The 117,758-nt window shown below is 42.3% G+C and overlaps 2 protein-coding genes and 1 long non-coding RNA gene across 11 annotated transcripts; 1 reads left to right on the forward strand and 2 right to left on the reverse strand.

The window, feature by feature from the left end:
• Positions 1-10,297: 10,297 nt before the first annotated feature.
• LRRC28 (leucine rich repeat containing 28) lies at positions 10,298-60,731 on the reverse strand. Of its 8 annotated transcripts, none has more exons than XM_083586890.1 (10): positions 60,589-60,731; positions 57,881-58,104; positions 55,126-55,166; positions 49,941-49,978; positions 48,012-48,149; positions 30,408-30,614; positions 23,763-23,865; positions 20,373-20,548; positions 18,321-18,480; positions 10,298-13,219 (listed from the first exon to the last, which is right to left on the reverse strand). In XM_083586890.1, exons 2-10 carry the CDS (start codon positions 58,070-58,072, stop codon positions 13,147-13,149), a joined length of 1,128 nt encoding a protein of 375 aa, XP_083443016.1. In that variant the 5' UTR covers positions 58,073-58,104; positions 60,589-60,731; the 3' UTR covers positions 10,298-13,146. The 8 variants fall into 8 exon arrangements, with proteins under 8 accessions (XP_083443016.1, XP_083443017.1, XP_083443018.1 ...); XM_083586891.1 differs by having other exon boundaries at positions 60,382-60,597; XM_083586892.1 differs by lacking the exon at positions 48,012-48,149 and having other exon boundaries at positions 60,589-60,730.
• Positions 60,732-60,805: 74 nt separating this feature from the next.
• On the forward strand, positions 60,806-72,392 carry LOC310749756. The gene is made up of 2 exons (XR_014541741.1): positions 60,806-61,081; positions 67,716-72,392. It is a non-coding gene; the product is annotated as an uncharacterized lncRNA (long non-coding RNA).
• A 4,420-nt stretch (positions 72,393-76,812) lies between these two features.
• SYNM (synemin) lies at positions 76,813-99,827 on the reverse strand. 2 transcript variants are annotated; one of them, XM_083586161.1, is made up of 4 exons: positions 98,742-99,827; positions 90,790-90,914; positions 86,879-86,952; positions 76,813-84,517 (listed from the first exon to the last, which is right to left on the reverse strand). In XM_083586161.1, the coding sequence occupies exons 1-4, from the start codon at positions 99,522-99,524 to the stop codon at positions 80,595-80,597; spliced, it is 4,905 nt and encodes a 1,634-aa protein (XP_083442287.1). In that variant the 5' UTR covers positions 99,525-99,827; the 3' UTR covers positions 76,813-80,594. The 2 variants fall into 2 exon arrangements, with proteins under 2 accessions (XP_083442287.1, XP_083442288.1); XM_083586162.1 differs by lacking the exons at positions 90,790-90,914; positions 98,742-99,827 and adding an exon at positions 89,409-90,200 and having other exon boundaries at positions 86,879-89,326.
• Positions 99,828-117,758: the final 17,931 nt, after the last annotated feature.

The following is a 117,758-nucleotide window of genomic DNA, read 5'->3' on the forward strand; positions in this document are numbered from 1 at the left end:
CCATGAGGGAATACTCGCCCTCCAACATTTCTCCAATGAAAAGAGGGATGTCCCATTTCATAATGATGATTTTACTATTTATACCTCACACATTTTATTGGGTGGCCCCAGCCACTCTGGGCAGCTTCCAACATACATACATATATATATATATATATATATATATATATATATATATATATAGGTACCCCTGACCGTTAGGTCCAGTCACGGACAACTCTGGGGTTGCAGCCCTCATCTTGCTTTACTGGCCGAGGAAATCGGCGTTTGTCTGCAGACAGGTTTTCTGGGTCATGTGGCCAGCATGACTAAGCCACTTCTGGCAAACCAGAGCAGCACCCAGAAACGCTGTTTACCTTCCCGCCGGAGCGGTACCTATTTATCTACTTGCACTTTGACATGCTTTCGAACTGCTAGGTGGGCAGGAGCTGGGACTGAACAACGGGAGCTCACCCCATCGCGGGGATTCGAACCGTCAACCTTCAGATTGGCAAGCCCTAGGCTCTAGGGCTACACACACACACACACACACACACACACACACAATAAAACATTAAACATTAAGAAAACCTTCCCTATACAGATTCCCTTCAGATCGGGGGTCGGATGGGTTGGGGGTCGGATAACTCCATACCCTCCAATGAAAATAGGGACACCCTAAGGAAAAATGGGACATTCCAGGATCAAATCAGAAACCTGGACAGCTTCTCTAAATCAGGGATGTCCCTGGAAAATAGCGAGGGTCTGGGAATATGGCCATTGGGCTAAAAAAGGCTCTGCACCCTTGAGCTAGCAGGACTGATTCTTTGACTTGGTGTAAGGTAGCTTCCTATCTCCTCACCTTACCTCCTGAACTTGCCACCTCAGGAGAAGTTACTTGAACCACAGAATGGATTGAAGAAGCGTTGGCCATCTTGGAACTCTGGTAAAACCAGAGCAAGCAGGGGCTGTAGGCTGAAGCGGACTCAGAAAGCATCGGCTACATGGCGGATACAACAAAGGCCTCTTGATCAATGTAAACAACCTTTCTAGTCCAGAAAACAGTGAGAGGTGAGAGAGAAATGAGGGAGAATTGGCTGTTCCAGACCCCTTGACTGTTCCTGACTGAAAAAGATATTTTAGGTTTGCTGTTCTCCAGTGTTAACAGAGCTTAAATCAAACAGAAGCACCTCCAACTCACAGGGTGTCCTTCTGCGGTCATCATTGGCAGGATGAGTTGAGTTTCCTGTAAAAAGCTTTGCTGAAGTCTCTCTGAGAGGCTGTAAATCTGACACAGGGCCACAAGCCAGCTTATGCCAACACCGTAAAATGTGGGTCTGGGCACAAGAATATATGGAGCAGGAGGAGAAGACAGGTGAGGTGAGGAGAGGTGAGGGCCTGTAAAAGGGTAGGTTTTGTGCACGATGATGGCCATGTAGAATTCATATAATGGGATTGCTGCCAGACCTTTTTGTTCTTTCCTTTCTAACCCTTCTGACAGCTTCAGGTTTGAGCTCAGCCAAGTTGTTTCAGAATTTTTCAGTGTCAGCTGTGCAACTATGAAATGCTCCCTTTGTCTACCACGATTTGGGGAAAACTTTATAATAATATTCCATACCAATGTTTCCTCCCCACCCAAACTTTCTGCATACGCAGAAAAAGCCCTGTGCAGTTCTGAGGTGGAACCCTTGTGTATTGCCAAGGATTCTGGGGCCTGTCCAAGGGTGCAAGGGTCCTCTGATAAGGGAGGACATTGGCCAAGCCTATTGAGTCTCCCCTCTGCTCTGCATGAATTGAGAGTGTTTCTAGAGGCAGCAGTGAAGCAAGGGGTGTGTGGTGGGTGTGGGCCACCCTGGGTGTCACCACTGAGGGAGGTGACAAAATGCCAGGCGGTACTCACAGCAGGGCCTGCAGTGCGCCCGAGCCACATGTCTCTCCTGGGAGAGACATGGTGGCTTTGGTGAGCGCAGGCTCCGCGCTGCCCAAATAGTCCGCCCGTCGCCTCCCCCTCAGCTATAGGGCGGCTGGGTGGGAAGAGGCAGGCAGACTCCTTGGAGGCCCCACAGAGCGTCCTGACCTGACTGGCCCCACCCCTGGCGCCACCCCAGGCACCCAATCAGGTTGCTCCGCTGCTGTCTAGAGCAACACTCAATAAGTCTCTGTAGCTGCTTATCTCCATTTTTTTTCCATTACAGTGGTGCCTTGGGTTACAAACACCTCGGGTTACAAACACTTCGGGTTACAGACTCCGCTAACCCGGAAGTAGTACCTTGGGTTAAGAACTTTACCTCAGGATGAGAACAGAAACTGCGCGTGGCAGCAGCGGGAGGCCCCATTAGCTAAAGTGGTACCTCAGGTTAAGAACGGTTTCAGGTTAAGAAAGGACCTCTGGAACGAATTAAGTTATTAATCAGACGTACCACTGTACTGAGGTTTCCTAAATTGCATTAATTTGCTAGCAGAAGCAAAGTGAACTTTGCAAGATCTCAGCTGCAAAGAATATTTTGCATGAGTCTTACTCCTTTTGCAGGGAAATTAAGACTGCAATCCCAAACACGGTGAATGAATCCCACTGAACACATTGGGACTTTCTTCTGACAACAGGTACTTAGGATCACAGTGTAAGAGTGTAAGAAAGTTAGCATTCACAAATAAGAGCCATTAAGGATGCAATCCTAAACACACTTAATTGGCAGTTTTATCCCCCTTGAACTCAGTGGGGGTTGCGTCCAAGTAGGCAGGTACTGAACTGCACTGGGAATCCACATTGTCATTCTTAATATAGGTGGCAGTAGAAGGAGGGTTTTTGTAAAAGGTTGGTTCATGAACGGGATACAATTTACCCAATTTCACAAAATTTATACACTGCTTTATTATAATAAAACCTCAAACTGGTTTACAGAAAGAATAAAATAATAAAATTATAAGGTTTGTGTGTGTGTGTGTGTTTTTAAAAAACAAAACAACAGTTACAAACATCCCAAGAATAATTAAAATTGAGAAGCTAACAACCAGATTAAAACTGTCAACATTCTGCACGTCTGGATAGCCTTGCCTAAACAAAAATGTCATGAGTCAGGGAGTTCCAAAGTGTGGGTGCAGCCACCCTAGAAATACTAGTAAGGTTTTCAAGATAGAACAGAGGGTAAAGGATCTTAGCAGCTAGCTCCTGAACCTTTCTCAGCTCAAGAGCCACATTCCCTCTGGGACAACCTTTCAGGGGCCACATGCAAGTGGTGGGCGGAGTCATGGATCTGACTCCTGTCTCTGGACAGCAGGCTACACTGCAGCCATGCAAGAGTCAGATGTTTCCATACACCCACCCACAACTCTCCACCTTCTTTGTTAGCAAGAAGCATTATCGCAGTTCAAAAGAACATTCCGACCAGGTGAATGCACTCAAGAGCATGGAGCAGGACTTGTGAAGGGGGTGACCTGAGGAGGGGCCAGGGAGAGTTTCAAGGTCCAGACAGAGTTGCTTGGAGGGCCACATTTGGCCCCTGGGCCTGATGTTCCCCACACCCCAGCTTTAGGAGCTGTGCACAAGGGGAAATACTTGCGGCCTTCCAGCACTGAAATGGGGAAAAGCTGTACTTGGCCCACTTCTACATTCTGTGCAACTCTGAAAAGGACAATTTTTGAAAAGATGAGGACCCAACAACACTGCAGAGAAGTAGGCAGGAGATCACAATTTATTTATTTTTAAAAGAGACTGGAAACAAAAAACAAGTGTGCAAGGGCCAACCCACCTGCTGACAGGTGCGGTGGCGGAATGGAGAAGACAAAAGCGAGAGTTCTCATAGAGGGAATATTTGTGACAATACTCAAGGTGTGGAACTCCATACCCCATGAAATTCATCTCCCCCCCCCCCCCGTATTACATTTCCAGTACCTTCAGATGGATTTTTATTTTATGTTTTCAAAATTCTTTTTATTACTGCTAGCTTGTTTCCTCTGCTTCCTGTATCACCTATTAAATTTCACTGATTATTTTTATGGTGCGATATTGCTTTATTTGATGCATGGTTTTAATCTGTCTTTATCTTTTCTGTGAGCTTCCCTGAGTCCTGTTATGTAGTGGAAAGGCAGGATATAAATCTCCTTATAAATAAATAAAGACACGGAGGAGGAAAACAAGGCAATTGTTGTTTCCTTGGCTCCTTTCTAAAGGGCCCTACCCTCTCTTCCAGCCGAAATCTTTTAACAGAGATGTGTCAGAATGTTTAAGGAGAAGGTTTATCCAAAGCATGACAGTAAGTTTCTTCTTTAAATCCAGTCTGCAAAATCAGGGTAGCTGGCAAGCCTACCTCTCGCATATTCCAACTCTGATGCTGTTTCCTCTGAAAATAGTTCCCTGTCTGGTCTTCACATAGGCTCAAGGGAGAGGAAAAAACCAGAAGCTTAGCTCTTTAAAAAGAGTGAGCGAACTTCTTTTTAAATCCTTTCATCTAACTTCTGGTTACTGAGAATGAGTTCTTTGCATATAAGGATAACTTTGAAAAGCTGTAAGCAGCAGAATGGTTAACGAGGAACCCAACCCAACCCAACAGTATCATTCCCTTGTTTTGGCATGGCATCCATGCACCCAAAGCCATTTTTCTGGGTGTGAATCCACTTTCACCTCTTCTGGAGAACTGCCTTCTCCACTGCACCAAGCTCTCCAACTGGAAAGCTGGCAAGGAGGACCATGTCATGTGGTATCTCACCGTCTCTGCGATTCTCATTAAGTTTTCCATCCACCCATCTACGGGAAGAAACAGACTCGGCTTGTTGCTGCCTCGCCTTTTGGAGTCTGTCCTCCTGTGCTGAGTGCCAAGGTGCAAACACCCGGCTCCAGGTTCAGCAAGCTCTTAGCTCAGTCGCTTACACAACACAGAAAAGAGCTGGTGGAAACCAGCACAGTCCATGCTCACACTGACAGATCATGCTAGATCAAAAATGACTGGAAATGTCCATTTCTCTCTCCTCTCCTCTTTGTAGAAGCTGGGAACCAGCAAGTTATGAAACAGATTTTGCAGCTACCAAGAATTTAATTCACTTATTTTGAACATAAGACGAGTGACTCCTGCTGGATCAGACCAAAGACCCATTGGGTTTATTATCATCTTATTTATATACCACCTTTCCACAAAAGAATTGTGCTCAACACAACTTACAACAAAGAGAACAGCGATACATCTCAAAATCAAGGACCGCAAACCAATTTCATAACAGGAACAATGAAATAGCAACACAAGAGCTGATGTAAAGGTAAAGGTAAAGGGACCCCTGACCGTTAGGTTGTCGTGACCGACTATGGGGTTGCGGCGCTCATCTCACTTTATTGGCCGAGGGAGCCGGTGTACAGCTTCTGGGTCATGTGGCCAGCATGACTAAGCTGCTGCTGGCAAACCAGAGCAGCGCACGGAAACGCTGTTTACCTTCCCGCCAGAGCGGTACCTATTAATCTACTTGCACTTTGACGTGCTTTCGAACTGCTAGGTTGGCAGAAGCAGGGACTGAGCAACGGGAGCTCACCCCATTGTGAGGATTTGAACCGCTGACCTTCTGATTGGCAAGTCCTAGGCGCTGTGGTTTAACCCACAGTGCCACCTGTGTCCCTGAAGAGCTGATGTAGGAATATACAAAAAAATTATAATCCTGTAAGTGTAACAACAGTCAGTACAGTTGCAAGTTTATACCTTGTAGAAATAGCAAAAACACAGGCGTCTGAGAGTTTTACCCTGGTTCTAAAAACACCCACCAATGATGTAGCTCACAGTTCCTCTCCTGCAGCAACACCTTGCCAAGTTTCCAAAGGCTGGAAGTCTCATATACCTTAGACCAGGGGTCAGCAACCTTTTTCAGCCGTGGGCCAGTCCACCATCCCTCAGATCATGTGGTGGGCCAGACTATATTTTTTTGGGGGGGGAGAACGAATTCCTATGCCCCACAAATAAATAACCCAGAGGTGCATTTTAAATAAAAGCACACATTCTACTCATGTAAAAACACGCTGATTCCCTGACCATCCACGGGCCGGATTGAGAAGGCGATTGGGCTGCATCTGGCCCATGGGCCTTAGGTTGCCTACCCCTGCCTTAGACCACAACCTGTGTTTTGACCTGTCCTTACCAGATACCCAAGGCAGCAAGGCAGGCCGGTAGTTGCAGCACCACAGATAGCTCCAAGTGAGAAACATGCTCTGATAAAAGAAAGGAGACAGAGGCCATACAAATCTGTTCCTCCAGTAGGCCTTTCCAGGCTACAGCTCCTTGGCCTAGAGACTGGGACTCTTATAAGGTGGAATCTGTGACTTGCAGACAAGCACTCTCTTCCCCTGCCCCTGCAGTCTCTTGTACTGCAGGCATGGTAGTAAATAAAGTACAATTCCTCTTATGAGTCAGACCCAGGGGATTGCAGTCATGGGATTTCTGCCTCAGCTTCTGCAGACTTCAGACTACCAAGCCTGATGTTCAGTGGGCTCAGAACCACCAGTTTTGGCTTTGTCTGTTCTGAAACACCAGCACCAGGACCTTGGTCTGATTCCCCAGTTAGCAGTACAGCAGCTGCGGAGTTGACTGGCTCCTCCTCTGGCTCTTTTGCTTAAGGTCAAAATACTTTGGGATCATAATCTGGAATCTGAAAGTGAAAAGTCACAATCATATACAGTGGTACCTCGGGTTAAGTACTTAATTCGTTCCGCAGGTCTGCTCTTAACCTGAAACTGTTCTTAACCTGAAGAACCACTTTAGCTAATGGGGCCTCCTGCTACCGCTGCGCTGCCGCTGCATGATTTCTGTTCTCATCCTGAAGCAAGTTCTTAGCCCAAGGTAATATTTCTGGGTTAGTGGAGTCTGTAACCTGAAGCATCTGTAACCTGAAGCGTATGTAACCCGAGGTACCACTGTATTCCTTTTGTGCTCATTTCTGAATGACACATAGAGTGATATCTCTATTGGAACTTGCAGAACAAAATGGCATTGTGTCACTTCATAGTAAAGTCTGCTTCTCTTTGCTTTGAAAACTAAAAGGCATCATCATTTCAGTGAGATGGCTTGTCTTGCAACCTGCCTCTTGAGGTTGGGCAGGGCCACACTTCTGTGGCTTAAATTGCCGACTGGAGCCAGGAAGCTATTCCGAGAATAGCTGTCCTGGCTGGCATCACCAACTGCTGTTGTTGCAGTGGGTGTGTGAGAGAAGCCCATAGCACAGGCCTGATAAATGCTGCAGCAAACTAAAAACAAACATGCAAGGGAGCCAAAACAGTTCCATCAGCAGCTGAAGGAAACAAGCAAGTTGGAAAACAGCAGTTCAGCACCTTGAATTTCTCTCTGCTTATCACTCCATATGAATGATGGCGAGGGCATGTAACTCACTGGTTGGGACCCACTAGTGACCATAGCCTGACCTAAAGCGGGTCACAACAAGATTACTACCACCATGCAAATAGAAGATTAAGAAATGGGTCCCCAAATGCATGTTAGGATTAAGTGTGGGTCCTAGGTCTGAAAAAGTTTGCATGACCTACTTCTCCTTTCTGCTCTATATATTTTTCAGAGCTGAGATTAATTCTGCTGGAACTTTGACCCAGATCCCTTGGAAAAGGGAAGTATGAATGCATGCTTTCTAATTTTTTTGCGGGGGGGGCATGATCAAGGGGAGAGAAGTGAGTAGAAGGGGTTGCACCCATGGCACTCACACAAAAATCCTGTGTATCCACCTCCCACCCCAAATGGGTAACTTTTGCCTTAGTAGACGAGCCCAGAAGTTCCTGTGCTGCAGGTCATTGCCTTGCCCTTTCAGACCAAAGGAAAGGTGGATTCACACCCTGATCATTAACACCAGATGGAACTCTCAATATATGATGTCCTATCAAATACAGTGCACCTCCTGAAGAGGTGAGCTATCCAGTGTTGCAGTGTGAACCAGGCCAAGGGTGTTTGTTGGCCAGTCTTGAACTGTTTTAACTTTACCTGTCACCAGCTTCTTATTCATGGCAAAATTCCTAGCCTACCTCCCCTTCCTTATTTTCTCCAATATAAGCTGCAGAGCTTTCTGGGCAGCAAGTAAGCAGGTTCTTGTGCCATACCTAAGCACACACTGTATTCACTGTAGAGAGGTCAAGAGAAGTAACAGCAGAAACATTTATGTAAGATGTAGGGATATATTGCAGGATCATGCAATTTCTGAAAAAAGGTTGGGGTATGTTATTACCACCAAGCAACAGACATAGTTGCAATCCCCCACCTCCCCTTGTATTTTTAAAGCTTTGGAAGATTATTTTGGTGCTATTTGTTTCATTTGACCAGAGGTGAAAATATTAGTTTGGAACACCCCCCACATACCCAAAGGTCAGATAGTTAACCTAAGAGCTGTATTCCAAATGTCCCACAGGTTTAGCCTGCCAAAGGACAAATCCAGCTCTGCACATTTCTACCTTCCGTAAGCTGCTTACATCTTCTTTTAACAGATTCAAATTTCCAGGAAGATATTAACCTAAGTTTAATTAAACATCTGAGCAGCCCTGACTGCAGACCCTTACTCCTGTCCACCCTTTCACCACCAAGATTTAAGGCATGGATGGGAATTTGTGGTCTTCCCAGATGCTGTTAGGACTTCCAGATTCAATCAGCCTCAGCCAAGACAGTCAGTGGCCAGGGATGATGGGAGCCGGGAGTCCCAACAACTGGAGGGCCAAGGGCTTAACTGACTTTAAAAGTTGTCATTACCTAGGTTCAAAGGGGGGTTGCTATGTCTTTAAGAGCCATGAAACAGGGAGAAGCCCAACAGGAGGCCTTTTTTTTTTGCCTGCTAGAAGTATTATACCTGCTGAGCTTCTTTTCCATCCTCTTATAAAACATCAGTGTCTTTGCTCAGGGACTGATAAAAACCCCTGCACTAATCTATTGCATTTTTAGGTCTGGGCTTTTGATCTGCGTTGATCCAGAGGATAAATTCAAGATTTCTAGTTTATTGGAACCTAATAGAAAGATCTTTACGTGGGCTGGAGCTAGCAAAATGGCCATTTCCTTTTGCATTTATTTACCATTTGCCGCATTCTTGTGATTCACTCCCCAAAGGGCCTTAACTGTGCAACTTGTTCCACCCTATAGAATACATAATTATTATCAATGGGAAACAGTATCATCGCTGATGGCAGCAGCATCCAAAACCTCAAAGTTGATTAGGCCACAGCTGTGAGCAATGAGAGCCAGCGAGGATGGCGCTGTGGGTAAAACCTCAGTGCCTAGGACTTGATGAGCAATGAAGAATCCAGTACCGTACCTGGGAGAATTGAGGCTAAAGCAAGAGACCATACACTTACCTGGAACAGGGCCACAAGCGGCTAGAAGGGTATTATTACAAGTGGTGTGTGGGAAGACAACCTTCCTGCAACTTTGTGCCCCTACAGATTTTTGAAGTACAACTCCCATGAGCTCCAACCAGCATGGAATGCATTTCTAATGGAACTGTCTAATAGAACAGCATGTTACTTGCACTCAATACCCATAGGTTCCACCATCTGAACATAATTGGTTCCTGAGAAATGGTCTGTAAGGCAAGTGCTCACATTGTGAGCTGACAGTCTCCATGATTGTCTATGGAGAAAAATCCCAATGCATTCCTGTCCCTGACTTTCAGTAGTTGTGTTTGGTCGGAGAGTGGAATAACCACTCACTGATTTGTATATTGTTCGGATATCTGAATTGGAGGTCTGTGTAGTGACATTAGGGTAGAAATCTTTCACATGATAACCGAAGAGCCCTATTCCAAGAGTTCACATAGTGGGATTCGCTTGTACGTCTCTTGATGAAAAGGTGTGGTAGTTTCCTCACTTTCTTTAGGTCAGGGGTGAAAACTGGATGTGTGAAGGGGGCAGATCCAGCCAACCCTCCACAGGCCATTTTTGACAGCGGCTGGGGCCATCCCCGCCAAATCACCTGATGTCGTATAGTGCAAAATCCCAACACTGCTGAATTGAAACCACATCTGCAAATCTAATGTTCATTTGCAGCTGCAACTTGAATTTGGCACTGTTTGAAGACAAGGCTTTACCTGTCCCCACACCTACCCATACATCAGGTGACTAACAGGTGGGTGCAGCTTGAGCCAAATGGGCCAGGTGGGGAGGTTGCCAGGCCACAAGCTCCCCATCCCTGCTTTATGCTGAATTGGAATCTGACCAATACAAGTGGGTTGAATTGCTTTCAGTGCTGCCGGAAGACTGGCTCATTATTAGCTTTGTTACCCACCATTTGGCTTCTTTGAACACACACACACACACACACACAATGGCCTACCAAACAGTTTAAAAAGCACAGAGAAAAACAACAGACAAGATGCCTCATTTTTATTTTGGGGTGGATGCGTACAGAAATAATTGAAGTTAAAGGCAAGCTTCACATTTGAGGGTTGCTTCATCTTTAAAACCAGCAAAGCAGGCATATTTCTGCCCATGTAGTCAGACACAGGCTACAAGTTACAGCTGTGCATTTAGAAATGAGACGACCTCCATCCCATTACGTATCCCAACAGGCAGGAATGGCTGAAGTCCTGCCTTAGAACCTGCCTACCCAAGGAAAGCAAGCCCTGGGCAAAGCCCAAGGAGCAAGGAGTAGCTTTGGGTTTTGGGGGAGGCTTGCAATTTGAGAATTAACTGTTGTTCTTCCCCCATTAAACCAGCCTTTCCCAACCTGATGCCCTCCAGATGTTTTGGACTACAGCTCCCACCCAAACATCTGGAGACTGCAATGAGCTCTACCAGACTGGTAGAGTTCCAAATGTTGGATTTTTTTTTTAAAAAAGCAGCAACAAAGGGAACTCCTTCCCTTGTACAAGGAGTGATTCATTACTCCTTTTATCTGCCCAGACCTGGCATCAATGGGCAAACGACAGCTCCCACCATAGCCAGCACCATCATCTCTTATTTTTAACTCATAAAAAAACAATGGCCCAGTACCGAGGCAGCTGCAGCAGACTTCCATCATTTTCCACATCCCCAACGCCTCTGTAGCCCAACCCCTACGAGTGAGGGTTGGGGCCCAGAGGCATTTGATACAAGTGGTGACAAAGGCTTTAGCTGCTTTGTCCAGTCCTGGGCTGAAGGAGTACTGGGTGGCTACAGCTTTGCTGCTTTCAGCATCCTAACCTGTTCCTTCCGCTCACACCTGGGGAGGCTGACCAGGGAAAGCCTGGGTCCCACTGGAGGGCACTTTGCGCAGGGCCTTGCCTTTGATTTGAGCAGAGCCCTCCCCTCAACATGGGAGGTCAGGGAGAGTTAGAGATTCATGCCACTATAGCATTCACTGCCTATTGGGATACTTGCTTATGGGCTCTTCAGAATTCTCAGCCGACAGCTTCCTGAGGAAGTGAACGAGGCAAAAGTATTCTAGATGGTGGTCACTTCAGACTGCAGTTTGAAACTTAGCATTTTTGAACGCTCCCCAGTAAAAGAAACTCTCACGTGTGCATTGGGTGGGGGAAAGATCCAAGTTCTTATCTGATTGTCAACTGCAGAGAACTTCTCTTGGTTGAACTTCCTGGGGATTGCTGTGTGTAAGGAAAGCAGCCATGAAGAGCCAGCAAGAGGGAAAAGATGCTCTCTCTTTTTGTACCTGCAGTACATTGCAAAACACCCTCTGATTTCCAGACTACACCAAGGTATCTGCTCTTGCTCTGACCAATATTGCATTTGCCACCCAAATGCATGTGAAATAGTTTGCCACCTCCTTTCTTATGCTGCTTTAAAGATTGCTTTGGTATTTCAGAAAGTTAGGTACTATGAAACAAACAAAGCAAAACAGTCTCATTGGGTCAATGCCTGTAGCCGATTTGTGTCTGGAAAAGAATACCAATACCAATGTGTTAATGAAAATAAATATTTGTAAACCACTGACCCAGGACTGTGTTTTGCTGATGCTTCTTTTTTTATTTGTTAAAAAAGAAGAATAAGTAAGTTACACCCACATGCTGGGCTTCCTGCTGGCTTGTGCTGGTAAGAGCAATCAAAGGTTCCAAGAAACAATCCTCAGAGCAGTAATGCTATTTGTGAGGCACTTCTTGAGCACAAGCAAGTTAAAATGCTATCATAGCCCTTTAAAAGTTATGTTAGGAAAAAGTGAGTTTGTTTCACTCTCCCTGCTGTGGCCTCCCCAGATGTCAGAATGTTTGACTGAAGCTACTCTGGAAAAATCAACCAGGGTATTGAAACTACAGTTATGAAGACCACACCATTTTACACCTTAAAACAAGCACCATTCACATTACTTTTGAGGTTTTTTCCCCCTCAAGTGCACAGTAAGTAGGGTTAAGTATGCAACCCCTTGACTCATCCAAACCTACTGCTGCCTTTAACCCTTCTTGGCTCTGCAACAACTCAAGATTACAAGTTGACAAGTCCGATATTTGATTTCTCGTGGCTTCCAGTGGTGGTCCCTTGAAGGCTTCCAATCTCACATGCAAGTGTCAGTTCCAAATTCTCCTTACCCACTTGCAAGCAGACTCCAGCAACTGGTATGCAGACAAGAGTTATTTTCCATGAACAGATTTGTAATTCTCATTTATTGTCAAATAGGCAGTTAAGAGAAAAGGAGAACACATTTGATCCTGAATGGAAAAATAGAGAGGGGTGGTGGTGGTGGAGAGAAACAACATGGCCAGAACAAATAAACTGCTACCTTAAATGGCTACTCTTAAGAGGGCAGTAGCACACAGCCAAGTAAGGAGGAAGTTAAAGAAAAGTTTAAAAGTATTGCAAATGGTTGGTTAAAAAAACAGTTTATATCATCCGAGTGGCTGAAAGCCGCTTTGAATGCAACTAGAATCATACGTGCAAAAACACGAGTGTGTCCTGGAGGTCGTTGGCCTGCTTGATGTTTGTTGCGTTTTACATTCTGCCTGGGGAGGAGCAGGAAGGTGTTAACCTTTATGGAAGCTAGAGCATCAAAGGGCTTCCAAGAGAGTTCTGCCTTTCATCCAAATTTGATAGGGGTGCAGGATTGAAGTGGCTCTCCGTGTTCCCTGCCAGGCACTCCTCCGGCTGCTTTGGCACACACGCACGCAGACGCGTGCAAACAGACACACACACACACACACACACACACACAAGCTGTATCCCAGCACCGTCAGGAGACAGCCTAATGCAGCTTTAAACTGGCGCTGCTCCTGAACAGCTTTAAGTATTTATCAACTCAATAGGTCAAAAGTCTGCAGACACTGGGTGGAGCAGCAGTATGCCACAAAACTAACAGTTGTCCTCCTGGAATAGAAAAATGGGGGGAAAAGAGAGAGGGAGGGAGGGAGGGAGAGAGGGAGGGAGAGAGAGAGAGAGCGAGAGCAGTTGTCAGCTCAAGATTAAAACATTGGCCCTTGTCCACAACACACAACTTTTCTGGATAGTTAAAAAAAACAAACAAACCAGGAGGGAGGATTAAGCCGTGGTAAACTAAGTACACAAAATATTTGAGTTTGTAAAAATAGCAAGAGGTTTTTCCTCTGTCAACATAAAAAGAAATTCAGCTAAAAACTTTTGCAGGTTTTGTAGCTCTGAAGGGCATGGGGGACATGGAGAATGCCTTCATTTCTTAAAAGGGTGGGGCAACGTATTTTTTTTTATTCATGCCCCCTCTTTTAAACTCATGCTCCCCCTTTAAAACATCACATTGCTTTTTAAAAAAAATGTCCCCCCTAAACCCCAGTCTGGATGGCCATTTGTCATGGGACGCTTTAGCTGAGTTCCCTGCATTACAGGGCGTTGGACCAGATGCCCCTTGGTGTCCCTTCCAACTCTACAATTCTGATTCTGGTAACAAAAACAAAGGGGTGCAGCTAGCGTGCTTCAGGCCTGTGCCCTGTGGTTATAATATGCAGTCCTAGGACTCCTGAAGAAGGTAACACTTGCCACCCTTTAGACACAGGCGCAGATCTTTGCACAACTGGTGTGAACAGTTGCTCTTCCCAGCTGTGGTGCCACATACGCCTCCTTTAGTATCAGGCAACTTCCCCCTTCTTCTGAATGATGAGTAGACATCAGCAAGTGCACCACTGTGTGCCTGCACACTCTTGTACTAAGACACCTTTGTAATTCCTTATCCTAAGCTCTTTTAAAGCAGAAGCAATGGTGGGCATTTCACTGCCCTAAAACCCAGGGCTGCCACATGTCCGAGATTTCCCAGACATTACCAGGATTTCAAAAGCAGAAATGACATCCGGGGGCAGGGAATATGGCAACCCTGTATTTGAAATATGGCAACTCTATATTTGACAATCCTTTCTCAATGCACTACCCCATACTTTTTCTAGCCAGTGACAACTCGTTTAATTTTCACACATTTAAAACACACCCACCCACCATGGCCACCTGCTCCAGGTCGATTTCTTCAACACAAAGCTGAATGCCAGAGCTACCAAGTCCACAGGGGTCAACACGAACTTTGCTGTATTTGCGTCAATGGGTTCTCTAGCATGCAGCAAAGTAAGGAAGCATCCCTGAAAAATGGCAGGGACTTGGGTGCAAATACTGTGTTTGTTGTTGTTGTTTAATATATGTTTGGCATTCCTTCATTTCAGTGCTGAAGTCGTTGCCAAGTATTTCAGACACACATTGATCTGATTAATGGGAATTTAGTACCCTTTGGCTGTGGTGGTAGAGGGGAAGGGAGTGTTGCCATAGGGCATATGCCAGCGCTGTATACAATGCACATAATCTACCTTAGCCACCTGACCAGAAGTTGAATAAGCTGCCAGATGTGGTGTGGGGGAAGCCACACCCTTTATGAAGACCTTAAATATACGTGAGCAAGGTGGAAAGTTGGTTGTTGCAATCAGAGAAACTTTCTGAGGGGGGAGAGGGGGCTCTTCCAAAGCAGTGTGTTCAAAGCCATCTGGCTGCTGTCCAAATTTAAGAGGCTCATTTTGTTCTCACTTCATAAAGCTCTGTTACTTACTGAAGGGGGAGGAAAAACCCATTATGGCTACAGACGCAGTAGCTGTAAACAAGAAAACAAGAAAACTACACCATCTACTTGGTATCAGCAGACTTTTCTTCTAGGAAGGCTTTAGGCAGCTACGGTTGGGCAGGTATGGAATTGATATTTCCTTACAGCGGATTGCCGTTTTCAGTCTCCTAGAGGGCCCAATTCAAATCAGGAACTAGTCAATATAATAATGTTCAGTAAGACCTGCAAGGTAAACCCCCTTTGCAATCCCACCGAGTGTGGTGCTTCAGGGGGTGGCACATGGAAGTCCTTTGCTGCTGTGGCACCCTGTCTGTGGAACCTTCTCCCCCTAGGCAAAGTTGAACCCCTCATTGAACTTTAGGTGGGGTGTGAAGATGAAACCTTTTGATCAGGCCTACAGCATAAAATTATGGCTTTTGCTCTTGTTTTAATGTACCTACTGTTTTGTTGTATTTTGATATCATTGATTTTGCTTGTGAGCTGACCTGAAAGGATTTTAGTCCTGAAAAGTGTCACAAAATAAGTAAATCTAACAGCACTTTACTGTCAGTTTGAAGGACCAGCACCATCTGGATCAAAATCATCTGTCAGAGCTGATCTTTTGAGTGGTGGATAGTTCTGGAATCCCTTTCTCTGCCAGAGGTAGGGCCCTTTTCTGTCTTTGGTTTCCATGAGAACTTCATCTAGGGCAAGAATGGAGAACCTTTGGCTGTCCTGATGTTGTTGAACTTCAACTCTAACCATCTCTGGCCTTTGGCCAGTCTTGCTGAGGCTGATGGAAGGTGCAGTTCTGCAACGTCTGGAGGACTAAAAGTTCCTGGGGAGGCTTCCCAGTCTCTGAATCAGACAGAGAGAAGAATCGTTGGCCCTTCTGTTGGAACTTTCCCCCAGTTGTACTTCTTTTCATTGCCTTTTGTCCTCTGTGTCTTTATGGGCCTGTTGTCATAGCTTTTGACTCGGATGTCTTGGTACTGGGAGGTACCTCGAGGATGATGGCAGAGAAGCCTGGGAGGCAGAGGAGGAGTCCCTGCAGCAGGATCTATCACCTTTCCCTGCTTGTTTTGGGCCTTCCTTGCAGCTGTGTTTGCTTCTCTTCCTCTTCTGTTTCTTTGGGGAAAGACCACCTTCTGTTGTAGGGAGTGCTGTCTCTTTCCCCCTACCTGGGCTCCTTCAGTTCCCTGGGCAATCTGCCCCTGCACCCGATCTATTGTTAAGTAGGGAGAAAATGGGAATTGGGAGTAGGAAGGATTTAATTTAATCATCTCTGGGCATCTCTTAGGAGTTTGGCACTAATCTCATGCCTGGCATGGAGGACGCTGGCTGGCCTTCCTCCTCCATGTTATTGGATGCAACCTGTTCCATGCTATGGGCCATGGTATGAAAAATCCTGTCTTCCTCCTACTCTACCTGAATAAGTGAGAGAGTTGGGACAATTTGTGACATTTAGGTACATAGCCTGTGGGTTTTTGCTTGCCTCCTCTGTGCTCTTGCTCCTGCCACTGTGTCTCGAGCCTGCTACCCACGCCAGAGGCTAGCCATCATTGTGCTCCTTCATTGCCAACGGTGCCAGGAAACAGCCAACTGGGATCCACCTTGTTCCCAGCCACTATGGAGAAGGCTGGAGCAGAAGGGAGAGGGATGACTGGGGCTACACAGCCCTGTGGTTGCTGGTTTCCCCCCTCACCTCTAACTCAAACTGGCAGATTGCAAGGAAGGGGGAAAAGACAAGGAAAATGAAAAAGAAATCCCAAAACCTAGATGTTTGGCTTTAGGGGCACCAACTGGTCCAAAGCGCTCTAGGTAGAGGCAGTTTAGGAACCAAGATGCATCTTCTTCCTGGAGAGGACCGTCAAGATTTGGACCTTGGCAGTTGCCCAGGAAGAGGCACCACCTTGAAGTTGCCGATTGCCACAACTAATGTCAAGTAATAGCTACTCAGCAAGGAGACTTCCAGCAGCATATTAAGGGCCCAAGCTAGCAAAGCAGTTTTCCTGCCACAGGTCCAACTGGAGGGAAAGGGAGTTCTGCAAGAGCCATTCTTTGCTCTCACATTGCTCTCACTAAATTAAATGAAGTTTATTGAGAGGAAAGCCTCCTGGCTTCATTGTGCACATCCACATAGCAATTGTCAGATCTTCCATTGCTAGTCCTTCATCATAAGTTGAGCAGGACACCAAAAAGAAGAAGAGGTTTGCCCTTTTCTCTTAGCCAAATTAGATTCCACAAGATTACAAGGCAAGTTGTAGAAGGCCTGGCTTCTTGATTTTCTTCTCTTTTTGAGTTTTACACAAGAGGCTCATGAATACTATAAGTGGACATGCTTTCTTTTCATGCATGGATGAAAAGTCTCTTGCAGAAAGGGCAACTGGTTCATCTTATTTCCTGCCAGAAGGCAGCCACCAACGGCTGCAATGCTTTGCTAATTACCATTGGGCTCTGCTGAGCATCACAATGTCACGAGTTACAAATTCATCATTCTATTTTATCCTTCATCATTCAGTTCTGATTTGAAGTGATGAAAGAAACATATAGTTGATAATTTATCTGTTAGTTGAATGTCACCAATATATACAGGCTACTTCTTTAGTCATGGGGAATCAAAGTATGATTATCATGGGGGAAAGCTGCATAACAGAGCTTTTTAGACATGGATGGCTTCTTTTCCGAGTTCTGAAAATACCAGCATTTTCTTAAAAAGACAGACAAGCTTCTAGCTCTCACGGATTCAAAGGTGGAAAATGAAGGTAGACTGGCAGTGTGTTAAATGTGTGGGCTACTTGGGTGCCAAGAATATTTGCAAACTTTCTCTCCCTCCCCTTTAAATATCAATATCCTACCTATACTCCCTATTGCTCTCAAAGGGACATTAATTAATTCCAAATTACTCTGCTTCCTAGTCAATGACCAAGCAAGCTCACAACACTGGGAAAAAATGAACCTTCCAAGAAACTTGCCAATTAAGCAATTCACCACTGTGAAAACGTTTTGAGGAAATATTACATAATCAGTTGTACAGTTATATGGCAAGATTTCTGAGTGACGCTATGAAAGTACATCACCATAGGTTCTAAAAGCCATCTTCACACCTCATGATATCTGGACAGTTTTATCCTATGTTTTACCCTACTATGTTCCGTTGACTGTGTTGTGTTCTGATCCATGTATACAACACACTCTTTTATGACAATAAAGGAGATTGATTGATTGATACAGTTGTACAGTTGCTGCTTGCTATCAAGGTAGGCACTGGAGCCTTAAGAATAAAGTGAATATGGTATATGAAGTCAACAGACTGAAACCGCATAAGAGCAGCACAACCATGGCCCTGTGTAGATGCCTTTCCCTGTAACTGAAGCCCTTGCATAAGGTCTAAACCCCCAATGTAATTTTCCCTGTAATTACCCCTGATGCAATCCAGCCATTGGCGTCTCTCTCAGGGGAAAGAGCTTTGGGTAGACAATAGTAAACATGGGCTGGCTGCAACGGTGGCAGTGTCCCAGAGGGCAGTACAGCAATTCCAAGAGACTCCTGGGTAATGAGATTGGATTCAGGAACTTCAAATCTAGAGGTGGGGGGGAAACACAGAGACGGTGACTTCAACAAAACAAATTCATAGCTATTTTAACATTACAACCAAGATGGACACACTTGAACAAAGAACGGAAAAACAACAGCTTTGATGGTAAACTGGGGGGGGGGGAGGGGGAGCACAATAACAGGGAATAGCTCTGCTCACAAAAAAATAGATTGCTGCTTGCACAAGCTCTCTTGTTTTCCTCTTCACTGAAATCCTCTCCAGTTTTCAGATGCAGTATCATGAAATGTCTCCTGCTTTCTGTCTTGCTTATGTTTGGAATGAGAGTTGGAATGGTGGTTATATTATGCAACAAGATCATCCCTGAGGGTGTTGAATGGCCATCTGTCATGGACGCTGTCGTTGAGATTCCTGCATTTGCAGGGGGTTGGACTAGATGACCCCCGAGTACCTTCCAACTCAACAATTCTATGATTAATCTAAATAGCTTTACAGGGCCTAGTAATCTGCCCCTTCAACATTAGACTTCTAGACTTGCAACTCAAAAGCTTGAAATGCTACCGAAATGATAATAAAACCTATTATCAAGCAGTAACAGTGATTTTAGTTATATAAAGGGAAAGATCTCAAGTGCATTATTGCTAGTCACTATACCTCCTCCCATTGATTAGTGCCAAATTCCCTGCAATATGGTGCATAGTTCTGGGCCAACATTCCATTGCTGGCCTAAATAAACATAACTGCGTCAAAGAGATATGGTTGGAGTAGCAAAATGCTGGCTTTTAACTTTGCACCATTTTCTTGGCAATTGGGCTCATCTGCTCATTCATATTCATCCTAATTATGTTTTTCCAGCCTCCCTACTTCCCAGAGTAAGAGATCATTAGCTCCCAAGGACTTTTGAGATATAGCTTGACATTCAAGTTCCTGTTAGGAGCTGAAGCCCCATGTGGCAGCATGATGCAAAAAGCAGACAAGCCATGGGCCAGTTTTCAACAAAGAGCCTGAACTGGGGCAGAACTAAAGCAGCTCAGCTGTCACGTTGCACTGCAATGGCCAACGGGCTGCAAGCGCTTCTTTCTGCCTCATGCTTAACGAGCCTGCCAGCTCTGGAGCTGGCTGCCTGAGAAGGAGCTGCATTGTTGGATGATGCATTGCCTCTTGCCGCAGGAATATTATTATTTCTGCTTCTCTACTCTCCCATTAAAAGACAGTTGCTTCTCTGCTGCGGACTGCGAAAAGACTCTGGCCTTTTCTACGCTCTGTGCAAGAAAAGACTCCTAAATGCCTTTTAGCTAACACTTGGCTGTCTTTTTGGGCCTCTCGTTCTTATTGCAAATGTAGCTTGGGAAGCCATTTGATTTGGAGTTTTGAGAACCTGAGTCAAATTTCACAGCACACTGAAAGTCTACTTGCTTCAAGTACTGTGCTTACCATAAGCTTCTCCTTCTCACTGTAAGCTTCTCTGTTTAATTTACAAGTGTCCTAGACCCCAACTCTTTATACTCCTCCTTTTGCTTCCAGCAGTTTCAATATGCTCATGAAACACCATCTTTTAGTCCTTTTTCCATCTCTGTTCCTTGGAAATGAATTTTCTCCCTTAATATTCACACTTCTCCCATCTACAAGCTTTCAAAAGTTCTCAAAACACAACTACTCTCTTATGCTTTCCCCAATTCATTTCACACCTCTCCCATCTACATACATTTAACTACTCATCTTTATGGGGCTGACATCTCATTTCTTGGTTTTAATTTCCCCTTCCCTTCTGTCCTTACTTTTTTATGCACCCCAACTGCTTAGACAGTGAGGACACAAAGAAATATGATGTCCATTTATAGTTGTTTCACTACACAGTCTAGATATTTAGGTGCTTGATAAACATTAATGTTGCAAGAATGCAATCACCGTTCAGCTACCTTTTAAAAACCTGCAGTATGTGTTATACAGCATCCTCATGGCCATCTCTTGCAAGGGCAGAACGCGGTCCGACTCTGACCCAATTGACTTCACCTCTGCTGGGAGGAAAACTGTCAACTGTCCTGATGAAAAGGTAAGAAGCTTCACCTCTGACTTCTGAACAGGAGAACCACAGCTGGAAAAATATTTGAGGAAAGGGGAAAGCTGTTTAAAAGGAGTAAAATATCATGAAAAATCCTACCCAAGCCTTCTAAAGATACCCGATACTTGAAAGTGCGCCACCTCGTTTCAGCCTGTCTGTGCATTAAGTCAGAGGAGAATGATCCAACAAAAATAAATATTTTGAGTATATTGGACTCCACGTATGTATAGGAAGTAATTGTTCAAAAGAGATAGATGTTGGCAAGTGTATTGCTGCGAATTCCTTATTGAATCGCATGGTGTGAGTTTCGTCAGTGCTAATATTCTTTTTTGGTCTGAAGTTGTTATACACATCAATTTTGTACTGGTGAAATCCCTGATATTTGCAGATGTTCATGTACTTTCAAATTATATTCCTGTAGCACAGGGATTAGTGGAAGGACAAAAATGGACTTTCTGAGCCCTTATGGTTGCCAAGAGACTTATACCTCAAGCCTGGAAGGATAAATATCCACTATCTATTATGAATGGTTTGAGGACCTCACTGCCATGGTTATGTATGAACATATTACATATAGATGTCTAGTTCCTGTTCATACATCTATTAGGACACCTGGAAGGCATGTATTAATGCATATGTTTAACTTAAGATGCATTCACTGGTTACTGTATCTGTAATGTGAAGTGATGGTGTTTTTAATTACTATTAGTACTATTCATATATCATTATTATTTTAATATCTCCCCTTGTGCAGAAATGAATTGTTTTAATGAGTTTTTAAACAAGATATGATCCCAATGGGATGCATATCCTCTGTATCAATAACTGAACAAGATCCCACATTAAGTTCTTGAAGTGAGGTAGGGAGAACATTGCTTCATGTTGGTATAAGCAAAAACCAAATCCCAAGAACACAAACAATGCACATCTGTCATGATGATCTTGTTGGAGGGACATTTCAAAAATTTATTGTGTGTACCTTCATACAAGAAACCAGGTACTTCCGACACCCCAAGAACATATCTCATTAATACATTGTTTTCAAAGCTGTGCTTTCGTAGTTACCACTGGCATTCTTAGCTAGCGCCTGTGTACATCTTCAGGACATAAATGTGCAAAGTGGTCTTTCCTTGCCAAATTCTGAATACCAGTGTAACTCAAGCTTTCCTAGTACAATACAATTCCAAAGATAAACATGTGTTTGTTTTACCTGACCATCAGAGGTCTCTGTCTTTAGAATCAATCACTTTAGAGTGATCGTTGATTTCCCACCTGTCAGGCTGAATAAAACTAACTACCTTAGAGCTATTAAAGCATTACTGCAATGCCACGTAGTTGTGCAGGATTTTCTTTTTCCTACAGAGCTTTCCTTAAGAAAACGTTTCCTGGGCTCCACAAAAAATGAGACCATGAGACAAGAAATGTCTGCACCTACATCGCAGGAAAGGAGGAGAACTTACTGGGAAGGACACCCAGCTTATAGTTTTCTCACATGCATGAAGACTACAAAGCATCATGCTTCAAGAATGGGACTACAGAGTCTCCACAGACAAGACACGTTTCTGTGTTTACAACAAAGCATGCTAAGACTTTCCAGTGTGACAGTCCCAACTTGAGTTCATCATATTTCATTAGCCTCAACAGATGCCAAGACAGTTGCACACAAAGCTTTCTTCAAACTGTACTAGTGTGATGGCTTACCCAGAAGGCTATGATGAACACTATGCAACTCTAGGGTCACAAATGATTTAAAGCAGAAGTGGCAATGTACTCAAGGAAATTAGTTCAAAGAGATCATAGTGAAGAGTGAAGGTCAGTATGTGAACAGGAAAGAGAGAACAATATGCCCAAATGTGGATTTTCTGGAGTTTGGTGCATTCTGCCAAGTGACTCAAAAAGAATGAAGTGGAGAATATGAGGAGTGGAGAAGTCAAGCACTGCTTCCATGTTCTTGAAAGGAAGGCTTTTAAGTTAGACTGTTAGGATCCCTGCTTAGCCATGAAGCTCACTAGGAACCTTCAGTAAGCCATTCCCTGTATCAGGCAAGGATAAATCATATATTATAATGTGGCCTCAGGATGGAACATGAAAGAAATATGAACCCTCTAGGTTGACACCAGCTGCACATTAGCAATTTCCAGCAAGTTGGCTGCAAGATTTACATGCCAACGATATTACTTAATACAACACAGTTAATTCTGTCTTCAAAGGTGCTGCTTGGCATTAGCAAGGAACGGTATGCATTTATCTTCACGATTCAGAGACAAAAAGTGAAAGAAGCAACGCCTTGTTTCAAATTTTGCTATCTCTACTACATAGACGGTAAATATATTTGGCAGTCATTAATGAAGAAAATGTACAGCTCACCCTTTCACGTATCACTACAACATTGTTCCAAGAAGGCTACGTGTTCACCTCTGTGGCTGCTATTTCTCAGCATCTACCTCTTTTGCCAGATATATGCTTTTTTTATCCAGCATAAGAAAAGTGTACAGTATCCATATAGATCAATTTACATAACCACCTGACAGAAGGCAACTGAGACCTACAGCGGGTTATACCTGCAACTACCATTTTCTTTAATGTACATCTTTTCAAGTTTTGCCAAGGGTGCCTAAAGCACACAGAGAGATGCTTTTTAAAGCACAAATGAATCCAAATTAAACAGAGGCATGCTATCCTGTTTGCTAAGGGAATACGTTTCACCACAAAATTACCGCCTTAATATGAAAAACAAGTATAAAAAGATTCAGCACACTACCCCACAGTACATGAATAGGGTTGTGGTTTTTCTAAAAAGCAAAATACAGGTAGAAAGAAAGTCTGGCCCACATTATACTTTTGAGGTATTTGGTACTGAAAAACCCACAGAACACTATGCATCAAAATACACTGACAGAGCAGAGTCATAGAAATATTTAGAAAATTTTTGAGTCAATACTTTTATTCTGTTGGTGCCATGTTTCATGTTGAATGCTATCACCCCAAATGTCCTAAAACATCAAGAAACACGACAGACAACCAGTCAGGGGCTTAGCGCTGTAAGTATTGGATATTCAGCAAATTAATGTAGGAGATTTAGCACAATTGGAGGGTACTGGCAGTCAAAGTAATCTCTTCAAAGTAATGTGATGTGATGAATAAAAATCACCCAGAGTAAAGTTTAACTTGAAAGAGACAGCCTGTACTTGTTATGGGAAGCTTCAGAAGATAAGAGGCTACACAGCAACTTAATTCATATACTTACCCACTGCAGCCAATGACTTTATTATAGAGGTACGAGGGAAGTCCCTTCAGGTGAACATTGTTATCCACATAAACATACTGAAGTTCTCGAGAACGACCCAAATCTGGATTTAAAAGGAAAAGAAAATGAAGGAATCACAACCCTGGCAGAGATATCCAAAATAGTTAAAGACACATTATTTGGTTCTGCGTCAATGAACACTCATATCCATGGCGGTTGACAAAAAAAATCTCTTATTAGGAAAATAGATGAAATTTGCTGCAAAGCAAGGAGAGAATTCTCCAGTGTAAATTCACCCTCAAGTCAATCCCCTGTTCCTATTTCTTCTCTGGGAAGCAAATGAAGCATAGACTCACTCTCAATACATTATAGTATAGGAGTCTTATGAATTGGTGGAGGTAAAAGGATGCAAAGGAGCTCCAATTTTCTTAAGTGATCCTTTTAAAGGGGTTGCCAAGTCTCTCTCTCAAAGATTATTTGACTCCAAGACAAACAATGATGTTACTAGTAAAGAAAAAAAGTACTCTGTGCAAGTTTGCAGATATATACTACACATGCTCACACACGCACACACAGTATCCTTTTGCAATCTGAGCTGCTACATTCTTTACAAGGAAATACAAGCTTCCCCGCTCCCACCCCAGTAATGGACACACACAAAAAAGCCTTTTCTAGGGTGCATGGTTTTGATGTAAAAACCAAACCTTTAAGGAACCATTCCTCTTCAGCCCACCAACTTCCTTTCACCTATTCTGACCTAGCCCATAATCCACTGGGGAATAAGGAACTATGGACGTTCATTACGAGTTAGGTGAGGTGTACCATTTAGAGAGTTGTGGACCACAAAATCCTCCTCCAGCCCTGCAGCACATTGCAGTAGTCAAGTTTGGACAGTGCCAGGAGATGTATACCTAGGGCAAGACTCTTGTGCCAAATTATGCAAGGAAAGAGTTTTATGTTATGTCTTCCCCCTCCAAAAGCTGGTTTTGAAAAGTGTATTATGCTGGGTCTGTTCACATTATCATTCATTTTTTTTCCAGCACAAACTAGCCTTATTTTAACCATTTATTGCATTATTACACCATTTTTATTTTGGCTTTTCACCAAGGAGGTCTGGCAGCATTCTATTCCCTTCCCATTTTATCCTCCCAACAAACCTGGGTCTCCCCATTTTATAACAAGCTGATGAAATTTGCACCTATTCTGCTAATACACTGAACGGAGCATGATTATTCTTTGGATTTCATACTTCTCTAAATTCTGTGATACAAATTTGGTAATTTATTGTTTACCAAAATGCAAAACAAAAGTAGTATTTAAATACTCTTTTGGGATAAAATATGTACTTTAAGTATGCATTTCAATCTGTATTTAGAAATACAAATGATTCATTCGCCTTTTGAAATCTCAGATCAATGCAGAAATGAGAGAGAATAGACCAGAAATAGGATTATCTGTGCATTTCTTGTTGTGTGTAAGGTTGCGCTTAAACTACCCAGAAATTTAAAGTTGTTCATTCAAAATATGGTAATGAGATTACTGAATGTCACCATCTGCTTAGAGAATTCTCATTGTTATTTTAAAAAACAGGTGCTGGTGCTGATCCACAAAGCCCTATACTGCTTAATACAGGCTTCCTCAACCTCGGCCCTCCAGATGTTTTGAGACTACAATTCCCAACATCCCTGACCACTGGTCCTGCTAGCTAGGGATCATGGGAGTTGTAGGCCAAAAACATCTGGAGGGCCGAGGTTCAGGAAGCCTGGCTTAATACCACCTGCTCCCAAAGTACCTGCCTATTTATTAAGCTACACTGTACCTCAGATGCCCTGCTCCAGGTGCTATTGCGTCCTGACTGCAGTGGGTGATAACCACAGACAGGGTCCTTTGAGTGGTAGTTTTGAAGAGCTCTCCCTAAGTTTGTCTTTGTGACACATGGTGAAAACTTTTTATTCTTCTGCGGTTTTAAGTACATGGGGTTTTTTTCATTTTTGGTTTTGGTTTCTTGTTGCTTGTATGTCTGGTTTCAGCTGTTGTTTTCAATGGTGCTGTGATTTTAATTTTGGTATTAATCATTGCATTTTAAATTGTTTTGTTTTGTTTCGGATGCTGCCTTGGAAACTTTGGCTGAAAGGCGGACTAGAAATCTTTCAAATGAATTGATAAGAACAAGAGTCATTTCTGAGAAGTGTAGAATAACCCTAATTTCTTTTCCACTGAGAATCACAGAATTCCAAGAGTTGGAAGGGACTCCAAGGGTCATCTAGTCTAACCCCTTGCAATGCTGAAGACTTTTCAGGAACCAGTCCTCATGCAGCTTAGAAGCTTGCGTAGACATACACACAAAAATCAATGCACTTGTTGCATTAGTACTTGCTACTTTTCATCCTGAACTTCTCAAAAAGACTAAAAGCAATACCAAGCCAAACCACAAAAGATTTTCTAAATGCTTAGTAGTTGCTCCTGTAAGTGGGTCTGCCCACCCTCTGTTGCCATTAAGTTTTAAGCATCAGATAACATAATAAATATTGCAAAATGTTCTTTGCCAAAAACACATTCCTTCTGAGCTTCACAGATTAAGGAAGCTGCCCGTCTGAAGCTACAAAGAAAGTTTCCATGTGGCTTTAAGCACTGTAGCTTGTCTAAAACATTTCCACTTTCTTCCTACCAGAGTACAAGATCAAAGCCTTTCTATTAGAACTGACCAAATGGTAAGAGTCCTGAACAAACCCCAATTCAAGAAATCACCTCCCCCCTTTTAACCTCAAGGCACTGGCATATGCATTCCACATGTCTGAAGATGGAACAAAAGGTCTTATGTGCCTGCACTGATGTTCATTAACCCTACAGTGAAAGGAAGCAGGGAAAAGAGGGGACAATAAACCCCTCTGTCTACCACACTTAGAAGAACGGGACCCAGTTGTTTAACACTATGGGCACGCAAATCCTCAATAAATGTCTGTGTGCACACAAACATATATGTAAGGTTTCAGTTATAATAGGTAACTAAAAAGGTAAAGGACCCCTGACAGTCAAGTCCAGTTGCAGACGACTCTGGGGTTGTGGCGCTCATCTCGCTTTACAGGCCAAGGGAGCTGACGTTTGTCCGCAGACAACTGGGTCATGTGGCCAGCATGACTAAGCTGCTTCTGGCAAAACTAGAGCAGTGCACGGAAACGTCGTTTACCTTCCCACCGGAGCGGTACCTATTTATCTACTTGCACTTTCTGGCGTGCTTTCGAATTGCTAGGTTGGAAGGAACTGGGACCGAGCAACGGGAGCTCACCCCGTCGCGGGGATTTGAACCACCAACCTTCCGATCAGCAATCCCAAGAGGCTCAGTGGTTTAGACCACAGTGCCACCTGCGTACCCCAATAGGTAACTACTACTGTACTTATAGGGACGCGGGTGGCGCTGTGGGTTAAACCACAGAAGCTAGGGCTTGCCAATCAGCAGGTCGGTGGTTCGAATCCCCGCGACGGGGTGAGCTCCCGTTGCTCAGTCCCAGCTCCTGCCAAACTAGCAGTTTGAAAGCATGTCAAAGTGCAAGTAGATAAATAGATACCGCTCCGGCAGGAAGGTAAACGGCGTTTCCATGCGCTGCTCTGGTTCGCCAGAAGCCGCTTAGTCATGCTGGCCACATGACCCGGAAGCTGTATGCCGGCTCCCTCGGCCAATAAAGCGAGATGAGCGCCGCAACCCCAGAGTCGGTCATGACTGGACCTAATGGTCAGGGGTCCCTTTACCTTTACCTTACTGTACTTATACATTGGCTTGCAATATAAAATACTAAAGTACAATAAAAACAAAATATCGAGCAAATATAACCATATAATAAAACAGCTGAGCTAACACTTTACATAGGTGTCTACAGCTTCTGGAAGGCCTTGCTGACTAAAGCCCAAAATCATATTTGCCAGCTCGCCTCTTCTCTTAGATCCCACCTCCCTTGGATGGGATCTAAAATGGTTAAGTGATTAAAGTTTTCTCAGACAATAGCCTTGTCCACACAACGTTTTAAACCATGGTTTAAGCTAAACTATGGTTTAAAACAAATGAGCAATGTGTTAGTGCATGATAAATCCCTGAAGTGCTACTCCCCACTTCTTTCTTCTGTAGGCTGGTGAGGATAGAAACCAGAGCTGGCTTACCATTACATGTGAACTGGCACTTACGGTTTGTTCCCTAACAAACAATAATGGTAAGCTATTCCTCCCACCCCCTTGGCTTACAATCAGAGTTTATTGGAGGAAAACGGGAATGCAGTCTCTGCTTTGTTTCCTCCCCAGTGGGCTGAAGAAAGTTTTGGGGGAGAGCAAGTGGGCCTTTTGAGTAGCATGTGTAGTTTGATCCAGTTTGCATATTACGTTAAATAACAGTTTCTGGTATCTGCAAAATACTGTGGGGCACCAACTATGGCTGAAGACCAAAAACTGTTTTTAAAGGTGTTGAAAGTGGCTTCACATCCCACAGTGTATATGCATAGACCCACATTCTGTCTCTCTCGTCCCACTGCCATTTCTGTTCAAACAAAGAGAAGTTGTTTACCAGATGAAGAAAGTATGACAACTACACATACCGTGGGCATATATCTTACTCTCAAACTGCCTTCATTTACCACCTGCCTCCAGTTTATTACCAGCTGATGTATTTTCAACATGGGTACATTAACATGCAAAGGTCTATTCAGAATTAAAACAGGCTTGTCAAATACAGACTCATTATAAAGTTATTTCTAAAGACATTTTTATATATCAAGAGATGCTATCAACAGTTAAACTAATAAATGGACTGGTTGTAACGTATAATTTTGCCAGTCTAAATAGGTGAATTCATTTATTCAACTCAATCAGAACATTATTACAAATCCAGAAACCACCAAACCTAATTTTATAGCATCTTTTTTTCTTGTTAGTATGTGGGTTTGTTTTTTTAATGTATTCAGTAGACATAATTGCAACCAGCCTGTGGAACATGAAATCTAGGACGGCAAACATGCACTAAGACAACTTGTGTGTGTATCTGTGACCATTTAAACCAAACTAAGGGTAAAGCCCTCTGTAAAGAAATCTCTCCTACAAAGCAGCAAAAAAGGAAGGCTTTCATAAACTTCATTCACCAGACTAGACAGCATTTTACATATGCATATCCCTTAAACCTAAGGCCACAGTCTGTAATTATTTTCTGACATAAGTAGTCTCTTCAGAGAAAGCTCAAGGCTTCAGTAGTCATTCAAAAATTCAAAAATGGGGCTTTCCAGGACAGGATTTTTAAAGGACATCTTAATGATGCCTCTGTCACTGCAATACATGTGTGGTTTTTTAACAGGTACAAAATCATACTCCTGTTTTCCATGGAAAGAAAACAATTTCAATCACAACATTAAGTTTCAGTCACCTCAACTACGCAAGAGGACTCGAGTTGGAACACTATAGATTAATGTTGTTGCAAACAGGGATTTAGAAGTAAATATTGGAACAATGATGTTATCCTAGAGTGAAAAAGTGGCATTCTTGGCCAGTTGATTAAATAATAAGGTATATCTCCTCATTTTATATATTTAATAGTAACAACAACAACAAAAATAGTTGTATTTCTTAACCTCACTTCACAAATCACCCCTAAGAAAGTAAAATAACCCGGCGAAGACTGGATGGGAACTATTAACTTTGGCTAAGCCAACAGTTCATCAATGCTCAGCTTGAAGGCCTATGGTCAATTATGCATCAGATGCCCTTGGAGTTTCGAATACAAAAGAATGGGAATTTTAACCTGGCATGATAAAGTGTACAACTTAGGGGATGTGTTTATCTTTCCCTGTCTTTTCTGATTTTCCTTTATCACAATATTAATCTATTACTGTATGTACTGTTATGTAATGTTCTTGACATAATTTAGTTTTAAGACAGAAAGATACCATAACAGGAGCCCGCTGCAACAGATCAGCGGCCCATTTAGCACAGCATCCAGTTCTCACAGTGGCTCACCCGATGCCTACGGGAAGCCTGAAAACAGAACCTGAGTACAGCAGTACTCTCCCTTCCTTTGATTTCCAGCAACTGGAACTCAGAAGGACACCGCTTCAGACAGTGGTGGTAAAAAGGTAAAAGTAAAGGACCCCTGATAGTTAAGTCCAGTCGCAAACGACTCTGGGGTTGCGGCGCTCATCTCGCTTTACTGGCTGAGGGAGCTGGCGTTTGTCCGCAGAGTTTTTCCGGGTCATATGGCCAGCATGACTAAGCCACTTCTGGTGAAACTAGCGCAGCGCACGGAAATGCCGTTTACCTTCCCGCCGGAGCGGTACCTATTTATCTACTTGCACTTTGACGTGCTTTTGAACAGCTAAGTGGGCAGGAGTTGGAACTGAGCAATGGGAGCTCACCCCGTTGCAGGGATTTGAACCATCAACCTTCCGATCGGCAAGCCCTAGGCTCAGTGGTTTAGACCACAGCGCCACCCGTGTCCCCCCGACAGTGGTGGTAGAACATAGCAATTGTGGCTAGTAGCCATTGACAGCCTTATCCTTCGTGAATTTGTTTAACCCTTTTTGAAAGCCATCTAGGTTGGTGGCCATCACTAGATCTTGTGGAAGCAAATTCCATAGCTTAATGAGGGGTGCGGGAGAAAAAGACAGAATCACTCACCAAGTGGTAAGAACGCAAGGCGGTTTCCAGCCATTGACAATTCATTAAGATTAGGAAGTTGGCAGAGATGGCGAGGGACATACCACAGATGGTTCCGGTCAGCAGTTAGGTACTGAAGAGAGAGGCACATATGCAGCTTTTCAGGCAAAGTTATCAAATGATTGGTTGAGATGTCCAGCGTCTGTAGCTCCCTAAGGTCTCCAACCTCTACACACACACAAAAAAAAACCACATCAAATTTTATTGCATTGTAGGCCACAATATTTAAAGAGCAGCTTAACAGGAGTGCTATTCAAAAGGAGAAAAGAACCTATGTATTTTACACATTGCGGCATCCACTGTCACACAGCACCATTCCCAAGGCTTGTTATGGCTACCCAAGATACAAGTGAACACCATACAGGTTGTCTCCAACTAGCTGGGTTGCAACTTGTGCAGGACTAACCTATACTATGAAGACTATGGCAGGCTCTGAACAATTTCACAGCATCTGCTAAGCTCTCTTATTTATGACATACCATCAATCAGGTTACTGGAAGAAGAAGAGTTTAGATTTGATATCCTGCTTTATCACTACGGCGTTCCGTGTGCTGCACTGGCTCGCCAGATGCAGCTTGTCACGCTGGCCACGTGACCCGGAAGTGTCTGCGGACAGCGCTGGCTCCCGGCCTCTAGAGTGAGATGAGCGCACAACCCTAGAGTCTGGCAAGACTGGCCCGTATGGGCAGGGGTACCTTTACCTTTACCTTTTATCACTACCCGAAGGAGTCTCAAAGCAGCTAACATTATCCTTTCCCTTCCTCCCCCACAACAAACACTCTGTGAGGTGAGTGGGGCTGAGAGACTTCAAAGAAGTGTGACTAGCCCAAGGTCACCCAGCAGCTGCATGTGGAGGAGCGGGGAAGCAAACCCGGTTCACCAGATTACGAGTCTACTGCTCTTAACCACTACACCACACTGGCTCTCGAGATGGTTTAGGATTACACACATGGTAGTACTGCACTTAAGAGATTACTTTGCAACTTAGATACTTCCTTTGCCATAGCCTCTAGAAGACTCTGTTCCCAAAGCTGTGCTAACTCCTTTTTATGATGGCTGCCTCCAACAAGTACACATGCAACTATGTTAATTTAAAGCTCCATTAGACACAATGGAGAAACTGATAGGTGCAAGGAGAAACTACTTTCCCTAAATGGGGGAAAGGCTCACAAATCGATATGAAAATGTTCTTGTAAATTCTCATGGGTTTTCTGCAAACCTTGCAATGAAAACTGCAATCATCAGATCTTGATTAAAGTAAGATTGCTTCCAATGACCATGGTAGGGCAGGAAGAAAGATTCCAATGCACATAAAAAACCTAACCACAGAATCGCTATACGAAATGGGGGGACATTCCCATAGGAATCTGCTTGGCTGCTGTGAAAATAGGATGCTGGGTTAAGATGGGCCCCTGGCCTGATCCAGCAGGGCTCTTCTGACCTTTTTCTTTTAACGGCATACAAATTTTGCACCTCTCTCAAGATACTGACACAAAAGTAAAGACAAATTGTGATGTGACAATCCAAAGGTAGAGACAGCACCACTTGAGAGAGGAAGAAGCAGGGTGATGAAGTGGTGAGTTAACAGCCAGCAGACATGGGCTGGATTCTTATCTGCAACCAGTGGTGTACTGGGGTGCAGCTCAAGGGGCTTTTTCAGAGTGATGATGGCATTTGATGGAGGACCAGGGTAACTGATGGAGTCTTTTTGCTCTGACAAGTGAGGGAGGGCTCATCCATGCTGTCATTTAATGTGGATAATAAGCTTCCTGTACCTCCATTAATTCTCCGTTGTCCATAGGATATTCTCCTCCAAATTCTCCTGCCTTCCCACACTTTCCTCTCCCTCAGTCCAGATCTTCTCATACCAGGGATACTCCAAAAATGAGAAAATCCAGACTGAAAGTGTGGGAAGGCAGTGAATGTCATGTGGACAACTGAGAATTAAAGGAGGTACAGGAAGCTTACTGTCCACATTAAACGACAGTATGGATGAGTCCTGAGCTGATAATGAGGTTTCACATTTTTACATTGCTCATGACAGATTAGCATACAGGAAGTCAGATAAATGAAGCAGAGTTTGGAGACGTCTCCCCTTTGATGGGTTCCTACTTCCTACTGGCAGTTTAGATAGTGAAACTTTTTTGTTGTCAGATTGTATTTCTAATTTAAAAACTTCAATTGGCTAAAGATATTTCCTTAAAGCTCCATGTATTTTACAAGTTAAACCCAAGAAATCAAAAGTGAGCACTGCTTAGTTCAATGGAACATACTTCCAGGAAATGATATACAGGATTGCATTCATACTTATCTTGATGAATTGGGTATTATGCTATGCACTGATGCCCTTTGGTGAAGTTCATGCATGTGTAAGTAAATAAATAACATAATGGATCAGCACAGCTGCCTGCATTTTTGGACTCTCCTCAGGGTGTGGCCATGGGGCCTGTCACAATGAATCTCAAAATGAACAACTAGAACACTGCCAGAAACACAGGAGAACTAAACTAGAACCAGGTGAGAAGACTGGGCAGATATATTATGAGGTATGGGAGAACTGGGGGGAAAGGCAGAGAGGCCAAGAAGTGGAACTCCCACTGGGTTTACTGAGTAGGAAGGCGGATCTCTGAGTCCACTCCTCCATCAGCCTTAAGTCTGTAGACAATGTTACTCTTAACACTTGGAGCTGGGTATGAAAGAGGAAGTAGGAGCAGAAGGACCCTGAAAGGTGACACAATTTCTCAACTTTATAATAAAAACTATGAACAAATATGGCTGAAATAGTGATCCGGGGCATTTAAATACTTTAATTACTTTTCCTTGGCATAATAGGGTTCATGTTTTGTAATCTTGTCATGTTTAACCATTATGTCTATGTTATAAATAGTTCTGGTCAGTACCTTCCATGCATTCGCATGCCTGTGGTTTATTTATTTTGGTTTTATTTTATGTCTGTCTTTAGTCAACTGTGGTCTATAACTGTAAATGAACTGTGTATGTTTGTCACCACAACCTGCTTGATAACACTGTATTTTGCAGAATCTCTTGTAAACTATTTTTTTGAAAATTACTTCCACCGACCCCCAAAAACCTGTAAAATAGCAAAAACAGGTTTTTGAGCCTTAGAAGGTTAATTGAAAGTTCGAATTCCTTCTCCATAAAGTCCAAATAGAAGCCAACGAACAATAGTGACAACAGAGCTTGACTGCTTCAGAAATTCCTTTACGAAATGGATGCCGTAGGGAAAGGCGATGTTGCAGGCTATCAGGACTTGGCAGCTAGGCTATGAGAAAGTTGGTTGAGCTTTGAAAGAATAACCAAGGTAGAGTCAAGATGGTATGACTGAGGGCAGGTAAAACACAGTAGCAAGGAAATGAAAAGAGAAGAAAGGAGGAACAGGGCCTACAGCTAGCTAGGCATGGAAATATTTTGAAGGAGGGTGGGGGAGCCATGAAGAAACGGGGACAAAGGGGAGACATACACAGTCACACAGACAAGAAAAGGGTGGGCAAGCACAGTGCCCCCAAGCTATGCAAATGTGTGGGAGAAAGCCCATACGTTTTTATTCTGCATTCAAGGCTCCTAAGATTTCAGCTATGTGCTAGCTATGTTATGCCCCCCAAAACTGATTTGCTGAAGCTCAGCCACTCTCGTTTGGCTGTGGCAACAAAAAGCACAGCAGAATGGGCTTGTTTTTACATAGAGCATAGCCAGTGGAAGGAAGAAAGCTTCCTACACAATGCCAAAAACCACTGACTGGCAAGTAAAAGGCCCAGCTATTTTGAGATACAGCCTCTCCTCTGCCACTAAAAATAGTCTTGTGAAGACCGCCAGGTCCAAATCCTTCAAAGCTACAGTTGGCAAACTGGCAGGAACCCAGGAGCAGCAGAGGCCAAGGTATTTTTCATATCTTAGGGCGAGACAGATCTATTTCTCATCACCACTGCCTCTCCAGCAAGCATTCGTATCTGAAAATCCCATCATCTTCTTATCCTTTGTGTTAAAAACACATATATCTAAACAAACAGTGTGATCCCTACTTCAGATTACATTAGGTGGGTGAGGACTGGATTTCTACTAAAATCCCCTTGTGCTGGTGGAACAAAATGTTACTGTGGCATAGTGGATTTACAATGTATTATGCTAGTGAAACTCTGCTAGGCAAGGGGCAAAAAATGGGCAGAACTGGAAGCAGCAGAGCCTAGACAGAATCTTATGCTCAGAGGTTGGCCTTCCACCCAATGCAATAACATTATAACTGGAAAATAGGTGGTGCAAATAATTTAAAACACCCTCTCCTCCTGGAGTTGATGAGAGGTCCCAGAAGCCGTTAACTATGCAGTAAAGATTCTGGCCACCTTCAAAGTAAAAAAAGCAGCACGGTACAGTGGTACCTTGGAAGTCAAACGGAATCCATTCTAGAAGTCCGTTTGACTTCCAAAACGTTCGGGAACCAAGGCGTGGCTTCTGATTAGCTGCAGGAAGCTCCTGCAGCCAATCGGAAGCTGTGGAAGTCACTTCCGGTTTTCGATTGTCTGGGAGCCAAAACGTTTGACTCCCAAGGTGTTTGAAAACCAAGGTACGGCTGTATGATGCTGATGATGTATTTATTTATACCTCGTCTGCTTCCCTGACAGGGACTCAAGGTAGCTTACAGATAAAAATAAGAACAGCCAAAACATAGGGGGGACCATCATTAAAAAACAATTAAACATTGATAAAATTAAAACTATATCTAGATGTACATAAACATCATACAAATAATTACAATAAAAATAGCATGGCACTGGCCCTTTAATTAAAAAGCTCAGAATATTATTGTATGTTATTCTGTTATTATAAAGTGAAATGAGTGCTGCAACCCCCGAGTCATCCGCGACTGGACCTAATGGTCAGGGGTCCCTTTAACTTTACCTTTTATTCTGTTATTATATGTTCTTCCTAGCACTGAGGCAAGGCACAGGATGAGAGTTAACCGTATAAAAAAGTTCCAATGCAACTTTTTAATTTCAACATCATCTCCTAAAGAGATACATCCCCAAACACTGCCATCAGCTCCACTGGATGTAGCACACAGAATGAAGAGATCTGGTAGAAACGCCTTCTCTCAGTAACTCTTTCTCAATGGGGACCCAGTCACATGCAATGTCTGTTGCAATTGCTGACCATCATGCCTCACAATCCTTATGTCCCTCTTCTCCACAGAAGCCACCAACGTACCCATAAGAAAAGATGTTCTCCACACTTGCCTCCACGGTAGACAGGTGACAAGCACATTCTACTGCACCTACAGTGGCCAGGGACAAATCTTCTGTCCACTGGCCATCCCTGCTACTGTTTTTCTCCTAGAGCTCTTGTACTTTTGGAAGATACCTGACAGACAGAAACATAAACAGGTGAAGCTATACATAGCTCAAGGAAGTGATGGGGAATGCTGCACCTGTTACTCCCGTCTGGCATGTAGATTTCAGGAGTGCAGTGGCCCTGGAAAAACAAAGATGGCAATCCCATTCCCCTGTGAAGTTGTCAGAATTCAGTCTACTACTGCATCCTTATGATGGCTAAAAGACAGCGAGTCTTCTTCCACCCAACCCTTGTTACTAATTTCTGATATCTGCATGATGGTGGGCATGGGGTTCCTTACAACGCCCCATAAGTGTTGGGGGCTTGCCAACAGCTTTATTCCTAGAGCACTAGAGGAGGAGGAGCAGCAGCCTGACAACTCAAATGTCCTCCTGACTTCCCCTCCCCTGATTGCCACTAGAGTAATGGATCAAGCATTGTTGCTGTCATTATGCTCATAAATGCTGGCACCTGGATCTGCTGGGAAAATAACCAGCAAAACCTGACAATCAACCAGGCAAGTCCTAGGAAAACAAAGAAGGAAGGCTTTTTTTGGGGGAGCGGGTCACATTTATGGCTGCCCAAGCAAGACCCCATGGCCATATGCTTTTAACATTTTATTGCTTCTCTGCAGGGTCCAACCAAGCTCATTGGGTTGCTCCTCTCATAGTAGTGTGTGCAGTGTTCCTAATTCATGGGGTTTCCATTTTCCTCCATTACAGAAAGCTTGTTGCTCTACCATGAACAATAATACAACTCTTAGCAACTCTTAGCAACTCTTTATATTGGGATACGGAACCTTATTTTTCATAATCAACTGAATTCCTGAGAAGTGAATATTCTCCAACTTGTACAGACAGAAAAGTCCTTACCTGAAGATACTTAAATAAAGGATTGGATGATTTTCTCCAAAAATGTATTTTCTAATATGCACTGATGCTGCAGATGTAAAAGATTATCAACAAAAATGGGGAAGGATTTACAAAAGGAAATTCCTTGAGAAATCTGGTCTTTTCTTTTGCAGCTTGAACTTTGTTTACTGTGAGCTCAATGTTAAGAGACAATTGTATAAAAATGGCAATGTAATGGCATTTAACACCTATTAAATTAGATCAGAGATCTTTAAAGTTGGCAATAGTTAACTATTGGTGCTGTGCCAACAACTGAGATATGTTACAATGCTCAAGTATTCTGGAAAACAACTGTCCAAGCAATATCAACTCTTACTAACTTTTTGTACTTATAGATCCTCATGTCTACTCAACTTTACACCCAAATTTGTTTAAACACAAGGCTGTATTTAATGTGCTTGTGATTACTATACTGGCCTATGTTACTAATTGAATCACATAGTAAATACATTTTATGTTACAGAAATGTACTTCTTGCATGGAGTGTGTGTTTTAACTTCTGCATGTTTTGATGTATTAAATAAAATTAAAAGAAGAAACAAATATTCTGAGCATTGATAAGAGAAGACTCAAGTTCCTGTGCTGTGGGGCCCCTGTCACCTATTGGCTACTGGTAAATTACATTTACCTATTCCAAACATAAAAGTCAACAGCCCAATGATAGAACTAGTGAGATCATATGCATGAAAGGAAAAATAGAAGACACTGGCTGGCTTCTTGCATCAGCTGCAGAAATACTGCTTAAAAACTCAATGGCTTTGTATTTCCTAAGCATTGTTGGAATGTGCTACGCTAGAGACAAAACCAGGTTTCCTGAAAGCTTCAGAAAGTTAGGCAAGGGCCTCTTCATAGAGCAGGTCTGATCTTGCTCCAATCCTGCATTTCTGTTTCCCCTCCTCTTCCGCCCTCTGCATTTGCTTTGCTTCTTCAAGTCACTGATATTACAGCAGGGACTCAGCTATAAAGCTGCAAATAAAAAGTTGTAAGTGCGTTTTAAACGCAATATACAATGTGACACTAGATGGCGATGGTGAGCCTTACGGAAAACTCCATGTGTTTTTAAAAACGCTTAAAAATGCACTTTCAGAACAGTTTTTATATGTGTGTAGATTCCACCCAGGTTTGTTTTCCATGTCCACAAAGCCATCTACCTAGCTCTATTCTCTGTGAAAACTACCATCTGAGACATCTAATTGCCGATCTGGACTCCTTAGCTGACATGGCTCTTTTGGCTGAAAACATCCACATTCATATGTCATGCTGAGCGAAACAGCAAATAACAGCTCTACCTCCTCCAACTAAGGTTACACTGGAAAGTCTGCTGAATTCGTATGGGTTTGCAGAGTTATGCACACAGCTGCACGATCTCTGTTCCAGAGACAGGGGCGTTCCTTACTTAGCCCGTTGGATTCAGGCAGCTGTTCCCATTTACTTCTTTCTTTTAGTTTTCTCACAGGGCAACTGCTATTCCATGGCCCTGATGATGGGAAAAGACAGGTGGACAAGCACAAGATGTAATGGTGATGCCCTCACTTGCTTCCCTTCTGAGTCTCTCTCGCTGAAGAGCGCTAAACTTATCGGTGCAAATGCAAACTCAGAATTCCAAGTGTACAAGTTATCTTTACTACAAGTTGAAGCACAGAACAAAACCATGCTGAATCTAACTATTTTAAGTGTCTGTCTGCAATTATACATACACAATTCAAAACAATTATAATCATAAAAGCAATATAAAATACTATTTACAAAGGATATCATCACCATACAGAACCACCCAATTTGATCATTTTTAGGTACGTATGCCATTCCTAATCAATTCTCACTGGCAGATTCTTCTTCTTCTTCTTCGGACTATGTTAAAGTGCATACACCTACATTAAAAACACCACCACCAGTGTATTGTTTTGATGCTACAGCCTGCGGCTCTTTATCTGAATTTTATCACAGTGTTCTCAGAAAATGATCAAAGCAGCCCTGACAACTTAATGTTCTTTTAACTTAAGTATAGCTGCATAACTTCCCCTCTGGTCTTTTGGCCTTTGGCTCAATATGCCACTGGAAACATCAAAGGTCAGGAGACTCAAATCCTCCAACCCAGAATAAAGACACAATAAGGGGTAAAGTTAATGTCTGAGGAGGGGATTAAACTATTTACAATGTGCTACAGGAAAGCTCAGTGTTCTTTTATGAAAAAGCAGTTTGTTACTACTTGAAAAACATATTAGCTTATAGAACAACTACTTATCAAGGTAGGAATAAGCCCTACTTTCAAGGTAAACAAATAAAATAAGAGATATTCACTTTATTCTGGAACTAGCAATAATATCTTCTTCAAGTTTAGATTTGGCATGCATTAACACAGATTTATGTATCTACATTGTATTTTTATTTATTAAAATAGGGAATACACTAGAGGAGACAATGGGAATAAGACTTATCAGAACAACTTCCCTCAAGGCACTCTTCCTTTTGCACATAAACTCTGTAAGTGAAGAACTTGAATCCTATTCCTAAACTCATTAATAAATCACACTAGTTGATTATATAACCAATGTTGAATTAAGTCCCCACATTGAAACAGAAACAAATTAAATTGCTTTTCTTTTGTATATAATTTCTACCATACATACTGAAGCTAGGCGATTCTACATGTGAAACAAAAAGCAAAGAAAAATGGTAAAGCATAATTTAAACAGTGTATCTGAATGTGCTTTCATATCCATCACAACACCACACATACACAAACCCCTTTCTATGAACAAAAGAATGGAACACTAAGCTATTTCAGACTTTATAGCGACAAAAAAGTCTGCAGCTAGTGTATAGTGGCATTACAGGTTTTACTACGCACTACAAAATACAACATGACATTAACAAAAGGGGTTTTCAAAAGCAAGATTTAACATGGTGCCACGAGTTGTATCAGGCAAAGAGTTTACAGCACAGTTTCATAAACAGATGACTTCTGAAACACCGGGTAAGCTCAGGGTTTTGACAGAAAATGGTCTTCTGTTTCTATTGTAAAAAACCTAGAAGATTTAATAGCATTTTCTATAGGCTATGCAAATCATTTTAATTCTGCAGTCTAGTCACATTTGTTAGTGTTTGCCCTAAGTGTATGTGAGCTCAAAATCTAAAACGAAAAGGAATTACACAACAGGTTTACACACTTTCCATTCAAAGACTCATTGACCACACCAGAAATTATTGAACAGGGTAAAGGGAGGGGTAGCAGATAGATAATTCCCCTACATCATATCCCCTACATCATATCCAAATGGCATTTCAGACCTTTTATTAACCCTTCTTTCCTCCAAGGAGATCGAGGAAGCATACATGGTTATTCCCCTTTCTCAATTTTATCCTAACAACCCAGTCATGGCTAAGTGGGGATTTGCTCTCACTGGCAAATCTGCTAAAAAGAAGATTGGTAGTACAATCATAACACATGTTGTTATCATTAAACAAATGTCATTATTAAACTGATTCTGTGTAACATCTTTATGAACAAAATATACTGGACAACAACATAAACCAGGATCAGTGCACTGGATGCATCGATTTCAGAAATCCCTTAAATCAGTGAAAAAACAGAACAAAATGTAGGGGAAAATATGTGCTAGAAACTATGCCAATCTGTGTTTTGCATACTGTCAAAACTGTCAACTAGCTCAACATGGTAATCAAAGTGCATAATGTTCTCTATCAGCAAGCTAAGAAAGCGTTCCCATTCCATCCCGATTTCTGTGGTAGTTCAAGACAAATAGCATAGAAGCATCCTTTTTCCTTTCGAGTGTTTTCCTGGCTGCAATAATCTATATAAAAAAAAAATGTACTAATTAGATACAGCCCTTTGAAAGCAAGTACTCATGTTTAAAGCAACCTACTTTGCTTAGACTACAGCACTGCTTTAAACGTTGCCAAGGGGCTGGCATGAGTTAAATGCTCATGTAACAATGTTCTCCTCAAACCCCCACAGGTCCATTCACTTAACACCATACTCCTGGAAGTGTGCCTGACATACCAAACCCCGTCCTGTTGCACATATTTTTATGCCTGTTACTAAATTAGGAAAGTGGGGGGTACTGTGCCTGTGCCAATTGCGAAACAGAAAGGGTCAGCATCATTGGTCTGCAGCAGGATCAGACAATTTGGTGCTCTGCAGATGTTGCCAGACTACAGCTCCTGTCTTCCCTGACCATTGGGCCATGCTGGCTGGAGTTGAAGAGGGCTGAAGTCCAACAACATCTGGAGGGTACCATGCTGGCTACCCCTGGGTTTACAGCTTCTCTGTTAAGCCAAAATCCTTCCAAGGCTGGCATATATAATCTTTATTGGTGCATGCAGCTGCACTGAAATACAATGGCACACACAGAAGAAGAAAATTAAAGGCTATAATCAAGATTTCTCACTCCCAGGAATATTCTGCAGCGCACTACTGAAACCACATATTAGAATTACAGATTACTGTATCATTTAACTACCCAACGATAGAACTGGAATATAAAATTGTTATGTTGGACATTTTGAAAAGCAAATGTAAAATGTATTAGTTTAGCCAAGAAAAGGGGCAAGGATTTTAAGTACTACTTCTTCATGACAACATTGCTGCCATAGTTAATACTTAGCTCTCTTGAGAAATACTAAGTAGGGCATTGAGGAATTTTTGAACAGGAAAAAAAGCAGCAACTGGGAAGCATTTTAGAGGGATCTTCATCTGCATGAATACTAAACACATATGTTGTATTTCTTGGCAACCAAGCAGGAAAGTTCTGATGGGGATGGGGGAAAGAACTTTTCAGCCCCAGCACATTGGTAGATCCAAACTACCAATGCAAATTGCTAAGCAAAACAGATTTTGACATAATGAATGATCATTCCCAGGTTATATTATAAATGCTCACAGTGATGAACATGTAGTTTCAACATGCTTTGCAAGATTAATGGTACAAGGAAGGATGAAATTAGATGCAATACAAAACTACAGGATTCTATATTTAGAAGTGGTATCCTCTGATTCTTAGGTATATAAAATACACTGTTCTGAAAAAAAGATTCACATACTCCTTTAGATAACCAGATAGGTATTTTAAAATGGAAAAAAAGTCTCACCTTTATGACTACACTCAACATAGAAACTGACTACAGGAAGCCTGTAAGACAATTTAGTTTGGGTTGAAAGCAAAGTATAAGGATATGCAAAGCGTAGGATATGCAGAGTAAAGTTTTGAATAATGTCATGCATTTTGTTTAAGGAGAGCAAAAGCTTCTACCTTCTCCTTCCAGTCATTTCGGAGAGGAGAGAGGAGTTCATGAGCTTGGGAGGTGGCTATGCTTGTTCACATCACACTAAACCATGGTATTTAGTACTAGGTTCAGTCTGTCCACACCCTGTTTGAAAGCCTGCATGTGTAGGAAAGGACACCCAAGAAAGGTTTGTGACCCCTTTTTCCCCATGACATGTAAAATGTGCTTTTCAAAGTTACGCACAAACCAGCTCTTCGCAGGCATAAAGACCTTGGGGGTACAATCATGGGCAGCTCATCTCAAGTTCCCTGTACTTAATTATAACCAACTGGGCTAAAGGCATTTACTCTGAAGTAGCCTAGCTAAATTCTGGAGTATGTTGCTTCAGGACTGCTTTCAAAGTCCTATTTTCTTAAGGCAGTAATACAAATAGTATTTGAAAGGCAACTTTACCACAGAATGGCTTGGGAGCTTAAGTCATTGCCAACTCTGCTTAATTAATTCACTTACCATAAAAGTTGGCAAAACATGAAGCTTTTCACTTAGTAAATCTATAATTAACTGTTAATGTTTGCTGAGTAAACATAAGCCTATATTTAATTAAATCTTACAGTAAGATGCTATAACCTGAAAGTTTTATAAGCAACATGCTTCTGAAACAAAAACTTAAGAACTTCCAAATCTTGTTAGACATTAAAAAATTAACTTAACTTTATTGTGCTTATAAATAAAACCAGTATATGTTAATAAGACCTAGTTGTCAGAACATTCTTTCAAAGATATGAGATAAAGAAAGCATAAAGCTTTTTTCACTTGTAACAAAATCTAATTTTGACAGGAGCATTGTCTGCAGCAATGGAGTATTAAGACATGAATGTAGAGTTATGTCTGAAGTTGCCATGTCTTTCCTATATTTCAACATCTGTACTAATTAACGTGAGAGTCAGAATGGAATAATCCCTATACAAAAAGGCCCCACTGTTGGAATGCTCATTATCCAAAATCTCAGTTATCCAAACACAAAGAATTATACCAAAACCTTGCCACAGACAACTGGTTCAGATATCCAAACAGCTGGAGTTTGCATACTTCTTTACTTGTTTGTGTTTTGTTGGTTGGCAGCAGCCATTTTGGGCAGAAACCATGGAGGGAGGGAGGGAGGGAGGGAGGGAGGGAGGGAGGGAGATTGGACAAATCAGTTTTTCCTTTGTTTGGCTTTTTCACAGGAAGCATGCACAGGTCACTAACAAAGTTGTATAAGAATCTTAAGCAGCAACCTAACCAAAGATTAAATAGATCAGCTGATGACAATTACTCATGTCTTAGGCTCCAAGGTCAGCAGGTGAAAGTTAGCAGGACTATACAGCTGAAGGCCTGTTTTATGTTGCCAAAGGATGTCCAAATTCTCTATGAGGTTGCTGCATCACTCATCAGTTTCATGATGTAGAGGAGTAACATGCAGTTATTCTACTGAGGGCAATGAACATAATGTACGTCAAAACCTAAGTAAGATACAGTACACTCAAGTTGGGATAGAATAAAAACTTAATTTCTCGTTCTAACCAGAGATGAATGGCTGATGAAGATGATGGACTACGCCGAAATGACGAAAATTGACTGGGAAAATCAGAAACCAGGAAGAGAAGAATTTTAAGAAGGAATGGGAAAAATTTATAATGTATTTAAGAGAACACTGTAAACAACTAAAAACTTTGGCAGGATTTGAGTAATGCTTGTAATGTACAAAAAACTATGTAAAAAAGGGTTATTTTTCTTTAAAAATTAGAGAAAAGAAGGGAAGCAGTTGGGGAAAAGATTGATAATAGTAACCATGGAAGGGTGGAGGGAAGTCAATGGATTCAGGGAATCCTAAATGATGTGGATGATTTGTTTGAATTAAAATTTGTTACGTAAAACTTATTAAAACTTATTTAAAAAACAACTCCATTTCTCCCGGTGAACTGCCCACTACTCTTTCTGAAATTTGTATACTATTTAAGCTAGTAGCCAGCACCATATCCCAGGAGATCAAATCTCAAAAATTAATTTCATGCTGAGTGAAAATATCTTAATAAAACCACAAAACATAGGAGCAGTGCACATAGAGACATTATTAGCATAGTTTATATGTACCAACTTTCTAAACTGTTAACAATACTTTTTGACATGCCTTGCACATAACATTTCTTTTGGTAGATAAATAGGTTCATCGCTGATATGTCATAAAGTGGTGAAAGAGACAAGGTTTCACGCACCTGTTAGTTTATTAACAAAATCCAAAAGGAAGATTAATGTCTATTACTGTATTAGGACCAACTAAAATGTCACAAAGAGTTGGCCTGCTATATCTAGATAGCAAGGAATGGATTGTGCAGCCTAGACTTACTTTTGCAGTACTCAGAAAATTTGGGAGAGGAAACAACATAGATAACAGAAATTAATTAGCATCCAGAATATTGGAGAAAATACAGAATAAGCCAGGAAAAGAATCATTCCTGAAGGTACCAAAATTCCAGGTTCTTACCCAGAATCATTTGATTGAATTACTGCCAGAGATAACCACAAATTGCCCTGCAACATCCATTTTAAAATTTGCTTCACATAACCCCTGATGGCTTGAAACAGTTCACTCAATGAAAAAAGAAAGAAAGAAAGAATAAAATAATGGTTTCCAATGGTTTGTATAGTGAAGAGCGAATCCAAAAATTTTCTGGTTGATTTGAATGAGCCAGTGTAATTACTGTCTCCATTCAGAAACCAAGAAGGAAAAAATGTTGTGTAATAACCTCAAATGTTTTTCTTTTCCCCTGAAATACACAAAGATTATTTAATCCAAGTGTTTCAGTTTTGGCTAACCGTATTTCCCTTTCCACTATTGAACTTGTAATGGTTTGGAATTTTTCAAGATTTAGTTTGCGGAATGTATAAAGTTCATGTAACACTTCAAAGATGGGTAAAAAGAGGCCACACAGATTCAACAGCAGGACCTGGAATTAACTCTGCTTGCCTGATGCCAAATCCTATGATCTAATCACTGGCTGACAAGAATGTCTTTATATTTATCAAAGGGAAGAGTTATACTGCAAGCATGCCAAAATGTGGTAGGTGTTTTCTAAACAAAGACACAGTCCATCTCCTAAATAGAGCTGTTCATCTCTTTAATAGCATTTTAATTAAAACTTATGTAAGTTATGGGCATTTAATTAGAGTATAACTACAAAGTAATAATTAAAAAAAACTTAACCAATAGCTGATTTTTATCTACTGCTCAGTACAGTGGTACCTCGGGTTAAGTACTTAATTTGTTCCGGAGGTCCGTACTTAACCTGAAACTGTTCTTAACCTGAAGCACCACTTTAGCTAATGGGGCCTCCTGCTGCCGCTGCGCTGCCGGAGCCCGATTTCTGTTCTTATCCTGAAGCAAAGTTCTTAACCTGAAGCACTATTTCTGGGTTAGTGGAGTGTGTAACCTGAAGCGTATGTAACCTGAAGCGTATGTAACCTGAGGTACCACTGTATCTGTTAGACTTCCAAATCTGATACTGCTAAGAATTGGGAGGTTATGGGGCAAAAAATAGAGTATTTCTAAAATCATGAAGGATATTTCAATAGCCCTACAGACAACAACACTCACACATTACAATTCTATTAACGTATTTTATAGAACAGTATAGTGGCTCTGAGCAGGGAAGAGGGTAGTTCTCTTCAGTGTTGGAGACTGAAGATGCTAACAGAGGGACTAATATTAAGAGATGATGAAGAAAGTGCACCGTGGAATATGACACCATCTAGACAGAGAGGGAGAAGGAGCATAAAATAAGACCTTTTGCTTTTGAGGTGTTGGGAGCAGAAGCCCAGGAGACAAAAATGGGGAAAGTTGGGGGATATTTCTGGTAGACTATATAAGAGAGGCCTATAGGTTTTTGGAGGGAGGATCCTGACACCTGAAGGCAGCCCTGTATAGGGAAGCTATTTAAGGCTCAATGTTTTATTTTGTTTTTATATATGTTGGAAGCCGCCCAACATATTATTATTATTATTACTACTACTAGCAGTAGTATTTGAGAGTAGGCTATGAATCAGGAATACCTTAGTTCACATCCCCACTCTGGCACCTGCTAACTGAGTGATTTTATACAAGTTACTATTCCCTTAACCACAAACCCTATATCTGCAATATGAGGATAACAACCTTTGCTATGGGGCTATTGTGAGAATTATAGAAGAACATTGAGTTAGAGCCAAAGTTGGTCTTCCTGCTCATAAACAGTTTTGCACAAATGTGCTAAGTTAAACACACTTAGTGGTATCCTTGTTCCATTGGCAAAATGTTTTGTGCCAGTGGAAGATTGCAGAGCAAGAGAATGCATAAGCAGGCTGCTGGTAATTTTGTTGCACAAAAGACTGTGTAATCTGTTGCACACTGAGCTTCCACTAACACAACTGCTACATTATTTCTTCTGTTCTGCAACTCACCTGTCTGCTAGCACAAGACAGACAGAGAGCACTGGATACAACCCACAGAGAGCATCCCTGGCAACACCAACTTAAGAGCGCTCTGTGCTTAACATGGCATCTCACCTAGCAGGAGGCTATTTTAAAAGCAGCTACAACCATTTCACAAAATCAGCATTCTTGCTGATGGAAATGTAGCTAACACTGGAGTAAGCTTCATCTTACTAATGCTGTAGGAATACTGTACTTTGTAAGCCCACTGCAAACCCCTTGCTAGAATAGAGCGAATAGAACTTATCAAGCTATTTAGAAAAGCTGTCACAATACCAACCATCCCACTCATGATCTTGATAAAGAGAAGCTACTTAAGAGGGATTATGAGCCAAAATACTCACAGGCTCTGCAACCATGAAAGGAAACCTGTTTGAAAAGTGCTTGCAAAGTAATGACAGAAAGAAAGCACTCAATGAAAACAGATCAGCAGAGTCAATTTCCTAGCAGAAATGGAAGATTATCACAGGCTGGGCAAGATTAATACACACTGTGCAAATGAAAAACTGACAGCATTTGGGGAAAATAAAGAGCTGGTTAGAGGCCCTTAGACAAGCTGACGCTGCACCAGCACTTCAATATACACTGGACCTTTTGCTAGACTCTGATGGTTACTAACTAGTGATATATTTAGCTATTTAAGAAGTGTTCACATACCTAAAGATTTGAACACACAGGAGGAAGACGTTTAATGTCCCATTTTCATATAAATGGAGGAAATAAATACCGCTTTCTTGTACGGTAAAGACTATTTCCTAAGCAACATGCAGTAAATCATCCCATAATGTAAATTATTCTTTCTGAAGTTCTCCTTTTTTGAATCTGTTAAGGTCATGTGTTAAGTTTTGTAAAAATACTCCAGCTCTTCTTTGAACAAACCTTGCTTTTATAGTGTGCGCGCACAGCATAAATTTTAGAAGTTCAAGAATATTCAGACATTCTCTTTTGAAATTGGTATTTCTGAAACATTAATGATAATTTTTAGCAGTTTTCAGTAAAAAATGTTCTGGATTTATGGAATGTTCACAATATGATACATTTTGAATTACTGCCACCACACATTTGGCTCCCTGTTTCAGTGAGGAATTAACATAGTCAACTCTCTTTCTGCACTTAATACAGGGCTGCAGCACCTTTGGTAAACTCTGTCCTTGGTAAATTCCAGTTGAGGCAGCCTTCGTTCATTGTGACCAAATCTCCTCTGAAGTTCCCATTTTAAAATACAGTTAATTTGCCAGATAATAAGAAGTTTGCTGCAGTACAGAGCTTGGCACGCTCAAAGATGATTGTGATGGATATTCCGCCTTCAGCAAACTCACTGTGTTTTCACTAAAACAATCATTTAATTTTAACCCCATATTCATCTCATAGGTAGAAAGCAATGAATTAAGTTATTGCTTATAATTTAAGCAACCAGTATGTCAAGGACAATACCTAACAGGCTTAACCAACATGCCCTAACCATTTATCTACAAGCAGAATTGAAAATGTGCATAGCAAATCATCAACAGGAATAATCATATCAGTTTTTTGAGCCAGAAAGCTGCTGATCCCTTACCTGCTGGCAAGTACTTCAGCTGGTTATTAGCCAATCTAAGGTGGCGTAAAGATCTTAGGCGGCCAATCTCTGGGCATACAATTTCAAGAGCATTGTCACTCAAGTCTAAAAACTGCAGTTTAACGAGGGAGCCAATTGCTTCAAAGAAGAAGAAAAATGACAAGGAATAAATCCGACCCAGTAAAAGCACCAAAACTTTAATAAAAGAATGAGATAGACTTCTATGATGGCTGCATTCACACATAAAGCTGAACCATGGTTCTGCATAATGTACAAGAGTTGGAAGAGGCCCAAGCAAATCTCATGTTCATGCACTCCACCCCCTTCCAAGGTGCCAGGAGGACTTTGGCAGCGTTTACTTTCATTTTCAAGTAATCTCAGCTTGTCACTGCATGTGAACCAGGGATCATGGTTGTAACAAACACTTGTCAGTTTTAAAACAAGCCAGCTTCAAGCAATGAGTAAGTGTTGCCAAATTTCTGCTGCCGGATGTGCGGGAGGAGAGCAGTGCACAAGCCTAATGCCCACTCTTGTTCATTTCAGCTCATGACGTTGTTAAATATGGCATAGAAACACAGCCAGTATCTCATCCCTACATGCTGAATAAATAGGTGGCAAAACCATGTCAGAACTGAGTATTACTGGCAATTTAGTTTTGAGGAGTGGGCTAAAATATGTTGCACAATTGTGAGTCTAATCCAGCCTCCCAGGCTTCTCCATTTCATCCATGAGGTTGTTTCAGGAAAGCCACATCTACTTACCCTACACCTGACACTATATATGTAAGGGTGAGGATTGGCTGAATGGGTATTTGTGCAGTGCTTCCCAGTGTGCAAGAACCATCTTGCAAAGCACTTTATGCAGCACTGGCTGTCAGCACAACGTACTTTGCGGGCCCTGTGCTTGGTGTTTCCGAAGCCACAGTCTACTGGGATGGCAAAGACATTGAACAGGCATTTCTGAAGTGCCCAACAATCAGCGGGCTGTTGGGCATTTGGGAAGCGCTGTGCAAGGGACTAGGATCTGTCACCTGATGTCATTAGGATGTCAGATGGAAGAGGGACAAGCTTGTTTTCTGCTGCCCAGAGGGGAGGATTCAAATTACAAGGAAGGAGATTCTGACAGAGAGAGCTGTTTGATAGTGACATGGACTACGTCAGAAGGTGGTGGACTGGAGGTATTTGAACAGAGGTTGAAAGGCCACCTGTCAGGGATTCTTCAGCCATGATTGCTGCATTGGGGGAGTTGGACTAGATGACCCCTGTAGTCCTCTCAACTCTACAATTCTAGGATTGACAGATGGGTTGTCCTTACCCCTACGCCCGCGGGAGTAGATAAGGATTTGACTTGTTGAGATGGAACTGTCCCCGCACCCCTGCTACACTCAATCCATACACCACATGTTATTCTACTTTGAAGGTAGCTTAAGTTACAATAATAAAGACCTATCAACAGATACTAAAGCAGATTCAAGGGCAGGTACCCTAGATTAAGTTGCAGCTAAGAATCACTTGTAAGGGTTGAGCAAGTGTTAACTCCCATTTCTGTAGGGAGAGAAGTGAAAACCTATAGGTTTACATTCTTTGTTTGTATACTGTATTACATTATGCTTGAGGCAAGGAAAGGGCAATTTACACAGCCAAGAGTTGTTGGGAAAACAACAGAAATAGAGACACAGGTGCTTTATAAATGATTAATAAGGTTTAAAATAATTCATCTAGTCTTAACTCAATACAGCAGATGTGATCAGCGCCTCACTTAGGAGTACTGTTTTACTAATAAATTACACTTTGGTTTTTTTAACCCTCAAGTTAGAAGCAACACACATATTTAGGTATTTGAAAGTTTAAACATTTTCATTCATGCAGTGTCTTCCTCTACAATTAATGTCAGAAACTAAAGATATTTTGAACCCAGAAGGGCACTTACCTTCAGGTACAACAACAATGTTGTTTGAATGGAGGTATCTGGAAGAGAACAGAACATTTTCAAGGGCCGGCTGATAAGAGCAGGTGGCAAATATTCATATGTGAAACTTGATCAAAGACAGCATGCTGTATTTTTTTCTTCATTTCTGCTAAGGTAACACTCATATGGCAAACTATGACTGACAGACATTACCCTGAGTTTTGATCACTCTGCGTAAAACAGGACTCGCACTTTCAAGTTTTCCTGAATCAGATTTCCTCTTCTTTCATATTGAGATTAGATCAAAAAAATCACATTTGTTACCAGGCTGCTCTGTACATAATGCAACTACCATCATATATGGTTTCCAAGACAATGCCTTGTGGGAAGGAACCCAGGAAAGATAATAGAGAGGCAGACAAGCAGAGACCTACGTCTTCACCTACTCCAAACTGGGCTAGTTTTTGTTTTGTTTCCAATGTCTGGCTTTTAATAAATCCATGCATTTTAAAAAAGCTGTGAGCCTTAAAAAGCTGGGTGTTAAATCTGCTAAATAAATATACATTTTGGATCATAGAAGAATCACAATATGCACAGCAGTTGTTTCCCTAACACTCACTTTGTTGGCAAAGGTGTAAGATAAATATATAAATAAGTCATGTTAAACAGCTGTGTCATATGACTGAAACAAAGTAGCCTGAGGTGAGTGTGTTGATACTGTACATTCTCCCTGCTCTAAACCAGCCCAGGATCAGTGGGCACCTAGAACCTTTTAGCTGTTTCCTCTCAGCAAGGATCCCTGTGGAATTCATTCTGTGACTGAGTAAAGCATGCCTCCTATTTAGTTCTCAGAAGTAGGTTTGAGAATGTGATGGAGAAGCTCATAGGGATACCATTCACAAGAAGAGCCTTCACATGGCCCTCTGGCACTTGGGAGACTGTGAAAAATCAGTCATGGAATCAGCCTTATCAGAGTCCTGAAAATTCATTTTAGACAATTTTTTCATACACCACAAGAGTCAGAAGTGCAGGAATCATCAGATCGTTTTATATTTTTACAGCATCTTCTCAGATTTATTTCAATATTTAAAAAATTCTAATGTCAACATTCATTGGCAAACTGTACAAATGGTGTTCTTGTTTATTATTTAAGTTTACATGTTTTACTTTATTCTATAAAAAGGATAATCATCAAGTGAAAGCATACTGACAAGCCCAGGCAAGTTGAGGCCAGGATATAGAAAGCTATTTTAGTTTTGTCCACGCGTTTGCATGTGCCCCGTTCCATCTTACAATCTGTTTTTGAAGGTCCATTTACTTTCAAAAGCATTCTGCCTTCTGGCATGGGAGGCTGGTATTCAAGAAATACAAGCCCAAATAACTTGTGTGGTTCTTTGGATCCTGGTCTATATTTACCATCATAGGCTGGTAAAATTTTATATAGTGCTCTCTGGTGGTGAATATTTGCAGTTACTGCTATTCAGAAATAAATATGTGCTATTCTCTTCAGATTGAGATTTGCTAGATGTCTCAAGGTAGTTAGATGTTATTTACTGCTTGAAAATTGATCTTTTGCTCATTCAACATAGAAAAGGGGTGTGCAGGATAAGTAACCTGATGGAAGTATTGGATTGATTCTTGCTTCAGGAGAATTCAAACTTGAAGGTATTATGGTGGCAGAAGATGAGAAATTATGGCTTATAGTCAGAGTTCCAAGCTTAAGTTTTATTTTTGTTTTTTAAAGGAATCTATATTGAAGATTCTAGACAGTGCTATGGAGTTTGAAAACAAGGGAGATTTTCCCCCATGTTAAAAATAGCCATCCTGGAAGTAGAAGGTACATTCACAAATTAAGGACCATGTGGTAACTCTGGATCAATTAGGCCAAACAAAATTCTCATATGTTCTTAATCAGGATCCCAAGAATTACATCAAGCATGCCAAAAGTTTTGAATGTGCTCAGTGGTGTGGTGCTTTTTTTTTTCTTCTTCCAAAAAAGGCTGTTAGCTGAAACTCATTGGAGTTTCAGAAACAAATTGATACTGCAGAGGGATCTCTTTTTCAAAAGATTACCAAATATAAGAGTGCAGCTGTTTAGGAAACACCAGTTCAAAGACCCAGTGAGCATGTGGAAATAGCCATGTCACTATTTAGATTTAGCCTTTGCATGTCCACTTTAAAACTTGGATATTTCTAAATACCGTAATAGAAAGAGAAATAGTCACCAACAGAAAGATTATGTAAATCAGAATCTACGGCTCCATGATGTTAAATGTTTCTATTCATTTTGAGAGCTGTTTCCAAAACAACAAGAACTTTACATAATTTTAATTCCTAGAAGTCAGCACGAGTTTTTATTAACCCAGATGGGTCACAATACCAGGGATGCTAGGGAAACTTATTTGATGATCCAAAATCTGTGAGCCTACCATAAAGCAATGCAAATTATAGCTATAGCAAGGAGTTTCATCCTGCTGGCAACTAGTGTGCCCTTTTTTTCATTGCTGCTCCTCAGTTAGGTTTTACTATCTGATACACATTGGCAAGATTACTATTATTATGATTCATCCTGCATGCAGATCCCAACCTTTTACTATCCAGCAAAAGACACAGGAAAAAGGGTTAGGGGGCATGACATAATTAAGACAAGAATATTTAATGTGTATTAAACAAGCTCTCTCTGGTTTTCAGAGCTTCTAAAATTACCCTCCCTCCAAACCTTAATTTCAGGCAGGATTTTCTTATGGCCTCATCAGATAATCTTTTTTAAGTGCCTGGTGGCAAAACACAAAGCATATCACAAAAGCTGTACTTCAGCTTCATTATGAAATAGAATTCACCTCAGACAAGATGAGGCAAGATTAGTTCTTGAGTAAGCTACAGGCCACAGTGACCTGTAAGGCCTATTAGTTGCAGTGCAAATGCACAAACCAGGAAGGTGCAGCTTTCCAGGGGCAAGAAGAAAAAGCTCAAGTTTAGACTACACTCCTTGGTTATCTATGCCATGTGACCCAAAACATCTTTAGTTCTACACATGCCCGTGACAGCACAGAGGACATAAAGTGTGACCCGATACAGTCCTGGATACAATCACAATTCCAAACTGGCTATTTAAATTTGCAAAGGTACATTTTCATGTTGCCATGCTTACTGGAATTGCTGCCAGGAAGCTGCAGCTGAAGGAATTCTTCATCAGCTAATGGTCACATCACTGTAGGATGCTTCTTGTGTTGTATTTGTTCATAAATAGATTTTGGAGACATTGCTGAAAGGAGGTATATAAATTCCCCACTTTAAGGCTTTAGGCAATTTAAGGCTTTTCAGTCACAAAATAGCTGTGGTGCATCAATAAAACTGCTATCATATTTGCAAAGCTAAGTAGGATCCAGTATAGTTTCTAATTGGACGGAGGACCATGTGTTGAGATTTCTGTATTGTAAGGGGCTGGACTCATTGAACCCCAGGGTCCCTTCCACCCTACAATTCTATGATTCTATAACAGTTTACATATGAAATGTGCAATGGGGTTGACTATATTAGGAATACACATGGTGTTTACTAGTCTCTTCTGCCCCCTGGCAGTTGATGTTATAATCAAAGTTTTAGGCTCCTTCCTTGAGAGGTAAGAGGCAGAAGGAGCTGTAGCTGGACTGTGGGATTGGCTGATGGGTAAAGATGACAATCCAAAGAAGCAAACAGTCCAAGGAGATATAGAGCCTTGCAGTAAGAAACATTCACTATTTTCAAAATGTAAACTCATCAATGGCTGATAATTTAATGGAACCACCAAGTACAAAGGTGGCATGCCTATGAGTATTAGGCGCTAGCAACCGATAACAGATGTTTCTCCTAGATCACAGGTCAGCAAACTTTTTCAGCAGGGGGCCGGTCCACCGTCCCTCAGACCTTGTGGGGGACAGGACTATATTTTGGGGGGGGGGGATGGAGAAATTCCTATGCCCCACAAATAACCCAGAGATGCATTTTAAATAAAAGGACACATTCTACTCATGTAAAAACATGCTGATTCCCGGACTGTCCGTGGGCCAAATTTAGAACGCGATTGGGCCAGATCCGGCCCCCAAGCCTTAGTTTGCCTACCCATGTCCTAGATGCATTAGCCAAGCCAGAGTTGGAAGCAGAATACTGGATGAGATTAACTTTAGTCCAATATAGAAAGATAATCTACGTTCTTAGCCAATGCAAACAGCACTCCTATTTGTGAACATACCCCTCTCTCCTACTCCAAAACATATTACAAATTTGCACTTGGAACTCCCTGGCTATTGAGATTAGGCAGGTGCCTTTGCTGGAGTCTTTTTGGCACCCGCTTAAGACGTTTTTGTTTAGGCAAGCCTATCCAGACATGCAGAAGAAGAAGAGTTTGGATTTGATATCCCGCCTTTCACTCCCTTTAAGGAGTCTCAAAGTGGCTAACATTCTCCTTTCCCTTCCTCCCCCACAACAAACACTCTGTGAGGTGAGTGGGGCTGAGAGACTTCAAAGAAGTGTGACTGGCCCAAGGTCACCCAGCAGCTGCATGTGGAGGAGCGGAGACGCGAACGCGGTTCCCCAGATTATGAGACTACCGCTCTTAACCACTACACCACACTGTAGTTTTACATGTAGCTTACAGTTCATTTTAATTCTCCTCTGAATGTTTTTAATACCCGTTTTTAATTGTCTTTTATTGGTAATATTAATGTTTTATCATTTTTTGTAAGTGACCTAGGGTTTCATTACAATCAATTAATTTTGTCAAATAGAACAAAACAAAAAATAAAAAATATTGCATTCCAGTAGATTTTACAAAAGCAATATTCAAAAATTAGTGTTCATTCTGGATACTTTTAACAAAAGAATGGGATTTAAATTCTACATTTATTATATTTCTATGAAAAGATACGACTTTTTCAGTTCTCTGAGCAAACAAACTAGGAGCTACAGCCTGAATGCAGAAATCTTTGGCATGGTGGTCCCTCCAAGCTGTCCCTTGAACCACTATCTTGAAGCATATGAAGAGACAGCACATGAGTGAAATTAGGTCATGGAAAGGCACTAGGACAAAACAGACTAGCTCTTTAACAAACCAGATTGTTCCAAAACGAATTGTAAGATATTTACCTATATAACTTCAGCACCCTACATTCAAGAAGCTCATTAAACTAAAGGGCAGAATATAAGGAACAAGACACCACACACTCACAGTTCCACAAGGTTTGGAAGCTTCTGGGCAAGGTTTTCCGGCTAAAAAAGAAAATTGTGAAGTTTTTGTTTAGTTTTTAAAGAAAGACTCGACCTCTAACTGGCAAACCAGTTTGCCAAATTCAAGATGGAACTAACATGAGGCTCTGAGTGTCAGAAATCCAAAACAGGGAACAACTGTTTTATGTGGCTCACCACCCCATCTGGCACTGATAATGAAACCTGGCTTAGAGCCTAGACTTGGATGACAGCGACTGTTGTCACTGGAAAGATGAAAGAATTTCAATATGCCAAGAAGGCCTGAAGATATCAAAACACAGAGGGTGGAGCTAGCTTCCAAATTGGGCTCTAGAAGAACAGCAGACACCTTCTACACTAATCAATCATTGTGCCAAAATATTAACAAGTGTGATTAGCATCTTCCAAGTTCAACATGTACTGATAATGCAGATAAACTCACATAGCATATACATTCTTTAGCATGTAATAACTTAGAAATGCCCACTGAATATTCAGGTGACTTTACAATAGCCTAAGGCAGAGTCCTATTAGCTACTCTAATGTTAAGTCAGTATGCCAATATTTTTCAATTACTATAATGCATTCTCCAGACAGCCAGAAGTCTTCTAAATATGGAGATCTTCTAAAGCAACATTTTATAAGAGATCATGTTACATCAGCCATGTCATGCAATTTCCACATGAAGTGCATGATGTTAGTTTTGTCTTACACAACTCTGCAGGGGTCCTATTTCACAAACAGATTGCCAGTGTATTACTGGCAGTCAGATATTTTCTTTACTGTGGTGCTGAAGCTTGATTCCAGGATAATATTTTGAAGGTCTTGAAAGCTCACTTTCACTGAGAAAGGCAGCACGTCCAATATGTGTGCCTCTCATGCCCCAATTTATATATGACAGTTTGCGGCTTTTTCCTACGTAGTGGTTTTCAAGCAAGAAAAAGGTCAGACTTGAAGTGGCTCTACATTATACCAAATTTAGCTTTTATGTTCAACTAGGGTAGGACTGCCCATTTCAACACTCAGATTGCCATCCTTCCTTTGGCCAGCATTTCCCTGCTGTTTTCAAACACAGCATATGCAGTATAGTTCTTAGCCAGAAGCAGTCTCATAATTCTTCTGCTTGTTTTCCATGCCATGCTGCAAAAATCTTGAGTTGTGGTTTCCACCTACTGGGGAATTAACGCTAAAACACACTGATTTCCCTCCTAAGCAATTTTGGTAGCCTTAGCAGCACCTGGTGTCCTTGTTATTAGGTTCCATTTTTTAAACATACATTCATAAATAGATAAATACAATCATGTAAGTGTAGAAGATAACACAAAAACTAGCTCAGTTACTTTACCAGCACTTGTATAAATTGTATAAGCAACCAAGTCTGAATAAATTCTAATGAACTCTTTAAAGTGTTCACCAGCCTAATAAACAATATTCACTAGCTATTCTAAGAAACCTAAGAATCTTGCCTATTTATTCCTACAATGCTTCAGGATGTCCCTGGTTAATATTTCACCTCTTCCATGAACATAGTAAAAACAAAAAAAATTTTTTCCTGCCAGTAGTATCTGAAGAAGTGTGCATGCACACGAAAGCTCATACCAAGAACTAACTTAGTTGGTCTTTAAGGTGCTACTGGCAGGAAAAAAAATTTTTTTTGTTTTGACTATGGCAGACCAACACGGCTACCTATCTGTAACATGAACATAGTAGTTATCCTTATGTAGATAACCATCTGCCATACAAGCATAACAGTGTTGAAACCAACAAAAACATTACATTCGTAATACAATTTCTGCTCCTGCAACAGAACTTCCCCTTCCTTTCCTAATCTTGCAACTTCACCCAATCTACTCTGGAGGGTTTGGGAAATTTGCAATCTGATTAGGGACATATGATGAAGTGGAGGGAGTAGAGGTTCAGTTCATTGGATTCAACCCATAATTTACAAGGCTGTTGTAATAATTAACAAAAAATAACTCCCCATGAGCTGGGGAGAAGGAAAGCACCCCACAGCAAAAAGAAATAAAATATGCTGGCAGAAATATACATTTTTTTTAATTCCAGGCTCTTCTTTTTAACTTTTCAAAAAGAAAATTTGGCATGCTTCCCAAAGTTTTTCCTCCTTTAAATGTTTTCCAACACATCATATTGACTGGTATGAAGAAGCACCAGAAACATAGGAATAAACTGAAATGTCAGGGAGTATTTTATATCCCATATGCTTTTCATGCATACAAGATGAAAACTGTAGGAATTAAGTAGCTGAAATTTGATGACTTGGTTACCACTGTGCAAGTGAGAAGTCCTAGAAGAATTTAGTTATATCTGCAGTGAAAAACACATACAGTGTAGGATTGTGCCCCAGCACTGGCCAAAATGATTAAGAGCACCTGGTAAAAATGGCAGCATTCTCTGAGTGTAGGATCTCCCACCCAGGGGACATTTAAGAATATCAGCTTCTACCTAGTTTGAAGTGGTCTGGTCCATACATAGGCCTCCAACCACTTCAGTGAGAGCATGGCAAGGGCAATACAGAAAACATTTCCTTATTCCAACGTCAGGTCCCTAATGTGTTATTGGCCAAGTGCAAATACTGTCGCCCATATCAATGAATGGCTAACATTTACATACGGTACAGTATACTGAAAAAATTAAGGTACACTCAAGGACAATGTCCTCCACATAGACCCTAAGCATCAACAAATATTTTGCTAGTTGTACATTTTAAAAAGTCATACCAAGGTAGTCAATGAATTTCTTTTCATATAGAGTCTCTCCAAGTATTGCAGTCCTTCATCCTTCAGCAATTCTAAAGGGAAGTGATGGAGATTTCGGTAATTTAAGAATAAGTTCTTGTGCTTTTCTAGCTTTGCCTCCAATATTGTTTTACAGAGTTCTGATGCCATGACAGGTTTTGTCCCAGCCACCATGTTAGAACTCTACACATCACAGAAGTTCATTTCTAAAAGGGAAAGCAAAAGACAAGTAGTGTTTTAATAAGGCTCTTACTTGGTTTTCCCATAGCACTATTTTTTTGAAACATGCTTGTTTATTTTAAACATTCCTACATCCCTCTGTATTTCAAAAGACAGGTAACAAAAGTAGAAACCAAATATATATGAAATCGAAGGAATTGTGTGTGGGGGGGAAACAAAATACAGCACTAAGATCTCAAATCTAAAGCCATGTATATCTATCTACCTTTAGGGAAAACAGATATCTGACTAGTTAGCAAGAAGCACTTTTCAATCAATGAACTATTAGTATTTGACATCAACATAAATTCTTTTGCCTAGGAAAGTAATGAATGGCTGGAAACAGACAAGACTTTTTGAATATTCCTGAAGATGGTTTAGGGGATGCACTCTCATTATGTGTACCTAAACAAGGCACACTTAATTTGTTTCACTGTTGCCTCTGGGCAAATAAGTTGTGCAGATTTTCCAATACTATTCAAAAGCCTGTTTATTAGCAGAGAAAGTGGGGTAAGCATACACATCATGAACAGTAATTTCCTTCAGTTCTTTCAAGACAGGTAAAAGCTGTCTTCAGACTATATTATACCACACAAGCATAAAAGCTAATGCAAGTAGAGTTATGGCACAGGAGATTTTATATTAAGGCTTCAAACTCCCAAAATATATTTATCTGAATGATCTTGTGCATTTCAGGAGTACTAGGATTTAAATCAGTCAAAAAACCAGCATGGACTCCTTTTCCTAAGACAGATAGGGAGAACTTCTACAGATGGCAGCCCTAACTGCAAGACTCTTCTAAATCAGAAGGAATAGCAGGAGGGAAAGGGTCTGAAGGGTACCAAGGAACATCATTGCATAACAAGGAAGAAGAAACGGTGATAAGACTGGCTGAAGCCTTTCTGTCAATCTAGACAATGTTTCTTCTTGATAAATTCTGGGGCATTTATTTATTTGCAGATATCAATGCAAGCCTAAAACAACTCAAAAAGGGAAGCTTGCATGGTAGGCAACCTCTGAATAGTGCCTATCATCTATAGTTGAGCGAACCCCATTACTAGGCTAGGCTAGGCCCCACTCCAGGCAGAGGAAAAACGTCTACATGAAAGTCACAAAATGAATGCATATGTGTGTCACACTTTGCATATGTGGCATGACACTAACACTGGTCACAGCTTCTGTTCCAACCTATATGCAGCCGGAGATGGATCTGCCTGTTCACTAATAAAGGGCACACTTTGTGTATATATGTATAGGATTCAATTCTCTACATCTTCAGGTGATGTCAGTCAAGAGTAAAGTGGAATAGATAACTGCTGCCCTCCAGATGTTGTGAACTACAGCTTCCATCATCTCTGACTACTGGAGATGCTGGCTGAAGACAGTTCAAAGTACAAAATATCTGTAGGACTTGGCACAATGGTGGCTATCCCTGCTGTATACAGGGATCCTGAAGCAGAAGGACAAACTTTCAGACATAATATAAAGCAGCTTCATTTGTTCCATGACATGTGGAAATCCCACCTGAGGACTATCATAAGATATTCATAAACCAGGAAATAACACTGGACATAATTCAAGCAGAAGGAGTACATTTCACCCTACTAGGATACTCTACCATTGGTCTGAAGGTGGCCATATTTGAACAAAGAAGTTTCAGAAGGCAGCTCCAGTGTGAATCTGAAGAACTACAATTATTCAGGAAGTTCAACTCTATTCATTTTTGTCTGCAGAGTCAATAGTTTCCTTTCCTCCTTCCCACTATAAATATTAACTCAGCATTGCTAAGGTGATTATTTTTGCCAATCAATAATGCTGTAAAAGTCGTCATGCTTATTCTGCATAAATTCTAGCTTGGGTTCAATTGTCTCTACCTGCACCGCTTGCATATAACTTCTCTCTGAAATTTATAGTTCTTCCGCCCCCACACACGCAGCTGCCAACCAAGGATTTAACATTTAACACATCTACTGAAGTGGACTTCTGCCCACAAACGCTTATGCCACAATAAGATGTCACAAGACTTCTTCCCATTTTTTAATGTAACAGAATAACACGCCAGCCCCTCTGGAAATATTAGGGTTCCCATTTTTATTTGCTGCAAGCCGCCTCGACATGTCCCGATAAGAGGCCTATTAATAATAATAATAATAATAATATTTTTTCGAGGGGCGGGGGGCTGAGGGAGAAAACACAATAATGAGAATGAAGGGGAGCCTGGAAGGAAGGAAAGGGAGCTTATGTCCTAAATGCGGTTTAATCACAGTCAAAGAGAGACCGTTGTTGGGGGACGGGGATGGGTGGCTAAGAAAGCCCTTAATTCCCCCTCACACGTCTCCATGGCAACAACGCCTTTGTCCCGACAGCGGGAGGCAGAGAAGGGAGAAGCAAAAGCCGTCTCTTCTTCACTCCTCACTTCGCTGGATATGCCGCTGGGAAAGGGAGGGCACCGAGGGGGCGTCGCAACTCACCTGCGTTTCTAAGCTGAGGGGGGCCCAAAATAGGAAGCGCCCTCACTCAGCACAACACGGGGAGAGAAGGGGCGGGGCAGATGGGGGGGGGAAACACCAACTAACATCAACATCCGGTTAACGAACGGGAGGAGCGGGGGAAAGAAGAGTGAGTGGGGGGAGAACGCTGATTGGAAGCTGGAAGGGGCGGGCCCAGAAAGTCGCGCGAGAGCTTACTCGCGCGGCTCTTCCGCTCCGTGTCTTCATGAATAAATCGGGCGGCGCTCTCGAATCGGGCACGGGCGCGAGACGGGCGCATGCGTGGCCTTGCCCTCTCCTTCTCCATAGGTCCCATACCTAGCTTGTCCTGCTGGCATTGTCCCTGAGCTCTTCCCGCCTTTTTTGAGAGACTTGAGAGCGCGTGCGTGCGGGGCCACGCCCATAACCGCTCTTTTCCCTCAGCCAGCGCGGCCTCCAGTTTCTCTTGAGGGGAAGACTTGGCTATGGATAAACGGTACGCCATGAAATCACATCCCTGCTGCCCCTTCGCTAGTTAGTTTAGGGTTGCTGGGAATTGTAGCCCAGATTTTTCGGATGGGGAGGGAAATGTCCCTCCCATATGCTTTAAAATTTCAAACTCCGCAAATAACAGATGTATGGTGTGTATGCAAGCCTCAGGTGTGTTGCCACTGTGGGAGATTTTGCCTTCTTTTCCTCACCTGTTTTAAGGTCCTTGTTTTTCACGGCTGGACTTTCAGTATATATATTCGGGGTGGGGATGGAAATTGCCCAACAATTAAAGGGAAATTTAAAAGGAAAATCCTCTGAAAAACTAAAAATATTTTTGCTGATACATTTCTGCCAGTTCTTGCGTAAGCAAGGAAGTTCTGCACCTCTGACTGAATAAGGAACGGGAAACAGCAAATAAGGAACTCGAACAACAATTTCCTTAAAATTTGACAAGTCTTTCTTTCAAGACAAGTCTGGGATTCATGTGTTAAACATGATAGATAGATAGATAGATAGATTCTTTATTGTCATTACACACGTGCAACATTGCACAAGTGCAACGAAATTGGATGCCATCCCTTAAAAACAACAAAAGCAAAACAACAACAACAACCCACAAACCACATTCCAGCCACACCCACACCCACACCCATCAATCTCCCAAGTCACACTATCGAGTTACAGCATTCAAAAGGGCCACAGCTCTCGGGTAGAAACTGTTTTTCAGTCTATTTGTCCTTGACTTGATGTTTCTATATCTCCTGCCAGACGGCAGTAGTGCAAACAGACTGTATCCCGGGTGAGATGAATCCTGCAGGATGTTGTTTGCTTTCCTAAGACAACGGGAACCGTACAATTCTTCCAAGGATGGGAGAGGTTGACCAATAATCCTTTGTGCTGTGGTTATGACCTTCTGGAGCACCTTCCTCTCCCTAGCTGTACAACTGGAGAACCAAGCACAAATACAGTATGTAAGAATGCTCTCTATGGAGCCTCGGTAGAAGGACACCAGCAGTCTCTCACTCAGATTGTTCTTCTTTAAAAGTCTGAGGAAATAAATTCTCTGCTGGGCCTTCTTCACCAGAGCAGTGGTATTTGCGCTCCAAGTCATGCCCTGTATAAATGTATACCATGAAATATAATATTTTAAGCCAGAAGGTTGTCAGTTGCACCCTGAATTCCCTTTCATTCTCATCTGTTCTTCAGAATAGAGTACCTAGTAGCTAGGTTGCTGAAATGTGAAATTAAGATTTTCCTTATTGTTTTTATATCATCATAGCTCCACAGGACTGCCTCACCATCCATTCTCAATTAGCTGCCCACAGGACAGTTACACTGGATTTATTGTGCTATATACACTCACATGTAAGGTTGAGTAGCAGGAAATTTGATCTTGCAAGTACCAAGTGGATGACGAGTTATTTCTGTTTGGTTTAGTACCTGGAGTGAAGCCATAATGCAACTTCATGCTAAGCATGCCATCATCTTCCCCGGTCTCTCTGTTTATTCTTAAGAACCAGGAGAACTGGGGCAGCTTAAACCTTCTCATTGAGAATTATAGAATTGTAGAGTTGAAAGGGACCATAAGGGTCATCTAGTCCAACCCCCTGCAATGAAGGAATCTTTTACCTAACATGGGGCTGAAACCCACAGAGTTTCATGCTCTACCACCTGAACTGTTTTCATATTTATCTGGGTCCTGCAATAAAATTTAATCATTTTAAATAATGAAACTAATACAGTGGTACCTTGGTTCTCAAACTTAATCCATTCTGGAAGTCTGTTTCAAAATCAAAGTGTTCCAAAACCAAGGTGCACTTTTCCATAGAAAGCATGTAATGCAAAGCATAAAAAAGTTTGAAAACCTACTTCCGGTTTTTCAGCGTTTGGGTTCCAAGTTGTTCATGAACTAAGCTATTCAAAAACCAAGGTACCACTGTAATTACTTTGATTTCTAGCTCATTTAATATTCAACTAATTGTGTAAATGGTGTTCACTGATTTTACTAGAATTGAACCTATTTGTGCCTAAGATAGGTAAATTTCAGGTTTGGAATGGAGAAAACTTGAGAAAAGTTCCAATGATTTTCTCAAATTTGTAATAAACTGTATTTTGTAGTAATTACTGTATTGTTCTGAAAAGGAGAAATAGATAAAATAAGTGAAATAAGATTTGCCTTCAGTTCTACAGATGCAGATGATTAAAAATACATTACCACAACATGTAGTTTCAGAGTTGAATCCTAATATGCTAGGTCACTAGGAAAGAACAGGGCTAATGCCACATATTTTTTCTGAAATACCATATGGAGTTTTCCATTATCTCATCCATTATTTTAAAATCCACCTTGTAATACTTTCCTTTGCTTTTCCCTGAAGTTACTATGCAATTCAAGAGTGTCAGGATGGTGAAGTTTTTACTTCACAGCTCTTGTTAAATACCTTTTACCAAGACTTTTAAAATAGGTTTTACACAATAGGGTTCACATCGTGTGTGTGTTTGTGTGTGTGTGTGTGTGTGTGTGTGTGTGTATTTTCCCTTCCATCTCAAGACAAATTGTATATCAATAAAGTAGAATGGCTCAAAACCCCAGAACAATTGCTTGAAATTTATTCTTTGAGCTAGAAATAAAGTACCCAGTTCCTTTTTTCTTATACATTTTTGTACAGTAACATGTAATACTGTAGTTTTACAGTATTGTAACCTAAATAACAGAAGAGCAAGTGCCTCTTTATTTTAACTTAATACAGTAATGCCTAGATTATCTTGTTAATTTTTTTTGTTGATGCAGCAGTGCTTAACTGAGCGTTAAGAACAGTGAACTGTCAATGTTGTTTACACTGACCAGTTTTAAAATCACTTTCTGTGTTTTGAACAGTACTCTACACTGAAGAGCAGATGGCGCTGTTGCATATCTATTGTCCAACATCCAATATATATATATATAGTGTATAATGAACTAGGTGGCGTAACTAGATGTAATTGGGGTTGTGTGTGTGTGTTCATCAGGAGCAGGGGTCAGCAACCTTTTTCAGCCGTGGGCCGGTCCACCCTCCCTCAGACCATGTGGTGGGTCAGACTATATTTTGAAAAAAAATATGAACAAATTCCTATGCCCCACAAATAAGCCAGAGAGGCATTTTAAATAAAAGCACATATTCTACTCATGTAAAAACACCAGGCAGGCCCCACAAATAACCCAGAGATGCATTTTAAATAAAAGGACACAGTCTACTCATGTAAAAACACGCTGATTCCTGGACTGTCTGCGGGCCGGATTGAGAAGGCGATTGGGCTGCATTTGGCCTACGGACCTTAAGTTGCCTACCCCTGATCAAGAGTCATAGAGGCTCCTGAATTTGCTTGAGATTATAATGCTAGGAAATTCTCCCACAATTGCTACTTGCTCTATGGAGGGAAACATACAGATGTTTTATGGATGCCTGTCCATGAAAGACTCTGGTTAGATCAGGAACAGCTTCAAGCCCTGACCGTCCTTTAAAAGCAGGCCAGTTATACACAGTATGAAAAGTGAGTGATAAGATTTCCAAAGAGGAGTATGCCTGGCCTCTTGGTGGCATATAATGTAACACTGATAAACTTCTACCTGGATTTCTCCAACTACTGTACATTGCTTCTGATTTTTCCACAATTCCAAAGTTCTCAAAGAAGTACTGTACATTTGAAAACTTACTCATAAATAAGAATATTTTAAACAATGCCCATTTCATACAAACTCACGACAGAGACAGTTGAAAAACAGGAAATTGGAGTTCAGTTTTCTGTGTTATGCATATACATAGTTACACTTTTAAAATAGGGTGTCAAAACCGTGCTCCAGTTCAGGCCTTTCCTGAGAACAAACCCCATGGATTTGATTGAATACTGTACTGTGAATAAACTTGCATGGGACGGCACTGCAAGTGTGTGCTTCCAGCTACACTTGTGTTGTGGTATGAAAATAATCCAAGCTTGGCATGCCTGAAAGGACAACCACTGTCAAACTTTATACTAACACTTCTCCCCAGTACAAAAAAAAGTATCCAAGACATTTCCATTTTGTTTACAGCATTTACATAAATGATATTCAGTTGGAATCTCTTGGGGAGCAAAGTGTACTTCAGTATAAACCTTTAAAGGCCAAAATGTAAAAAAGAAGGTGGAGACTGGCAGCCTTGTTAGGAATTGTTTCGCTCTCTGCAGGCCACCGCTGAACCATTTCAAGGTTGTGTGCTTTTTAAAGTATGCAGATGTCTGCATGTCACACAACAGATATTGTAAAGACCTTTATTTAGCTACCTTTCCTGCCACAGTCAGCAGCAACTACAACAGAGCTTTAAGGAAAAACAATATTTTAAAAGTGTTCTTCAGAACAGTCTCCTGTAGCTACAATAATTACCCAGTCCAGGTGTGATTTTCAGCAGTAGTCTTCAACCTTAATTAATCCCAACCGTGTGACATAGGACCCAGTTTATTTTCTGCTTATCTCCATTTTTCTCCTTTTATGTCTGACGTAAGGGACAACTGCATATTCCTGCATTTGCAGATGATTCTCAGGGTCCCTTCTAACTCAATGATTCTATGATATCCAGATGCAAAGGAGGACAACAGAGTGCCTTCACCTTTTACATTGCGTAGGGGCAGCTTCCCATACAGAGGGAGAAAAGATGAACCTTCCAATATCCAATTTGCCACAAATCTGAAATACATATGCTACTTTGCAATGCTACACTTCCATGTTGTTGTTTTAAGATGTACAACAAAAAGAAAGTGGTGGTGATGCTAGCCAAGGTCAGAGAGTTACCCACTTGTGGATCCCGACCTACTATGAGTCTAAGAAAGAACTTAGTTATGTTTAATAGAGGAGTGGATGTGAAGAGATGGACAAAATTTTTCATATGTAGTGGGAATGTGACGTGATAGTATGGTTCTGGTGAAAGTTTCAAAGGAATGTGAGACATTAATTGGACAAACTATAGCAAGATGCGCATTTAGATCTGTCTATTTTTGATGGAAATAGATCATACAAAGAACAATTAATATTTTAAGCATGTCTTCAGTTAGCAAGAAACTGAAAAAGCAGGGCTGCCATAGCTACTGAATTGTGGCATCAACAAATCTGGAATATAGCCTTAGAAGGAAAACTGAACAAATATGGGCAACAAAAACTCAAACAGAGCCAAACACCTTTTTTGCAACATTGTAGGATTTTATTTGACTTTATAAGTAAACAAAAGTGATGATTAGATTTATTCCCCATCCATACATGGAAATCTCTGGAGGAATACTTTGGGATAATTCTTGTTTTATTTTGCTTTGAATTTACGTTCTCCAACACAGCAGTGTGACAATGTGCTCCTACATTTACTGTGTCTGTTATAGAAACAGATAGAAGTTTTTAAACAAACAAACAAAAAACTGTTGGATCTACCCCTCACCCACCATTTCTAGTTTTCTAGTTCTTGTGAAACAAAACACTTATATAAACTGCATTCTAATATTAGTTATCCACATAATGGTATAAAAATGAATAATTAACAAGTGGAGAAGCCCTCTCTGCTGAGGCACTTGCTATGGCTATATGAGGTCCCAGCTGTGAGAGCCATACTGGGAAAGAAATCTACCAGAAGCCCTGAAGAGCTAGATTGGAGATTCATTGAGCAGATTAGACTGTAAATTTGATTCAGTCCAACATAAACCCTTATATAACATCCCTGCATAGAATATATTAAAATGACAATTTCATTTTTAGTGGCCCCAATCCAAAAAAGTCACATGCAAGAAAGTGTGATGTTCAAATAACTAAAGCCTGGCACAGCAGATGGAAAGGTTCATTCCTATTTACAATACAAAAGAGAATGGACAGTAAAGCACATGCAGCATACATGCAGATTTGATGGTTCCTGGCTGTGCTTGTGCCATGGTAGCCAATGAAACATATGACTGTGGCACTACAGTCCTATTTTGAGGACTGGGCTGCCAGCTTGTTATTAAATGGGATACTCTGTGTACATGTACTTTTGGAAATGTGTTAATTGTCCTTGCTTGGATCTTTGTGGTGCTAAATTAACCTGGGACCTTTAGAGAAGCTCTGGGACAACAGGTGCAAGTTCCTTAAATGAAATGGCCCCAAGGACAAGGTCCAAACATAGTACTTATTTCACACCAATCCGCAAACTAAAGATAATAACTATCTTGTTTAATCAGCATTTTATTTATTTAAATAATTTATATCCCTCCTCTCATAAAAAGCTCAAGGCAACATTAAACAGTGGACTGCAGAATCAAAGAGATCCTGGTGAACTGCTGCCATCCCTGTTTCTGCATACTTGCTGTAGGAGTGGAATACCAAGTTCCAGTATTGCATAGGGTGTCGAACTTCAGAATGAGTAAATCTAGGCTGAAATCTCCACTTGGTAAGTTACTGGGTCTAGGACACCCAAGCTTGTTGGGTGTTCTAGACCCAGTAACTCTCAGCTTAACCTGCTTCACAGAGTTGTGTCAATTAGGGGTGTCTCATTTAGGTTATCCTGAGCTCTTTGAAGAAACAGAAAGGTAAACGTATAATAAGTAATGATAGTATATCATAGTGTTGCACAGTTGGCTGAGTTGTGAGCCTGAATCTTGATTAATTTCAGGATGAATACTGGCTGTTCTCTAAGAAAGAATCACTTCCACTCCTCTGCTTAAAAACAAATCCGGACTATTTTCAATGGCTTAAACAGCTGGCACTTTCAGACCTCTGCTTTTAACTTTTTGGATCCTGTTCTCTTCTTTTGGACACTGCTCTCTGTATAAATGCTGATGGAGTCACTGGCCACAAAAACATTGTTGTTTAAGGACTTCAGCCCTGAAGAGGCAGAGACATACTGGCTCCAGGCTGAGGGACAGAGATCTGACAGAGAGGTGCATAGTTAGCATTTAATATATGTAAGACATTAACATGCTCAATTTGCTTAACAACAGAGCTGGCACAGGAACATTTTGCATATAGGTAAGTTACACCTTAATAGAGATTGCTTTGCTGAGCTGAAACAGTTTTGTAAAATGATATGAGTGAATAATTTAACAGAGCTGCAGAACTGAACTGTGGAATGCTATTGAACTCCCAAGGTTATACAAATGATAATATTTAAGCACACTGTTACTGAAATTCCCCTCATTTAAAATAGGACATTCTCTGATTGCTTCCAGATGAACTGTTTATTAAGCAGTTATCTTGATTTGTTTACACAAAGGGTTTTCTTTTTTTGGTGGGGGGAGTAGATGATGGCAACTATTTACTGAGTATTCACTGTTATTTGTTTACCGAGAGTTGATATATCATTTCATCAAGCAGTTCTTATGACAAACTTTCTAGGGCATTCCCCTCTCACTTTCCTTATTGCAAAGAGCCTAGGGTTGCAGAAAAGCAGGTTTATTGTGCAAGAGTTACAAATCAAATTTAATGACACCACCTGAATTTGCTAGTGACTGAATGCCACTCAAAAATAGCAACAGCCTGGACACTCCCTTTACACCAGCTGCTTTATTTACTTGTGTAAACAACTAGCTAGTTTAGTTAGTTTCATCTCATCCCAAATCTTGTCCCTGATTAGGAAATTAGTTCTGGATTTCTTCAACTGAAAGTTAATAGTCCTTCGAAATAAGTGTTGGATCAATCCATCAACCTCTGGTGGATGATTTAGAAGGATTGGTTCTGGCATCACTTTCGCTGTGTGTATGCCAATAGCCATACTCAGCAGAGTTACATCTCAACGCAGCTCCTTCCTTGGAATTGTCTTCGGGGTTGAAGGTACACACAGTAGGCAAAAAACACTCATGGATGCCATAAAGATTCAGTCAAGTGTAGAGGTTTACTTGACAGGCATAAAAGCATATTGGTAGCAAATATATACATTCACCACTGCCGTGGTCAAGGCATGCTTAGAGTCCAACAAGGATCCAAGCCTCTCTCTCTGCTCTCACCGCAAGATGCAAGCCAGAGACTCACAACAAATTACACAAGTTACACAGAACCATTGTTATCAGTACTTCCTGTCACATTGCACATGTCCATAGAACAATTCCCACAGAAAACGTCATTGCATAGACAAAACAGTCTCAGCCTTCTGCTGCTTCTTGAAACTTCTCTGTTCTTCTTTGTTTCTGGAACAAATGATTCTCACACACAGAGAATATCCAACAAGAAGAACTGACACCAACCACAGCACTCTTCATCTTTGTTCACCCAAACATAATGGATGTCCTTGGGCTTAATTGTTTCCCCACTATTCCTCCTCTGCTGAAGGGCATACCTATTTACAATTTAAGGCACATCTACCTATGCCAAAATCCAATACACCTTTTGTTTCTTTGTGGTTGCTGTTGTGTTCAGTTATCAGCTTCTTTGCTAATTCATGGAGATGCTCCAAGGTCACATTCTGTTTATTTGTTTGGTGCACCCACAGGTTGGTAGGTAGGGATGGGGAATAAATTCAATTTAGTTCACACTCAAAGACAAATCTGGTAATTTGCACTTTCCAAAACAAAATGAGACCCAAAATGCATCCATCCTTCAAAACTGGCACTTCTCTGAGTTTTGCAATGCAGTTTTTCAGCCAAGTAATATGTACAAAAACGCACAGACTAGGATAAAATGTACATAAAAAAGCAAACATTAATGAATATAATATACAAAAGTGCAGTATGTTTAGGGAAATGGCTTTATAAAGATGCCTATCAGGAGAAATTTGCACTAAAATGCTTATGAATTTTCATGAGGACTTTTCTTTTTTAATGCAAACATGTGGAAATGTGGAGAACTGAACTTAAAACTGGAAAATTGAGAAACTGAAATTGATGTATTCATCCATGACTGTTGGTAGAACACACAAGCAGCTGTTCTTAGGTTTTCTTTTCATCCATTAAGTAAAAAAACAAAAAACAAAACACTTAAATTTTGGGATAAGAAAGTGCACAGCAAACACTCAAAAAGGAACTTCGGTGCTTCAGTGGAAAATGAGGGCAAGCTAGAACTGGAACAAGAGACACCCAGTCAGCTGTATCCTTATTTGGTCCTCTCATCTTTTATGCTGTCATTCCAAACAACAGGGCTGACAACTAACAAAAGGATATTTACTTGGTTAGTCTGCTGCCTTATTTGAATTTAAATGAAGTTACATATCACAATAACTTCCATAAAGGTGCCTTCTTGAGATACTGTGATCTTTAGCCATGTGATGCCGTAGCAGTACTGAAGATCTGGATTTGGCCAGAGCCTGGATGCGAGGCCTCCTGGGAACCCTGCATACTCTGCTGCAAGCTTCATGGAGAAATGTCACAACTGAAGCTTGTTGCGGGGGGTGGGTACTGCACTAAACACTGGTATTTGTCAGGAAACTACAGGATCGATCTGGATTATGGCTAATGTGATGTGAATGTGTCTTTAAAAATTAGCAGTGGGAGTGCACTGGATGCAGAATAAGCAGTAATGTGAACATATCCTGAGCTACAATGGTGCAGGGCAGGGGGGTGTAATTGCCTTGAAGTTTTCTGAATATTTAGCTTTACAACTATTAGTTACTGCGTTCCTTTCTAAACCTTGTGACAAAAGAGAGTGCGAAGCTCACAAGGCAGTTTGCCCAAAGCAGAGTAAACTCTCTTGCCCATGAAGCCTTTTTAAGTATTACAGCTGTCCCTGGAACTCCTTGTCAAAGTTTGTTGTTCTGCAGCTAGCATGCCTATTTTTATATTCCCCTCCTAGGCTCACATCCTAAAATCTCTGCAACATGCTGAAGTCTATGGGGATTATTAGTGGCATATATATTTTCAGGGTAAGAACTCCCATGGACATGGAATAGGAGAACTCTGATAAACTTTCAGATAAGTCATTCTGATTTTTCAAACTAAATACCCCCCTCCAGTTTCCTTTCTATACTTTGTTTAAAAGAAATTGGAGGGAGAGGGAAAGGAATTGGTTTATCATGTCATTTTATGGCCTAACATTAGGGTTATGCTGCCCCAACCAAATTTTGGTTGATTAGAGTGCTGATTAAAAGTCCAGAATTATTGGTTAATTCTTTCTTAGTGGAAGCCAAGGATAGTAAGAAATCTTATGTTTCCAAATAAGAGACACCCATCAGAACTTGGGGAAGCACTTTCTCTCCACCACCACCCTGCCTCTTAGAGAGAGAGAGAGCGCTAAGAAAAGTAGCTGTGTGTATGTGTGTGAGAGAGAAATGTCTGAAGCATTTTTGCCAGAAAAAGGCAAACAGCAAGCTGTGGACTGGTTGAAAGCACCCTTGAGGGTGCAAGCGCTCTCTCTGGATAACTGATAGAGCAGGTGTCACCAAAGTCGCACCTGTAGGCACAACAGTGCATTTGAGATTTCCCCCAGCTGCCCACAAAGCCACAGCCCACAAAACTGGAAGGAAGAGACCAGAGGGAGTGGCACCCACGGTACTTACTTAAAAATCCAAATGCGCCCACAGGCCTAAAGAGGTTGGTGAGCCCAAGACATAGAAAATTTGCTGCCTTGTAGAGGTGCTTCTTTGTTCTAAAAAGAACTCTGATGGATCAGACCAAAGTTAGTCCAGCAGCATCTTTCCAACAATGGACAGCCAGGTGCCTCCAGGAAATACACCAGCAGGCCTTGAAAGCAACAGCCCCCTGTTGCTCCCCAATGGCAGAAAGGGCAAGGCATACTACCTCTGAATCTGGAGGTTCTTTATAGATTCCCATGAAATATATACAGGCATTGACAGATAAAACTTGGGGCCATCACCCCAGTCTTATGGCAGCAAGTTCCACAAATTATTGTTTATACAAGTGTACTTATACACTAACGTAAAATATACTTATATATGTACTTATAGGGAGTGGGTGGCGCTGTGGTCACTGAGCCTCTTGGGCTTGTTGATCAGAAGGTCGGCGGTTCAAATCCCCACAACGGGGTGAGTTCCCGTTGCTTTGTCCCAGCTTCTGCCAAACTAACAGTTTGAAAGCACAACTGTGCAAGTAGATAAATAGATACCACTGCAGCAGGAAGGTAAACAGTATTTCTGTGCTCTCTGGCTTCCATCACAGTGTTCTGTTGCACCAGAAGCGGTTTAGTCATGCTGGCCACATGACCCGGAAAGCTGTCTGTGGACAAACGCCGGCTCCATCAGCCTGAAGCAAGATGAGCACCACATCCCATAGTTGCCTTTGACTGGACTTAACCATCCGGGGTCCTTTACCTTTACCTTTTTTCTTTACTTATATACCGCATTTCAGCATACAACAGAATTTTGAAATATATATTAACACAAATCAAAGATGTGTTTTGTGAAGAAGTACACTTTCATTGTATGTTTGCAAGTAAAGCAAATTATACAAAAAATGCTTTAAGTTTGCCCACATTCAGAGGAAGCCACACTGGGATAGTTTTGCTCATGAAACTTCTACAGACTTGGGAAGTGGGGCACCCAGAAACATAAGTAGCAGAACATCAACAAAAACCTTTAACATGATAGTGGTAGCTTTTCAAGTCCCTTCTGTGATACCATCATTTCCACAGATTTTACCACCAGTTTAAAGCTGGTCTATAAGGACTACTGTCTTTCAACAGCTCAGAAAGGGCTGTGGCAGAAATAGAAGAGGTTTATGTATTTATTTTGCTGGCATCCCTTGTTAGCCCTGTCAAACATTTCTTGAAGGAATTTGCAAGCAGTCCTATTTTTAACAGCCACACTATATTATCTTCATTACACATGAAGCTGTTGGAACATTTCTGAAGATAGGTTTGACTGAGTGGAGGAGGGCCCAAGTGTCACCCACATGCCTGTTGGCTATCTCAGTTCTCAAAAGTTTGACTCCTGTGCATTTGGGAGGGATCTCTGGGGGAAGCTGCATTCTTCTTGCATTACATTGCTTTGTAGAAAGGTGATACGCTGAGATTTTTTTTATGTGGTGTTTATTTTCACAGTATGCTTCCTTAATATTAAACTAGCAAGACACCAGCATGAGGCAGGTGCAGTAGTAGCAGCAAGGGACCTATACATTACAGTCAAGGCTATCTCCAGATTTGCGGAAGCCTTTGGCAAAGTGCCCTGTAGTTGTCCCTGCACTTCCAACATTTGACAGATGGCAGATTCAATTGCCCACAATTCTCCAAAGTGCCTGAATTATCATTGCTGCAGTGCACTGTGGGAAATTAAAATGTCCCTACAGGGTGTGTGTGCATGCACCATTTTAATTTTCTACAATGGTCTTGAGTTATGCTACACTGGCCGAGCTGCATCATTGTGGGAAATTTATATGTTCACCCACCGCTACCACAGAAGCCTTCAGCCTGGGGTCCTGCCAAAATGCTGAGGTCTTACCATCTTGCCAAGTTTACTAGGCCTGATTAAAGCATTTTCTGAGAAGAGGCATTACTCCACCACCCTGTGTAGTTCACCTCAGTGGAAAGCTGAATCACCAACAATGGATGGACATTTTGTTCCCAATGCCACTTCCCACAACTGCAGCACTACACTTTCCCTCCATATGTCTCAGTTACATGAGACAAGTAAAAGGCAAAATTTGAAGAGCACCACAGGGGAAAACCTACCTCTTGTCCTTGCTGACCAAGTGTTTATCTCTCCTTTAACCATTGCTATTCATTTACTTTGTCCCATAGGACTTAATAGAGACCCCTGAGAGTTGCCTACCCCTAATCTGAATAATCCCACCCCTTCACCTGTATAGCAAAGGTATGTCACATCACAGCCATTCCCACAATGCTATTTACTTCATTGGGGTATCTTTCCATTTGTATAGAACAGTAGCTCTCAAACTCGCCTCCTATCACGGACCACTTGAAAATTGCTGGGGGTCTTGGGTGGACCACTTAATGAACATTCATTGTCCTTGTTCTAATGAACAAAGCACATACATAAACTGTATTTTAATAGCCCTGACCTTCTAAAGTGATGGAAAGTTCCGTAAAGTCTAGTGCAATCCCCCCCCCCCCCAGTTTTAGAAGAGTCAAGTGGATATTCTCAACTGTTCCAAAAGCTTTCAATGGATCACATGAATGTGGATTTGTAGACCACAGTTTGAGAGCTTCTGGTACAGAGTGTGTGGATGGAATCCCAAGATTTCATGTGAGAAGGTCCATCCTTTTTTCAACTGAGCCGGCTTTGGAGTTTCAATCTAGGTTGCAGTCAGTGTCAACTCAGTACATCAGTGCTATTAAGTTCTCTCACCAACAAATACAGAGCTTTCTAAGATGCTGGCCAGACAGAATGTATTTCAGAATCTGTGAATTATAAAATACTTCTATTTCATCATGCATTAACCAAATAATTAACAGGAGAGATGTCTATGGACAATGTGTGTTATCCAATAGATTTTTCATCCTGGCCTCTCTGCAGCTGCTCTTGTTATTTTAAGTTACATGTCCCCTAGCAAGCTTGGTAGACAGTGTATGTCACAAAAATGCCTCCTGGAAAATACAGATGAGTCATTGTCAAAAAGATCCCAAGGTCATTACTGTATACAGCAGCACACTAGTACAAGCTTTTGGACTTTGGTCCTTCTCTGGTAGTGACCTCTGTCTTGAACATCACTGACCACTGCAGGAGGATACTTCTCAATGCAGTTTTATATTCTGCTGAGCATGACTGCTACCAAAAAAGGTTTTTGAAAGTATGAGCATAGAGATTGTCCTTTCCCTCCCATCTCACAGAAATTTGCAACACAACCAAGTGGAACTCAGTTCACTTTACCTCACTATTTAAAAACAAGAAGCTGTCAGAGATAATCAGATGGTTTACTCAGTAAACTGCATGGACTCCTTAAAAGGGAAAGGAAGACAAGATGACTAGCAGAACTGTGACCTTCTGTTATCTGTTCTTCTGCTACATTAGACTTTGCTCTGGCAGTTTTAAACCACAATCCACTTACAAGAGCAGGACCATAGCAAATACTTCTGCATGCATAAAGCCTCAGGTTCAATCCCTGGCAAGTTATAGGGTCTCGGGTAGTAGGGATGGGAAAGAGCCCTCCCTGAGGTCCTGAGAGCTACGATTAGTTAAGGGACAGCCTATATTTGCACTTCTGCATTTGAAATGTAAGCTTAAGCATCCAACCTTTTGGCACAGGGATGGGGGAACCTGTGGCTCCTCAGATGTTTTTGGACTCCTATCAGCCCATAAAATGGCCAAAATCTGGTGGGCCACATGTTCCCCATCCTTTGAGAAGATGCACGTGCTCCAAAAGGGGACCACCTTTTTTGACGTCAAGGACTACATACTATACATACCAGTGGTGGCAGGCAGGGCCAACCAATAGGTGACAGCCCCTTCTCTGCATTCATCCCTCTCATTCACACAAACACATCTATTCACTCAAATGCACATCTTACCCCATTCTTCCATCCTTTCACTCCCATTCATTCTCTCTTCCGCTCTCTAGCACTATGTACACAACTTTGACTTAAGACACAGCAAGGTACTCTCCCTAACATTGCATTTCATGTAGCATTCATACATGGCTGCACACACTGGAGAGGGGGTAAGTGTCTTCACCAATGTGCATTATTACCTTTTTGGTTTCCTTGTATGTACAACCCCCCCCAAAAAACCCCTTCTATTCATGAAGCTGTCGTCTGTGCATGTGCAATGGCTATCTCAAATGTATATACCTCCACTTAACTGCAAAGGGCATTTTCAAATTGGATGGAAGCTGTTTTGAGGGAAAATGTCTCAAACTGCCATGTTTCTCAAGAAACTATAGGCTAGATCTGGATTGTGGTTAACACCAAGTGTGCAGGGCTTCCAACAACAGTAGTGGGAGAGCACTGGAACCAGAATAAATGGTTATGTGTACACAGCCTAGCTTTGGGGGAGGCCAAATCAAAGCAGGTTACATGGGGACAGAGAACATATTTCTCACTTTTCAAACATAACAAAACAAGCCAGGAAAGAGGAACACAACCCACTTGTACTTCTTTTGTCGTTACCCGTGATAATATTGAGAGCACTCCAAACCCTCCTCCTAAAAACATTTTCCCTAACTGCTAGCTCTCCTTTTCTTCATGTGCAGCATATGGCTGGATACAACCCAGATGAAAAATGAACAGGTATCAATAACGACAGGAAAAATATCACAGTGGTATACAGAACAATATTTTTGCTTTTGTATACTGATGAGAGCCAGTATGGTGTAGCGGTTAAGTGTGTCTGACTAGAACCAGTGAGACACAGGTTTGAATTATGTCACATAGCTCCCTGGGCGACCTTGAGAAAGCCATCACCTCTCTTCTTATCCAACTTCACAGGACTATTGTCAAGATAAAGAGAGAGGATGAAAAAGTATACCTGCCATCCTGTGCCCCTTGGACAGGTGGTGAGATTTAAGAAAAAGGTAATTAATAAGGTTGAATGCATTTCTGGCCGCAATCCAACCGGGTTAAGGAAGGCATGCTGCTTTTAACATAACTGTGCTGAACTGTGGCCTTTAAGTGCTTGCAGAATTGTGTCCACTGGTCCAAGTAAAGATGCCTCAGAGCCTAGATCAGGGTTTCCCAAAATTGGGTCTCCACCTGTGTTTGGACTACAACTCCCAGCAGAACCAGTGGACAGGGATGATGGGAACTGTAGTCCCAAAACAGCTGGAAACCCAAGTTTGGGAAACTCTGGCCTAGATAAAACCTGTTCATTTCATATGTATTTTTAAAAGTTATTTCTAAAAATAATATAAAACATGTTTATAAAGGAGGAAGACACGTTCATTTTTAATGTTTAATACTTGATAAAGAAAAAAGTGCAAAGTCACAATAGCTTTAAACCATCACAGAAACACACACTGCATTTTAACCAACAAATACAAAAATGGCCTACAAAATCCCACCTGACATTAATCCACCCAATTTCAACATGTCTACGGCCTCTGAAAACACCTACTGTAGCAATCTTTTGCCTATGGCAGCCTTCTGCAGCCTGGTGCCCTCCAGACATTTTGAACTCCAATGCCCAGCACCCCCAGGCACCAGGTTAGGGGTGGCTGACCTAGAGCTACAGTTCTCACACTGCAACTCCAATGCCTTTTCCATTTCACTTGCACAGATATTGAATACTCCCATGACTTTGGCCCCGATCCAGCTAAAGTTGAAGCCAATGGAAAAAGTCAGTTACCACTAACTTGACTCCTTTTGCTTTAAATGGAATTAAGTCCTGCATAAGCTGGATCAGGGCCTGGGTTATTACATTAATGGGTATTAAAAAGCACTGGAAGAAAGTGTCACTTGAAACAGAATTCACTTCCCAAGTGTGCTTAAGATTGCAGCATTAAGGAGAAAAGTGCCCCACTTCTGAGGTAAACTACAAGCATCTTCTACTGCATAACATTATACCCGCCCCCAACTTCCCACTGTTCATATTCAATTTTAAAAAAATGTTTGAATAAGCTCTGCCTGTGAGTAGAAACATTGCCTGAGGCAATGTTATTAATCTTTCTAGCTCAATGCTATTGAAACACAACTATTAAATAGGACAGACTGGCATATATGTGGCAGGTTAGATCCTAGTAAGTTGTATTCTCTCTGGATAAAAACAAGCGAAACAGCAGCTTGTGCTAAGTGACGATTCAGTTTTAGGTGTAGAAAACCAGTAATGAAATATGCCTAAGATTCTAAGTTTGAATCTGTAAGTGCATGTCCAGCCTTAAGCATCCAGTTGCAAAATTCCTCTGGCAGAAGCCACAACTGTTTTGCATGCAGAAAATATCTGGAGCCTCATCTGTACTATACAAATGAAATAGATTTCAATTATTTTTAATGTTTTAAACAGTTGTTTTTAATTGCTATTTACTGTTAATATTGTTTTATTTTACTTCGTAAACTGCTTTGAAGTTTTATTACCATCGAACAGTATATAAATCTTATGAAATAAATACAGTTAAAGCAGTAGCATGCCGCTTTCAAAAGGCATGGCTTGCACCAAAGGAAGTGTAGTTTGTTCAGGGTGCTGAGAGTCGTTGAGAGACTATTCCCCAACAAAGCTGCAATTAAATCACTCTGAGAATTGCAACTTCATGAGGCCACTAGGGGTCTCCTAAGAACTCTCAGCATGCTTAACAAGCTACAACTCCCAGAATACTTTGGGGAGAAGCCATGACTGTTTCAAGTGGTACAATAGTGTTTTAAATGTACTGTATAGTATAGTGCAGATGTGGTCTAGAAAGGCCCGGGACAGACTCATATGAAACTCCAGGAAGCCACTTCCAGTCATGGTAGACTGTAGATAGGCAACTTGTGGCCACCAACATGGTATGCAGCCCCCAATGCTTCCAAAGGCTGCCCATCTTCCACCCTATCAGTTTTTCCCTTCCTCTTTGGTATATCTGGCATTTTCCATGGCTTTAAAATAAATTGATGTATTTTTATTTCCACCCCACCCCAGCTGCTTGTGGGGGGGTGGGTGGGCAGGAAACACCCCAGCTATTCGAGAACAAATTGGTAGGCTAATGCCATGGGTGTGACAAAGAGAGGGAGCAAGTTTAATACACAAAGGTAATAAAGGAATCACGTTCCCTTCCTTTCTATGACACTGTTTAGGGAAGTTTTTAATGTTTGAGTCTATTTTTTATATTCTGTTGGAATCTGCCCACAGTGGTTGGGGAAACCCAGCCAGATGGGCGTGGTATAAATTATATATTATTATTATTATTATTATTATTATTATTATTATTAGATGTAGAGTGGACTGAGTTGATATAAGACAGCATTGAATGTTCTCAAGTCCGATTCCTTCCTTCTTGGCCTGTTAAAAAGTCACCTATTTGCTGGTTTGGGTTCATTTAAAAGGAGATCAAGCAAATTCGGGAAGGTTAGGTCTACCAATGGCTATGGAAGGATCACCAAATAGAGGAGAATCACAGGATCATCCCACCACTGCACCTCAGTTGCTGGTGCATGTGTGTGTAACAAAAGTTGAAGAATGCCACTGCCTTCCCAGAGGCATCTGGTTGGCTACTCGGAAGCAGACTGCTAGACTAGATGGATACCTGGTCTAATTTACAATCAAAACTTCAGCCTTTCGTGGATTTTTAATTTCACACACCCCATCCCGCACCACATGCAACGAAACCTAAGTCACACAGCTGTGGAAGCTTAAGAATCTAAGAAGAGCCCTGCAAGGACCCACCTAGTCAAAAAATTCTTTTTTTCACAAGGGCCAACCAAATGCCCACATAAAGCTTACATTTTGAGTGCATCTCAATTCTTGCCTATTGTGATTATAAATGAATGTAAGAAAACATGCACATTCTGGGTGCATATTTAATTTTTTATGTTTATGTACCAGCACCAAAGGTAGCTGCTCGCTCTTTCTTTCTTTTAGTGCTGAAGTATTATAGCACCCTTATCATTATGACATAGCTTATAGCAACTGGATACAAGGCGTTTTAGCACAAGCTAATGGTGAGTGTGCTAAACTTTACAACATCACAGCCCCATTTCAGCAAACAGGAGTTGTGCAGGGACTCACTTTAAACAGGGTGGCCACTTTTCATTGGTCCTGTTCCTGTGAATTTAAGAGCAGCCTGAGAAAAAGTCACTTAAGAGGTGAAGATTCTCCCCCTGCGTTTTAACTCCATTTCTGTGAAAATGCTTAAAAGTGAGAGCCTTAATCCTAATAAAACTTGCATCGCTAGTAAAATATGCCCACCATTTTAGTGGTGGTGGTTGTAGTGTGTGTGTGTGTGTGTGTGTGTGTGTGTGTGTGTAAGAGAGAAATAAAATAAGGTATTAATCTATATGAATTCAACACATTTTCACTCGTCTTCTGTTGCATCCATTTGGTTGGGAGAAGGACCAGAACTCAGTGGTAGAGCATGTGTAAAAGGTCTCAGGTTCAATCTCCAGCATTCTTCAGATACAGCTGGAAAGACTCTTGTCTGTAACCTGGAGAGCTGCTGCCTGTCTGTGCATGCAGCACTGTGCTAGATAGACCAATGGTCTGACGTAGTATAAGGCAGCTTCCTATCTTCCTACTTGGTCACCTACTGAAAGGTGTATTTGACAGATCAGTGATTAACTAGGTTGCCTGGCAACACTATTCATTTATTTTTGCTATGTATTTTTCCAACTGCTTTTGCGCAACTTTCAGTTTTAATAAATGGTTCCAAAAGTAAGTGAAACTTATCTGCATATGCCATAAAGACATTTTCTCCAGACAAGTCCCAGATGATTTAAATTGGATTGCTCTTGAATACTTTTTAAAGCTGCTCTAGTATCACAGCTTTCTAGACTTAAATGAGGTTGATGGTTTTCCTGTAGAGTCAAATACTCTCAGACTCAGGACAACCTTTCAGACCCAATGGCATTAGCAAAAGCAGACCTAGTGTTGTAACATGTGAACACATGTGCATTCAAAAGATCCTGCTTAAAAAAATACTCTTATATAACTTCATTGTTAATGGCTAAGGGGAGTTCCCCCCCTTTAAAGTCAGCTATATATAAATGGCAATCAAGCTCCTAGATTTTTAAAAAAACGTTGATAATATTCTTTTCAGAACCAAGGTCCATCATCATCTTCTTCCTCCTCCTCCTTCTCATTCAGATAAAGAACAGCCGTTTTCTTCTCATCAGAAATCACCGATCTTTGATCTACCATCCTTTGAAGTTGAACAGTCTGATCAAATGTTGACTCCTCTAATCTTTGTTCACTATCTGTGTCCTTCTGGTCATCCTTCATGGTGCCCTCCAGCTGAGAGGCAGCTGCTTTTTTCCTGTTTGGTACGAGAATGGTAGCATCTTGCCTTCCCCCTTCCACATTGGTTACATCCATCTGAAAGGTAAAAGACTTTTCCTTGGGTCCTATCTTTATATGCCCAACAGATTTGCTGCTTTCTGAGGGCCCATCTGTTGGGGATAGTTCTGCAGTGCCGACCCTCACTGTTTCAGAAACAGGGCCGTGAAATATAATCTGTTCAGCATGAGTTTCAGCAGGGCTGAGTCTGACGTGCCTCATTGATCTACTGACCTCCATGGAACCTCCTTCTTCCCAAATGTCTTCCCCAGGAGAACTGAGCCCTGAAGATTCTGAAAGAGAACCTTGTGCCCTAACTTCCTTCTGCCCTAATTTAATGTGTGTTACTAACCCTTCAGAAGAAAAGGTCTGTCCCATTTCACTAAACTCTAGATGCTGATCGGAAGTGGGCATCTTAAAAACAATTTCCTCAGTTGTTACAAATGGTTTTGGACTTAATTTGATGTGCCGAACAGTGGTACTGGTATCTACCATCCCCTCCTTGAAATGTTTGTCTGGAGAGCCACCAAATTCAGTTGCTTTGAGGAGAGATTCATCATATATAGTTTGGTCAGATATATGGATGTCTTTTTGCCCTAGACGAATATGTCTCACTGTCTGTTCAGTCACAGTATGGCCTCCAGTGCTACTAAGCTCCACAAATCCTGAAAGGGGCTCTTCATATACAACTTGTTCAGTGTGTACTTGTTTGGGATCTATCCGAATGTGCCTTATCAAACTGCTGCTTTCTACTGGCCCTTTTGTCTGAGAAACAGCCTCACTGCTGCTGTTTGATAAGTCTGAAGCTGGCCCCTCAAAAACAGTTTCTTCAATAATTTGATTTGAACCCAAAGTAACATGCTTAGAGGACCTAATTTCGGTAGAAAACTGCGCCTGAGTAGGACTTTCAGGGCCACTCATTTCCATGGTTTTATGAACAGGCCCTCTATAAATTATTTTTTCTGTGGTCTGAATTTCTTTAGGGCCAAGATTGAATTCCTTTGTGGACTGACTGATATCTGCAGATGCTCCAGTCTGAAAGCCAGCTGAACCAAACTCCAGAGTTTCAGAAATAGGGCCTTCATATAAAACCTGCTCAGTTCTGTGAATTTCTGTTGGACCAACTACAATTTGCTGAAAATGTCTGTTAACGTCAAATGACCCTTGTGAAGAATATTCTCCTCCTCCTCTATTAATTTCCATACTTTTGAAAACTGGGACCTGGTGGATAACTTGCTCGTTCATATGATATTCCCTGGCATCACTGCTGCTTAGTTTGCTAGAGCTAGAAACCTCTTCTATAGTCCAAGGTGTGGAAGAAACATCTATGCCAACATTCTTTCTACCACCACTGTAGCTTTCTGACTCTTGCTTCTGGCGGTCATCAAAATCATCATCACTTGGTAACTGTGTTGGCAACTTCATCTTGCCCAAAAGTTCTGCATTTAACTGGTCAGGGTTGAGCAACTGGGACAGATTGACTTCTGCGACTATAGTAACCAACCCCCCCTTTTTTGTGTCCTCCGTTTTTTTAATATCCACTTCTAGACTGCTAGCATCAGCTTGGCCCTCTTCCGTTAATGCAGAGAGCTCCTGTTTCACACTTTCTGGAAGGGTGTGATCAAGCTTTTCTAGTGCCTCTTTCAACTGAAGCTTTGGGTCCTTTGACTCCTGAGAAAAGAGATCCTTTATGGAGTCCTGAAATTTTTGCGGGATTTTAATCTCTTTCTCAATAACAATGGATTCAGCATGTGCCACCTGCTCCTTTGGAATCTCCTCCTTTGAAATGTAGGCAGCTGTCCCTCCCCCCATCACTTGGTAAATCAGTTCTGGGGAGCCCATACCTTCATTTATCTTTGTTTGAGATCCCTGCAAGAATTGATCTTGCCAGGAATACTTAACTATTGATTCTTCTTCGATATGGATTTGACCATATAATGAGGCTTCTTCTTCACTCAAGGGGCGCTCCTCTGGAGTAGACACAAAATACTTTTCTTCATCAACTACATCATCCCCCTCAGATACTTCTTCCACGTGAGACACGATCACACTGGGTTGCTTCTGCTTAACATCTTTGATAGTACTTGTGGTAGCTCTTTCTTCATCCCCATGGTATAGATACCTGGCCATATCAGGCAATGTATCTTCTACTTCCTCTACTTCAAATGGTGTTGAAAACTCCATTTCAGCTGTAGATTCCATTGGCTCCTCAACTATTTCAACTTTAACAGTCCTCTTGCCTTTGCCCCCCTTTCCTTTCACAAGATCTTCTATTACACCTTCATCTGGAATTCCCTTAATGTCTCCCAGAACTTTTTTAACATCTTTCTCTAAGGAAGTTCCCAAGTCAAACTCATCAGAAATGTGCAATTCATCTTGAACTGTAGACTGTATATTGATCTCAGTCTTCACTTTTCCATTCTCTGAAATGTCTTTCTTTTCAATGGAGATGACTTTGAAATCAGAGGAATCTCCACCATCAGAAGGTTTCTGCACGAACCCTTTAAGAATGTCAGAAACAATGGTTTCTGCTATACTTTCTTCAAGTAAGGTGTCTATTTTGGAGCTCCCTTTTTCATCTTGGTTAGATTCTTTGACAAGTTTAAATGTGGTGTCATCCTTCTGTTTCCCAACAGAAGGCTTCAAGTCTTGTAATGTTCTTTCTACGCTATTGTCTTTCAATACTTGGCTGTGAGTATACACTTCTGACGGGATAGGGATCTCAGCACCTTCTTTACTTTGTGTTGCCATGCTCACATTTTTCTCCATTTGAAATGAATGGCTTTCTTCCATCCTTGTATCTGTTGGAAGATTCTTCCCTGATGTATCCACTCTAATCCTTTCTTCCCATCTTACATAGCTTCCGGGCTTGGGTGCTTTATCTCCCAAAAGCCCGCTTCCCCTCATGTTATCCTTCATGGTAGATCCTTCCACTGTCTGCTTTTCTTCACTGATGCCTTCCTTAATTTCAGTCTTCTTTTCAAAGCTAACATTGATGGATTTCTTGTCGGTCTTCACAGTGGCAGAGTCTATCTTTTCCTTGGGCCATCTTTCGTTTCTCTCTCTTCCCTCCAGCAAAGCAGTTTTTTCCTCTTTCATTGGCTTGATGTCTTTGATCTGTTCACTCACTCTAGTCTGTGTTCCTTCTATGGTTCTCTCATGTTTAGTTTCTTTAGAACTGGATCTTAGCCCAGAAGATGGAAACATAGTAGGAATACCCACTTTCGCTCTTGCATTTTCAGAAATATTTGGACTTGTTGTGCCTTTCTGAATAGTTGTTGATTCTTTCAAAAAAGACACAGTACTCCCAGCTTCAGTTTTCTGCCTTTCAGGAAATGTTCTTCGTTCAGCTTCTTTCCCCTGGCTAATAAGATAAGGTGGGGTAAATGTTCGGATCTCTCTCTGTTCCGTCATAGTTCTCTTGCGAGTTGTGTCCTTTGTGATGGCTGCAGAAGGGCGGTGTTCTGTCCTGAAGGCATCTCTTCTTAATGGTCTCCCAGGAGTCACTGTCTGCATTCCACCAGTTTTTGTTTGAGATGAATAAACTGCAGAGCTGCTAATATTTGTTACAGGGGATTTATATCTTCTGTCAACATCCTGGATTGCAGGAAAAGTTCTCCTTCCTTTCGCCTGTTGATAAGCTGAGTGGCGGTTGCTGTACTCATAAAGCTTGTTCCGGACACCTGCCGATAGATAAAACAAGTGAAAATCATGGCTGTTAACATAGTATACTTAAGTAGTGTTCAAACACAGCTACACACAACTGGCAAAAATTTAATTACAGCATAGCATTAACACATCTAAGAAAAATGGGTGCTGCTTTGCAGTCAAACCATCCATTCCTGCTTATCTTTTCAAAACACAGATGACAAATGTGGACAACTGCATAATCCCAGGAGGTTTAATTTCTGTACAGTTCATCACAAGGTCCCTAACGCATTGACCATCAAAGTAAATGAGATTTGCACCTGCAGAGCAACAAGCGATATTGGTGTGCAAACAGGATGAAATTCCATGAGAAACATTCAGTTCTTAATTATTAACACCACTCAGCTAGGGAGCCCTAGTATTATGTGCTACTAATGGCTAATCCTAAACACACATTTCCAATTCTTTTCACAGTGGGCGCTAAAACCCATTAGTTAAGACCAGAGCTATGTGTATGCCACACTGATATTTTGTACACCTGCGAACCTTGGGGCTTCCAATGATGCCTTCCTCTTGGCCATGGATGGCCCTATTTTGGCTAAGAATGTAAGAATAGTCCTGCTAGAGCAGAGTAGCAACCTATCTAGTCCAGCACTCCACTCTCACTGTGCCCACCCAAACGGCCCTGGGGAATCCACAAACATCACTTGAGGGCACTAGCATTCTCTCTACCTGTGATTTCTAGCAACTGAGATTCAGAAGCATACTGCCTCCAATATACTGCCATTGATAGCCTTATCCTCCACGAATTAGTCTAATCCTCTTTTAAAGCCATTCAAGATGGTGGCTACCGTGCACTGCAGGGGATTTGATTAGATGACCCTTAGGATCCCTTCCAACTCTACAATTCTATTATCGCTGCCTCTTTCAGAAGTGCATTCCACGCAATACCTTTTATTATGTAACCTCTTTCACACCTTTTCTCTAAACTAAAAAGTCACCAATACCGTAACCCTTCTTCATAAGGGTTCCCCTTGGTCATTTTGGTATGGCATTTGTGCCTCAACATTCAAAATGGAGGGAATTGATTGTGATTTATAATTATTGATTCTACCTCCCCCTTAAAGAAGGCTGATCACCGAAGAATTGATGCTTTTGAATTATGGTGCTGGAGGAGATTCTTGAGAGTCCCACGGACTGCAAGAAGTTCAAACCTATCCATTATTAAGGAAATCAGCCCTGAGTGCTCACTGGAAGGACAGATCCTGAAGCTGAGGCTCCAGTACTTTGGCCACCTCATGAAAAGAGAAGACTCCCTGGAAAAGACCCTGATGTTGGGAAAGATGGAGGACACAAGGAGAAGGGCACGACAGAGGACGAGATGGTTGGACAGTGTTCTCGAAGCTACCAACTTGAGTCTGACCAAATTGCAGGAGGCAGTGGAAGACAGGAGTGCCTGGCGTGCTCTGGTCCATGGGGTCACGAAGAGTCGGACACGACTAAACGACTAAACAACAACAACCTCCCCCTTATTTCTTTGATGTTTATCTGATGTTACCTCTCAATCTACCCCAGCTCCACTACAATCTCTGAAGAACTTCTGCTCCCTCAAATTGCTGCTCCTTGTCCCTGAACCTTTCTTCCCAAGACCTCTTCATGTTACCAAAAGGAGCTACAGAGCTATGCATGTATCGCCCCACTCTCCAAGTTGCATGGATCCTCCTGGCCTTTCTCGTACTGACATATATTTTCTGAAGTGGGGGGCCTTTTCTATCCATATGAGCTACTCAGTGGAGGCCGGTTCATTTGAGCAAGTGGGGCACTGCCCCACCAACATCAGTCTGACCCCAGCCTCCTCACTGCCTTTTTTCTTCCGACTAGTCTAGGGAGCGGCGCCACTGTTACCTTCCTTTTCCTTAGTCTCAGCGCTGCCATTATACAACTCAGTAAGGAAGAAGATGGGAACAAAACTAGAATCTATTGGCTCTGCATCTCATTGGCTCTGGCTACTGGAGCCTTCCGCAACCTGCAGTCAAGTTCTTATTATTGGCTTCCCACTGGGAGAAAAGGATGCTGGACCAGATGGGCCTTTGGTCTGGCCCAGCAGGGTGATTCTTACGTTCTTATTGTGTGAAATACATGCTTGATTTGGGCTGCCCTCTTTGGCAGCCAATGTTACCGGGCCATCCCAAGTTCTAGTGTTATGAAAGAGAGAGGGAAATGTCTCCTTGCACTTTCTCCTTGCACCATACGTAATTATATAAACCTTCACAGAACTAGAAGCAAGAGCTCCCCCTCTGTTGAAACAAGGATGTGCGGAATTACTAGTGATGATGCCGACATGTCACTTCCACTCCTTACTCTGAAATGCACACATGCATGTCTGCAATTCATACCTTGTGGTAATTTCCTGCCATGCTCTTCATCCCACATAAGAATCCATTGACTGCTCTCTCCTTCTAGTAAAGCTCTGTAATACACAAAAGCAAGTATTAGAAGAGTAAAGGAGTTGGCATTCATATGGACCGTGGCCCAGTAGAGTTCTGTGACTCCTACCTCCTCCTTTCCCCTCCTCTCTTGCACACAAACCTGCCCAGAGCTGATTCTGTTTATGCCGTCGCAATATATTCTTCTGAAAACTAGAACTAAGACCTGTGGAAATTCTTGAACAGCTGACTTTAAACACAGAGTTCATTTAAGCTGCCACTTTAATACTCTGCTGGAACACACTTTTGGTTTCAACTCTGCTAAATGTTTCGAACAGATAACAAGATGACCACTTCAACTCTGTAAATGGCTCATCTGGAAGAGTGTGATAGCTAAAAATTCTAGCTCCTAGATAGCATTTTGTAATTTTTTTAAAGAAGAACCACCCAAAAACATTGTGCAACAACAACATCAATAGCCATCCCAGTAAGTCAAATTATTTTTCCTTCTAGGTTACATAAAGAGGTAACATAGCTACAGAACTTCACAACCTTGTAATCAATTTAATAGCTAGTTAAATGGAAGGGAGTGGAGGGGTCAAGCACAGCTAAGTGGGTAAATTGCAGATGGATAGTTGCGGTTATGCTGAAATTGACGTATCTGGCGAGGTATCAAGAAAGAAGTTAAAGGATAAATAAGATTATATATCTAGTTGCTGGAAACAGTTTGCAGTCTTTCGGAATGCATGCTTCAATCAAACTGTTTCTTTGATTATACTTGACATATTAAGATATAGGAAGCAGTTAACCGTATGTTTGAATACAACTATGAAACAGTTGTGTGAAATTACATACTTGTTATGGAATATTTTCCTTTTAGAAAGAAATTTAATAAAATGTATTAACACATACTCACTGTGAAATAGTTAACAATGATGACATTTAATACCATGAACTTTAGATTTGGAGTTAAAACCACTTACTGTGACGGAAAGCAGGGAATTCATTCAGCACACTGAACATTCTACCAAGGAGTCCTTGTCATCACAAAGTGATCTCTAAAAACATGAGGACTAGATATTTGACTAGCTTTTTCAATTAAAAACTATCAGCCTAATGAAGAACCACACGTATGAATCATTCACTGCTGGTTTTACAATCCCAAGTAAGACAATAGCTAGAAAAGTCAGAGAATAGAGATCCTCTCACACTAGCACTTGCTGCCAAGGCAAGGATGGGCTGGCATATGTGAAGGAGCACCTTTTGGCTCCCCCGGTAAAATATTTGAGGGCTCTGGGGGTCCCCAAAGTTGATGGGCATTGCCATTTAAATGGTGTGCGTGCATGCACCAAGTCATGTGATTGATTACATGGGGAGGGGCTGACCTGGGCCCTTCAATATTTTATTCAAATTGGCACCCCTAGGGAGGGCTATAGGTCAGTGGTAAAGAATCAGCTTTGTATGCAATAGATCCCAGTTTCAATCCCTAGCCTGGCCAGGTGGGGCTGGGAATGTCCCCTGCCAATTAGTATAGACAGTCCTGACCTAGGTGAACCAAAGGTCTGATTCAGTCTGATCTGGCTTCCTATGTTTAAAAATACACAACGGAGGCTTGCTAGTAGTTTCCAATTATCACCATCATCATCTAGCTTTGGCATAAGCACCTTTGGCAAACCTGAATTTTGCACATTTTGCAAGCCTTTTGCTCTGTGGTTTTTTGCAGTGAACAGTCTATAACATATTGTTCTCCCAGGACGCAGAAATCCCAAATTAAAGCCCCTCCCGCAGACTACAAGAAATACACTCAGTCCTCCAGGAAGGATTAAATTATCTCTTCCAGCCCCTTACAGGATGAAGTTCCCTGAAAGTGTTAACTGTGATGATGGAAATTAGGAATGCGGGAAGTTTGAGTAAGGATTTTTGGCTGCTGATAAAACAACAGTTTGCTCGGTTGCTGGAGCAACGAATGAAGTCACTAAAAATAAGTTCCAAGCAATGCACTGTATATGGCAAAGGGCAGCAGCGGCGGCAGCAGCAGCACACAGCAGTCAGCTGGAACCCAGAGCAGTGCTGCTGAAAACAAGCTGTGCATCACAATACAAGCAAACCCTACTTAGAAGACCTTTTAAAAAAGGAGAAGGGGGGGGGGGAGATGGGACAGTGGCTCATTCTTTCTAAATTTTGCCGTCATCTTTTCCCTATGCAGTCACCATTGGTTACAAACATACCCAGAATCGGGGGGGGTGTGGGGTGGAATGCCAAGTAAACCAGCTGCAGAGAGGCAGGTTGTAAAGTAATTCCTTCAATCATGGACAGAACTTACAAGAGCCAGTGTGGCATAGTGGTTAGACTGTTGGACTAGCATCTGAGAGAAGAGACCAGGGTTCAAATCCCCACTCTGGGTGAATGTGAGCCAGTCTCTCTCTCCCTCCCAGCCTAACCTACCTTACAGGGCTGTTGTGTGGATTAAATGAGGCAGGGGAGAGAGACTGGCTCACACAGTCTCTCAGCATTGCCAGGTAAAGCTTGGAAGAAACCCCTGCCTTAAACGCTGGAGAGCCACAGCTATTCAGCATAGGACCCAATGGTCTGACTTAATGAAAGGCAACTTCAAGTGTTCCTATGACATTTGCACTGAATTTAAAAAGAGAAAAACGAAATCAGTACTGTCACTCCTCACTCACCTTTACCAAAAAAACAAAACAAAACAACTTTTAAAAATACTGGTATTAGGATTCTTCCTTTTGGTAAAACATGGAAGGCTTTTATTTCAGCTTCCAAGGAACCAGAGGCTCCTTCATACGGATTTATAAAATTTTCATCTGTGTTCGCAGAGCTGGTGATGGATACCAGCAGAGGGAGGGGCGGGGAGCAAGGAAGAAAACTGAAAGTGATCTATTACTGCTAAAAAAACCCCCACTTATGAGCAGGGCTGGCATCCTAACCGATGATAAATTAACTTCTGGAAAATTCTCTCTCATTAGAAAGGGCAGAAAAACTTCACACAAAATCCAGCATTCCAAAACTGATTGGAAATACCAATCCTGACTGAAAACCTCATTATTTCATGTTCTTGTGACTTTTATCTTATTTTTTTAAACCAAGTAACATTATGTATAAAACAGGTGGGCATGTGGGCAGCCTTTTAATCAATCCTGGAGAGAAATAGTTGAAATAGTATAGTATTTTACAGATTCATTTTCCTGTCTCAGCTGGAGCGTCTTGTCCAAAAGCAAAGTCCGTGTCTGCTTGGATTAAAACCCACATCATAAATTGACTTGTTATTTCAAATCCACCATCTTCTTTTTCCCACTCCATCTTAAAGATCGTGACCAGATGCAGACTCCATGGCTTCAGCATCAAAGAACACACACACACACACACACACACACACACACACCCTGCTGCTGACAACAAGTGCTCTATTTGCCATCTAGCCGAATGAAGATTTCCAGAGAATTATACCAAGTCAATCCAAATAGACTGAATATGCTGAAATCTCTGCCTTATCTGGAGTAAGTTTGTTCCCACACTGTTCCTGAACTGGTTTTGAGCACTGGTTTGTCATCTCTAGCGATGTTAAATTCTCAAGAATAATCTTTCGAAGAATATTCTCACCTCACATCACTAGTCATCTCCAAGTTAAATATGTGTGTGCAAGCACACCCTACAGTAACAGATTTTACTACTTATCAACATTTTTTTGTTTTGCTTGTCTCTAAATTTCTCAGATGTTCCATTCAAGCGGAGACATTCAAACTTGCCCCAATTTTTTGCTTTATGTGAAATGAGGTTGCAACTGAACTTAAATGTCCACTGCAGCATAAGAGGAATTTCAAGTGTCTCTTAAGAGCACCATTGGTCACTTTTATGATCCTTACCTGTAAGTTTCAATTTCAAGGCTGAGACCAGCTTTCACCTGCAAGAGTTCATGGTAGTCCTTTAGGTACTCTGCGATAGACATGGTTAGGAAATGCTTTTCTTCTTCCAAGGCTTCAATGATCACCTAAAGTGAAACATGAATATAAATGGTTAACTTGAGTGAGCTCACGGGTCAGCTAACTAAAACCCTGGCAATGGCGCAATTTCAGAGACAAAAACCTAATAGGAAAAGATGGATGGGGATTTTGTCTGAGTTAAGAGCTCCAGGGAAGGTGATTTCCCCCTTGAAATCTCCCCCAAAGAGTTCCACCAGCACAGAAACACTTGTTTTCTGGAGGCAACGTTGAGTGAAGATGGGTCATTTATCATCACAACATTTAGGACATACTGCTGTGACTATTCCTGGATCTTCTCTATCTTTTACTTTTAATAATGTTTCTGGGCACTATTGCAATGGGTTCCCTACACAAACTCCACTATGCTTCTATTATTATAATATTATCATCATTTATTTATTAATTGCCTTCTAAATCACCTTCTCAAGGCAATTTACATAGGAGGCAGTTAAAAACACAAAAACAACAAATACTTTGAAAATAAGTCAAGCCTAACAAGTGGACAATTGTGGTAAGGAGCCATTTGGTTCCGTTCCAAGATGGCGGCGCGTTCATATGCTGCGGCTTTGAGCTCCCAATACCTCACCTACTCACGCACAGCTGCCCTGAGCCTGGTCTTGGCTGGGGAGGGCGGGGTATAAATAAAAAATATTATTATTATTATCATTTATCCAGCTGGGAAAGCCTATGGTCTCCAGTTGTTTCTAGAAGGTGTAGCAAGGAGGCACCTGTTGTATATTGACAGGAACAGGGGCAGCCACAGTAAAAGCCCTGCTCTGAGCTCCATCACATGACCTGACAACCTATCATAGAATTGTGGCTACTGCTGAGTAGGCTTCTGAGATCTTTGGAACTTGCAGGTGAAGCTCTCCCACAGACCACAGTGGTCTCCTGGGAAAATATAAGGAGTAAGGCAGTTTCTCAGGTAACCTGATCCAGAGCAGTATAGGGACTTCTGTGTTAGGATTGACTTAGCCTGCTAGCAGATTGGCAGCCTATCCTGCAAAGCAAGAGGAAAAATAGTAGCTTTGCAAGCCATGGCTTATGCCAACTATGGTTTGGCTGACATACAAAATTGGGAAAACAAATGGGAAAGCAGCGACAGGAAGAAAAAGGGAGAAGAGCTTTAGGTATGCAGGTAAAAAAGATGGTTAGGTTCAACACATATTGGAATAAGTCCTTCTTCTGTTTGAAATAACAGTTCTCAACCGAGTCTGCAAACTACTCAGACTGACCTGAGAAGCGTTATTCAAGTACTGCTCCTGAAGAAGGAATTGATTCCAAAGGCTTTGGATTGGATCCCCCAGTCAGTTTACTTAATTAATTCTATAGTCACTCAGAAGTAACACACACAGCTTAGTGAAGGGGAAACACTTGTCTCCTGCTGCTTGGCTAGATGGGAATTAATGCACTAATTCATTGTGATAGATCTGTGTTAAAATGCTAATTTTACAAGATGCAGTACCCATCTTCTTTGAAACACCACTGAACAGATCTGGGAACCAGGCCTAACAAAGTAATTGCCCAGTTGACTCCAGGGGAGAAAACAGTGCAAAATTAAAGATACAACAGTTTGTGTGTTAGATTGGAAGTTTGGAAGAGAAAGTTGGAAGCGGAAGGTGAGAGAGAGGGCTGTGAGTTGGTGCCTTTGAGAGGACCTTTCTCTAGGCGGTTCTCTGTGATTGCTCATCTAAAGGATACTAAATGCCAGGCCGTCCCGTCCCAGGGAATACTGGGTGGGGAGGAAGCATGTAACAGTGTTAATATAAATAGTTCCTAGGTTATTTTTGAGCAGGCATTTTCCCATTTGTCTGAAAGATAACCCTGCAAGTTACATTAGGTTGAAAGGTGATCATAGCTCAGTGGTAAAGCTCAGGTTCAATTCCTGGCACCTCCAGGTAAAGTGTCTTAAACAGCGGGTTCTGGAAAGCAGATGCCAGGCAAAATAAACTACAATGGCCCCATCTGTTCTACACGTTCAATGCAGGATCATACCACTTTAAATAGCCATGGTTCCCCCAAAGAATCCTGGGTACTGTAGTTTGTTAAGAGTTCTGAGAACTGTTAGGAGACCCCTAACAGCATTCTTAACAAACTACATTCCCAGGACTATTTGGGGAAAGCCAGGACTTTGGGGGAATCTTCCCCCCAACAAGCCACCACCAGTATCAGAGAATAAACTTTAGTTCTTGCTCATGGTTTGTTTAGCAAGAAGCAAACCATGAGCTTGGGTTCAGATTAGCCAGACCATGCCTTCTTTCCTTGCAGCAGCAGAAGCAAGAGAGGAATGAAGCACTGCAACTTGATCAATATGCACTGGCACACTGCACACTTACATTAAGCCATAGTTTGTATTAACTATGGTTTATTGTGACATTGAAACCAGGCCTGAGCGTTAATCAGGAATAGTCAACATGGTGCTCTCTAGCTGTTTTGGATTCCAGCTCCCATCAATCCTACCCAGCATGGCCAATGATGATGGGAGCTGGATTCTAACAACCCATAGAAAGCACCACGTTGGCTACCCCAGGTGTTAACCATGGTTAACCATTATGCTTAACCACTGAGCTACTGTCGCATTTTACATCCTGAAAGTTTGGTTGTGTAACAATTTGCAACCTCAGCAGATGGCACACACAAGTGGCATTTTGAAAATCCAGGCACACAAAATCCTGCCCTTCACAACATACAACATCCCCATAATCTCCAATGGCCCTGCTCACAATGCAGCTGTTAATGAGATAAGCACAGACAACAGAAATCTACCAGCGTGCAAATAAAACGGCTGTTCGGAAACAAAAGAAATGGTTACCGACAGGAAACAGAGGGAAAGATATGCAGGCTGGATGAATGGCTTTCGTTAACTTTCACAGTGCACTATGGTTACATTAACTGTTCTAACTCCACCAAAACAAAACAAAAACCCACTTATTTCAAGACTTTTTTACAGCCTCGACAAAGTGGGTTACTCAGAAGTGGCACCAGAACAAAGACTGCTTAAGGACGTAAGAAGAGCCTGTTGGATCAGCACACCTGGAAAAGTCCCACCTGCCCGTGAAGCATTTCTTTATGCAGCACATGGTTCAACTGAAATTTGCTATCACAAGATGGCTGCCAATTCAGATATCTTTAAAAGCGCAGTGAGACGAATCCATGGAGGATAAAAGCTATGTGCTGCCTCTGATATCAGATGCACTCTGCCTTTGAATGCCAGCTACTGGGAAGCAGCAGTCACTCCCTGGTAACTTTCTAGAGGAAAATGGTTGGTCACTGCAGAAAAAAAAGATGGCGGACTAAGTAGGCATTTGCTCGAATTCAGCATGGCTCTTTTCATGCCTTTTGAAATTATTATTTTACTTTTATTGAATTACATACAAGTTAAAGGATGCAAAGGACAATATCAAGTGGTATCATCAAAATCAGAAAAACAGCACTGAAAGAGGGGGATGAAGGAAATTGCCAGGTCAAGGGGCAAACAAAATCACCACACAGGAACAGTGTAAACAGAAGAGTTTACAGTACAGCTGGATGAGGGGGAGACCAGGGAGTAATCAAGACAACAAGGGGAAATTACATGCCTTTCCAAATAAATTCATATTTGGCCTGAACCAAAGATCTGAGATTTGAATTTTATCATGCCATTGTCTCAAAGACTTTCAAGCCACCTAAAGTGCAATACATTTAATGGGTGTCAGGTCACATTCAGCAGTTTGCACATTCTCTACATCACATGTAAAGAAATCAAGAGAAGTGCAGGTATGAACTCGAGGTGCAGCAGCAAACAACCACCATAGCTATTAAACTCCCCACAAGGTGGCTGCAATTGTGGCTTTGTAGAGACATCTGCAGATAGTACCACACAAGCATTATCACCACACCCAGCTGCCCTACATTTCCATACAGTGGTGGAGGTGTCATAACACCCATCTCACTGCTGCTGCTGCTGCTTTGGCTAGTGTTAGCGTTGGACCTTCAGAGTTAACCTCCTGACTCCAAGATGGCCACACATAAACTTTGGCTCACTCATAATGGCTTTGTTTGCCAGGAGTAATGTGAAGAACCTAAGAAAAGCCTGAAGGATCAAGGCCAATGGTACATTGATTCCAGGTGCCTGTGAGAAACCCGCAAGCAGGACTCAAGCACAAGGGCCCTTTTCCCTCCTGCGGTTTCAACCAACTGGTATTCAAAAGCATTACCGCCTCTGACTGTGGAGGTAGAGCACAGCCCTCCTGGCCAGTAGTCAACAATGGCCATGAATTTGTGCAGTTCTCTCTTAAAGCCATTCAACAGCCTCTTGTGGGAGCACGTTCCATACTTTAACTGTGTACTGCACAACTAAGTACAGTCATACCTTGGTTGTCGGATGCCTTGGTACTTGGACGTTTTGGCTCCCGAACGCCACAAACCCAGAAGTGAGTCTTTCGGTTTGCGAATGTTTTTGGGAAGCCAAACGTCCGATGTGGCTTCCATGGCTTCTGATTGAGTGCAGGAAGCTCCTGTAGCCAATCGGAAGCCGCGCCTTGGTTTTCGAACCATTCTGGGAGTCGAAAGGACTCCCAGAACGGATTAAGTTCGACAACCAAGGTACCACCGTCCTAAATCCTACAAGATTCAACCTCATTGGATCTCCACAAGTTCTAGTGTTACATGAGAAACCTCTATCTCTCCACTCTCTCTGCTTCTGGCATAATTTCATAAACTTCTATCACAACACCTCTTACTTCCCTTTTCTCTAAACTAGAAAGTCCTAAATGCTGCAACCTTTCCTCATAATGGAGGAGCGTCATTCTGTTGATCATTTCAGTTATCCCTTTCTGATCCTTTTCCAACTCTGCAATATCTTTTTTGAGATGAGGGGACCAGACCAGCAAACATTATTCCAAATGCGGTGGCACAAGTGATTTGTATAATGGCATTATGGTATCAGCAGTTTTATTTTTAATTCCTTTCCTAACAATCCCTAGCATGAATTTTTCACAGCTGTAGCACAACTTCATTGGGTTATCGCTTTCAACTCTGATTTTCATGCCTGGTCAGTTACCGCCAGTTCAGACCTCATGAATAAAGTTTCTCTAGTCTTTCAACCAGCCACTACCTCAGACTGTTTCTGCACTCTGCTGCTACAAACGTGCACCAAGCTCCAACACTATAATATTATAATAATGTTATTATTTGTACCCCACCCATCTGACTGGGTTGCCCCAGCCACTCTGACTCTCCATGTCACAAACAACTGACACCTTCTCCCCCCCCACACACCCCCCACACCAGGCAGCCATTTTGTCCTGCCACTCCCCATATTTTCATTGTCGCCAAAATCGCAGCCTGCTGGTAAATGAAACTTAGTACCCAGCCGTGCTATTCTCAGCACCTTTAGTCATGTGAGGTGTGAAAAGGGGTGCGACTCAGCCCCTCCAGAGGGAACACTGTGTCCTGTACTGGGGACTCTGGAAGCCAAATAGGAACTGAATCCTTTTGCTTTTGTTTTACCACTGGGAAAAGTGGGATCGTAGAATCTCAGAGTTGGAAGGGATCCCGAGGGTAATCTAGTCCAACCCCCTGCAATGCAGGAATTTCTACTAAAGCATCCATGGCAGGTTGCCATCCAACCTCTGCATAAAAACCTCCAAGGAAGGAGAGTCCGTAACGAGGGAATGTTCCCTAGCTAAACTTGATCCCATCACCACTCCTTGAAAGTGGGCGCCCAAGTTTGTAGCAAGGAGAGGGTGACAGGTGCAACCACCCACAGAGTGGCAAAGGCTAAGGAAATCCAGAAGGCAAGTTGCAAGCATCATATTTTTTAAGATGGCTCAGGGGAGTTTTTGTTTTTTTTAATGTCTTCCTAAAAACATCAACTTTGTTTGCCTCCATTTTCCCAGACTCCTATGGGAGCATCTGAAACTGTGGCATCGCTCAAGCTAAGGGAGACCACAGGGACGCCCCCAGGCAAGAAGACAATACCACCACAGAACCCGGTAATTATAGAGAGACAGAGTGGAGTAGTGGTTAGAGTGTCAGACTAGGACCTGGGAATCCAGGGTTCAAATCCCCACTCAGCTATGAAGCTCCCTGGGTGAACTTCACCAGTCACTGCCTCTTAGCCTTTCCTACCTCACAGGGTTGTTGTGGGTATTAAATGAGGAGAGGGGAACCATATATTCCACCTTGAGCTCCTTGAAGGAAAAGGTGGGATATAAATGCAACAAGTAATAATAATAAATAAATTATAATTAGGTAAAACACCAACAAAAAAACAATGGCTGGAGGTGAGTTTAATAAGCTGTGCTAAACAAAATCCTCATGTTTGAACTAAACATTTAATAAAACAGTTGCCCAGGGAGATTTGAAGTGCATCTCTTTGCATATTTACTCGTAGTTACATCCCAGGGTGTTTGGCGGGGCTTACTCCTATGCAAGCCTGCCTACGGGTCCAGCCTTTACAGACTATTGATGGAAGAGCTACTGTCAAGTTTGGAGACTGCAGCTCCTGCACAAACAATAAGCCAAATGGGTTTTATTCTTGACGAATGCAGAAGAGCATGTCTCTGAGCTTGGCGAGAGCATTTCCTTTACCCCCTTGGCAACAGCTGTGTGAGAAGCAGGAGATGCAGCTAGTGCGGTTTGCTCCCATCACAGCACTCTTGTGCCGGGGGAAGGCAGGGAGAGCCACACACATCAGCGCTAGTTAGGGGGACAAACGATAAGACCCTGACAGGTTTTAGTTGAGGTTTCCATCGGTGGCCACACTCCTCGGGGAGTAATTCGCTTGGGGCGAGGGGCACATGCCAGTGGTTAGTGGAATAAAAAAATGAGGGGGTGTGGAAATTAGAGAATCGTTCTGGATTAACTAGACAGGAATAAAGACCACCCAGACTTGCTTTTTACCATGTCTGTCTCAAGAATATAATTCCTAATCCTATGCTGGTTTACCCCACTGGGTTTGATGAAGCTATTCTCAAAAAATTATACAGATAATTTTTTTGCTTAGTTTTTTTGGGTTTTTTTTAGTACAACACAGCTACTGTTGAATCACAGCAACTGTTCCGGAAAGTAAGTGCTAGTACTTCATTTTCTCATTCAAGTGTGCTATACAAACATGGCATAATTTGTTCACCAGCAGCTGGAAGGCAAGTCACGAACCCGGGTAAAGTAAAATAAATAAAAATCAATTAATTTTTCCCCAGACACTACATAAAGGAAAAACAACTTTATATATATAAAGGCAGAGAAAACAAACAGGAAAGAAGGATAAAAGAATGGAGCAGGTTGAGGAGGCATGAGGGGGGTCTCCTGAAGCTGGGGGCTGCAAGCTGCCCACCTATGACCTAAGACAGCCTTTGCCATTAACTCACTAGAAGTCTTTAGAAAACGATGGGCGCTCTCTCTCTCTCTCTCTCTTTCGACTAGAGCAATAAAGTATGTGAAATGCTTCCAACCATCCCATGCACTAGATGAAAGCTGAACTCACAGCATAAATGCCTCTCGTCAAATAAAGGTGCAGGAGCTCTGCCAGGGGGTGGTGAGTTGGCAACCTAACCAGGGCAGATTCAAAGCAGTAAATAGTCAGCCCTTAATGCAAGCAGAACCCTGCTGTATCAAGCCAAGGGGCTACTCAGCCAGCATTTCTTTTCATTTTATGTATTTAAGAAAAATTATTTACCACTTAACTGACAAGAACAGAGTAAGCGGTTGACATATGGCATACTGTGCCTTAAAGTGATGCTTCTAGGTTTTAGTGCCCAGCAGTTTGGCACTCAGAGGTAGACTGCCATGGTCCATGGAGGTTCTGCGGCGCCTCTGCCCTCCCGCTCTCCGTCCAGCTTCCGCTGCCCTACCTGATACTCGGCCAGCTCGGCGCCCTGGCGCTCTTGCTGCGCCAGCCGCTCCTGTTCCAAGCGCTCCGCCAGCGCGCCCAGCTCCTGGCAGCGGCGATGAAGCTCGTCGAGCTGCCGTCGGCTCTGCTCGTTGTGGGCTCGCAGCTTCTGCAGGTTCTCCCTGCCGAGGCGCCCTTCCAGCTCCTGCAGCGCCTGCAGCTCGGCCTCGTAGCGCTCCAGGCTCTGCTCGCAGCTCCAGCTAAGCACCAGCGCGTAACTGTCCTCCAGCTCCCGTCGGCTGACGGCGCGCGTCGAAGTCCTGGCCGGCGGCGGAGGCAGCAGGGCCGGCAGGCGCTGGGGACGCCGCCGCCGCTCCTCCTGTAGTCGCCCGTGCTCGGCCCGCAGGCGCTCCAGCAGCGCCTCCAGGGCGGCGCAGTCGGCCCGCAAGCGCTCCAGTTGCTGCCGCAGCTCGGCCAGCTCGGGCTCCAAGCGGCGCCGTCGCAGCTCCACCGACTGCGCGCCCAACCTCTCCAAGCTGGCCAACTCTTGGCGCAGGGCGTCGCGATCCAGCTCGGCTTCTCCTTTGGCCCGGCTCAGCTCGCTCACCAGCAGGCGCAGCTCGGCCACCTCTTCCTCGTGCTCCTGCAGGCGGCAAACCTGCCTCTCCCGCCCGCGGAGCGCGCCCAGCTCCTGCGCCAGGCGCCGGTTCTCTTCCTCCAGCGCCCGCACCCGCGACACGTAGAGCCACAGGCGGGAGTTGAGCTCCCGCAGCTCGCTCTGCTCGTCCCAGTCTGCCCGCTGCATGGCCGCCACCTCTTGCAAATCAGCCTCGGGTCCACGGACGGCTCCCGCCTTGCTCCGGCGCGCTCCTGCTCCTCTCCAAGGCGCGCTGGCTCTTTGCGCGCCGACAGCTGCTTTGCGGTTTTGGCCCGGGACGGGGAAGGCAGGCTGGGCAAGGAGGGTGGGGAGAGCCGGCGGCCGGAGGTGGCCGAAGAGCGGCGCCTGCTGGCCACATTCCCTTCCAGTCCTGCTTCATCCAGAGTAGGGCAGACAACCTCACTTCGCTTTGTGCTCCCTAGAAACTTGTGGAAACTTCAGATTGTCCAAAACGCAGCGACAAGGTAGACTACTGGCTGGAGTCGGCTTTAGAAAACATTTGTGTTCTAAAACAGCTACGTTGGCAGCCTTTTGGTTGGGGAGGCCATTTTGAGGTGCTCACATGAGCGCTTAAACTTAGGCCTAAATGAATTAGGCCCCAAATACCAACCAGTTTTCGCCTGGCTGAAGTCAGACCCTCCCAAGTGTCCCTATTTTCCAGGTACAGTCCTGGATTTACAGAAGCAGCCCTAGTTTCTGATTTGATCCCAGAATGTCCTGCTTTTCCATTGGACTTCCCTATTTTCATCAGAGAAATGTTGGAGGGTATGGATTTTTGGGACCCCTGAGCCAAGGAAATAAATGACTATACAAGCTTTAGAAGACCTCTGAAGGCAGCCTTGTATTGGGAAGTTTTTTTAAATGTTTAATTATGTTTTTATATATGCTGAGAGCCACCCAGAGCGTTTGGGGCAACCTAGTCAGGTGGGCAGGGTATAAATTCTTTTAAAATTACTTTCATGAGAGAAATGTTGGAGGATATGTGAAGTAGGCCATTTGTCCTGTATAATACAGGATTGCCCCATATTTCAGTGTAGAATTCTACATTCTGTATTGATACAGTTTTGTCTTGTATTTCAAGTCTCTCTCTCTCTCTCTCTCTCTGTGTGTGTGTGTGTGTGTGTGTGTGTGTGTGTGTGTTTGCCAAGTTAGGGAACCTTTCCACATGCATGTGTTTGACAGAGTGTGTGAAACGTCATGTATTTTAAGTTCTGGGTAGCCAAGCACAGACAGATTTACAGATTCATGTGTATGTGTGTGCGTGTGACAAATTCCAGACAGGCCATCCTCTTAGGCTACAATAGATTGTAATGGATGGCCTTGAAGTCACTTCAGCACCAGATGGGAAAAAATGGCCGCCAACTGCCCTGTCCTGTATTTTGCCAGAACAATGGTGACAACCATACTGAAGTGTGACCTTCAAACTGGGATGTTGCCTCCTGTTTTCTGGGGTCGAAGATGATAGGTAGACTGATAGTCTACTGACAGGCCGTTGGCTTCAAGCTCCACTTTCTGCTGTGAGCTCCAATGGGAAATGTCTTAACTAGCCATAGAAAACAAAGCCTGAAGCTGATAGATACTAATTTCAAGCGCTTGGGATCATTTGCACAGGGAAAGTCACAGGGAGCTGGATATCTCACCAATCCTCACCTGAGCATTTCCTTTCTAGGAAATTAAAATGGATTTACCACTATCAGTCCTCCTTCCTGAAGAGTTATGGCCTGCTTTTAGTGCCAAACGAGACTTCACCTGGCCTGCTTTTACCCCAGTTAGTTGATCAGGACAGACAACAAACCTCTTTTGTGTCTCTGCTTGCCCCTTTCCTGATGGCACACATGATGTGGTTGTGGTTTTGGGGTAATCGCTTTGCAGGCCAAATTGGAACCCAGGCCAGGCCTGATTAGGCCTGTGGGCCAGAAGTTCTCCACCTGTGGTATAAAGGCAAGAATCACATAGGTTGCTTTGCCCACTTTCATCTCTGGCCTATTTTTTGTCTGGAGATTTGGAGCAAGGTATCCTCAAGCTATATGCCATGATAATACTATCATGTCAAATTTATAGGATTCCTGTGTTGCAAAGAGTTGGACTTGATAGCCCTTAGAATCCCTTTCAACCCTACAGTTCTATGATTTCATGAGTAAAAATCACAGAAGAGAATTGTATTACAAAGACACAGTGCAATGTCATCAATTTTGCCTTTGATACTTCCAACCAGGCTTGCTTTATAACTATAACCCATGATTATAGGAGTCAATATGAATCTGAATATTCAGCATTTATCCAGTAGCTAATCGCAGAAAGTCACATGGCTTGTAAAGTATGGGAAAGAATGCCCTAACTTGGAGGAGAAAAGGCTGAAACTACCTGACTGGTTATCTTTCATAGATTAGCCAAAAGGTTGGCTCACTCATTTGCTTATAGTTCAAAGCCATTTGCTATAGAACTCCCTTTCCTCCAGGAATGCACAAGCAATGTTAGGGTGTCACAGAACTTGCCAGTCAGTAATCACACAGTCCAAAGTTGGAGATAACACTTTATTAGCAAAAACACAATCCCCACAGACTTGGCTGAGTGTCAGGCCTATTGAGCACACCAGGCCTAATGAGCACACTCTGTGAGTCTTCCTCCAGGAGATCAGTTGCAGTGACTAAAGATCCTTGCTCCCCACAACTGCCTATATCTGCTCCTCTCCAGGGCTTTCCCCAAGCAATCAGAGACACCACCTGTATTCAGCCAAGCTCTCCCCCGCCCTTTTCATGCCACTCCTGGTTCTGGGAGACAAGAGGGGAGCTTGTCGCAGCAGGAGGGAGGGCACCTGTGCCTCTTCACTAGCCTGACTCATCTCTGCCTCTTGACCTCCCACTCGCCAGTTTCAGCTTCTGATTCTTGACTTCTCTCTGCCACAGACTCTCCCAGCTCACGAAGCCTTGTTACCTCTACAGCTTCCGACACCTCCTCTTCCTGGTCTTCTCCCTCTGACCTCTCGTCTTCATCCCACCACCACTCCCCGGGCTCTGAGTCTTCCTCCCTTGATGGTCCCCAAGCTGGTTCCTCCCACCATTCCTCTGCATCCAGCCAGTCCATGACATAGGGCAGGCCCGCCAGATGTTTTGGACTACAATTCCCATCATCCCTAGCTAACAGGACCAGTGGTCAGGGATGATGGGAATTGTAGACCCAAACATCTGGAGGGCCGGAGTTTGCCTATGCCTGACATAGGGCCAACCCAGGCCCTGGACAGCCCTCCCCAGTATAAGGCAACAGGATATATATGAAGGCACCACTGTTGGGAACCCGGCATGAGACCAACCTGGAATGGTGCTGCCCCCCATCCAATTCCAGGGTCCACCCACTGCCATTCATTTAGGTTTCCTTGGCAACAACAGAAGGGGTGTTAGCTTTGCTAGTTGGGTTTTTTAATATTTCCTTAGCTATGCCATAATAAGCTTTATGTGTCTGTTCGATTAGACGTATATGTGCCTTGTTATGTTTACGGTTACTGTGCATTAATAAATTGGTAATCCTCACCCATAAATGTGCTTATTGCCTTCAGACCCGTAAAAAGCAGTGCCCTTGTTAAAACCACCTGCGGAACAGATGCCCAACAGTTCCTCTGTAACATCTGAATTGGGGATGATCATGCAGGTCCTGGACCAGTGTTTGGATTATTGTTATTCGTTATTGTTAAAATTGTTACCCACCCTATACCCACAGGTTCCATTCACAGGAATAGGATGGCCACCCAGAAACACATCTCAGGAAACAAAGGGCAAGAGGTATGTCTTCGGCATTCACCAAAAAGATGTTTAATGAAGGTGTCGGGTGGGTTTTAATAGTTAAAGGTAAAGTTAAAGGGACCCCTAACCATTAGGTCCAGTCGTGGCCGACTCTGGGGTTGCAGCGTTCATCTCACTTTATTGGCCGAGGGAGCCGGCATACAGCTTCCGGGTCATGTGGCCAGCATGACTAAGCCGCTTCTGGCAAAGCAGAGCAGTGCACGGAAACGCCGTTTACCTTCCCGCTGGAGCGGTACCTATTTATCTACTTGCACTTTCGATGTGCTTTCGAACTGCTAGGTTGGCAGGAGCAGGGACCGAGCAACGGGAGCTCACCCCGTCGCGGGGATTCGAACCGCTGACCTTCTGATCGGCAAGTCCTAGGCTCTGTGGTTTAACCTACAGCGCCACCCGCGTCCCCTTGGGTTTTAATAGTTAGGAGAGGATATATGAATTGCAGTTTCTCCCTCCAGGCTCCCACATGCGTGGAAGCATGTCTAAAGCTGGTTATACTACTTACAGTGCAACCAGCATAGCTTATGGCTCTTTGCTTCAAGAGCGGCTGTGGCACACCCCCCTGGTGTGGGGGGGCTTTGGCCCTCTAGATATCAGATATCATTGGACCACAGCTTCCATCAACCCTGGCCATTCTGGCTGGGGCCGATAGTAGTTGTATTTCGGCAACATCTGGAGGGCCATTGGTTCCCCATACCTGGTATTATTACCTGGTATTATTACCTGGTATTATACATAGGAAGTGGCTTTAAACGTGACCAGCTGTGCATGGAAAACTTGTGCAGCTAAGGATTTCCCAGTGGTCTGTGTCTCTGCTGAAACTGAGTGAGGGGTGAGATGAAAGAGCCTTGACTTCTGCAGGAGAAAGCACCTGAGATGTGTAATAAGAGGACATCAGACCGGAAATGCAGAATGGCATAGGACTGAGCCCCTGAGATGCTGATTGACTGTCAAACCTAGAAAGCTATATATTCAGCTAAAACAACATTGGGAATCTTATTCCCTTTGTGGGTGCACCATTCATCAACCTCAGAAAAATAAGAGCAAAGAGATTCAGTTAATAGCTGTATTCCTTTATAGTTTGCTCTTTCAAGAAACACTTGTTCTTACTTTCTGTGCAAGATTTCCCTCTAGCTTCCACTTCTTGCTTTGGGATGTGTGTATCTGCCACAGTTTTCCCCCCATTATTGTTATTTTAATTGCCTGCAAATTCTCTGTCCACCTCTAGATGGTGTATTGTATTCATTGTATTTTTTCGATCTGGGCTTTTATTACATAACCATCTGGAAGGTTTAGTAGTACCCAAAGGTAGTCTGGAGAGGGGACTTTTAGGAAGAAGGACAACAGACTTTTGAACATATTTCATCTGTAGTAAAGAGAGGCATAATGTTAACTTGGTGCAAATGAATGAACAACAATTAGCTTCAGGGTTCATATTTGCAGTGAGGTTTTTAGGTTTAGGACACGAATTAGAATTTTCTTTTTCCTTTGAATAGATATTTATTTTAAAAAATAAGTATGATAAATTCCCTCTCTCTCCCTCTCTCCCTCTCTCTCTCTATATATATATATCCCACCCTTCCTCCCAAAGGAGCCCATAACAGCAAACAACAAGTGATAGAACAACAAAAACATATTTAAACATCTTTAAAACTTCCTTAGATTGTATCCAGCAGTATATGTGGTCACCGGTTTATTCTTGTGTCTTATTACACCAGTATAGTTTTCAATGAACAATCAGGTTGTCTACCTTCTCTTACTCAACTTAAAGCATTTATCCATTTTACTATATGAGCCAGCTCCCACACTCTTATTATGCAGTCTTCCAAGATAGGGATAAGCATTCCCCCCCCCCCAATACAGTTCATTTCTACACAAGCAGCTTTTAATGGTTGTATTATCGATTCCATATCTGCTGGTGAAACTAAACCTTAACATATCCAGATAAAATTATAAGTTGTTGTGCCAGGAACTCGTAGCCCATTGTAAGTTTAAGTTCATGTTTAGTATTCCAAAATATAATTGTTTTGAGGTATGATCAAGAAATTTGAAGCGTGTAAGCACTGGATGCTTTGCAGCTCCATCACATGTTAATTCTACCATTCTGCCATATGACTAAATTGTGGTTTTTTTTTAAATAAAAAGAAATTCTTTTAAATTTGTGAGCCAAGTCTCCAGTGGGACATGTTGCTGTTTCCATTTCCCTACCGCTTCTGGAATGTTCTCTCTCAGTTCTTTGTCCCATTTACATTGATATGATTTTTTTATGTTGTAAACTGCCCTGAAATCTAAGGGTATAGGGGTGGTATAAAAATTTAACAATAATAATAGTAATAATAACAGTAATAATAATAATAATAATAATAGGGCAAGCCCATACTCATAATTATCTACTATGTATTTTGGAAAGTTGTTTGTGCACAATGCATTTGGATATTTCAACCATGTTTTGTGGGATGGTTCTTGAAATCAAGAAGCAGGTTTTCACCTATGTTTGGATACAATTGGGTGCCATTTTGAATCAAGATGGGGGACTGAATCTTTCAAAATTGCATTAATTTTAAATACTGGTGTCAAAGCACTGGGGTTTTTTTTTTTATGAGTTCCGAAGCAATTCTAGATATCAGGCTGATAATGCTATATATTTTACTAAGAAGCTTCTCTTTTTTTAATCATTAACATTTCAAATTCTGTTATATTTCTGAATGGATCTTATTTCCACAGTTAATGATATGCCTAATAATGAAACATAGTTGGTAGGGTGTTGTTGCCCCTTTTTATGACTTATTTCTTCCTAAGATTTTAGAATACCTTTCAATACTTATCTTACTTCAGTATTCCTCCTAATCTGTTGATCATCTAATGGCATTTTTTTCTTTTAGTTCCTGATTGTAGCAAGTAGCTATAATCAGAGACAGCCCTGAACTTTTTACCTATTGCAGACATTGATTTTTAGTTCATAGGTTTGTTTTGAATATTTCCGTATCAAACCTGTTGCAGTGCCGCAATGCAGTTTCAAGTTCCATTAACACATTTTGTTGCTTCGCGAATAACTATATCTGGGTGAAACCGACTGCTTCATAATATTTCTTTATATGTGGCCACCATTTTTTCCAGTGACAGTTTGAGAGTATTTCATGCAGTGGCGTAGCATGGGTTGTCAGCACCTGGGGCAAGGCAAGTAATTTGCGCCCCCTAACCCGTGGATTTTAGCACTCGAGTGCGAGCGCACCCCCCCCCAGATATTGCGCCTGGTGCGGCCGGCCCCCCCTGCACCCCCCACGCTACGCCACTGATTTCATGTAATCCTGTGTTTCTTCCTGTCCCAAACAAAGTTTATAAGCAATTCCCCCCCCAATTAATCTAATGTTTAAGTATTACTCTCATCATCCTTGATTTATTAATCACCATCTAAACCACCATCTCTAGGCAATTTATATTAAAGATACTTAAAAGCAGTTACAAACACAGGAACAGCAAATGCATTTAAAACAAAATTAAAAGCATACAAAGTAGTCAGTTGTGGTAAAGTCTCCTGGAGCCCTGCGTATGCCTTAGAATTTGCTTTCAACGTGAGGGGATAACAGCTGAGGAGCCCTTTGCAAAAAAACAAGGACATTTTCCACTAAAAGTCTCTTGCAAAGCTGGATTTAGAGATGGCGGTCCAAGGTGAACAGAATGCTTTCAGCTATCAGCAGTCTTGTTACGTAGACTTAAATATCTTGCTTGCTTGAACAGGGCAGCTTCAAAAAAGCTTAGCAGGTGCCATGTGGAATGTTTCGCTGCGGTGTGTAAAATTTCACATTCCTCTACCAGGTTCATGACAGAAGGGCTTACACCGCCCCTTAAGCCTTTCATGTGCGCTTCGCAGGGTGTTGCAAAAAGCTTGTGTATGGCTCCCCAATTCTGTATTCTGGGAGAACCGTAAAGATCAAGGCATATTTAAAAGGCTTTAGAATTCTTTATTAACCTGGTACCCTCCAGATGTTTTGGTCCACAACAGTGCCCATCAACTGTAGCCAGTTGAAGGGGTTGCAGTTTTTTAAATACATCAATAACTTTATTGATGTATTTTTAAAAATAGCACACACCCCTTAGGTGACGGGAAAGATTTAAGGTATACAGTGAAAATACAGCATAAGAATACACAGTTCATTAGTATAACATGTAGAATATGAATTAACTTTGAGTAACCAAAATAGTCTGGATGCCTGCAAAAGTTCAGGCATTGTTTTTCTCATTAATGTAATAAATAAAACAGTTCCAGTCAAAGGTAAATGAGTCTTTAGCTAATCACATTTTGTTGCTCAATTCCTCTATTAGGGCCAATTTCCAAACTCTGTCAGGCCAGTTCAAGAAGGTTGCCTCTACCAAGTCTTTCCAAAACTGAGTTATAACAAGTCTGGTTTCTAACAATAGGTAACCAATAAGGGATTTAAATAGGATATCTGCATTCTGAACATGAAATATTTTTAGAATTGCATAGGCAGCAGTGTGTGCTTGTGCTAAGTGTTTGGTTGCAATGTGTGTGTGTGTTGCTCACAACAGTTTATTCATTTTGCAACTCTATGTATAGAGTGAAAAAGCTTGGCAGCCCTTGATCAAGTACAAACACCTCCAGATGCCAATGGAATAGGTTGGCATATTTATGAATGTTATTTATTTATTTTTACAAATCTATCCCACCTTTCATGGTTCTCCCCCTCCCTGTTTTGTCCTCACAACAACCCTGTGATGTAGGTTAGGTTGAGAGGCAGTGACTGGCCCAAGGCCACCCAATGAGCTTCGTGGCCAAGTCGGGATTTGAACCCTGGTCTCCCAAGGTCATAGTCCAAAACCCGAACCACTACACCACATTGGCTCTCCAGCTGCAGTGTGTATGTATGCATATGTCTGTTGCCCACAACAGTTTGCAGCTGCTGATGTTACAGTCACTGGTATAGTGCTGGGCTGGATATAGACACATCAAAAAAGCTTTTCAGTGAAACGTGTTGTAAACTTCATAAAGGGAAATCTCGTTGACGAAAGACAGGACTCCACAGCGCCATCTGGTGTCACAGTTATAATGCATATAAAACGCTTTTGAATATAGCTAAGACCCTGGCAACAGAACCAGGAAATGCAATACAAGCAACGCAGCAGGTTGGGGCTTTGCCAGCGCTTGCGCACTGCTCCCCCAGGAGATGCATCAACAGCGCTTTGCCAGCCTTCATATGAAAGGCAGAAACGTCACTGCAAACTAGGGCTGCGTTCACACAACTGTTAATTTCCATGTTGTGTTTGAGCTTTTACATGATGCACAAGCCACTTGCAGAAAACTAATGGAATATAGTGCATGTTTAGGGCTCATTTCTGTGCTATTTAAAACAAACCAAAAAACCCGTCTGCAGTCCCATTAAACCGGATAATTGCAGGAGTAAAGTGACTAAATTTGGGTCCGCAATACAGGTCCTTCCAGCTGTTTACATGGGAAATTAAGAGGGGACAGAAGCCCCACATATGTGGAAAGGGTGGCAGAGTAGGAATGTTGTCCAATAATGTCACTATATCACACCATGCCCGCTAGCGTGAATGAAACTGAGTGCAGAATGCCAGTTGTTGGTCAAAAAAACCCACACGGCAGGTAGTGTAGTGTGAAAGGAATGTTTAAAAATGGGGTGGAAGTGCTAGTGTTATAATCAGGAAACTTAATACAATACAGTTGTACCTTGGATCCTGAATACCTTGCAAAGTTGAACGTTTTGGCTCCCAATCGCCATAAACCCGGAAGTGACTGTACCAGTTTGCAAACTATTTTTGGAAGCCGAACGTCCGACGGAGCTTCTGCAGCTTCCAATTGGCTGCAGGACCTGCCTGCAGCCAATCAGAAGCCACGCTTCAGTTTCCAAACGTTTTGGAAGTCGAACGGACTTCTGGAACGGATTCCGTTCGGCTTCCAAGGTACAACTGTATTCCCAAAGTCAGAATGTATCCTGGGTCTTAACTAGGGTGGCCAGCTGAGAAAGAGGACTGCGTTATATTTCATCTTTAGTAGAAGAGAGCACTTCAGCAAGTGTAGCTTGGCAGCATTCTCTGTAGTAACTGATTGGACCCCGAAGAAAATAGCAAGCAAAAACGCTAATTGTTTAAACCAGCAGAATCCTGTTTCCTCAACCCCCATAATGCTCGAGCAACTCCTCTTTTAACCAAGAGATGGCACTGCTTGGCTGACACAGCCCCTTTCCTAAGTCCCCAATCAAAAAAGGGTAAAGGAGGACTCGGAATTATTTTTAAATGCTTGAAAAAACACCTGAATTCTTGCTAGTCACGCACTTGACACCGATGAGTAAGTTTTTCAGGCACAATGTTGAAGAGCACCTTTCAGCCTCCCTGACACTCGTCAGGGGTTGATGTGAAGGTTGCCGATGCAGGATACAAAATGGATGAGAAATAGGGTAGTCGAGGCAAGAGTGTGCAAAGGCAGGAAGGGGGTCTCCTGGAGCCAGCTCTGTCACCAGAGGCACAGGTGTCCTAGGATAGTCTTTCACCAGCCATGGCTGGTTGGACAGCTACCTTGGATTGGGATAGCGTGGCTGCAGTTGTCCCTGCGTTGGTAGCCCTATGGTCAGATAGCTGCAATGCCCTCAATGTGGGGCTACCCTTAAGGTTGGTTTGATGACTGCAGCTGTTGCAGAACACAGTTTCTTGTGGGGGCAAGCTACCACTAGCTTCTAACACCTCGTTGGCAGGATTTGCACTGGCTACCAATCTGCTACCTGGCCAAGTTCAAGGTTTTGGTACAAACATATAAGACCCTATACAGCTCAGGACTTGAGGCACGACCTTATCCCATATACAGTGGTACCTCTGGATACGAACGGGGTCCATTCCAGAGCCCTGTTCGCATCCTGAAGCGAATGCAACCCACGTCTGCGCGTGCGCGATTCACCGCTTCTGCACATGCACGTGATGTCATTTTTACTGTCGGCGCATGCGCGAGCGGCGAAACCTGGAAGTAACGCGTTCCATTACTTCCGGGTCGCCATGGAGCGCAACCTGAAAGCACTCAACCTGAAGCAACTTCAACCCGAGGTATGACTGTACTCCTAGTAGATGGCTGCAGTCTGTGGCAGAGTCTCTCCTGCAAATTCCAAAGTCAGAAGCTGACTCCACAATAACTTGGTGGCTGCCCCTTTCTTCGGAATAGCATTCCTGTTGAGATGGTATATAGACCCTTTCCAGAAACAATTGAAGACATGGTCTCTACTTGGTATCATTTTAATTTTTTTGTGCTGTTACTTTCTGTGTTTTTTTTAAGCAATGTTTTTAGCTGCTTTTATTGCATTTCGTGCATCGCCTTGGAACGTGTGTGTGTGTGTGTGTGTGTGTGTGTGTGTGTGTGGCAATGCACTAATAAATAAAAACTTTTAAAAAGAGAGGACAGAGACCTCGTGCCTTTTAGTAGTTGTGCAGAAGAGGGGATTTCAGCAAGTCTAGCTTACACAACCAGCTCCAAAACTGGTTGTGGATATAACCTCTCTGACCCCTGGCATGGTTCTCCCCCTTCTTCTCCACCTCACCACTATTTCCTGAAATTCGAAAGGGAGATGATGGACAAGATAGAGCAGGGAGAGTCTCACTTCTTGAAACCCTGGAGAGCTGCTGCCAGCCAGTGTAGACTGTACTGTGCTAAATGGACCAAAGAATCACAGAATCATAGACTTTGTAGAGTTGGAAGGGACAAAAAGGGTCATCTAGTCCAACCCCCACAATGCAGGAAAGTAGGGCTCGAACCCATGACGCTGAAATTAAGAATCACGTGTTCAACTGACTGAGCTGTCCTGGTCTGACTCAGTGCAAAACAGCTTCCAGTGATCCACATCTCACTATATTATCCTCAAAAATTATTTGAGGATACACATCAACAAAGAGAGAGAGAGAGAGAGAGAGAGAGAGAGAGAGAGAGAGAGAGAGAGAAGAAATGCATTAGCAATCAAGAGTGAAAGATTAGACCAAATTTGCACAATATGCATTTTAATGGCATATTTTGATAACATTCAAACCAGCCTTCCACAATCTGGCACCCTCCAGATCTTTTGGACTACATCAGCCACAGCCGAGATGGGAGTAGATGAGGATGTTTTGTACAGGAATTCATTCTTCTATCATTCTTCTAGCATCCCCGGGGGAGGGGGCGGTACTCAACAAAAGACTTTAAAAATGTGAAAACTGCTAGAGGAAAGCCTGTCCTGAGATAGCTTAGAGCATCAAGTGGGGAAGCATCAACAGCAATGTTGTCTCCCACATAGTCATTGCAAAAGAAAATGCTGCATCACACAGGGCATAGTTAAGCAGTGGAACTTAGTTCCACAGGAAGTAGTGATGGCCATCATATTGGACGCTTTTAAAAGAGGATTATACAAATTCATGGAGGATAAAACTATCGATAGCTACTAGCCATGATGACTATGTTCTGCCTCCACTTTCAGAGGCTGTGTGCTTCTGAATACCAGTTGCCGGAAAGCACAGGAGGGAAAAGTGTTGTGCTCTGGTTCTACTTACACTGGGGCATCAGTTGGCTACTGTGAAGACAGGATGTTGGATTCGATGGGCCTTTGGCCTGATTCAGCATCCAGGTTTTCCTTCTGCTCTTACCTTTTCATCTTCATTATCCTAACTGCAGTTGACTCCAGAGTTCCCATAACTTAATCTATAATAATGCCCCCCCCCCAATTAAATTGCATTACGCTGCTGCTATCGATATCAATCGGGGCCCATGACATGTGGTTTTTATGTTCATTGCTCATAATGTATCTGCGCTGTTTATTTCCTCACTTGAGCACATAATATCTAGCCCTGGCTCCCAAATTGAAAGGCAAGCCTTCATTATGACGCAAGGCTGTGTTTATCATTTAGAAGTTTGACTTCCACCCTCCTATCCTTCTGGTTGAGTTGAGCATGCTCTGTTCAAAGAGGCTGAGAATTCTGAATTCTTGGGTGCCTGCTCTGAGCTTTTCCTGAAAGGGACACTCTTCCAAATTACTAGAACTTTGTTTTCTGCTGGCCTGATTTCCTGCTTCTCCTGAAACAGTTGCTTCACTAGTAGCAATGTGGTGTTGTGTAGTGGTTTGAGTTTTGGGTGTGGACCAGAGCAGGCATCCACACAGCTGTTTATTCCATTTCCCAGATGTTTCCCTAACTGTTATTTCTTGCATTATATCTGCACTTTCACATGACATAAAAGAATCTTCCAGAAAACAAATGGAATTTAGTGCATGTCTCGTGCTCATTTCTATGTTATTTGATTCCAGAAAAAAATCCATTTGCAGTCCACTTATCCTGGAAAATTGTGCCCCCAAGTAATTCCCTTTTAGGAAATTTTTTTTCAAACAGTTAATCAAATCATGGGACAATTGCTACAACCAGACCCAAAATTAGCCTATCTTATTTTACTCCTCAGATTAACATAACTACTAAAGAATTTAAAGAAGTTATTAATATAACTACTAAAAACTCCTTCATTTATTAACTATAGCTAGTTTAGTGACCGAGGGGGGAAATGGAAAACTTTAAATGCACATCTTTTTGAAGCCTAGATTTTGCAAGTATGGGACTTTGTGCTTCTGGACAAATTAACCATTTCACAAAAGGAATATCAGTCAGGGGATGGAAGTACTCAAACATTCTATTCAACATGGTATCCTTTTATTGACACCATTGACTCATAGAACATTGTGAAGAGAAACTTTCATTTGATTGCCTTTCTTGGAATAGGAGTCTCCTGACTATTCTTAGCACCCTGAACAAACTACAACTCCCAAAATTCTTTGGGGGAAACCATGACTGTTTAAAGTGGTATCACAGTGCTTCAAATGTATTGCGTGAAGACGGCCCTTATATTCGCTAATGCAACAAACCGCTCCCTTTGCGAACATTTAGTTAACCCTGTTTTAAAGTCACCACTGAATGACCATTGCTATCAGTTGCTTTTTGCTGAAGAGTGCTCACTTTCATCCAAGGCACTCCATGGAAATTACAGCCCCTGATGTGCCCACAGCAATCTAAAGCCCATATATCTTTGTTCTTTTCCTGAAAATACACCACATTCTGAGAAGTTCCTGCAATATTACAAGGTCCATGTTCTTGCACACTTCTGGAACAACTTGGTCTAACCAGTCAAAACAACGCAGAAGCCAGCTGGCTTTTTGTTTGACGTTGCAACAGGGCTCAAGAGATGCTCATGTGTCAAACACTTCCCTTCATTGTCCTTTCTCTCTAATGCAGCTTTCCTGTTCTCCCCTCCTTCACAGAAACAGAAATTTGCAGAATCTTCTCTCCCCCCCCCCTCAGACTTGTAGGTGTTGTGTCTTGCATCTGGAATGCAGCTATCCCCGCCCCCACTTAATATGATTTTCCATAAGTTCTCCACCATCACCACAAGATTAATATACAACTGTCTACCCATCACCTTCACTCCTTAAGTCTTCTTAGAAAGAAAGAAAGAAAGAAAGAAAGAAAGAAAGAAAGAAAGAAAGAAAGATTAAAATGCCATTAAAACACCATTTCTCATTATGTCCTGGGAGACCAAGGTTCAAAATCGCATTCAGCCATGAAGCTCAGTGGGTGACCTTGGGCCAGTCATTGCCCCTCAATCTAACCTACCTCACAGGCTTGTTGTGGGGATTAAATGGGGGGGGGGAGACTCAGGCCCACCACCTTGGGCTTCTTGGAGAAAAAGGTGTTACAGTGGTACCTCAGGTTACATACGCTTCAGGTTACAGACTCCGCTAACCCAGAAATAGTGCTTCAGGTTAAGAACTTTGCTTCAGGATGAGAACAGAAATCGTGCTCTGGCAGCGTGGCGGCAGCAGGAGGCCCCATTAGCTAAAAGTGGTGCTTCAGGTTAAGAACAGTTTCAGGTTAAGTACGGACCTCCAGAACGAATTAAGTACTTAACCCGAGGTACCACTGTATATAAATGCAATAAGTAATGCCCAACAGCAGCAACAACAACAACAAACAACCTGATGCGTTGCCACTCGGGTGGGGGACTGATTCCAGGGCTCATTAAATGTGTACACATATTTAAAAGTGAACCAGACAAATTAATGGATAATAGGTCAAGGGACAGGTATTAGGAATTATATCAGAATGGAACATCAGAGTTCTGGAACAATATCCTACTGAATATCGCCAGGGTAGGGAAGGGAGAGAAATTTGGTTCAGTTCACATTATAGCGTGAAATTACCTAATTTGCACTTCCCACAACGATATGTGAACTGAAACACACCTTTCAAAACTGCACTCCTTAAAACAAGAGATTGATATTTCTGCTTGCTGCAGAAATACTATCCATTGCCCAAACAGTGTTTGGGAATAGACTGAGGGTATAAAAATGCATAAAGATTGCCTATAGCTGAGGAAATAACCCATAATGTAGTGATGCAGAAAGGGAAGGCTGGGTGCCTTTCATGCTATTTGGTGGCTGTTTATTTATATATTAATGAGAAGTGTTTACAAAATACATATCGGCCACATCACAGCAAATCTAGATGTTGTGACCACGTATACTTGTTGATACTTTAGTCGGAAAAGATGTTCTCGCTGGGGATGGATGTTTCCATACAACCCTGATGGGATAACAGGAGAATCTGAGCATCCTAGAATTGTAGGCTTGGAAGAGACCACATCGGTCTTCTAGTTCAGCCCCCTGCAATGGAGGATTCACAGTTGAAGAATCCCTGACAGATGGCCATCCAACCTCTGTTTAAAAGCCTTCAATGAAGGAGAGTCCACTACCTTCCAAAATAGTCTTTTCCTCTGTCAAATGTTTTGCCGGAATCTCATTTCTTGTAATTTGAATCTGTTGGTTCAGGCCCTATCCTCTAGAGCAGTGATGGCCAAACTTGGCCCTCCAGCTGTTTTGGGACTACAATTCCCATCATCCCTGACCACTGGTCCTGCTAGCTAGGGATAATGGGAGTTGTAGTCCAAAAACAGCTGGAGGGCCAAGTTTGGCCATCACTGCTCTAGAGCAACAGAAAACAAGCTTGCTCCATCATCTATGTAACCCCTTCAGATATTTGAAGATGGTTATCATATCACCTCTCAATATTTTATTCTCGAGGCTGAACATTGCCAACTCCCTCAACCATTCCACACAAGGTCATATTGGTCGCCTTCCTCTGCGCATGTTCCAGATTGTCAATTTCCTTCTTAAACTGTGGTGCCCAGAACTGGCCATGGGACTCCAGGTGGGGTCTAGCCAAGGGGAAATAAATTACTTCCCTTGATCTGGAATCTATATTTCTCTTGATGCAGCCTAGAATTGCACTAGCTTTTTCTTTTTTGCTGCTGCCACCTCACACTGTTGACTCACGTTAAATTTGTGGCCTACTAAAACCCCATTGATCCTCTTTTTATGTGTACTGCTGTCAAGCTAGGTCTCCCCTATCCTATATTTGTGCATCTGCTTATCCCTACCTAAGTGCAGAACCTTACATTTGAGCTTGATCCAAATATGTCGAACAGTGCCAGGCTCAGGACTGAACCCTGCAGCACCACGCTTGTTAATTTATTCCAGGATGATGTGAAACCATTTGGTTGAGCATAGTTTGGGTTCAGCCGGCCAACCAGCTACAAATCCACCTCACGTTAACACTGTCTAGTCCACAATTTACCAGCTTACCTCCATGAATTTGTCTAATCCTCTTTTGAAGCTGTGTGTGGCAACAGCTGAATGCGAGAACTCCCAAATAAAAGTGGTGCGAGGCAAAATGGCGGTATGGGCTAAATCTGCCCGGCTTATCCACACATGCAAGTCATCCCTTGATGTTGCAGCCATCAAGCGACGCACATGCAGATCAGCTGCATGTTACTAACCAACTGCTCTTCTTGAGGCACCAGATCAAGCGAGGCTACAGAATTTATTCCCTGGAAAGCCATCAAAAGGGCATCCAGAAGGAAAAGAGTCCAGTGACAGCATGGGCCTTGGCTCAGGGCGTTGATGGGAAACTATAAACCATAAATACGTTCTCCCTCTTTCTCTCTCCCTCCCTCTCGTTCAACAGCACACAAATTACTTGTCATTGTGGCAAAACAAACAAGGCTTCATTATCATTAACATTTGTATGGTGGTAAACAAGTTTATTTATGCTTGAGCTCTGCTAAAGAAACAGGTCCCAGTGAGAAAGAGGAGCTCCTAGTAGGTGGCCTGGATGGTTTTTTTAAATATATATTTTGGGTTGTGCCCCCCCCCCTTCTCTTCACATTGAGAAACGGCTTTTACAAAATCCCTCTGAACTCAGAGAGACAGTCTGCTATTCAAGCTGGCCCCGGGTTAATGAAAGTACGGGGTGTGCTTGTTAAAAGGAAGGACTCGGACACTAGCAGCCATGGGTGGTCACATTTTTATGGGATGATATGTATCTTTTGCCCTTTCCACTGTTTTTGTCTTTAACTCTTACATCCCAGCTGCTCACCTTGGGGGACCTAAGACGGTAACCAATCCCAAGTAACGGAACAATCACGGACATGATCTCAACAGGTTGTCTAATCCAGCTCCCTGACAATGCATGAAATCCAACGCTGCAGCATACATGATCCAACCTCTGCTTTAAAACTTCTGGTGAAGAAGACTGCACCACCTTCCAAGCAACTGGTGTTCAGAAGCATCTCTGCCTCTGACTGTGGAGGCAGAGCAGAGCCATCATGGCTGGTAGCTATTGGTAGCCTTTTCGCCCATGAATTTGTCCAACCCTTTTTTAAAGCTATCCATCATGCCTGTTGTGAGAGCAAGTTCCACAGTTTTAACTATGCACTGCATGAACAAGTACTTTATTTTATCTGTCCTGAATGTCCCACCATTCAGCCTCATGGGATGGCCATGAGTTCTAGCGCTGTGACAGGTGGAGAAAAAGTTTTCTCTATCTTCTCCAGTTTATGAGAAAGGGACAAACACCATTCCCACGCCACTTACTCTGTGCTGTGCTTAAGTTTATAGACCTCTGTCACATCCCCCTTCTATAGCTCGCTTTTCCCATAGATCAGAAAGTCCCAAACACTGCGACCTTTCCTCACCGGGGAGTTGCTCCGTCCCCTTGATCATTTTGGTTGCCCATTTCTGAACCTTTTCCAGTTCTACAGTATTGTTTTTGAAGTCAGGTGACCAAAACTACGATGACGCTCAACCATACACAGTATGGGCGTGCCATAGATTTGTATTAACAACTTTATGTTATTGATTTCCTAATGTTTGGTCTAAATCCTTCATCTTGTAATTTGGATCTTGTCCAATGGGGCAACAGAAAACCAACTTTGTTTAATAATAATAATAATAATAATAATAATAATAATAATAATATCTTTATTCAAAACAAAAAAAAATTTTTCTTTCCAGTAGCACCTTAAAGACCAACTAAGTTAGTTCTTGGTATGAGCTTTCGTGTGCATGCACACTTCGTCAGATACCATGCACACGAAAGCTCATACCAAGAACTAACTTAGTTGGTCTTTAAGGTGCTACTGGAAAGAAAATTTTTTTTTTTGTTTTGACTATGGCAGACCAACACGGCTACCTATCTGTAACTGGAACTATGAATATCTTTATTG

This window comes from Podarcis filfolensis, assembly GCF_964270895.1.
Source record: "Podarcis filfolensis genome assembly, chromosome: 14".
Taxonomy (NCBI): Eukaryota; Metazoa; Chordata; class Lepidosauria; order Squamata; family Lacertidae; genus Podarcis; species Podarcis filfolensis.

What these genes read in the sequence shown, in the direction of transcription:
- LRRC28 (XM_083586890.1), bottom strand. Translation starts at nt 58,072, where the DNA reads ATGGTGGCTGGGACAAAACCTGTCATGGCATCAGAACTCTGTAAAACA. An exon ending in AAAGTCATTGGCTGCAGTGG is followed by an intron (nt 20,549 to 23,762) that starts GTAAGTATATGA and finishes ATATTTTTCCAG; the next exon opens with CTGTGGTTCTCCTGTTCAGA. An exon ending in ATACTGCAGGTTTTTAAAAG is followed by an intron (nt 18,481 to 20,372) that starts GTAGCTGAACGG and finishes CCCCACCTCTAG; the next exon opens with ATTTGAAGTTCCTGAATCCA.
- SYNM (XM_083586161.1), bottom strand. Translation starts at nt 99,524, where the DNA reads ATGCAGCGGGCAGACTGGGACGAGCAGAGCGAGCTGCGGGAGCTCAAC. An exon ending in CCGAGCTGGCCGAGTATCAG is followed by an intron (nt 90,915 to 98,741) that starts GTAGGGCAGCGG and finishes GTTTCACTTTAG; the next exon opens with GTGATCATTGAAGCCTTGGA. An exon ending in CTTGAAATTGAAACTTACAG is followed by an intron (nt 86,953 to 90,789) that starts GTAAGGATCATA and finishes TGTGTATTACAG; the next exon opens with AGCTTTACTAGAAGGAGAGA.